Source organism: Telopea speciosissima, chromosome 4 (genome assembly GCF_018873765.1).
Source record: "Telopea speciosissima isolate NSW1024214 ecotype Mountain lineage chromosome 4, Tspe_v1, whole genome shotgun sequence".
Classification (NCBI taxonomy): domain Eukaryota; kingdom Viridiplantae; phylum Streptophyta; class Magnoliopsida; order Proteales; family Proteaceae; genus Telopea; species Telopea speciosissima.
In genome coordinates, this window is record NC_057919.1 from 36,177,192 (window position 1) to 36,321,370 (window position 144,179).

Here is a 144,179-nt window from a genome sequence, read left to right on the forward strand (position 1 = left end):
TGCAGTGCGGGCCTAAGAGCTCGACACGTGGAAGATGTGATAACCAACAGTGCGGAGTTCGAGCTTGCATCAAGCTCGCACCATTGGATGAAGCTTCTTCCACGTGTCAAGCTCTCAGACCCACATTGTAGTGCACCGCAAGATACCCGCACTGTAGAGGAACACAGCATGATCTTAACCCCTCCTCCCCCAAGCTATTTTCTCATTTTGGATTAAATTTTTAACAGTGACATGGACCAAATTATTAAAATATTATTAAAAGAAGACAAAGAATAATGAAAACAAACCATTCAAAAATATCGATGGAGAAAAATATTAAAATTTTAGATTATTTTCGTGCAAATAAAAATAACTAACAAGAAAGGAAAGAAAGACTTAAGATTTTATCTCAAAAATCAAAATAATCGACAACAAAAATTCAATCCAATGAAATCTTCAATTGTTCAGTGATTTGCTCCCCCCACCACCCACCCCTCTAATTCTTGGATTTTCAATAAATATGATGAATTGAAGTTAAGAATTCCACGAATTTTAATTTCAAGTTGTGGAGTTTCATGGTCTTTATCCCTTTTCAATCCGTTTTCATAAGTCATTATCTTCGCCATAATCAAACCATAGAAAGAGACATAAAGAAGCTAAGGGTTTCAAGACTACTTTAATTATGGTAATGAAAGTTTTTTTTTTTGATCTTTTTTAATATATAGTGAGGAAGTTATGGGAGGATTAAGGCCTTAAAAGAGAGACGATTGTAACGGGAAGGATCCTAATTCAGAGATGACGTTTCCGTTCATTTTGTTTAATTCTTTATTCTTTCAAGGGTTATTTCCAAATGGCCCCTTAAAAATGGTTAAACTTACAGTTGTCCTCCTAAATTTTCACTAATTTCATGTGTACCCCTGCTTTCCAAACTAAGTATCATTATAATCCCTCCCGTTAGATAGATCCGTTATGTTTTAACAGTTCCCAGTTTTTTAACATTGATGGACCATTCTGCCCCTTGATAGGGTAGAATGGCAAAAATGCCCTTATTTGAAAAAAAAAAACAAATAAAATCCCTACACAAGAAACAAGCAGAAGACACAGAAGAAGAGAGCGAGATATGGGTCGTTCTCTTGCTGTGAGAAAGCTCACACCAACAAAGGTGCATGGACCAAAGAGGAAGACCAGCGTCTAATCAACTACATCAGAGCCCATGGTGAGGGTTGCCGGAGATCTCTCCCCAAAGCTGCAGGTAACCAACTTAGGACTTAATCCAAACACAAATCAGCAAAACTAGCGAAAACCCAGATCATAACTTCCTTTTTCTTTCTCTCTATCTAAATATATTTGTTGGGTTTCAGGTCTGTTGCATTGTGGAAAGAGTTGCAGACTTGGATGGATAAACTACCTAAGGCCTGATCTCAAAAGAGGCAATTTTACTGAAGAAGAAGATGAGCTTATCATTAAACTCCATAGCTTAGTTGGAAACAAGTAAGCCCTTCTCTTCTTTTTTTCCTTTAATTAGTTCTTTTTCAATTGAGGATCTGAAAGCTTTTTCAAGAACAATATGAACTCATTTGGGACTTTCTTCGAATGCTTAGATGGTCTCTCATTGCTGGAAGATTAACCGGAAGAACAGATAATGAGATCAAGAACTACTGGAATACCCACATCAAACGCAAGCTTTTGAGCCGTGGAATTGACCCTCAAACACACCGACCGATCGGCGGCGCCGCCAACCCCACCACCACCACCACGACCACAACCACTACTACTGCCACCACACCCACAACCCCTTACTCCGATGGGGTCATCAACTCTTCTTCACCGGCACATGCGCTTACGCCGGAGATTGTTGTCATGAATATTAACCATAGTAAGGCTGAAGAGGCACAGAGCAGCAGCGGAACCACAGAAGAACACCAACAAGAACCACCACTACCACCACCACAACAACAACAACAGTACCCAGATCTCAATCTTGATCTATCTATAAGTCTTCCGTTCCAACTAGGGAAACCGTCGCCAAATACAGCAGAATCGAAGCAACAAATATTGTCTAACTACCAGGTGTTTACAGCACCACAGCCCGTCTTCACTCAAGCAATCTGTTTGTGTTATCGATTAGGGCTTCAAAGTAGCCAAGCTTGCAATTGGCAAGCCACCATGATATCCAATGGTTTCAAGGGATGATTGCAAATGGGTTCAATCAAAGGGGTTTGCAGGAATGATTGCAAATGGGTTGAAAGATACCTGCAACTCATCTTCCCCAAATCGATTTGGGGAAGATGAGATGCAGGATTTTTTTATTTTTCAAATAAGCGCATTTTTGTCATTCTACCCTATCAAGGGGGGGCAGAATGATCCATCAATAGTAAAAAACTGGAACTGTTATAACATAACGGATTTATCTAACGGGAGGGACTATAGAGGTATTTAGTTTGGAAAGCAGGGGTGCATATAGAATTAGTGAAAATTCAAGGATGCAACTGTAAGTTTGACCATTTTTAGGGGGCATTTGAAAATAACCCTTATTTCAATGGTTGTTCTTAATTTCGACGGGGTATATATTAATTTTTTATTCTTTTTTATTCACACTTTATTTCATCAAAGGAAAAATCAGTTTGTAACCAGCCCGATTAAGAGAGACTCTTGCAACCTAGGGGTGTCAAAAAACCTGGCCAGCCCGAACCCGCCCTGAATCCGAATAGGATTGGCTGGGCCTAGGTTTCATATTTTCCTAGCCTTGGGTAGGGCCAGGCCTGGGTTGAGGACTCAGGCTGAGCTCGGCCTTGCCCAACCCAATCATATATGTATATTATATATAATGTATATGCATTGTAATATTAATATATATCATGCAATCAAGGTCAATCGGCTCAGGTCGGGCTTGGCTAAACTGGTAGGGTCATGCTAAGTTGAGGGTATTTAGGCCTTGACAGGACTGGCTGAGCTTGGATTAAGGTTAAGGCCGCTAGGGTTGGGCTAGGCTTTAGGGCAAGCCCAATCCAGTCCAACCCGTTGACACCCCTATTGCAACTTTTTTTCTTTGCCTTTGGCCACATCACTTACAATTTCTTTTATTGAGGTCATTTTGTAATTTCATTGCCTTTCTCCTCCCCCTCTCACTTGCCTAGATCAATCAAAATTTGTATGGGTTGGCATTCTTTGTGGGGGGCGTTGCCCCTGTGTGTGCAGGGGCCAATTAGTGCACAAGTTTGTTCACATCATGGGACATGGATTTCCACCTTTCATGGGGGCCGGTGCAGTCATTAGAGAACTAATTTCCAATTTCTATTACTGGAAAGGAACGCTACCTGGTCGCGTGGCCCTTGCACCTAGACACAAAGTCACGAAGTGACCACCCCACCCTCATGGAAAGGCGGAAATCGTGTCCCTATGATACTTGTATGCATGTTCCTGTTGACCCCGCGCTGGCGTACACGACTAGGTAGTATTCTCTTGCCCTTTGTATTATTAACGACTTGTCTTTATTTGTAACATTTCCAAATTTCACACACAAAGATTGATTACAAAGAACTCAATCCAATATGATTTTCACATTAGTATTCCCCCAATTGCCAATTAGACCAAGTGAAAGTAAAACCATGATACCCAAGATCCATCAAATGACAATTGTCCAACATTGAGCAAAACAACCCCATATCTTGTGAAACTGTGCTGTTACATCATACCGAATCGGTGGGTCATATTTTTCTCTCATGCCCTTTCTCTAGGGCAGTGTGGTTTGGCTCTTCTCTAGCCCATTTAACTCCACCGGTTGAAAATCCTTCTTTAAAGGATTGGTTTAAATGTTGGGACACCATATACAAGGACGACAAAAAGTTGGCTCAAAATCGATTTTCACTGGCTTCTTTCATTCTTTGGTATATTTGGAGAGCTCGTAATGATTTCATCTTCAAAAAACATCATTGGTCTCCTGCTAAAGTTAGCACAGCGGTAGAGAAGGCTTATCAAGAATTTTGGGATGCTACAACTTCTGTTGGTAAGACTCATCATTCTACAAAGGATTGCTCTTCAACTCAGCAGTGTTTATCAAGCTCTCTATGGACTCCTCCTCCATTTAATGTTATTAAAATCAATTGTGATGCTGCTTGGAATAGTAAATCAAAACATGGAGGAATTGGCATTATTCTTCGGGATGAGTTTGGCCTTCCTATTTCAGCCTACTCTTATGGTCTCCACTGTGAGTCAGCAATTATTGGAGAAGCCTGTGCTATTTGGTTTGGTCTTCTTCATGCGGCTACACATGGTTTCACTCGCGTGTTGGTGGAATCGGATTGTCATAATCTGATTACTCAATTATGCGCTAAAGCACAAGTGGAGACTGACATCTATAGCATTTGTCATGATATTTTCCGTTTGCAACAGTCCTTTGTTTCATGTAGTTTTTCTTATGTTCTAAGATCCTCCAATATTGTGGCAGATTTCTTGGCCAGGGCGGCCCTATCGGTTGAGTCTCCGATAGTGTGGCCAAGTACCTCTCCGTGGCTTATGCAAATCTATAATGCAGATGCTATTGCTTGTAATGGCTCTTTTTATCAATAAAATTTTTTTCTATAAAAAAAAAAAATAGTGAAATGGGGATTGAATTCCCCAAAGAGCAGCCATTCACTATTTCTGTTGGAGCCCAAAGAAACAATTTATCCCAAATTAAATGTCTCTGGGACTACACCGGATACCACCATGCACACAAGTAATGAAAAACCCCACACTATTTTTATAAATAATCTTGATGTCTATAATTCAATCAGAAGCAAAGAGAAAATCCATTATGATGCTGCCCCACCAGAACAAAGCTAAACCTCCAGAAGTTCCCATTGATTCAACAATATATAAACCATCCATTTGTAACATACTACATTTAATTAACCTATCGAAACCCAAAGAGAGTGGAGCTGCGATTGGTTTCTAAAATACAAAAAAACCGGAAGAGGATGAACCAGAGGAACCCGGTTAATGGAGATGATGGAAAGCTACGGGTCGGCTTTTGGAGCGTACAAAAACCGGAGTTCAGGACCCCCAAACTTAGAACGTTTGCGATCGTCGTCTGAATCTTTAAAAACGACCCAGGTGAATTCCAGGTGAATTCCCTCATTATCTCCTGAATCGAATACTTCACTGGGCAAAAAGTACAGACTATAACATAGTGGCAACTTTCTCTTAATTAATTGGAACTCTGACTTGGTAAAATTTAATGTTTGCCTTCCATCATCTTTTTGTTTTTTATGTAAAATATATATATGGTGCTCCTACCCTTGCTTGAACACAAGCTGTTCGAGAAAATTCCAGGATTATGTTCCATTTCTATGGAAATCCCGCAAAGGTGTTTCAGTTTGCTTTCGTTTTCTGGGGAGAAGTGAGAATTAAGTGTTGTGGCAGATGGTTACACTGAATCAGAGGAAGGCCGGTTATGCTAAAATTGGGGATTAAGCATGGATTTGTTTAACGTTTTATCAGTAGAGGAATAGTAGGATAGGTTACAGAGCCAGTGAGGTTAATTTTTAGGGAAGAAAATTTGAAACTTGTGTAACTTAAGAAACCATTAATCAAATTTAGAAAGATTTTCCTAGACTATGCTTTGGCTTCAAGAACTTCTAGATAGGTGAAAAGTGAAGATTTTTTTTTTTGTTTTTGCCTATATTTATGCAAAGCCTCGTTGTCGACTGATTTATTCCATTGTTCCTGAAAATTGGGATTTGTTCAATTCGTCAAACCTGGCCATTTCTGGGAAGTGGCATGGTTTGAGGTGAAGAAAGTGGCTATTTCAGTTACATGGGAATGGACCCAGTCCCTCTCATTTTTAAATGCTTTTTGTGATTGCATATATCAACAATTATATTGGTTTACTTTTGGGGTAGGCTCTGTGAGTTGATTTCAGAAATATGGTCTTCCTCTTCCCCTTTATCCTCCTCTCTTTCTTTCCTTCTTCTTCTTCTTCTTTTTTCCTTGTGGCTACTAACCGTCACAAGGTCCTTTGTTGACATGTTTCTTGTGTGGGTCGATCAGGACCAAGCAGCAAATTGGCCCCACATTATAGATTGCATCATATTATTGTAGTCATGTTTTCTTCTGTATTTCCTAGATAGTGGAAAGAATATCATAAGGAAAAAGCTCTAAATTAGGTGGTTATGAGTCATCTGATGGTGTCAGTTTTTGACTTAAGAAATCTATTAGCCGGGAACCACTCTTTTGTGGATTCTGATCCTCGGCGATGAGAAACCTGTTGAGACATGGGTGCTTGAAAACCCAGTAGAATTTAGTTTTAGTGTTTTCTAGCATCCCTTTTCAGCCTGTTATATGGAACTATTTAATTAGGCACTGTTCAGGTAACTTCAATTTAAGTTAATTTCTTAGAAGTAACATTTACCTAACCTGTTTGACATGCCTGGTCATTAGTTAGCATAACACTGTGACTGCATAAATCTGATTCCGAAGTCCAAAACATTGTTATGATGAACTATGTCCGTAATGATACCTTGTATCGGTTGATGCTTGTTAAATCTCCAAACTTCCGACCCCCACCCTTTTTTCTTATTTTATGTCTTTTGATGCAAGGTGTTTTGCTTTCTGAAAACCTAATTGGATTTTCTTCTCCATTGGTCTTGGAATTGATTGATTAGATCAAAGCTAAAGTAACAGAGAGTTAAGAAGGTGAACGAGAAGATAGAAATGGCATTTAGATCTAAGGAGATGTTCAAGAAAATAATTCAAAAGGTTGGGGAGGAAAATTTGGTTCTAGGAGTGAAGGAATCTCTAAAGAAATGTCTTCCAGATAGCAAGATTGTAATGGGAAGAGCCTAGAGAGGTATATATGCTGATCGTCATATCCAGTTTGGCAACCAGGTCAGCGAAGATGGTGGCAACAAGTTAGTTTTCACACTAATTTACTTTTTATTTCCTGTCTTTCTTGCTTGGCATATGTCGGTATTTGAACTGTGGAAATTAGAGCCAAGAAAGCACTGAAGGTTCATTTTGTTTACTTGCCAAGTGGTCTATTGTATGATTTCAATTATGTTAAACAGTGAGGAAAGATGATGTTGAAATTTATATTTGGAATTTTGAAATGTATATGATTATGATAGGAATTACATTGCATCTTTTGAGGTTCACCAAGTTTCTGGTATGAGATTCTTCTCTAGTTAAAACTCATGAATTGTTGGTACGTAAAATAGCGTTTAGAGAGTTGATGAAGAGCCATGATCATCTCTTGTAATGGCCTTGGACACAGTTTTCATGGCAGGCCAAGGCGGTGGAGGCTTGTCTAAGCGCTTAGGCGGTAAAGCGGCTGCCTAAGCGGTAAAGGCGGTCTAGTGTTAGTTTTCCCCTTTCCCCCCCCCCCCCCCCAAAAAAAAAAACACTCAATACATGATGGCATGATGCATCATAGTATCATACCTTATATCATTAAAAATTAAATTTAAGCCACCTCAAGTCATCAAAATGAAAAATCATACATGACACATAAAAATTCAGAACAATCAAACACCATAAATTAATTAAGAAACTAAAAGACATAGCACAAAATCACAAATGACTAATCAACATTCTCTTATTTAGTAATCAGTTAATCATTGATCAGTAATCACTAAGTCTTAGATAAAAAACTAACTATTATCATCATTTCATAAAAGACAGAGTTGCATAGCATACCTTAACCAAGATGCTACCAAGAAAATGAAAAAATTGAAGAGATGTCAACTATTAAGAATCAGGATGTTCATGTTGTCCATGACTCCATGGATCAATCCTTAAAATTAACAATGCAACTAAGCATGTTAATTGTTAAAAACAATTAATAGAGAAGAAAGAAGAAATAAATCAAATTAAGGGGGGAAAAAAGAAACAAGATGAAGAATATGAAAGACTCAAAATATCCTAGTTTAAGCAGTTAAATACTCAAGAGTCAAGTTAAGTGTCAATGTCAGAGACTCAAAATATCTATAAATATCCAAATACAAATGTCAAATGATTTAATCAAAATCATCATTAAGTAAATTAACATTTGGTAGTTGATCATGATCTTATTGTTGTTGTTCCATGGAACCACATGCCCTTTCTCCAAAATCATCTAAGACTAAAGAGTCAAGTTAAGTGTCAATGTCAAAGACTCAAAATATCCATATATATCCAAATACAAATGTCAACTGATTTAATCAAAATCATCATTAAGTAAATTAGCAGTTGGTAGTTGATCATGATCTTCTTGTTGTTGTTCCATAGAACCACGTGCCCTTTCTCCAAAATCATATACGACATCCTCACCGTCATTCACATCTTCCTCTTCTACCATATCTCCGTTTGATGCTGAATCATCTTCAACAGCAGCCGTTCGGGCCGTCCCTCTATTACGACGTGTGTAGGGGTTGATTGCTCCAGAGGTTGATGTTTGAGCTCTCCTTGATCGGTTTTGGCCTTCAAATGATGTAGATGCCCCCATTGCTCTATCAGCAGTGCCCCATGTGAGATCATCCTGGGGATGGACTAAATCATCCATTGGTTGGCTAACCATCCACTAACTAGACCAGTCTAGCTCATCAAGCACTAGGGGATCATAATTTCTGTTCTCCTCACGTCTTTGTTGAAACCTTTTTTGAAGGCATAGACTAGATCATTCAAACGTTCATGTTCTAGTCTATTCATCTTCTTGGTGTGAATCTGAATTCAATAGAGGATCCCAAAACATTCTTCTATAAACTAATAACAAAATTAAAAGTCTAAAAATAAAATAAATAAATATAACCACTAAATACTTACAAAATCAAATGTGCTCCAGTTGCGCTCGCAACTAGAAGAGGTGCAAAAAGGCCCAGTAAATGTCGTGCAATCATTGAAAGCTCAAAAGCAACACCTCCATGTGTACCAAAGAACTATAAAGTATAAATATAAGAGAAAATTGGATTAATATATCATACAAAGTAGGTACAAACTACAAACAAAATAACTATAGAATATAAAACAATTAGGCAATTAGCTACTTATTAGGATTCATGGTTGTTCGTTGTCTAATGGCCATACTGCTCGAAAAAGGACCTCGAGCATTTCTATATTCACCAACCTGATGTAATATCTTGTCTTGTAAAGATGGATCGGGCACTAGTCTTGAAGTGACTTGTTTAAAAGCCATTTGTAAAGTCTGTCTCATTTGATAATCTTCAGTTTCTGTATACTGATAAAACTTCCCAGGATTAAGAAATAATGCAGTAGCATACAATGGGCACTCCATCTGACACTCTCATCACCTATTAACAATATTTATGACTTTCTTCCACAACCTCTCTTTATCCCCAAAATTTTCCTTAATCATCTTTTAGTCTCTTCCACGGCAACATAGACTTCAGGCAAGGCGGGCTTCTCATCAGCATCTACAATCCTCAAAACAACAATAAGCGATTTTGATGCTCTAATACAGTCTTCCACACCATTCCAAAATGTAGTAGCAAAGACCGTTTCAATCACTTTCTTTCCTGCCTCTATCTTTGTTAAATTAGAATTCTTCCATTCATCAGAAATAGATAAATGCCTCAAGTCATCCTTATGCCTCAATAAGCTCTGGAGTGTCAGAAATGAAGTTGCAATTCTAGTTACAGTAGCCCTCACAAGATCTCTCCCATTTGTTTTAGCTCTCACAGCATCTAGAAGGCATGTGTGTCTGTAGATGAATGTTGTTATTTTCCTAGCCTTCACTATCACCTTCTTGTATGCCTTCAAGTTACCAATATCTTCCAACATAAGGTAATGCAATGGGCTGCACAAGGAGTCCAATATAGCCTAGTCCTCTTCTCCATCAACATGCACCAGCTGCTTTATAATTGGTAGCATTATCTGTAACAATCTGCACAACATATTCTTCCCTAATTTCTTCTACCTAGCTATCAAACAATTGAAATAATGTATTTGCATCTTGTACATAACTCGATGCATCAACATAACCTATAAAATAAGTCCCCTCCGGACAGTTGACAAAGAAATTGATCAAATGGCTTCTCTTTTTATCTGTCCACCCATCAGACATGAGTGTACATCCATATTGCTTCTGTTAAAAAATTATTTATCCACCCGTGTCCCCCTTTAGATAGTCCGCCATGTTAGAGCTCCTGTATGATATACATATTGTTTCCTCCCTTTCTTATAAGGTCGGCCTTTTAGAGGAAGTGGTTCCAACATGGTATCAGAGCAGGCAAGGGTCACGGTATCGAGTCCCCCTGGGAGCGGGCTAGTGTTAAAAAATTATTTATCCACCCGTGTCCCCCTTTGGATAGTTTGTCGTGTTAGAGCTCCTGTATGATATACATATTGTTTCCTCCTTTCTTACAAGATCGGCCTTTTAGAGGAAGCGGTTCCAACAGCTTCCAATACCTTTCATAGGTCTTTTTCATCTCTGCAGTTCTCTCCTTTGCCTACTTTAACAAAGGCACCCTCGCTTCATGATAAGTAGGGGGCCTATATCCTGACCTATACTGTGCAACAGATTCAATCATCACCTCAAAACTTCTTGCCTTTAGTGCATTGAATGGAATTCCACACTCATAAAGCCAATCTACAATATGATTATCAACTCTTTTTTTCTCTTCAGCTGATCTCATCCGGTTCTCTATTGTAGTCGGGTTACGACCTTTAAGCCTCCTGTCAGCAACCACTTGTTCAGGGGTCCGTCTCACATGAGCATCCATGGGACCCCTTATTTGTGGCTGAATTATGGCACACTTCTTTTTCTTTGCAGCTGTCCCAGAGCTTGGAAAAACTTTGGTAGAAGACTGGGACCTACAAGGACCTGACCGAGACTGTATCTGCTGATTCTGCTCATCAACCTCTACATTTGTCTCTCCTCCCTCATCATTATCATCCAATATATCTATTAACTTCTTCTTCCTATTGTGCATTAAAGCTGCATTCATCTCTTGAGCAATTGCTGCAGTTGTCTTGGTGCATTTTGCAACATCTCCATATCCACCCACCAAATGTTGCTTTATCCTTTTAATCCCCCCTCTGAGATCTTTTTTGCACAGATTGCATTTGACAAGGTTTTTGTCTGTAAGGTCAGGCCAATACCCATACTTCCACCCTGGGTCATTTGATTTGGCCTTCTTCTTTCGGTCTTTGAATGGATCATACCCTGCAGTACTGCCGTTATCAGCCCCACTACTAGCAATATTACCATGAGTGTCATTGCCATCCATTGTAAAAGTAACTACAAAAAAGTCAAAATCAAGACATAAACTAATAAACTATAAAGAATTTCATTACCAAAAAAAAAAACAGCTTACAGATCTAGATGTATAATTGCGTTAATGATCATAATTCAGTGATTCGTTCACCATTAGTCCATTACAAATAAAACAGAGAAGAAGCGCAGCAGCAGGCAAAGAAGAAGAAGAAGTTAAAAAAAAAAAAACAGAGAAGAAGCAGCAGTTTAAAAAAAAATCATAGAAGCTGCAGTAGTTTAGTGCGCTACAGAGAAGAAGCAGGTAGCATTAACCAAGCAAAAAAAAAAAAGAATAGAGAAGAAGCAGCAGTTAAAAAAAAGCAGAGAAGAAGCAACAGTTTAGTTCAGTGCATTACAGAGAAGAAGCAGGCAGCATCAACCAAGAAAAAAAAAGAACAGAGAAGAAGCAGCAGTTTAGTGCATTGCAGAGAAGAAGCAGGCAGCATTAACCAAGCAAGAAAAGAAAAAGAAGCAGCAGTTAAAAAAAAAGCCAGAGAAGAAGCAGCAGTTTAGTGCGTTACAGAGAAGAAGCAGGCAGCAGTTAATCAAGCAAAAAAAAAAAAAAAAAAGAAGTAGCAGCAGTAGGCTTTACGAACTACAGACTTACAAAGTATAGCGAAGAAGCATCGAAGTTAACATTTACCAAGCAAAAAAAAAAAAAGAGAGAAGTAGCAGGCTGCAACAGGCGTTAAAATTAAAAAAGAAAAAAAAGAGAAGAAGCAGGCTGCAGTAGGCGTTAAAATAAAAAAAAATAAAAAAAAAGATGCAGGCGTTAATTTTTTTTAAAAAAAAGGGAAAACACTCAAACAGAGAAGAAGAAGACTAGGTAGTACCGGAGTAGGGACTTACCTTGCCGGATGAGTCGAGTTTCTATTGCCAGAACTGGAAGAGTCGAGTTGCTGTTGGGGGGAAGCAGTAGCAGGCGTTAAAATTAAAAAAAAAAAAAGGAAAACAGAGTTACAGAGAAGTAGAAGAAGAAGAAGAAGACTAGGGACTGCCGGAGTAGGGACTTACCTTGTTGGAAGACGGGAAGAGTCGAGTTGTTGTTGCCGCCTTGCCGGAACTGGAAGAGACGAAGAGTCGAGTTACTCGAGTACTCAGAGTTGCAGACTTGCTGTTGTGCAGAGGCCAGAGAGGAGTCGAGGAGTCGAGGGTTTTAGTTTGTTTTAGGGATTTTACTTTTTATTAGTTTTTAGTTTTAAAGCTTATTTATCCCATATAGTAGCGTACATTAAAATCCTTATACACAAACTAATAAAAATCAAACAAAAAGAATAAAATAAAATGCATTAAAAAAATCAAAAAACAAAACATGAGTCATGAATGGCGGTCGACTTGACCATATGGTGCACCAAGGCGTCGCTTTAACCACCTTGGCGACGCTTAGATGGTCAAAGCGACCGCCATTCATGACTCAAGGTAAGTGTAGCCCCGCTTAGTACCCATATTTCCGCCTGGACGCCTAGGCGACACCTGACAATTATAGCCCTGGATGTCCAGTAGCACTCCAAAGCAATACAAATAGTGGGGCCTAAGAAAATCTGAAATCCCTACACTGATCATAATTAGTAAATGATATTTTCAAAAAATTCATACAAAAACTCAAAATTTAGTGGAGAATATTAGATTGAGAGATGATCCCAATGAGCTATGTTGCATCAAATTAGCAAAGAGTATGCCCTTTAGACAGAAGCTGATCTTTGAAGCTGCTATTTTTAAAAGAAAAATAACAACAGGTTTGATTCACTCAGGAAACTCCATTCAAGATAACATCCTAGGTTAATTTTATAAGAGAGTGTTATTGATATACATTGTTGTTGCACCTTACTTAAAAGCTCAAGCTTTTGGGATAAGTGGTTGTAACATGGTATCAGAGCAGAGGGGTCGAGTGTCCGATCTCTCGAAAGTGCAATGGGTTCCCCGAAACTCTCTCTTTGGTGCCACATGATAGTGTTTCTACGTGAGTGTGTCACGTGCAAGGCCTTGTGTGTGCAGGCCTGCACGAGTGGGGGGGGGGGGTGTTGATATACATTGTTCTTGCTCTACTTAAAAGCTTGAGCTTTTGGGGTTAGCAGTTGTAAGAAAACAGTCGATTACCACATATTGAAGATCCCTAACTTACTTCCTAGGCCCAAGGTTGGATCTAGTGTTTTTATCCAATGGCGGCAATACTCTTCTAACATCTACAAGGATGGGATTCGGTAGGAGTGTAGGACGAATGGGAAATCCTATTAGGCTTGGCTGGATGGGTGGCATATGAGCTGATGAATGTGTATTTACCAAAAGAGAAAAGAGAGTTACAAGAATATATAGATGAGCTGAGGGTGATGTGGGAGTGCTAGGGGGTCACGATCATGTGTGATGGTTGGACTGGGCCCACAAGAAAGTCAATCATCAACTTTATAGTTTACTGTGATGGGAGGACAGTATTCCTTAAATCTATGGATCCATCTAAAGAGAAAAAAGATGCAAAAAAAAAAAAAAAAATAAAAAATATATATATATATATATCTATGTATCCTATAAAAGTACGTACTCAAAATTTTTTGTCAAAATTTTCAACTACCCAAAATACCCCTGAGATTACTGTCACAGACTCTTTTTCCTTGCGTGAAGAGACGCATCCCATACAAGACTATTCCGATTTACCCTCAATTTTCTTTTCCTCGTTACTTCTCTCTCACTTTCTCTATGGAACCGTTGCCCCCCTCCCTCCCCAATCGTCCCTCTGCCAAGCGACACCTCCCTCTCCCCTACACACGTCTCCCAAGTCTCTCTCCCCCTCTTTCCTTTCAAAAATCTCTTCGATGCTCAAACGTCCCTTCTGTACTTCCTCCCTGTGCCTTCTTCCCACAGTCCCTCAACGCTGTGATACAAATCATTGAGAACTTCGGTACTGAGGCGGCGATTGGGTTGAAGTGGAGAGGCCTTGGTGGAGATTTAGTAGGATAGAGGCGGCTTTTTTGTCTTTCTCCTTTCTCCTATACACTTCCGTGCCCCTTGATTTCTTTACTTGTAAGCCTATCAACCGATCAAGGTGTCCCTCCTTATCTGGACTCTTGATCGGTTTCCTATTCCTTCTCCAGTTCTATTGTGGATCCATTCACATCAGTCTTTGAGTTTTATCCAACCTCATCAGATGGAATCGATCTTATCTCCTTGTTGTTCTCTTAGAAGTTATATATCACACGTAAGTAATATGGATTAGTTCTGCACTCTCCTCATCAGAAGAAATAGATCTTATATCCCTGCTGTTCTCTTAAGAGTTTTATGGACTCTTCTGAAGTCCGGCCACTAAGGTTAGACCTCTTGTGAAGTCCACTAGGGTTACACTTGAAGTCCAAAAATGGAGTATTTGACTTGTCTAATTGCTTCTGATTGGCTTTCTGAAGGATGATTCCTCACAAGACCAAGTGTGCTGCTATTGTACTTGCTTGTTTGAAGACCGATGAAGAGGATGGTTATTCCCGATACTTTGAAGTGAGTTTTTCTCGTTCTTTCCTTTGTTTGGTTTTTCCTAATAGAATCATATAGATTATGATTTTAGTTTGGATCACATATCCTGTGATTATGGTTATTGTGAAATCAACGTCTTGAGGATGAGCCTAGAGTGCTGTTTGTTGGGCCACCTAGAGTCAGAGGTTGGATGAAACCATTACGATACAATCAAGGTGCGTTTTAACTAATTCCATGCATTTTCTGCCTGTGCTGTAGAGACCTGTAGTGTGACAATGTCGTCCAACTCATAACGTTTTCCAAATCAAACTCGTCGGATCTCTAATTATCTCTGGAACTTTGTCCATTTATTATTATTATTTTTTTCAAACAGATGCAAAATTTGTCCTCTTCTTGTTGTCTGGTTTGAAGAAAAAATAAATGTAGTCTCTTGGTATGCATTCTTGGAATACATTCTAGCCCGATTTTTCATTCATGGACGATAAAACAATTTATTTATATCATCTGAGAATGCGAAATTAACTTAGAATGCATACCAAACACTGCCTTAGTATTTTTGATTATGTTGCAGTTGTCAACAGTGGTACTCATATTGTTATAACAAGATCAAGAAAACCCTCTACAAATCCTGTAGTGAGTCGTCTCATCTATTTCATAATCACCCCTGAATCTACCATCCTTGGTTGCCTTCTCCCTGCATTTATAAATTTTCCCATTTTTTGATTTTCCAACCATGAAGAGAATATCAAATACAGGAGGAAATATTCGATAAGAAACACAACATTGTTGCCGTAGGTGGTAAGATCTCTCTCTCTCTCTCTCTCACACACACACACATCATATTACCCTAACATTTTAACTCTGCAATGTCGGTTGAGTCTTAATTCTTCTCAAGACACCAAATGCTGGGGACCCAGGTGTAATTTACTTTCAGAAGAACTTTATATAGGAGGAAATCCCACTCGCCTGCATTTCCTGAAATCTAGTTGAGGATTTGCATCATTCAACTTCTCCCTTTTCAAAATAGTGTAGTTGCTAAGCAGTTTAGTGAGGGTAAAAAAAATTGATTTTATTATTTCTAAAACAAAAAAGAAACTTACAAGCCAAATTGGAGTATGAGCTGAGATGCAATATATTTTTATACTCAAATAATATGAGAAGTCTTCCCTACAATTAGTCCAACATGTGGAATTGATAGTAACCCTGCCTTGTGGCAAGTAGGTGGATGAGCCTGATCCTAAATCCTGCTGATCCAAATTGGCTGATCTAGAAAGAGTTTTAGGGTTCAGGCTGAATCACAATCCTAATTGGCTGAGGTTGTTCTGGTTGTTGGTTGCATTTATGTGAACCTTGCTCAGGACCCTATACAAGGTTTACCATTGTAATTCACTTTGTTTCAAGAATTTGTTCATTCTGCCAGTGCAAGTTCTTTACCCTGGAGGAGAATTAGATGAAGGCTCCTCCCCCTTGTGCTGTTAGTTTCTTACTTTTGAATGACAAGCTTTCTATATCTTGCAGGTGATTACCCTATATTTTGGATCGTATAATGTTAAATTAACCACTCTCTCTAATCAGTGTAAATGAAGCTCTAACCTCATTAACATGGTTGATAGGGACTGAAATGAGCTGTTATGACAGTATTCCTAGACCTCAGAGCATCACCATGGAGGTTGCATTGGGACATTATGTGCTCGCCCCTTATATATTGATTCTATGGTTGCATGGTCGATTTTTTTTTTTTTGAACCTTTAAAACAAAAGAAAATCACTGTCAGGCTCTCTCTCTCTCTCCCTCTGGGATTCTTGCACATAGATTCTTAGTAATTTACTCTCTGCCACCATTTGCAATAACAAAACAGCTTAATATATCCAAATTTTTTTTTTAATACTCATTAACATTGTTTTTTTTTTTTTTTTTTTTTTTCACATGCAATTGCACATATACACACGTGCAAATGCACGTGTGAGTTTACTAGTATATATATATATATAGATATAAGTTGTTAAAGGAGGTTGTTAAGGATGTGGGAGTAGAGAATGTTGTCCAGATTGTGACGGACAACAGAAGAAACTTTAAGAAGGCTGGCCAAAAGATGATGAACAACAAAAATACCGGCTCTTCTGGACCCCTTGTTCAGCCTATTGCAGTGATTTGATGCTAAAGGAGTAAAGGACATGGAAAAGCTGAAATTGGTGTAGACTGTTGTTGAGAGAGCTAGACAAGTGAGCATCTTTGTTTACAACTTGCACTGAATCAGCTTAGGGAGAAGTGTGATGGGGCCTTGGTCAGGCCTGGAATCACCAGATTCTCGACAAACTACATTGCACTAAAGAGTTTTGAGACAAAAAAGACTGGACTCAGAGCTATGTTTGCATTTGAAGAATGGTTTGGATGGAGGGAGTCGAGTTCCTTGGTGGTAGGGCAGCACAGGCAACCATTGCATTATGGTGATGCATTCGTATAGATCTTACGAGAGTCACTCAATGACTGGTTCTTCACATCACGGTGACCTATACACTAGGATAGGTTTTATGCAATATGTAGATGAGACCATTTATAGTGTAGCTATGGAGGACTACTGTCGTTTCTTCTCAAACAATATGAAATGACATTCATATGTCATGCAGAGAGAGGACAATGCACGTCGTCTCAATTGGACCATAAGTGGACTTGATCCACCACGTCATAGTTCATGTCAATAGGCAGTCACTTGTTGGGACTTGGGACTTGGGAGACTTATGTATTATTGTTCACTGTACTTGGTAGTTGGTATTATTGACTTATTGTTGGGAGTTGAGACTTGAGACTTATGTTATGTATTTTCACTTATTGTTCACTGTAGTAACTAGTAACTAATGTAGTTTGTAGTAGAAACTTTAAGTCTTTAAATATTTCTTTTCAAGATTATGTGCCTTCATCCATTATTGCATAATTTACTTGTTTTACTTTCAAACAATATGTAGAATAGACAATATTACATTAAGGGTTTGGCCTTTACAGCCAACCAAGGGTCCAAATCCAAAACACCCAATTGGATGTTTTTTTTCTTCAATTTGAACCTTTAAATATGTTTATTAAGCCTAAAACAAACTTCCTATAAAGTTTCGGAGCAAACTATGGCCATTTACCCACCGAAACATTGTTCCGAAACAAAAATAAATAAATAAATAAAATACTGTCTCGCCGAGATCTCTCCAGATCTCGAAAAACTCGACCTAGTCGAGACCGAGTTTTCGAACCTTGTTTAGGTGGGAGCCACATAAAACAAGTAAGTAGTTGTTGTCCTCTACTTATGCGCTTTAGTCTTAGAGAATTTAACGCCATGGTGAATTATTTTGAGTATTGACTTGAAAAGTTAAGAGAAAAAGGGACATTACTCAGTGCTAGTCCCACATATGTGGGGTCTTGAGAGGGGTGAGTGTGGTGACGGTTCTAACCTTTGGCATTTTTACACATGGTGGCTGCCTCAAGACTTGAACCCATGAATTTGCCCTGGCAGCCTGAACCTTTTACCATTGCTCTAAGCAATGATCCCTAATAAGTTGTAAACTAGGGAAAGGGTTAAATATATTTTGACCATACAACTGAGTTGGGGTCAAAAGTTGATACTTGACTATGAAAACAGATCCTTTACTTGTACAGTGGTCTTAATTATTCTGATAGCCGTCCATGTGGTTCAGTCAAGTCAAACATCCTATGAAGCTTTTCAGGATTGCCATTAAAATATCTTTTCTTTGTAGAGATAAAAAGAAGTTAGATACACAACCATATGGGGAACGATTATTATTATTATTATTTTTTGTTTTGATTTCTAAAGGATTAAGGAATATATGCAAATTCTAAATTTACAAAAACGAAATTGCATAATCCAGATTAGGGGAAGGGATGGGGAGAAAAGGGGAAAAAGAGGAAAAGGGTAAATCATTTGTAATTGAAATCATCTTGATTAATGGAATCAATTGGTTGAGGCTGCCACAAATTTATCTTTAAGTGCCTTGACCAAAATTTCCTATGCTATAAAGATAGCAATTCAGAGCTATTTGAAATACTATAAAGATGAAAGGGATAAAATTAACAAAATTAAGTCCCGGTTGATTAACCAAATCCATTGTGTTTGATATTTTTAAATAAATATAGACAATAAATAATATTAAAAGATTGAAGAGATTAGATCAAGTGGAGAGGATGCGACTTTGATGCAATCCCGGGTTCTGCTCATAGTTGTCAAGGCGGTTAGGCGACCCAAGGCGGTGGAGAGGGTCAAAGTTTAAGGAGACACCAACTAGGCGAACAAGGCGTCCAAGGCGACCAAGGCGCCTGGACGCCTAGGCGTCGCCAAGGCACCGCCTTGACAACTATGGTTCTGCTACCCTTAAATTGGATCGTTTTGGGTCCACAAATGACAAATAACTCATATTTAATGAGTAGTGATACTTTCATAATTATTCACAACTATTTGGGAACTCTGAGTAAGGGATACAGGACTTAGGACTGAAATGTAGATAATTTAAATGGGAAGGGTATTTAAAATGGTCCAAGGAATAATATAGAACAAAAGAAGGGAATAAAGTATTTTTAAGTAACAAAAATTAGTGTCTTTAATATAAAAGAAAAGGAAGAAGAATAGGTTTTCTTCCTCACGATAAAAAGACTAAAACCAGTGGTAACCCTTTTGACTTTTCTTTTTGGGTGAATGAACCCTTCCGAGTGATGATGGAAGAGTGTTGCTGGTAAGGGATGAGGACATTGTGAAGAGATGGGAAGAGTGTATTTGTGACCTTCTAAATGGAAATAGGTTGAGTAAAAATGATCCGGAAAATGACTTCTTTCTCCAAAACTTTATACTGCATAGATATGTAAAAAAGATTAGTATGGCAGAAGTTAAAGAAGCCTTAAGAAAGATGAAATCAGGCAAGACTCTAGGCCCAGATGAGATTCCGATAGAAGTATGGAAAACCCTTGAAAGTTGTGGGGTTTATTTGTTAACCAATTTGTTTAACAAGATTATGAACACAAGGAAGATGCCAGATTAATGGAGGAGAAGCATTGTAGTCCCGATCTACAAGAAGAAAGGTGATATCCAAAGCTGCAATAACTATGGAAGCATTAAGCTTATGAGTCACACTATGAAACTTTGGGAGAGGGTTATTAAAACTCATTTGAGAGAGACCCATATCTCGGTGAACCAATTTGGCTTTATGCCAGGTAGATCCACGAATGAAATTATCTACTTATTAAGGCTACTCATGGAAAGATATAGAGATAGCAAAAAGGATCTTCATATGGTCTTTATTGATCTGGAAAAAGCCTATGACTGAGTCCCTAGAGATTTAATCTGTTAGGTTCTAATGAAGAGGGGTTTCGAGTAAATATGTGGATATAATAAAGGATATGTATGAGGACGTGGTGACTAGTGTGAGATCTATGGGAGGTCAGGGCAAGGAGTTTCCAATTACGATGGTCTCCATCAGGGATCAGCCTTAAGTCTTATCTTTTTGTGCTTATCATGGACGACCTAAGCAAGAACATTCAAGACAAGGTCCCATGGTGTATGCTCTTCGCCGATGATATTGTTTTGGTGGATGAGATAAAAGCAGAGATTAACACTAAGTTAGAGCTATGGAGATCAACCCTGGAAACAAGAGGTTTTAAGACTAGTAGAATAAAGACGGAGTATTTGATGTGTAATTTTAGTTACACTATGATGGATACTGACATGGTGCGAATTGAGGAAAGAGTGATACCACAAAGTGTCTATTTTAGATATTTGGGGTTAATCATAATTAAAGGGACATAGAAGATGATGTCTCACAGAGAATTAAAGTGGGATGGTTGAAATGGAGAGGTACGTCCAGAGTGCTGTGTGATCGACGTATTCCTTTAAAGCTTAAATGAAAGTTCTATAGGACTGTTGTTCGTTCGGCTACGAATTTATGATGTATGGGGCAGAATGTTGGGCATGGTACGAATTGAGGAAAGAGAGATGCCACAAAGTGTCTATTTTAGATATTTGGGGTCAATCATAAATAAAGAAGGTGACATAGAAGATGATGTCTCACAGAGAATTAAAGTGGGATGCTTGAAGTGGAGAGGTGCGTCCGGAGTGCTGTGTGATCGACGTATTCCTTTAAAGCTAAAATGAAAGTTCTATAGGACTGTTGTTCGTCCGGCTATAATGTATGGGGCAAAATGTTGGGCAATTAAGAAGTGTCATATTGAGAGGTTTTGTATGGCAGAGATGAGGATGTTAAGATGGTGGAAAAACAAGGAAGGATAAACTAAGGAATGATCATATCAGAGCTGACATGGGAGTTGCTCCGATCATTGACAAGCTCCGAGAGAGTCGTCTGAGTTGGTTTGGTCATGTTCAAATGGAGGCCTTGGGACGCCCCAGTAAGGAGGAGTGATATGATTCCGATGGATTGAGCTAAAAGAGCGAGGGGCAGGCCTAAAATGACCATAGGAGAAGTTGTGAGAAAGGACATGCATTGTCTAGGTCTCGTGCCATGTATGACCTTGGATAGAGCCTATTGGAGGGTAAGGATCCATGTAGCAGACCCTATTTAGCTAAGATTCTCCTGACTTGCTGGGCTGTGTCTCTTTCTTCTTTCACTTTTCATGTATTTTCCTTTGTTCATTTGTCATTTTTCATTTTCACTTCTCATCTCATTTCCCATTCTTCCCTTTCACTTTGCAGTTCTTACCTACTTTTCTTGATTGGATCCATGTAGCTGACCCCATTAAGTTGGGATAAGGCTGAGTTTGTTGTTGTTGTTGAACCCTTCTAACTTAGGTTGAGAGAACTTATCGATTCCACACCAATCAACTCAAATTTTAGGCCAAGGTTGATAATCTCCAACCCTTTGAACTCCAAGCAAAAAGGGCGTACCCAGTGCATGAGGCTCACTACAGGTTGGGGGAGGGGCATATGTATGCAGCCTTATCCCTGTTCGCGGAGAGGGCTGACAATATTGCTCATATCAGCAAGCAGGAGATTAACAATGTTCCTCTGAAACCGCAGTTTCAGATTTGGTTCTCAAGGCATGGTTGATATTAGGGGATAATATTCTAGGTGTTGGGTCGCCCTAGGGTGGTGATGTTAACCCTAAAGTTGCAGATCAATCGGGTTTACAACCAATGAGTTCAACCAATTGCTATGGATTACCAAGCCACGCCAAGAACAGAGCAACAATAACTAATTAGAAAAGATACAAACAAAAGAGAAAGATAAAGAGGAAGATATGAAAGAATAATATGATAGCAAAGTTAAGAGATTTATTTGAGGAAATCAGATCTGATAGTAAGAAATCAAAGATTAGTCGAAGAAGGAAGTGGAGAGACAGTACGGCCAACAGGCATACTGCAGTTCATCCACCAAGCTTATCTTAATTCAATCAACTCTACTTTATCTTTGGTTACATGCATGATGCATATATGTAAAGAGGGAAAGACTCCTGATCTTCTAATTTCCTAATCATATCGTGAAACTGGAAGCAAAGTGAATTCAAATGCCAACTGCTAGGGTAACTAACGTTATCCAATTACAATAAAATTACAAAATTAACCCCTACATGGGTGTGTGTGTGCATGAGTGTGCATGTGGGTGTGGGTGTGGGTGTGGGTGTGTGTGTGCGTGTGCGTGTCCGTGTGCATTTGAGTGTGAGTGTGAGTGTGATTGCATGTGCGTGTTCGTGGCGTGGGCATGGGTGTGTGTTTGCATGGGTGTACAACTTGTAAGCATGACCGGCCATAGTTTACTTAAACAAAGAATCAACCATTGGAAAGTGGTGACAGAGGAAGTTAGGAGGGGGAGGGGAGCAACCTCATGTACTAAGGCTGTCCCTTCCTTTATCATATATCATATACGATAAAGGGAGAAATTTCAAGAGGGGGAGCGGCATTTCCCCAACTTCGCCAATGCCTGTGCCTGCTATCAGGCTCCTAGGATGTCCTAACAACTTCGAAAAGTAGATTTCTCTCTAATCTTTCTGTTTAAGTCTTGAAATTGATTACACCCCCTCCACACCCCCCCCTAAAAAAAAGAAGCTTTTGAAATTGATGATTTTCAATCACAACTGATCAGACTATGAGGGATATAACCATGTATTTTATAAAAATTGAAAACTAAGAGAGGATTAAAAATGGTATTCTGTCCCCAAATGAAGTAACGAAAACCAGTAGTGGATGATCTCCTCAAGGATGTATTTTGCTCACCAGGAGTCCAAAACTTTTTGCAAGTGAGAAAAGGAATAGGATAGTAAACCTATGGCAACCTCAGACTAAGGGAGTGAGGAAAGCAATATGATAGTAGACTTATGGCAACCTCAGCCTAAGGGAGTGAGTTGAATGAAGATGGATGTTCTTTATGGAGTCTGGGTTCATCGGGTATGATGGTATCGTTACTCGTTAGGCCGCGAAATGGTAGTGTTGTTTGTGGTTTTTCAGGGCCAATTGGAGAAGCTAACTCAACAAGGGCTGAATTGATAGTGATGTAGGTAGAGTGAAGGTGCTTGTCAGTAAAGGTCTTTCATGCTATATTAGAGGGTGATTCAGCTAATGTTATAGGATGGATGATGAAACCTGCAATGCCATGGTCTTATGCTCATAATGTCAGTTCCATTTGCCATCTTGCCTTCCAGTTGAACGGTTTGATTCTGAGAACTGTTAATGAGATGGCTGATATCTTTGCAAAACAGGGGTGATTTATCCTTGGCTGTGTTTCACAAATGCTGTTCCCTTGTGAGTTTTCTTTAGTTTCCTGCTTAGCTGGTCTATTTGTTTCCATTAGCTCTTTAAGTTATTTCCTTCTTGAAGGGCTATAATTCTACATTCATTTGCTCTTCTTTTCCATAGAGTGTTACTCATAAAACAACTTATACAAACAGAAATAAATGAAATCCAGAAAGAGCAACTTGAAGGCAGAAGAAAGGGAATCCACAAATGCACCAGTAATTGAATTGAGCCTAAACAGCCGTAAACGATGTAGGGAGATCAACTTTAGAAAATATAATCTAATGGCCAAAAGAGTGACAATGGACCCTATAGAGTTCCCAGCACCCATCATATTAGCTCTCAAACTGAACTCCTACTGTGACTCCAAATTCCTATTTAGAAACTGTTGTAATACGGGTGTAATATGGGAATAAGGGTAAATCTATCCATAGGGGCATAATGGTACTTGTACCTGTATGACACTTAGAGTTGTCACATTGGCAGTCTCAATCATTCCTCTCAATCAAACATGGTATCAGAGCTGAATCCACCTCAGGATCCCAGCCCCAGCCGCTTTCAACTCTCTCTCTCTTTTCCTCCCACAATTTCCACCGTCCGGCTCTCTCCTTCTCTTCTCCTACTTCTTTCAGCACTTCTCTCTCTTTCAGCACTCTCTCTCTCTCTCTCTCTCTCTCTCTCTCGTTTTCAACTACAGCTCTCGGTGGGTCCCTCCTAGGCCACCAAGGGTCATCTTCTTTCTATTGGGGTTCTCAGATCTCTCTTGCACAATGATTTGAGAGACCCTCTTTGGGTCAATCAACTTTTCAGGGTTTTGAAGGCTTTGATCGACTTTTTCAGGGTTTTGAAGGTTGATAGACTTTTTTAGGGTTTTGAACCCTCTATCAATTTTTTGTCAGTCCTTTTGTGATGATCATCAATCTCTTCAAGGCTTCATTCATCGATCCTTTCAAGGCTTCATTTCTACTTCGATTGTTCTAAGCTCTTTACATCAATCGGAGTGCTAACTATGTTGGCTGACTCTACTGCATCAACTGGAATTGAATGGTCAATTCATGGGACTCACAATGATTTCTCTTCATTGCCTATTAGCTTTGTTCGATTGTATGGGAGCAATTACTTGATGTGGTCTCGCTCCTGTATCTCTCCATTGATCCATGTGGCTATGTGGGTTATTTGACAAGTGAAACTACAAAGCCTACTAATATTGATGCTTAGTGGAGTTATGATAACTCCTTGGTAATGGCCTTTCTTATCAACTCTATGCAACCTCAAATTGATCAAGGTTATCTCCTATTTGATACTGCAACCAAGATTTGGAAAGCAACTCAAGATACATACTCTCACATTGGGAATGATGCCCAAGTTTATGAACTGCGCAAAAAGGTTCATGAAACCAAGGAGAAGGACCAAACTCTAACTCTTCTGCAATACTATTGCGTAGTCTGTGGCGGGAGCTCGTTTTTTATAACTCCTTTCAGCCAACTGGTACTACCGATGCTACTGCCTTCAAGAAACAGGAAGATAAATTTCAATTTATGATTTTCTAGCTGGGCTGAATGTTGAGTATGATCATATCCATTCCCAAATACTTAGCCGGGACCCCTATCATGGAGCAATTTTATTCATTGATCCAGTTGGAGGAGCCACTGCAATGCTATGCTCTAGCCTACTTCTCAGGACAGTTCAGCTTTACTTTCTGGGTGCACTCAGCCTAAAAGTGGTCCCCCTCGATCCAGTGTACGTTCCTCCTCTGATAGAGAGCCGGTCAGGTGTGAATACTGCGGTAAGGAATGTCATACCAAGGACTGCTGCTGGAAGCTACATGGCTGACCTACCTCCTTTTCACGAGGTCGTGGCCATGGTCAATCCTCCTAGGAAGCACATCACACTGAGGCCTCTGAACCTACACAGGATAATACCAGTTCCTCTCTTTCTCAGGATGTGCTTGCTATGCTTAGGAGTTTGATAACTTGATTGGAGCCTTCCACTGCTCCCGCTTCTGCCTCTACATCTACTTTGGTTTCCTCCAACTCCCTCCTGACCTACTCAAGTATTTTTTTTGGTGGTCATTGTGCATCGATTGTCTCTTGTCCTTGGAGACTTTGGTGCCACTGATCATATGACTAGCTCTTCTAGTCTCTTTTTCAATATTCCCATTGTTTTGGTAGAGACAAGGTTAGAGTGGCTGATGGTTCCCTCTCCTCAGTTTCTGGAAAGGGTTCTATCACTTGTTCTCCCTCTTTATCCTTAGCTTCTGTTCTTTATGTTCCAGATTTTTCTACTAACCTTCTTTCCATCAGCCGTCTTACCAATGATCTGAATTGTAAAGGACTTTTTCCCCTTCTCACTGTTTTTCCAGGATCTAGTGACGGGGAAAATGATTTGTTGTGGTAGGGTGCATGGTGGTCTTTAGTTGCTCGATAATGACACTTTTTCAGTGGATCAGGTTCATCAGATCGATTCTCCTTCAGCATCTTCTGAGTTACTTCGTTGGTATAGATGCTTAGGCCATCCCCCTGTTGGAAGTTTGGTTAAAACTTTTCTTAGTTTATTTCAGCACTGTAATCCCAGGGATTTCTTTTGTAATGCTTGTGTTTTAGTCAAGCAAACTTGTTCAACTTATTCTAGTTTGAATAATTGAAGTCCTTTTATGTTAATTCACTCTAATGTATGGGGCCTTGCCCATTGTTCTTCCAGTATTGGTTATCGATGGTTTGTGATTTTTATTGATTGTCATACACGGGTTACCTGGATTTATTTGATGCACCAAAAAAAGTGAAGTGTTTTTCTGTTTTCAACTGTTTTACACCATGGTATGTACCCAGTTTAATTCTACCATCAAAATTCTCCGTAGTGCTAATGGGGGAGAATATATGGAGAGTTCCTTTCAAACTTTTCTTGCCACTCAGGGGATTGTTCGTTAGACCAGTTGTGTTGATACCCCGGCTCAAAATGGTGTGGCTGAACATAAGAATAGACATCTATTGGAAGTGGCCTGTGATCTATTGTTGGAAATGAATATTCCGCCTCAGTATTGGAGTGAAGCTGTTCTCATTGCTGCTTATCTCATCAACCGGATGCTAACTCGTGTCCTTGACTTCAAGACTCCTATTGTCGTTCTCCAGGACTCTTCCACCTTTCTTATACCACCTAAAGTCTTCAACTGTGCCTATTTTATCCGGAATCACCATTTCCGTGGCAAGTTAGATCACCAGCGACTTAAGTGTGTTTTCATTGGATACTGGGCTACCTAGAAGGGCTACAAGTGTTATCACCCTCATTGGAGATTTATTGTTGAGAGTAGAGGAAGACATGCGATTAATTAACAAGCAGTTTAAACGGTATCCCCTAAAATACTTTTAGGAACATTCATATGAAACAATAAAGAATGAGCAATCTCCAACAAGTGTCTATTTATTTGTTCAGCTACATCATTCCGCTGAGGAGTATAAAAGCAACTAGCTTGACGTAAAATACCTTGCTTAGATCAAAAAGAAGAAATTGCATGTTGAGAATATTCCAATGCATTATCCAAGTGAAATTTTTTATGAGAAGTACCAAATTGAGTTTTTATTTCATTATAAAAGGATGTAAAGATAGACCAAGGTTCAAAAACTCGTCTCAACTCGGTGTCTTGACCAGGTCAAGATGACCGAGATCTCGGTGATTTATTGTTAAATATATATAATATATATAATTTTTTTTTTTGTTTCGGTGGTAAATGGCCATAGTTGGCAGCTTGTTTTAGGCTTAATAAACATATTTAAATCTTCAAATTGTGAAAAAAAAAAAACACCCAATTTGGTGTTTTGGATTTGCACCCTTCGTTAGCAGTAAATGTTAAAACCTTAATATAATATTGCCTATTTTACACATTGTTTGAGTGCTATGAGACATAATTGGCATTAAACGTCAAACTCTTAATATCGACATCGTGAGGTCGTAGACTGGCCTCCGATGTCTAACATATAAATAATCTACCCTCATACAACAAGTATTTGTCATATTTTTTGTTTTCAAAAAATAGTTTTTCGGAATAGTAACTTTACTTGAAATAGTAGAATGTAGCCAATTCTTCCACAGTAAGCAGCAATCGATCTCTTTGTAGTGATGTGGCAACCCCCAGTAGTATTGAGTGATGATGTAGCAAAAATATCAAGATCCAAGCTTTTCCCCTCTTCTCTAGGTCCAAAACCACGAAATTGCCGAGTTTTCTTCGAAATGGGTTGAGTTGCTGCCTATTTATAAGGTGGTTTGTAACATGTACCGAAATCTCGCCGAAATTTCGGTCAAGTTTCTCAAAACAATGTCGATTTGAGATCTCGTCTCGAACAGCTCGAGATTCTCGAGTTGGGTGAGATCTTAGCGAGTTTTAGAACTATGAGATAGACACAAACTTTGAATCAGTAAATATAACGAAGTCAAGCGTGAATGGTTATCCATAAAAGTAGCAACATACATAAAACTGGATTGACTCTGGAAACAAGAAGGACCCTATATATCAGAATGAACTAATTAAAACAAAGACCAACTCCTAGAAACATCCTGTGTAAGAAAGGAAGTACGGTGATGTTTTCCTAACTCATAAGCTAAGCTTCACACTCGATGCGGGAGATAGATTTGCACGCAGGATCTATGTGTTCAACGTTAGAGAGGGACAAATGCCCTAACCGACAATGCCAATCCAAAGAAGAAACACCACTAGAAGCAGCTGACGCAACAATGAAAACGAAATCACCATCAAGATAATTTAAGCTACCATTCTCATGCCTTCCGTCAATCTTCTTCCTTATCTGAAGATTTTGGAAGATACAATAAGAAGGATAAAAATAGATAGAGCAATTTAGTGACTTAGTAATTTGACTCAGATAAAAGATTCAAGGGCAATTGAGGTACATGAAGAACACAAGACCACAATAAAGATGAAGTGGGAGAAACAACATCATGACTGGAGAAGCCTGAGTAGAGAAACCATTAACGAGAATTACTCGAGATGGATGACTAGTTTAATGGAATGAAGATAACATAGTACGCTTAATGTCTTGTAATTTGATGCACCAGAATTAATAACTCAATTGGTAGGAGAGGATGAGGCAAGAAGCACAGTAGTATCTGTGTGGGCTAGTGTGACTATGAAGAAGCGGAAGCCTCAATCTGTTAAAGACGTTTAAGTATCTGGTTATAGTCATCTTGAGAAATAGAGTCTGATGAACCAGCTCCAGATGTAAAAGGCAGAGTTGGTGTCATTAGATGACACCACGTCAAAACATCCATCAGTTATAGTTGAATTGGCCAATTATTGTGCCCACTTTGGTATACCATACTTTGTCCAACAATTAAAGTGTGATTGGACTTCCCACATTGAGAACACTGGCGTAAGGTTGATTAGACTGCTGTCCTCCACGACCACATGTACCACATCCTCATCCTCCCCTTGAACCACGACCTCTGCCAAAGCCACGACCATGGCTACCAATGGCAACTACAAATGCAGAACTTTCCTTAGAAGAGGATGATGAAGCAACTTTAGAATGAAAGGGAGAGGCAAGCAGAATCTGATAGAGTGCCTTATTCATAGAAGGCACCTTTTCACCAGCAAGTAACTAGCTTTTAACTTGCTGTAAATTGTGATTTAACCCAGAGAGAAATATAGCAACCCGAAATTCAGTTCTGTTTGTCTTCAACAGTCCAAGTCAGTTGTAAGAGGCGATAGACATTAAGTTCCTCCCACATTCCCTTAAGGGTATTGTAGTACTCACTACTCACCAACAAATTTGTGTCTCTGCTTAAAATGGCAGATCTTCTAATAAAGATCATAGATGCTAGATATATTCTTGTCCGGAGAAAAGCTTTCCTTTAAATCATCTCAAACTCCTTTAGCTATGGTATGGAACATAACATTCGTAGCAATGGCTGGATCTATACTATTCCATACCTAAAGTAGTGAACCAGATACCTCCTATAGGTCAAGCAGCTGGGAAGAAATGTAAAGAACGAGAATTGTTGAACCATATAAGAAGAGTGTCGTTTTCTTGCATCCACTCAGCATAATCTTTTGAATTAGGAGTTGATGGTGCTGATGTGAGGTATCTTAACTTGCCTTTAGCATTAATATAGACTTTAACAGTTTGAGCCCGGACTAAATAATTCGAATCTTGACTGAGCTTAATAGTAGTAATTTGGACACTGATACTGTCTGCAGGTGGCTTAGAGTCACCTGTTATATGAGAGAATAAATAGTAGTGGCAAAAATAACCAAACCCAACACTAGGTCAAAGAAGAAGGCCCACTTGCAGAGAGAAACCGAACCCACAGGGAGAAACCACAGCCATCAGCCAAAAGCTTTAATCAAGAAGAATGTAGATGCAGTAGAACATCAAATTAATATCTCATGAGGCAAATCAGGGCAAGAGAAATTATTAACAAGAAGTACAAGCCAAATCGCATGGAGAGAGTCATAGAAAGCTCTCAGACGATACAAACCCTAAAATCACAAAGTAAATCCACCTGGATAGTTCTGAAACTTTGCTTAAACAACCAGCAATAAGTAGAGAATAAGTCTGCAAAATCTCACTGAGATCTAGTGAAAACAGGGTTCTTGATAATGTTGCAGAAATTAGGGTTTTGCAAGAACTTGAGGAAACACAGATTTAATGAGCAGGAAGAGGGTAGATCAGACCTCAACCGATCGGTCAGTCACATACAGGAGCCATAGGTAGAGATGAAATCAGAAACATACTCAAATTCCAGCCCAGAGAGAAACATACTCACTTCAACAGGACAGTAGTCACCATCAACAATGGATACCAACTAGGTTTTCATGGTAAAGAAGGGCAGTAATAGGTGGCTGAACACCACAAGAAGAAAACTATGAAGATTCTCTCAAACAGGTAGGAAGAACATAGCAATCACTGATTAAAAGTTAAAACTGCTCTGATACCATGAATCAATATCAGTAGCAGATAAACCAGAACCGCAGGTTAGAAGAAGTAGCAGAAGAAAGAAAAAGAAGAGAGCCATAGGGAGAAAACTAGCTCACGGTTAGGCTGAATACACTGGATTTGGCTCCTGTCCTGCATTGGTGGGAGCTGGAGCGTCCAGCACCCCCCTAAGATCTCTCCACCTGGCCTTAGTAGCATCCAACGGCCTTAATTAATAATGCTTGTTTTAATCCCATTTGGCTCCCATCTTCCTCTCTCACCCTACGAACCCGACCCGAAACAACGAAAACTGCACCGGCGTGGAAAAAAGGAGATAGCCAAGGGAAGAGGAATAGACAAGTTGCAAAATGTTCGAAGGATCCTACTACACACCTGCAAAGCTATTGTCAAGGAAGGGCATTTCGAGTAGGCACCGTCGAAGCTTCTCCTCCCTTTCCTAATTTAATGGCACCAAGAAGAAGACCACCGGGGCCTGTCTGTACTTGCTTATTTACTCTGGCCGTGCGTGCTGTGTTCTCCTCTCAGGAAATGACAACCTCAACGGTCTTGGGCTTGGACGATATAGAGTTGTGGGTGCACCTGCTTCAATACCATGTACAGACAGATACCTCTTGAATTCTACCCCAACAACACTCACCCCACTCCTCTTTTTCTCCTCTTTGTCCCATCACCTTCACTCTTTGATGGTCTTCCCCTCTTTCTTGTTCCCTTCCCTTCCTCTCCATGCCCAACCCCAGCTTCAGGTTTTGAGGCGCCTGCTTATCTTCTTTTCTCGGAGTAGGAGAATGAGGAGGAAGTCCCCCTAGTCCCCAAGGGACTAGGGGTTTTGATCACCTGGTTATTTGTCTCTTCTTCAATGTTCTGTTCCATTGCGACCTTCAAGGGCTCTTTGGTGGGTATTGCCGCTCTGATGCGGGTTGTAAGCACAGCGACTTCCACTCTCTGCAACCACTTTCGTTGTTGTCGTCTTCACCACCTCCTTCCTCGCTCACCTTGGAGTCATTCTTTCTCTTTTAGAAATCAAACAATCTCTTATGAAATGGGGAAAACAGATCCCAATTTTTGCGTTTGAATTGATGGAAAACAAAATCAGAGTAGAGATGGAGTTGGGGTTTTGAACAAGTGGTTCATGGTTGAAGCCAAGTTCCCGTTGATATCTGCCACTGGGCTCATCGTGGTTGCTTGAATCGACGTGGGGTATACTCAAAAGAACAAATTCCTGAGCCAAAAGCCATGCGATGAAGCAGAACTAGTAAGCTAGAATGAGAAACTGAAGAGAAGAGATTTAAGAGAAGCCACCCAACTGCAAGTTTGAGAGAGAGAGGGGTGCGTTGATGTGGGGTGATCAGAGGTTTGCTGCCACTGCTGGTATAACACAAGGATTGCTTAGACGAGTAGTGGGGTGGTCAAAGGTTGCAGTGGTGGTGGGGCGGTTGTGTGCACAGTGGAGCGGTGGTTGAAGAAGAGAAAGAAAAAGAGGAAGAACCGGTGCAGTTTTCGTTGTTTCGGGTCGGGTTCGTAGGGTGAGAGAGAGGAAGATGGGAGCCAAATGGATTAAAATGGGTATTTTAATTAAGGCCGTTGGATGCTACTAAGGCCAGGTGGAGAGATCTAAGGAGGTGCTGGACTCTCCAGCTCCCGCCACTGCAGGACAGGAGCCAAATCTGAATACACTAGCCATGAGCAATAAAATATATTTATTATAAAGAAAGGAAACAATTACAGGTATACCCCTGGTCTATAAGCCAATACATATAATGGCCTATAAACCACTACATATAAGCCCATATACCCAAAATACCCTCTACGGTTGTACTAAACACAAGAATCTCAACATGCATCTCAAACTCAAATTGTCAAAGTAGGATGGATATCCGCTAGTATGGTCACTTGATATTGTAGAAGCGCTATGTTTGCTACAATGAATCTCATGCCTAGGTGCAGACTTTGGACCACACCTTTGTCTACCTTACATAATATATGTAGGATTCCACTTCAGGGAACTTGGACCATGAGTCTACTGGACCGTTTTCTTAAATTTTTTTTTTCATGGTGAGCACAGATTTTGGACTTTCTTAACTCATTACTTAGGATTTGAGGGCATGGCATTCCTTACTTCATAAAAAGCTCAGATACATAGCAGCGCTAAGGGATCTCTTTTATGACAACACTGGGTTCTTTATGATGGTTTTCACTCATACCAGGACTTGAAAATGGGAACCTCCTTAGATTTGTGTACATAAGCTGAAAGCTGATGGATTCTATTCTGACTCCATAGGAGGATATGGAGGCATCGCCAGAAATAGGAATTGGGAAACATTCTTGAGTTTATGCAGCTGGCTGCTCTCCCATATCGATCTGTTATTATTTGTGAGCACTTAGTTACTGATGAATGCTTCTATGCAGATATCTATCAAAAGGTGTCTCCACAATTATCTTACAGACATATTGTGAACTTTCAGTGTGCTCTACCTTAATTGGGTCCTGAGAGAGCTAGAGCTTTTCTGGATTCGGGTAAATCTGGCCATTATCCATTCAACATTTCACCACTGAGTGCTCTCTCTAGTAATTTTGAGTTGGAAATTATTTTGACCCGTTGGTTTTCCTTGTCAATTTATTTTGTTGTTACGGTTGTTCTTGGGGTTGTATTTTTCACCTGCAGAAATTCCTTTTATATTCTTGTACAGCAGGTCAGGGTCTGGTTTTATCCTAATCATATCTCCTCCCCCCAGGAAAAAATAAGAAAGAAGATAACAAATAAAGAAAAAGGAGTAGTAAAGAATGAAAAGAGAGAAAGCAACTTATTGACTGGCGAGTCTAAACAGTGGATACTACTAGGTTAAGGCCAAAGTGTAGTTGTGATTTTCTTCTACTTTTGTGGTGTGGTTTATTTTTTTGTTGAATTGGATAAATATTTAATCATTGTATTGCTTTTGTTTTGTATTTTTAGTTTCCCTCCCTAACACTGCTGAATTTGCATAAGAGAGAACACTTGATGTCATGTTTGAAAATTTTCTTGTGATATGATGATAGGACAAGGTGGAATTGGAAGCCCAATGCACAGGAAAAGCGACTCTTCAGTTACATACTAGATCGACACATTCATGTAAAGGTCACCACCCATGCAGTCCGTTGTATAGACAAGGCAGGGGGTATTGATGAATACCTCCTGAAGACACCATATCACAAAATGGACACAGAGATGGGCTTGTTCTGGAAGGCCAAGATTGAGAAAATGTATGAAGAGCTTGGGAAGATGGATGTAGTATTCTTCTCACCTGAGGATGAAGCCAAGTTTGAGCAGGGTTTCAAAGATCTAAAAGTGGCTGAAAGGGGGGCACGCAGGGAAGCAAGACGAAAGAATTACATGGCATCAGGAAAACTAGATATTCAGGTGTCTGGGCCTGAGGGTGCAGGGATGGCAGAAAAAACCATAAATGATACACCTGTTCAAATGGCTGCAAATGCTTGATCATTCTTGATCCCACCATCCCCTATGAGTTGTTCATGTTATTTTGATTTTTCACTCTGTTTTGCATTGTTAGGGCTTGCCTTGTGGTATACAGTAGAGGCAATAGTTGCAGTCTACTTGAACAGCTGTTCCATTCCCGGCTTGGGATTTGTTTCTTTTAGGTTAGCACTCTGGTGGTTCAGACAAGCAGTAAGCAAGGAAAACCCTCCAATTTAGGTAGTGCATGATTCAACTGGTATATAATTGGAAAATCTGAACCTGTTTGTAACATCCCGTCTAGTTAAAGTATATTTTTCTTTTTATCTCATTTATTTCTGCACAAGTCTTGCTACAGTCCTGCAACAGCATTAGCTGCATGCCAGGGCCAAGGAATCCCAGTCATGATGAAGCATTATATAAGTTGTATAACAGAGCTGGGTTCAGCTAGCCCAACTGTTCTATTATAAATTATAATCCATGAAAGACTTAATTGTAGGGGAATTTTAAATTTTTAATCGATCAAGCCCTTCGAGCATGCTAGGTATTCCAATGTAAATTAATCCATGGAAGAATTCGTTGCCCTGAGAACAACAATCGCAGTTCCTCAAAGGGAGCTTAGCTCTTCTACAATGTAGTGATGCGAGGAATGTTATGATGGCAATGATTGTGCTGATAGTCGTAGTTTGGAATCCCTCACATTCTCTCACCTAGGGTTTATGGAAAAACCCTAATGCAAACGCAAAGAGAAGATGGAGTCATTTTTGGTGGAGGGAGAATGGTAGAACCCTTAAACCAAAAATTAGGGTTCTACCTCCCCATATCTCTCATTTAATCTAGAGGAAAATATGGGACATCCCCTTAACAATGGCTAGATTACATGTAGACCCCCACATCTTTAAAACTTTTCAAGCACACTCCGTCATCTAGTGAAAGCATGTAAATTAGTCCATCAAACTAACTGTCGTTTAGTTTTAAATGTCAATACTCACCCAACCATTTTTTTAGGACCAGATTGCTCAAATTAAAAGTTTGAAGATGAAAATATCCTTTAGGGGTAAATGCAGCCTTCTTTTTTTCCCCAGCCTGCCATAAGGTTGGGCACATCTACGCCTGGGTGTGGCCTGGGCACATCTCTCCTCCCCCACCCCCATTTTTACTATATATTTTTCTTCCTCACCACCCCATCACTCCCTTGTACTGCGCCACCCCCACCTCTATTAATCTACTTCACCACCCCCATCACACCCCTATACCGCTCCCATCTCCTACCTCTTAACAAGGAGAAAAAAATCTGATATTTTCATCAGGTCAACAACAAAAAAGAGCTTATTTTTCCCATTCCATTCTCGAATAATTATCACCTCCAATTCATGGGCACCTCCTATTCCTCCTATTCCTCTAATAGGGGGAAGTGGACCCCACCTTGGACAGTATTTTCTGGCAGGGGTAGGGTGGTCATTTCCACCTCCATGTGAGAAATTAGAGGAATTGAAGGGGGCAGCGAATTGGGGGGGACAACGATTCTTCCATTCTCTGGTTATTGAAAAAGAAAACCACAAAAACCATGATAATCAGAAAACAAAAAAAAAAAAACAAAAAAACAAAACAAAACAAGACAAAAAAGAGCTTATAAGTGTGAGCTCACTTGGGTAGAAATTAAGGCAACAGGGAAAAAAACCAAAAAAGACTTCATGCAGCCGTTAACCACAAAAGCCATGGTCATTTAAAAAAAAAAAAAACGCTTATTTTTCCCATTCCATTCGTTCAATACCACAAATGAACTCATGCAGCTTTTCCCATTCCATTCTCTGGTTTTAGGCAAACAATATACCATCAAGGGACCCCTTGTCCATGTACTCATATACAAGAACTTGCACTGTGGAATCATAACAGAAACCAAAGAGTCTAACCAAATTGACAAGGTATGTTCTTCCAATTGTGCTTACTTCTGCCATGAACTGCTCTTTAGCTTGCTTGTCTGAAACTTGGTTAAGGACTTTGATTACCACTGGCACCCCATTTGGGAGCTCTCCTTAGTAATAAGCCATGGCTGGTTATTTTCCATTTTCATGCACCGGTAAAATAGCAATCAAGTACTGAGGATTAAAGAATAGAAACAAACAGAAACGCTGTTAAACATATGCAAGAACAAAAAATCATATATTTTGAACAAAATATCTGAGACCACAAAAACATCCCACATGAGAACAAGAAGAAGACATAAAAGAGCCGCAAAAAGATGTCAAAAGTGCTCAACCAAGTTCCAATAAGTGCTCGAACCATCATAAAAATTAGTTCCAAAAGTGGCATTCCACCATTAGATCATACAAAAAGATGCCAAAAGTGCTCAAACCATCACAAAAATTACATTACAAGTGTTCAAACTGCCACCCAAAAAACAAACAAACAAAAAAACTGCTCAGTGTTCAAACTATCAAACTTATGACATAGGCCACTGAGTAGATGAAGATTGGGTATTAGGAGCGTGGCTTTGATTATGTGATGGAACTTGACTTGAATCTTTGAATGTTGGCAGCTTGCTAGGTCTGCCACCAACTGCACCTCTTGCTCTTCTAACTACAACACTATTGGATCCAACTTCTTGTCCTTGTCCGCTTCCACTTACTCCTTTCTTTTTGGCCTTAACTGCCCCTTTACAAGTTTGAGTATTATGACCAAATTCCTTTCACTTGCTACACCTCAACTGTTGATATTGTTTTATGATGATAGATGGGTTCTTTGGCTCATCAGCAGACCTCCTGCGGGACTTCTTGGGTCTCCCAGGTGGTCTCTTAAGTGGGGGAGGTAGAAGGGGATCATATGAAGTACGTACCCACAAACTCTCATCAGGAATTGGGACAATCATTGGATTATAAATCCTCAAATAGCACTCCTAAAGTAGTCATTACAAAAGTCTTCCAAATCTTTTTTGTCACATTATCGCAGCAACAACATGACAACAAGGGATGCTTGTCAGATCCCACTTCCTACATAGACAAGTATGACCAACCAAATTCACAACTAGTGTTAAACCCGTGCCCAAAAATACTGGCTAATTTGAATTTTTGTTGAAGGTCTGGAACTTGGGGTCAAAGCTACCAGTACACTGTGGTGCATTGAACCCGTGGTTGAACTTAATGAGGTAGCCCCGTTGGTGAGGACCTACATACCATTAAGAAGGCACACACCAACTCCTTACAATTATACAGCTCACCACCAAATGTAAAGCCTAAGGAAGGTATCATCCCTTGATTTCTCAGGCTCTACCCGAGTACGTGATACTTTAGGCCTATGAAACATGTAGGGAAGGTTAATGCATGAAGACATTAACAAAGGGGTGATTCGGCACTATTTCAATAAGAAAGAAAGAAGAATAAAAGAAAGCCCTAGGGTCTTAAACTTAGTTTGAGTGTGAAAAGCCAAACTTGGAATTCTATCAAATTGGTTCCAAAATTTAAGGTAAAGAACCCAACCATAGGACCTAATCCTAGTTCTAGGTTAAACTAATGATGACCCTCACCACCTTGAATGTTTTAGATAAAGCATTTTTACACCCAAACATCAATTTGCATGATTGATTTGATGATGAGAACCCAATTCCATACATGCATGTTAAATCCCAACATAAATATCAAATTCTGCTACTCTGCAGATTGACCTTCTCTTAGTTAAATTGATATAACTCCATCATCCAAACTCCATTTGTCTTGGTTCCAATTTTATTAGAAACTACATGCATAGGGCTACATTTTATTAGAAGAAACCATTACCTAGTTATGTCTCTAAGTTAGTTAAAAGTTCATTTCAATTTGCTGTCAAAATCGAATCTTGTTGTTTTGACAGATTGACCTTTGTATAATAAAAATAACATAACTTCATAATCCAATCTTCATTTTCATTGATTCTAATTTTTCTAGAAACTAGACTCATAGAGATTCATTTTCTTAGAAGGAACCATAATCCAATTATGCCTCTAAATGAACTGAAATTTCATTCCAATCCAAGTAAATTCGGCAATTGAAATCTCTGGGCGATGCACTAGGCGATTGACCCAAACGCCCAGTGCAAGGCCCAGAGTTGCTGAAGCATATGTTTTTCATTCTAGGACTTTGGGAACCAGTTCCTTGGTGTGAATCATGTGGACCCCACCTTTGAAATCATGTGGACCCCACCTAGGCAGCTAGAATGAAGGAGAATTAGCTTAAAAATGTATTTTGAGCTTGGGACAGCAGGGCCAAACAGGCCTTAGTGAAGCTTGGCCTATAAATAGGAGGGCCCAGCCCTAATTTTGTTTTCCTTGCTGTTTCTAACATTAGAAAGAAGAGAGAAAGAAAGAAAGAGAGGGAGAAGGAAGGAGAAGAAGGAAAAGAGAAGAAGGAGAAGGAAAGGAGAAGGGGAAGAAGGAGAGATCAAGGTTGGGAGCTTGGGATCGATCTGCCATAGTTCAAGGTGACCAAGCTGAACCTTGTTATGTCCATTTCCTTCCATTTTCATTTCAGTCCATAGTGTTTTAGTTCAGTCCTAGTGCTTTGTGACCATGGTTTGGTATGCATGCTATGGAATCATCACTTAAAGTGTTAGGAAGGGCATGGATCATCCATGCATGTTGAATCTAAGGTGTCTAAGTTGCTGATTATATTGATTATAACCTGTGGTTGTGATTTAATTAATTTCGAGCCTTGTTCCATGCTTGTAATCCATAGGTAGTGACATAGAGACTCCCCAACTGTGCATGCATGATGTATACCATGCATATCAGTCCATTAATGCTGCTGTAATGCCTTTTTATGCTTGATGTCTGTGCCATCTCATGATTTGGAGCTGCCACATAGCAATTCACAGCCAAGCTTGATTTGTCTCTGTGATGTCAGAACCCAAACTGTGTTCCCCTTGGATAACCAAGCCATGGCTACCTGAATTTCATCCAAATTGTCTTAAATTAATGATTGCAACCCTCCTAGACTCATCCTTGGTCGATTTGGGGCCAACCCAACAGCCAAAACCAGAATTGAAGCATGAAATCCCGTGTCCTACAGGCACTGGGCGATTGGCCCAAACGCCCAGTGAAAGGCCCAGTGATGCTGTTTTGGCCAGAATTGAAATCAGCCTTTTGAGACCATTACTCTCAAGCCTAGAACAATGTGTACAACCCATAAATGACCTAAATACCCTACCCCAACTGCCCTTGCTATCATCCATGCTTTGGGTGCTCAAGTAGGCCCCACAGAGCCAAGTATCCACACCCAGACTAGACCAAACATGAGCTGCAGCCTTTGGCCCTGATATGCAGACTTGGTAGGACCATGTTCAAGTTAAGTTTCCCTTAAAATTATTTAAAACTGGTGTGCGGCATCTCTTGGTGATGCACTGGGCGTTTGACCCAAAGGCCTAGTGCAAGTCCCAGAGATCTGTAACTTGTTGGTTGTGTATCCGAGACTGAATCCAAGTTAACCCAGGCCAATCCTAGGACCACAATCAGATGTGATTCATGTTTGATGTATTTTAATTGTCCAATTAATTTAGGTTATAACCCCGAGTACGAGACATAGTGTCAAACACCGGTTGGGACCGAGCCGACAGAAGAGCAAACAGGAGCCCTACAAGGTGAGTGGAATCACACCATGAGTGTAGGTGTAACATGATTAATTAATCATGACAACAACAACAACAAAAATATTTACTATCTCTAATTACTTTAAATTGCTTTATATTCTTATATAAATTCTGAATCTTATCTGATGGATATTGGAAATGCATGATAATGCTTGTATGTGGAATTTCTAGATTAGATGCCGTAGCCGGCTTGGAAATGAGGCATGTGGTAGCCCGTAGAATGGGATATGGTTGACACCACTTGACTCATACTATGTCATATAGAATGCATCTGGTTAGGGTATCATCACCTGTGCTATGAACCCTTGTCAACAGGGGTTTAGGTGTCGGATACCACAAAAGTGTGAGGCCAATGTCCTAAAAGGCATTGTTCGGTCAGTTGACCCATCATGATCATTAGGACATGGTGGTAGCACATAAATGTGTGAGGCCAATCTCTCAAGAAGACATTGCACGGTCAGTAGGCCCACTAGTCAATAGGGCTGGTGGTAGCACAGTGGTAACCTAGAAGGCTGGGGTTAAAAGCCCGCATCAAGGATACATGTATTGGGGATTGTAGTAGCACAAAACCTGCCTTAGTTTTGATGCTAGGTGGCTTAATAATAATAAAGAATCTCTTTTCATAAAGGATTCATTTGGTTGTGCTTGCATGTGCATGCATGGTTATATTTTATTCACGGGCTCGGTGGAGCTCACACTCTTGTACATTTTCTTTTAAGTGATTTTGCAGGTACTGGTTTGCCAATGGATGATGAAGCTGTTGATGGAACTATAGATCTTCCTCACGTTGTTGATCTACGAAAATTTTGTTATTATTTAAGTTTCTTTCTCTCAAGAAGTGTAATTATCAAAATGTTATATTTTTGAGCATAAATGGATATGTATATGGTATAACATAGGTATTTGAGATTTTATTATAAATGATATAAATCTTTTATGGGTAGTTCAAACCTTCTGTTGCACTCTGATATGCATTTATTATCTTTTTACCCTCATTGTGTGGTTTGTGACGTGTGAGTACTGCTTTTGGATCCTTGGGGATTGGCGAATGTCATAGGATATCCAGGTCACTTGCCTAAATCCTCCCAGGGGGTGGTTTGGGGCGTGACAATTAGATCTTCACATACACATCATCTCAAAACTTGCCCCCTAGCACATAGCACCTCACAATTCCTAGCAACAACTTTTTCTTCCTTAAGTTTTTTAAATATCTTTGGGCAGATTTTACCATCATATTTATCCATCCACTGTTTCTTTTGTTGATACCTAGTCATTAGCTTTCTTTTAATCATCTCAATCATTGTATGATTGGCTTATCCCTTGCATCTGTGATGAATTGGTTGAAACTCTCTGACAAATTATTGCATAGTATATCACACTTAGATCTACCAGTGAAAAGCTGACTTTGATCAATGTGGGAGAAATGCTTTGCAACCACTTATAACATTCGATATTTATGACTTTAACCTAGTTCATTTGGTGCTCAAACTCTGGGACTGTGTAAGAAGAGGCTGTTGCCCACATAGCATCTTTCAAGTCCTTCTCCTTGAACTTCTTCTTCATATTGGCATACATATGTTGCACACAGAATCTATGTTCAACACTTGGCATCAATTTTGCAAACTCTCTACCAAACCCTGTGAAAAAAATGAGAAAATACTGACCCTAGTGAAAATATAGAAATGCCTTCCACATTCTAAAAAAGTTACCTTTTACTTGTCAAATATGAAGGTCCAGGCCAAGTCTTATGGTCTTCCAATAATAGCAATTAGATTTTCTAAGAACCATGTCCAACTACTTCTACATTCAGATTCAATAACAGCAATTGCCAGTGGATACATTTGGTCATTACCATCCCTTGCTACAACATGCATCAACTGTCCTCCATATGGACCTTTCAAGAAACAAGCATCAAACCCTATCAAAGGATGACATCCTGCAAGAAATCTAATTCTTTTTGCATTGAACATAACAAATAACCTCTGAAATAAAGGTCCATCACTCAATGGGGGCCTATCAATGCTCAATAAAGCAAAACTTCCTAGATTTTGTAGCGTAAGTGTCTCACAATAATCATACAGGAGACTGTATTGCTCTATATGACTCCCCTCAATAACTTCTTGTTGAAAGAATCGTGGGTTAGAAAGAGAGAATGAGAGATGGAATAATGACTTGTTTCATTGATAGGTAAGCCCCTCTATATATAATAGAGAAAAAATTACAAAGAGACTAAACTAGGCGATATGGGACTAAACCACATAGCCGACATAATAAACTTAATAATATAAGAAGAATAAAACTACCCTATGGTATTCTGGAGTACATATTCCAACACTCCCCCTCACACTGGATTATACAAATAAGTAAAGAAAAAAAATCCAGCTTGAACTAAAGAAAAAAGAACTCCTAATAATGCTAACACTCCCCCTCAAGTTGGCGCATACAAGGTACTAATGCTCAACTTGAACAAAATGGGAAAAAACTAAGTTGCAGCAGAATCCAACTTGACATATGAATGCAGCTCCCAAATAAACCTTTAAGAACTTGAAAAAATAGATCTTCAAAACTTGGGTAGACTTGATCAGCAAACAGGGACTAAAATGTCTTCCAAAAAAGACAGCTTTCACCAATCTTCTAGTGCTGTCCAGTGATGAATCTCTGAATGATAATCTTGAAGAAAAGTAACTAGGATAGTGAGCAGATGAATCAAGCAGCAGAAAAGATCAAGCAACGGAAAAAATCAACCCAACTGTAGAACCTCATATAGGCAGGCAATAACCAAACATCTTCAATACTTTAATACTTCAATCTCCCCCTTACGGCAAACTCAACCCAATAACAAAGTAGATACCCAATGGCAATGGTGGAAACTCTAATCTTCTATGTTTTGCACCAAGTGTTCCTGCAAGTTTTGCTTCTACAATGTCTGCAAATGTACTGTGCATAATCCCCTTCTCACGTGTAGTACACGTGGATATAACAGAGATGATGTAATAGATAGGGCAAAAACATAATATTCCAGAATTTTCCAAGAGGTACTAAGGGTAATGGAAAAGGAAGAAATGACAAATTAGAGAATACCATTATCATCAAAAGTGGCTATGGGTATATTCCAAAGGTATGTTTTGGGAGGTGGTGAAGTGAAAAGAGCAATGGGATAATGAACCATGGACAAAGCAACGCAGTAATCTAATACATTTTTCAATCGATCAAACTAATTCCAAAACACCAATCTCCAATGATCAGATCTGAATTATAAAAAACAGGTCTAATTTGTAGGAGAAGGCACTATTCTTAAAAAACTTGATTGATCTTCACACAAGGAATAACCAATGTGTAAAATTCCAAACTATAAACTCCCACATGCTAAATAGAACTGACAAAGATATCTGGACAGCAATTGACATAAGAAGCTTCAACAAAAAAGCTTGGATTAGATCTGAATTAGTGAACATTGCTAGGATCAAGCTCTCAAAATAAGCCGGATATGAACTAGAAAAGCTTCACATAACTGAATAAGTTCATACTTGCAACCAATAACCTTGGAACACACTGTTCTAATCCCACATAAGCTAATCTCCAGGGTAGTAGATTTGAGTCTTCAATAATGAAAGAATTCGATCTCCAATAGTAGGATACTCAGTCTCAATAACAGCGCAACAGTAGTCCTCATAGAGGTAGCAGTAACATGTCAACCAGTCATGCTTACAGAAGCCAATCAATAAAACCAGCAATATATGTAGTAAAGCTCAATAGAACCAACAAATATAAGATAAATAATCTGGCAGATCCATAGGTAGTTAAAGCAGCCAGCCACATAGGAACAAGTAAAAAAAAGGTTGATAATTGGAGAAACCGAGCCATAAGAATGAACCTGATTTTTTATCCAAATATAACTGATGAATGATGTTGAAATATGGGTTGAATACTCCTCTGATGGTTATAAACTCTCCTAAAAAAAATCAGCAAGAGAGGACATCTCTTTGCCTAAGATTGATTAAATTCAGGATTTTGTAAAAAACCTTGAAAGTTGAGACCGATTGTAGGGAAGGGGGCTTCAAAAAAAATTGATGATGACTTGGCAAAGATTGATGATGTATTTGAATAGATGCTGTCCTCTGCGGCTTGAATGGATCTCCAATATGAATAGCCAACCTCTATTTGTGTTTGAGATTTGATCTTCAAGAGGGAGAAACACCAAAAATTACAGAAAAATAGGGCAGCAACTATCTTGTGTAATAGAACTTCTTCAAGTCATGAATAGTTAAAGTCGAATGTCCCTCTTGATGGTAGAAACACCTCCAAAAAACTCCAACAGCAACAAGCAATCCTAATCCTAAAATCGATATATGTCAGGGTTTTACTGTCTGAATTTTGTAAAACCCTGAAAAGGAGGATCGATTAGGGTTAGGGGTCTTCAAACACTTGGAAAGAGGCTAATACTAAGGTTGAGTGGTCCTTGTAGTTGGAGTAATCAACCCTCAAAAAATAAAAAAAAAACTGAAACCTGAAAGTCAGGGTTTTTAGCAGGTAACCAAATTAGTAAGTTAAGGAAATTTTGCTGTAGAAACAATTCCAGTAACCAGAAAAGGTCCAAACTTAGGTCAAGTAGGGCTTGTAGTAGTAGGGAATCACCCCCAAAAAATTAGCTGCATCTGAAAAGGGAAACCCTAAAATCGATATGTGTCAGGGTATTGAAAAACCCTGACAAGTTGAGATCGATTTGGGTATGGGGGCTGAAAAAATTAATAAAAGATGGAGAGAAAAAAAAAAAAAAGGGAAGGAAGACAATGGAATAAAGTAGAAGAGTGCTGAAAAAGGGTGCACAGGAGGCTCCAACAATGGAGGATCAGTCTTCATTAGGTAGAAACCAGATCTCCAAAAAGTTCTGAAAAGCTCCAATATCACAGGTATGGCTCCAGCTGATTTCGAACAGAATTGTTTTTTAATAAACAAGGTAGAAAGGGAGGGGAAAGCAACTAAATCATTGATAGGTTGTGTTTACCTCATTAGTGCTGCCCCTTTACAAGGTTGAGAAGAAGAAAAACAGAAGAAGGAGAAGCCGAAAAAGGGAGAAGAAGGAGGAAGTTGATTGAAGAAATGGAGTAGGGTTTTTTTTTCTTCTCTTTTTCTAACCTAGATCAGACTCGCTCTGATACCGTGTTGAAAGAATCGTGGATTAGAAAGAGAGAATGTGAGAATGGAATAATGACTTCTTTCATTGATAGGTAAGCCAAATAGAGGGAAAATTACAAAGAGACTAAACTAGGCGATGTGAGAAAAAACCCACATAGCCGACATAAATTAAATAATATAAAAAGAATAAAACTATCCCAAAAAGACCAGAATATCCCCACGGTATTCTGGAATACATATTCCAACACTTCTAGAGATTTATTTTTTGCTTTATTAGTTTTCCCATAAGATACATCAACCATCCATTCCCTTCTAGCTGACTTTTGCATGACAGCCAATTTCCACTTTGGGTCATCCCTTACCTTGTCTAAGTACTTCTTACACAACCACTCTGAACTTGCTTGTTGATTACTGTAAGTCCTTGCACAATTGTGTTTATCTTGGTAACTCTTTATTTGAAAAGTCCCATCATTATACATTGGAGAAGCATGTATTCGTCAACCACATTCATTCTTGCACACAGCAGTGACCCTAGGACTCTCATTTTTTTTTTATTATAAATGAAGTCACACCCATTCCGAATTGCGTGCTCCCTAAGTGAAGCCCTAAACAATTTAACAGATGCAAACTTTATACCAAGTTTCAAGATAGTGTTCTCTAAATTCCTCTAAAAAAACTCAGGGTATTTAGGACTATCATCATCAGATGATTTTGTAAGGCTATTTAGCTCGTCACTATCACTGTACTCTGATGATTAATCATCATTGGGATGATTGTCACCCTTACTATCATTGCCACCTTCATTATCATTAGAAAATTCAATTTCATTACCACCCTCACTTTTCTCACCTACATCATATGTAGCATCACCAGAACCATCACTGAGATAAACTCCCTCAGCAAAGTATGAAAAATCATCAGCATCGACCATACTATATGAACCTACGTCTCTAGCAGGTATCAATCCTTCATCAATAGCAACATCCTCATCCCTTCCACCAATTGCATCATCTTGTAAGTTAACAACATACAATGCAATATGGGGCCTACCTTCATGCATTGCAAACATATCCAACACATCCCTATCACTAGTCAAAAATCTCAGTCCATCCTTAAACAACATGTGATGAAGCAAATGACACATGTTGCATGTCTTATGAAGCCCAAACTCACCAATAATGTCAACCATGTCAAAATATGACATGAAGTCAAGATCTATATTTCTACAAATACTAACATCCTCGCCAACATATGACTGAGGAGGGGTCCCAAATAAAATGACCCCCATGATGGATATGCAAAGTAAAATATGTCATCATGCATTGAAGATGGCAAGGGAGCCTCTAGGATCAATATATACGAATTGAACTAGGAGATAAAAATAAACAATCTCAATTCAGGAATTTCAAAGAAGGAAATCCCCAAATTAATTTAGGGATTTCATAGAGAGAGGGATCTGAGAAGAGATTGAATAGAGAGAGAGAGAGAGAGAGAGAGTCTAAGTTCGTTGAATTTGTTTGATTTAGAAGGGCAAAGAAGGGCACAATAGTGCTTATGTGGGGAAAAGTAAAACAGAGAAGGGTTTTATTTACAAAAATTAGGAATGGTTTTTTAGTTGCAGAAGAAGTGACGAAGTGAGTGGGGGAGTGATTTTATTTGCCAAAAATTAAGGAAGGGATTTCAGTTGCAGAAGATGTGACGAAGTGAGTGGGGAGTGGTTTTATTTCCACAAAAATAGGGAAGGGTTTCTAGTTGCAGAAGATGTGACGAAGTGAGTGGGGGAGTGATTTTATTTACCAAAAAATAAAGAAGGGTTTTCAGTTGCAGAAAATATGACAAAGTGAGTGGGGAGGGGTTTTATTTGCACAACTATAGGGAAGGGTTTTTAGTTGTAGAAGATACGACGAAGTGCATGAGAGAGAGAGAGAGAGATGCAAGGTGGAGGGTCAAGGAGATGGCGATGGGAGATAAAAGGTGGGGGTCGAGGAGATAGCAGCAGTGAGGAGGTTCGAGAGAGATTTGGGAAATGGGGTCACTGGATGGGTGGGAGGATTTAGTGTAGTTTGGTCTTTTTATTTTTTATTTTTTTTAATGTATTAAGGTATAGAGGATATTTTAGTAACTTTCTGTTTTCTGTTAGTTAGGTAACGGTAAGTTAACTCAGTGGATTGACTCAGAAGGTTTTAAAGATGAGGAGGGGGAGGGTGTCCCTATATTTTCCCCTTTAATCTAAACCATTCCAATTAGTTTTCAAAAAGAGGATTTCCCAAATCCCCCATCTAACCATAATGTGAGAATTCTTATGTAGCATTACTAGATGGACTCAAATCCTCTCCACTGCGCTAGACCCTCCGGCATGCATCTAATGATTGGGAGCATCTAGACACACACCTTGAGTGCCTCTAGCCGTTGGATGCACGTTGGAGGGGCTGGCGTGCTAGAGAGGAGCTCTTTCCTTAGTGGAATGCTAAAATACTGGAAAGAGGGAGCATCCTGTTGGGATATCTACCTAGAATAAAATATTGGATAAAATCTTTAATTCCATTTAATGAATTTACTAATATATACATCTAAAATAAAAGAATCACTAATATCTCTCAAAATAGTGGTAAATTACAAATTAATCCTTCCATTAAACAATATCACATATTAGACTTAGGACGTGTTAATTAATTACTGTATGACTCCAATTTATCATAAATTCATGTACAAAGAGTTTGAGTCCATGATTGGACCATAAAATATTTTCAAAAGTATTTGATAAAATAATACTAATAATATATATAATATTAATTTTCATGAAATTTTGTAAACAATTTACAAACATGTCACTGGATCCGAATTTCTATCTATATGCAAACATTCTCTCTCAATGATATTCTCCCATAAGGAAGTGCATTATGTATCGAGCATCTCTTTCGTTCATGATCAAACACTATGAATCTAGTACACCAATATATAGTTATAATGGCTTCAACTGTTGGTATGCCAAAGTTCATGAAGTGCAATTATAACAATAAGGGCCTCTCAGGTCAGGGGACTAATAGTAAGCTACCAATGAGAAACTTGTTCCTTAGCAACTGACAATAACACATGGAAAATTTTTGTGTGATCCTCATACTTGAGCCTCGTGATCAACATCACAGAAAGCGCACAATGTGATGCCCATAAGAACATAATGCCCAATACATCCTTAGTCGTGAACATATTCAGGGTGTACGCCTATAGTAGTCATGCATGCAATAAATGAAAATAAACATTTATTTAATAATTTGATGGACACATATCCAATAATCCATTCTCATATATTAGTCAAAATGTAACTTGTATACAAGATGTTGACACTGGACTCATAATTTGAAATATGATTTGGATTTCCTCTGCTTTCTATTCTCTGAATAACTATGGATGTGTTATGATGCATTTGACCCTCCACCATAGTTGGAATTTCTCTGAATCTTGCTAGATTGATGCCACACATTGGTTCCTTCCAATTAGGATCTAGCATAAATACATCTCTTTTGCTGCAACTCACTGAACTTGGAAAAGTAATGCACTACTGCCTTGTATCTGTGTTAAGTTTCCTACTACTAGGTTGAAGGATTTCTAATTTGCTTTTCTAGTCAAGAACTTGGTTTTATTTTTTAAGTGCTTTTTCGGTTGTACTCTCAAACATGAAGAAATAGAAATTCTGTAGATACATTCCTCTTGAATATGGGGTGCGATTGAGTATCCACTATATTATACAATAGAGTGGTAGATAACTATACAAATATGCTAGTGGTACAAAGATATACAAAGAAAGTGAATGGTCGTTGATTAGAGTGAATCATGGTAATACCCAAAAAGAATAATAGAGGAATGTGAATCATCGCTGGAATTTGATCAGCCACAAAAATGGGGAGATCTACATACCACAAGATAAATGTAGAGCAATAAAGAGGATTGGAGTTGGCTTCTAGGTGGACTCCCAAATGCTAAAGTCAGTAATCCAGCAACAACAGTACAGAGAAGGGAACTGAGTGAGTAGTTAGGTACGTGAGAGTAATAAATGTGATTGTCTCATTACCGTGTACAATGTCCTTATATATACATTCTATATATATATATATATAGGATGTATGGCGGTAGGATTGGATATCGTGTCAATGAAGTAAAGTAAATCTCCCCCATGGAAGGTCCCTTGTCACAACGGCGATTATATGACCAGGTTTATGCTTAGATGGATGACAATAATATTCACTTTAATCTTCCAGTTTGACCAGACCTCAAGCCACGTGTCAAACAACCATAAGTGAATTGTTTTTATGCATATCTTGAGTGAATCACGATAATAACCCCCTCAAGTACAAGGTGAGACAACCACCAACTTCCGACGAAGAAATTGAAAATAGTAAAAAGAGAGTCCTTTAATAAATATGTCAGCAAACTAATCCACACTTACAAATTGGACTCGAAGTTGATCTCGTGCCACCCGTTCAAGCATAAAATGATAGTCAATTTCTATATGTTTGGTACGGGCATGAAAAATTGGATTTGCTGCCATATATGTGACACTGAAATTGTCATAGTATAAAATAAGGTAAGAGCATAAGTGGAAACCCAAATTACAAGGTAGAGAGTGAATCCACAAAATATCTAAAGCGATAACTACCAAAGCATGATATTCAGCCTTTGCACTAGAATGAGTGACTTTGGGTTGCTTTATGGCACAACTTTGGATTGAGAACGTCCCCCTTTTAGGTAGTAAGGGGATTTATAGATTAAACTTGACAGTTTCCATTGTGGAAAACCCCTCGCTACACAAATTGCGTCACCACATTCGCATATTGACTCAACCTTTCCCGAAAGGAAGAATGTAAAATTCTTTTTCCTTTCTGCAGGACCAGGAGATTGGATCTAGCCATAAGAAGAATGCTTGGTATAAATAGTCACCCCATGAAATGAGACTATCACCAAGGTACACACAACAGCCAGTGATAGAGCGCTTATTATCTTGGCTCACCAACCCAGTCTGCATCAGAGTAGTCGGGCGGTGGGTTGTAGATACATGATCTGTTGAAGTTGCACACCACCTCCTAAAGTACTCTTGACATATCGAAGGATATGTTTGGCAGCAATAAGATGAGATGAGGTTGGAGATTGCATGAATTGGTGGATCTAATAAACGACAGATCGAAGAGATGTTGGATATGGTGATGGTAAGATATCATAATGCGCCAACCATCTTTTGAAATGGTGTAGTATCCTTTAATGGTTCTCCATCCAAATTAGAAAGCCGCACTTTAGAAGGTACAAGTGTAAGACAAGTAGGGGTGAAATAGGCCAAAGTTGGGCCGGGTTTTTTAAAGCCCTAGCCCAATCGGACCCTAGGTTGGGCTGATATATCTCAGTCTAGGCCCAACCCTACCGAGCTTAGACCAGACCAGTCCGACTCTGATTGACCCTGATCAAACTAGACCGGGCTAGGTTGGCCATTATTGACCCTGAATTTTGCTAGAGCCTGGCGGTTGGCCTTGACTTACCCTGCTTTTTTTTTTTTCTTTCACTTACGTCTTCCTATGCATTAAAAAGATGAGACACATGTGACTGGGTATTGGTTTGTTTCATACTCAATTAATTATTAGACTTTTCTTTGGGTTAAATTAAAATTATAAATATTTTCCTTCAATAGATAATTAGCATTTTTTTGTTAAACCAATCAATAATTAGATACTAAACAAAAATTGCAAAATGTAAATAATAAATTGTAAAGCATAACCCTAACACAAGGTTAGGCTACGCTTAGCCCGAGGTCTCAACCCTGGTCCAGCCCGACCTTGACCTAGGGCTTAAAAATTTCAACCCTAACTTGCCCTCAGTGTTGAAAATCCAATCCAGGCCCTGTTCAGGCTCAAGGCGAATCAGGGCCGACATGGCCAAACTTACACCCATAAAGACAAGGCTTAACATCCAACATGTTGAAGCGTTGAAGAATATCAAGAGAATATTTCCAGTAAGAAATAAAGAACCATCTTGAAACAAGGCCTCAACATGCAAGAATAAGAGAGAAATATCCAAGAGTTCTCAACTGCTGCCCGTAAGAATACTGTCATCAACATATAACAATAATGTAACATAGGAGGAGTTGGTATGACACATGAACATTGAAGGATCAGATCTGCGGCATAGGAATCCCAAAGATAAGAGAGATGTGTTTAACCAGTGAAACCGGCTCTAGGGGCCTTCTTAAGTACATAAGTTGCTTTATGAAGTTTGCAAACAAAGTTAAGAAACTAAGGATGTGAAAAAGCCTAGAGTTTGGCTCATATAAACCGCTTCATCTAGGAAACCATTGAGAATTGATTTTTGTTTTTTTTTACATCCTATCGATGCACATGTTAAGGAGAAGTGACATGTATTACTGATGATATGTATGATAGAGTAGAACAGTAGTTACCTGTCACCATCAGGGTGGCTCTAGAAACTTCTCGGCTGATCTTGTATTATATATATGTGATTAAACATTAATAAAATGTGTGGAAACCATGACTGCAAAACCATGACTGATACAACATGGTATCATCTACAGAGCTTAATCTCTCATTGATAAGTATATGATTATTTTTTTCTTTGTTTCATTTACATCCTTTTCAAGAGCTAATCTCTCAAGTTTTTTTTTTTTTTTCGCTTTTTCGCTTTTTCGTTCTTGCTTTTCTTTCCTGCGATGGGTTCTGACCTGTCAGGTTCATCTTCCATTCCCAGCTCTTCTGCGTCATCTTTGGTTTCTTTTCAATGCTCAACAATCCCTTCCACTGAAGCTTTCTCCCACAAACTTTCTTCTTTGGCACGCCCAATTTCTCCCATTACTGCGCGGCCATGATCTTCTTGGTTACATTGATGGATCATTTCCTCAACCTTCGGCCATTGCTGATCCGGCTGTGTGTGTGCTCTGTGGGAGCGCCAGGATCAACTGATCCTATCTTGGTTGATTTCTTCACTATCCGAAGACACACTTCCTCATGTGTTTTGTCGAAAACTTCGTCCGAGGCCTGGCAGACTCTAAATCGAGTCTATGCCTCTTCAAGAGTGATGGATCTGGAAGATCGACTTTACAGACTCCAAAAAGGCTCTTCGACGATTGCAGAATATCTTCTTGCCGCTCGTTCTATCGCCGATACCCTAGCAGCGATCGATAACCCCATCGCCGATGAAGATCTCGTCCTGGAGGTTCTACGTGGCTTAGGCGAGGATTACAAGGATTTCGCCACCTCTGTTCGGCTCCAAGCAGAGCCAATCTCTTTCTTGGACCTCTCTGGTCTTTTATTGACTCAAGAACTCTACTTATCACCATCAGCAACGGCCTCTGTAACTGGAATTGTAACGGCAAATGTTGCATCTTCTCAGCGCAACTCTGATCGTGCGCGAGGTTCTTCTCAGCGCAATTCTTCTCGTCCTGGTTCCTATCGTCGTTCCTCGAACTGGACTCCAAGCCGTGGAAATTCTGGTTATGATCGTGGCTCTAATAACTTTGGTTATCGATCCTCTGGAAATTCTGGTTATCGTGGAAGTAATGGCTATCGAGGTAATGGTGGAAATTCTGGCTATTATGGTAACCGTGGCATCTCTAACAGTAACGGTTCTCAACCGCAACAACCAATCTCTCCACCGCAGCACTTTGGTAATGGTGGGAACCCTTCGTTCATGAATACTCCTCGGGAGATCTACCAAATTTGTCGGATAGAAGGCCATTATGCGACACAGTGTCCTCAGCGTTTCAACCACGCTTACTTGGGTAAGGCTCTCTGCACCTCTGTTCTTTCTTCAAGAACTTCTTCCTCTCCTGTTCCTTCTCATTTTTGAATCTTGGACAGTGGATCTAATAATCATATGACTGCAGATGTTTCTAACCTTGCACTTTGTGAACCATATTCTGGTCCTGATCATGTAGTTGTTGGCAATGGTAAACCTTTAACCACTTGTTCTATTGGTTCTGCTATTGTCACTAATTCTAGCCAATCTTTCTCTTTGTCATCTATTCTTCTTGTACCTGAGATTCATTGTAACTTGCTGTCTGTATCTCGGTTTTGTGCTGATAATGGTGTGTATCTTGAATTCTCATCATCTACATTTGTTGTCAAGGACTGCTAGACGCACCAGAGCCTATGTCAAGGCCTGAGTGACAATGGCCTTTACCTCTTGCATCTTGCTCCAGTTGGCACCTCTGTTCCCTTCTCGGCTGTTTCTTCCACTGTTCCATCTCTCACAGATTGGCATAGGCGCCTTGGTCATCCAACATTAGCTCGAGTTCGTTGGATTTTATCCACCATTCCAGCTGCCTCATCGGCTGGACCCAACTCCACTTGTGATGCCTGTAGGTGTTCCCACAGTCACAGGTTACCTTTGAATTCTTCTTCTTTTGTCAGTACTAGGCCACTTGAATTGGTTCACAGTGACATTTGGGGACCCTGTCCTGTTGTTTCTTTTGACAGTTTTTGTTATTACATTGTCTTTGTTGATGATTTCTCAAAGTACACCTGGATATATCCAATGAAAAATAAATCAGATTCACTTTCTGTTTTCATTCGTTTCCGAGCACTTGTGGAAAATTACTTTTGCACACCTATTACTTCTTTGCAATCTGATGGGGGAGGGGAGTATATAAAACTTGCACATCACCTGGCTCAAAATGGTATCTCTCATAGGCTGTCATGTCCTCATACTCAAGCCCAAAATGGGGTCTCCGAGCATAAACATAGACATATAACTGAATCCGGCCTAGCTCTTCTTTTTCAAGCCGGCATGCCGGACATTTTCTGGATAGCAGCTTCCCAAACTGCTGTATACTTGATCAATAGGATTCCATTGGCTACTCTTGGTCAAATCTCCCCATATCAGAAACTCTTTCAAACTATTCCAGATTACACCTTCTTGAGAGTATTTGGTAGTCTCTGCTACCCTTGGCTACGACCATATGCAAAATCCAAACTCCACCCAAGGTCCAAACCATGTATCTTTCTGGGTTATTCCTTGTCACATAAAGGGTATCGCTGCCATGATCCCATCACCCAACGAATATACATCTCTCGGCATGTCTTCTTTGATGAAACACAATTTCCTTATTCCAATCTAATGCATTCCCCTTCACCACCTTCACGACGCATCAGGCTTCTTCCACCCAACCTTGTACTACTTCCATGCTCCCCTTCTGTGCCAAGACCAGCTGTTGGATGGCACTGCAGGTTCTGGATCTACTAGTTCGTATCATGGGCCAGATGGTAATGCTTCTCCAGATTTATTGGGTGGGCCAGATGGTAATGCTACTAGGCACCAGGTCACGCCTGCTGCCATTGATTTACAATCTGCAGTTGATGATTCTATGTGTAATAGGCCTGCTATTTGTAATTTTGATGATCATGGGCCACAAACTTGTAATATTGATAATCATGGGCCAGCATCTATCTATAATGAACCTGCTACAGTACCCACAATTAATGGGCCAGCACCTAGCAGAGGACCACACCACATGGTCACACGGTCTCGTACCGGGTCATTACAACCCACACGAACTCGCCTGAATCTTCATGTCAAGGATTCCACTACTGATCTTGTGCCTACGTGTTATTCAGAGGCTTCACGACATTCTCATTGGCGTCAAGCCATGTAGGATGAGTTCAATGCGTTGGTAAATAATGGCACTTGGGTGCTTGTAGCGCCACAGTATGCCCCAAATATTATTGGTTGCAAATGGGTGTTTCGCATCAAGCGCAATCCTGATGGTTCGGTAGAGCGCTACAAAGCCCGTTTGGTAGCAAAGGGCTTTCATCAACGCCCGGGCTTTGACTTTGATGAGAGTTTAGTCCTATTGTTAAACCAGCGATAATCCGGGTTGTATTATCCCTCGCCGTCACCTATGACTGGCCAATACATCAACTTGATGTCTCCAATGCTTTTCTCCATGGAGACCTTATTGAGACAGTTTACATGACCCAGTCACCAGGCTTTATTGATACAGCATTTTCAGATCATGTCTGCCATCTTCGCAAGTCACTTTATGGGCTCAAGCAAGCCCCTTGGTATACCAAGCTTAGCTCCTTCATTATGTCACATGGATTTGTCGCTTCTCGCACCGACACTTCTCTTTTCATGTATCGATCTGCCTTAGTAGTGATCTACTTCCTCATCTATGTCCATGATATTCTCATGACGGGCAATAGTGCGCCTGCGATATCCAATCTGTTTTGGGCTCTCTCAGGGGCCTTTGCGCTCAAGGACCTTGGCGAGTTGAAATACTTCTTGGGTATTGAGGTTCAACGGTCTCCTATGGGCCTTCTTCTTACACAGCAAAAATATATAAATGACTTACTAGTCAAAACTAAGATGGATAACGCAAAGCCCATTGCAACACCTTTGGCTACTGGGCCAGCCTTATCCATTACTTCTGGTGTATTGTTGCCCGATGGCACCTTGTATCGCCAGACAGTTGGAGCACTATAGCACTTATCTGCCACACGCCTAGACATTGGTTATGCTGTTGTCTAGGTCGCCCAATTTATGCACGATCCGACTGACTCTCATTGGGTCGCTGTCAAACGTATTCTACGATACCTACGGGGCACTCCATCTTTGAGATTATTCTTCAGGCGACAATCCACTATCCGGTTTGAGGCTTATTCGGATGCTGATTGGGCGGGTTGTCCCGATGACCGTCACTCTACCACAGGTTACGGGATTTTTCTTGGGACCCATCTTGTGTCTTGGTCCTCCCGTAAGCAACGGACGGTTGCGCGTATCTCTACTGAGGCTGAGTATCAGGCTTTGGCCACTACCGTTACGGAGCTTGTATGGTTGCACTCCCTCCTTGGGGAACTTGGTGTCTTTCTTCCCAGCGCACCTAGTCTATATTGTGATAACATTGGTGCTACCTACCTCACCGCCAACCCGATTTTTCACTCTCGCACAAAGCATATTGAAATTGATTTCCACTATGTTTGAGATTTGGTTGCCGCTAAGCGCCTTCTGGTTTGCTACATTTCCACACTTGATCAGCCGGTTGACATCCTTACCAAGGGATTATCTCACACATGGTTTCTCCTACTTCAGGACAAGCTTGCAGTCTCCGACCCGCTATGCTTGCGGGGCTGTGTTAAGGAGAAGTGGCGTGTACTACTGATGATATGTATGATAGAGTAGAACAGTAGTTACCTTTCACCATCAGGGTGGCTCTAGAAACTTCTCGGCTGATCTTGTATTATATATATGTGATTAAACATTAATAAAATTTGTGGAAAACCATTGACTACAACAGCACAAGCCATTTAAAAGTAAGAGCTAAACTGAGAACCATGCGAATGGTTTTCGATTTGACAACAAGACTAAAGATTTTATCATAATCTAAACACGGTTCTTCTTTGTTGTTGCCCTTGGCTGCAAGTGTAGTTTTATAACGGTGTATAGAACCATCAGCTTGAAGCTTCACTTTAAACACCCATTTGGAACCAATCACATTCATAGACTGATGATAAGGTGCTAGATTCCATGTCTTATCTTTAAATAAAGTACTGAATTAATCTACCATGTCTTATCTTTAAGCAAAGTATTGAATTAATCTACCATTTTTGGCAGTACTCACGTGATTAAACAGCTTGAAAATAACAAGTTGGCTCTATAGGAATGTGATCACCAAAGTAAATTTTGGATTGCATCTATAAGCACCAATCTAATGTCAAGTGACCATATGATGTCTACGACGGGTATTTCTTCTTTTTAATATCTGCCAACTAGAACGAACAACCCGTTGTGGTTTAGAAGGAGCTTGTAGAGAAGAATCTAAGCTGTTATGATGCAATTGGAAATGTATTGGGCTAGATGTCATTCTCGCATTGACAAACCCTCGAATCCACGAGGTAAATGAAACCCTAGTTCCAATGCGGAAGAAGAGCAAATAAGAAGCTTTTGATTGAAAATAACCTTATAGAAGTCCCAAAATGATCTTTTATAGGTAGGTTAGCTTACAAAGAAGAGAAAAAAACATAAAAAAAAAAATAGAAAAGTAGGAAAAAATCGTAAATTGTGTACTAAACTTTATGGGCCTCGAAAACTCCTTGAACAGATGATTTGGGTGAATCCAACTGAACCAAAAATAGTAGTTTCTAGGTCAATAATGCTTTTAGAGCATTGGTTGCCATTTCTAAATTGGGCTTACGGATCTCGTAATTCTTCCTGAGTCAAAAGTTATGGTCCCAACATAGTAGAGTCATGTGATGAGCTGTGGGAGCAGGTTGGCATAGTTGTGGCAGGAGAAGAATTTTGAAACAATGGTAACAAGGACTAATATGTAACGGGAATAGATAAGTAAACTGGTGCATAACCTGAAGTAGGTGGGGGAGGATGATGAAGGTGATAAACTCAACAAAGGGAAAAAACATCTCATCAAATACCACATGATGTGAAATATAGACACAACTAGTTTGATAATCAAAACAACGATATCCCTTATGATGTGAGAGATATCCAATAAAAACACATCGTGTAGATAACAAGCACAACTAACACATGAATAAAATAGAATAATCAAGAGCAGTGCCAAAAAATACCTCAAATGAAGATTTTCCACCAAGTACTCGAGTCAGCGAACGATTTATTAAGAATAGAGCTGTAGCAAATACCTCAAGCCAATCTAAGAAGGAAGTTTACATTGAAAACAGAGTTAATCCAATTTCTATCACATAGAGATGATTTCGCTTAATACGACCATTTTGTGCAGGTGTGTAAGGACAAGAAGACAAAAAATATATCCATGTGTAGAAAAAATATGTCTGAAATGGCCGACCAATATGCTGACCAGCCCCATCAGTTTGTAAGTAACATATGTTAGTATTTGACACAGTAGGAAGTACGGGGGCTAGATCTCATTCTAGTACTCATGACCCTTGAATCCTTAAGGTAAAGAAAACCCTAATTCCAACAAAGAAGAAGAGAAAATAAAGCAATTAGGTTATAAACTTCAAAATGATCTTATTTCATCCAAGATTGACGATAATATAAAATCAAATATTGGGTTTTCATAATGGAACCAAGTCAACGGTCATTTGGGACATAAACATAGAAATAAATCCTACAATCTCCCACTTGGACCAAAATGACCAGTTCACAGCAACCTAACCTTTATTTGTGAAAAACATTAAAAAAAAAATGTATTCGTTTAAACGACTATACTTAGATTCCAAAAAATTTAGAAAACAACACAATGTGGCCACTTTAATAAAACATCCCATCTGTTGGCTGCATTCAGTAATACCTTGAATGAATGAATCCATTGATATGAACTATGGTGGTTATGTGTCATTTATAAGTCAACACACTCCCTTCCATAATCACAATATCAACAATTCCATCCAAACCGGTTCTTAAGTATGAAACAAATAATAAATGGTCCAAACAATAATATCTCACTCATATCGCAATAAGTGTATACACAAAGATAGATATGAGAAATGAGCATATCAAATAATAGAGGGTGTCTATAACAAAATGTGACCAATACATCAAACTCTAGTAAGACCCATATTAGATACAAGATCTTCAAAGAGCTTAGGTGCCAATACCTTGGTCAACGGATCTGCAATCATCAGACTTGTCTTTATATGAGATACAGACACCATCTGTTCCTGAATAGCTTCCTTCACAAAGTTGTACTTCACTCCAATATGCTTAGCTCTGCTAGAATGCTTGTCATTCTTGGAGTAGTACACAGCAGCGACGTTGTCATAGTAAATTCTCAATGGCTTCATGATGGAGTCGACAGTCCGAAGCCCTGAGATGTAATTCCGCAACCAAATCACCATTGATGTGGTCTCAAAGCATGCCACGAACTCCGCTTTCATGGTGAAAGTGGAGACACAAGTCTGTTTCTTGGACTTTCAAGAAATTGCCCCACCAGCTAATAGAAAGACATAACCAGATGTAGACTTCCTACTGTTGAGGCAACCAGCAAAACCGGAGTCTGAATAACCGATCACTTCCAATTGATCAGTTGCTCTATAAGTAAGCATGTAGTCTTTCGTTCCTTATAAATAACACATCACCTTCTTAGCAGCTACCCAGTGATCCATGCTAGGATTGCTAATGTATCTGCCCAACATCTCAAGTGCATAGCTGATATCTGGATGAGTACAAGTCATGGCATACATAAGACTTCCCACAGCTAAAGAATAGGGAATGTCTTTCATCCGTTCTCGCTCTAGATCATTCTGCGGACACTGGCTCAAACTAAACTTATCACCCTTAATCACAGGAGCAACACTAGGTATGCAGGTCTTCATACCATATCTCTCAAGAACTTTGTCAATGTAGGCTCTCTGTGATAGTCCAAGCAGTCGTCGAGACCTATCTCGAAATATCTCTATGCCGATAACAAAAGATGCCAAACCCATATCCTTTATTTCAAAATTCTTAGAGAGAAATATTTTTGTATTTTTTAACAAACCAAGATCATTGCTGGCAAGCAAGATATCATCTACATACAGGACCAGAAATATAAACTTGCTCCCACTGACTTTCGGATATATGCACTTGTCAAAAGTGTTCTCTACAAATTCGAAAGACACGATGATGTGGTTGAACTTTAAATACCACTATCTAGAAGCTTGTTTAAGTCCATAGATTGATTTCTTTAATCTGCACACCAAACTTTTCTTTCCTTATACACTAAACCCTTTTAGTTGGTTCATGTAGACTTCTTCCTCTAAATCTCCGTTCAAGATTGCCATCTTCACATCCTTCTGGTGAAGCTCTAGGTCATAATGAACCACCAATGCTAAAATGATCCTAAGTGAGTCATTCTTAGAAATAGGAGAGAAGGTCTCAGGGTAATCAATGCCTTCCTTCTGAGTGAAACCTTTTATAACTAGTCTGGCTTTATGTCGCTCAACTTTATCCTTCGAGTCGCGTTTGGTCTTAAATACCCATTTACAACTAATTGCTTTAGACCTTGAAGGTAGTTCAACAAGCTCCTAAACATCATTGTCGCTCATGGATTTCATCTCATCTTTTATGGCATCTACCCATTTGTTAGAATCATTATCATTCATAGCCTGTGAAAAACTTAAAGGGTCATCCTTGATTCCTATATCAAACTCAAACTCCTGGAGATACACTATGTAATCATCTGGAAGGGCAGACCTCCTTACTCTCTGAGGTCTACCCTGTACTTCCGACTGAGGAGGAGGTGGAGGTAAATCCACAGTGTTCTCAATGTCAACGTCCTCATGGAGTGGCACAACCTCTGTAATTTGTTGTTCCACAGGATCATCATAAATGATGACGTGTGGAAGAACAACGCTATCACGTTGTCCAGGAGCTGGGAGTGTAGCTCGGAGCTCCTCAAATACCACATTACGTGATTTATCACTCCCACTAATGTTGTTATCCTCTAGGAATCTAGCAGTTGAAGTTTCCACAATCCTAGTACTATGATTAGGTGCATAAAATCTGAATCCCTTTGACCATTGGCAGTAACCAATAAAGTAATAACTAATGGTCATAGGGTCGAGTTTTCTTTCATGTGGGTTATATAATCTGGCTTTAGCTGGATAGCCCCATACGTGTAAGTGTCTTAAACTAGGTTTCTTTCCCATTCATAACTTATAAGGAGTTTTAGAAACTGACTTACTGGGAACCCGATTCAAGATATACACGGCTGTCTTCAAAGCTTCACCCCACATAAACTCAGATAGTGATGAGTTGCTTATCATACTACAAACCATATCCTTAAAGGTACGATTACGTCTTTTCGCAACTCTGTTCTGTTCAGGTGTACCAGGAAGTGTATATTGGGGAGTAATACCCTTCGATTTGAAAAAATGGGCAAACAGTCCTTCAACTTACCCTAGGTCTATATGTCTACCGTAATACTCACCTCCTCTATCTGACCTCACGGTCTTGATCTTTCTGTCCAACTTATTCTCGACTTCAACACAAAATGTCTCAAAGACATTTATGCTTTTAGACTTTTCCTTCAACAAGTAGACATAACAATACCGTGAGTAATCATCGATAAAGGTGATGAAATACGTCTCACCAGTAATGCAGGGGTCAAAAGGTCCACAAATATCGGTGTGAATGAATCCCAGAAGTACATCACTCCTTGTGGCGGCCTCTTTATTCTTTTTAGATTGCTTACCTTTAATGCAATCTATACAAGTTCCAAAGTCAGTGAAGTCTAGTGTAGGTAGCACACCTTCCTTCACTAACCTTCCCATTCTAGGTCTAGAGATATTACCTAAGCGCCTATACCACAGGGTCGCGGAATCATCACTATTGGATTTGCATTTAGATCCAACATTTACATGCAGGGAATCAAAGAATTTTCATAATCGGAGTCCAAATTAAACCTATAAAGACCATCACATGAATATCTAGCAAATACTAGATTATTGGCTTTATAAACTTTAAAAACATTATTCCCAAACATAAAGTCATAACCCTCAGAATCAAGTTTTGATAGAGAAACAAGATTTCTAGAAATAGAGGGGACATAGAGAGTGTCAGATAAATCTAGCTGGTATCCGGTATCCATTATGAGTCTGCAAGTGCCGATTGCTCGAACTTTAGACTCCATCCGGTTTCCCATGTAGACGATACTCTCACTGGGACTTGGGCTCCGATTTGAAAGGAATCCCTGTATGGAATTCGATATATGCACAGTTGCACCAGAATCAATCCACCATGTGTTACAAGGAACGTCAACGAGATTGGTTTGAAAACATACTAGGATAGAATTATTACCCTTCTTTTCGAACCAGGCTCGACGTTTCTGACAGTCTTTTTGAAGATGGCCCTCCTTCTTATAGAAAAAACATCTCACTTTGCCAGAGTTTTTGTTGTCAGTAGGTGGATTGGTCTTCTACTTCTTTGGTGCAGCTTTAAAGTTCTTTCCTTTCTTAGGTTTATGTGACACCATGTTGGCCACTTGACCTCCTGCCTGCTTCAATCTCTGCTCCTCCTGAACCAGCTTACTTTAAAGCGTATTCAGATCCTGATCATTGTCATTCATGTTGCGATGGATCTTGAATGGTTCAAATTTATCAGGGAGTGATTGCAGAATCATCTCAATAAGGAATGGTTCATTCATCTTCTGGTTCAGCTTTTCAAGTTCTACAGCTAAATTTACCATTTCACAGACATGCTGGCCTATGCCACTGCTGCCATTGTATTTCATGGACACTAATTTTTCCATAAGAGTGCCTACAAGTGACTTGTCTGCTAAAGCAAACCGCTTTTCAACATTTGTCAGATACGTCTTTGCATCGTCAGACTCAGGGATCGATCCTTTAATGGTTTTGCCAATGGTCTTCTTGATGAACAAAAGGCACAGATGGTTCGATCGGGTCCATTTCTTATGAAGAGCTTTCTCAGCTGGTGTACTATCATCGGTGAGATCAGCAGGTTTTGTAATGCGGAAGCAATAGTCATGATTAACGACAGCTAGGTAGTAAATCAACTCCTCACGTCAATCTGGGTAGTTGGAGCCATTGAAGATAGGGACGGTATTAGGCACTGTCATAGATGATATACCCTCTAAAATGGAACATAATACACGCTTACTATCTGTAATGCTTTGAATTTTAATAGTACTAGAAAGAGCAACCTATTGCATCATTACAATCTATCCTTCGGGATCAAGAAAGTAACACGCTAGTGGTTCACTTAAAAGGTATTGGAAGTCACCCATAGGATCAAAAATCTATCTACACAACCAAGCAGTGATGTGTGCCTTTGGACACTCCCATCCCAACCTAACTTCTAGACTAATGATTTATCATAATGCCCTATAATTTGTCTTTAATTTGATGTTATCACAGTAATGTTTGGGGTTAGCGGTTATGACCATCACAATCATGATGAAACGTGTACCTTTGGATACTCCCGTTTAATCCTAATTGCATGACCCAATATCCTAAACTGGTTGCAATATATTTGGGGTAAAATTTTATTTATATTTAAAGCTAACGGTTAAATTCAACATAGTTGAGAAAAATGTGTACCTTTGGATACTCCCACTCATCTCAACTATGTGATTGTCTTTAATGCCTTAAAATTTCAAGTTTTATAATGTCATTTCATTAATGATGTTAGGATTAATAATTTTAGGTTTAATCTCTTTGAATTTCATGACTGATCCGCTTTGGCGCAATCAAATCACTAGTTTCTTAGTTTTATTTCTAAAATTCTAACATCTTGTCATATATGACATCAATAAATTACTAATTTTATTATCCCAAAATTTAGTGCAACTAATATCATCAATATATTTTATCTTGAAGTTCTCCTAAAATAACAAACATAGGAGAAGGCGGAATCAAACTCGGATTTAAAATGAAGACAGAATCACAACGGAAAGGATTATGTAATAATTTTGTCACATACAAATTTCCGTCGCTAAAGGTTCTATTTCTGTCCCTAATAATAAGTTTCTGTTGCTAATAATCATAAATAAACAAAAACTGATTTAAAGAGAACATGTTTGTTTTCATAAATAAAAATAGAAAACATACATGAACAGAAATGGAAATCATAAACAGAAGCAAACTTAATTCCATTTATAACATAATAGAGTAGAAACAGAAACACAAATTCGATTCAAACAAACCAGTTTCTATTTATGAACATAAATTAATTCATAAATTTAAACAAACAGATTCTGTTTATAACATAAATAGTTTCTCATATAAACAAATTGATTTTTGTTTCAATTTCTGTTCATAAACAGAAATCAGTTTAATAAACTTAAACAAACATGTTTCTAAAGCGTGGTCGGAATATTCCAATCCCTATCGGAGTTCCAACCGTTGGTGACCGGAATCCGACCGGGTCACCGGTTGACCCGTCGGGTCAAAATTTGGGGCAAAAATGGATCCGGGTCGGATCCGTTCTAAACCGGTTGGTTCGGTCTGGGATTGGTTTGGTCTTGTTTGAATAGGACCGAACCAAACTAGTTCACATGATGGTCTAGTCTTAATGGGCCAAGCACTATGGGCTCTTAACTTTTACTTATTATTGTTATTTTTCATAAGAGGACTAAGCCCATTAATGAGCTACAACCCATAACATTAAAACATAACTTAATAACTCTTAATATACCTAAAAGTTCATAAACAAATTAAATAATGACACCATTATCTCTTTCTTCAACCTTAAGTTAGGAACACACAAACCAGAACTCGTACAAGTTCTGTCCGTGAACAACCAGTTGGCCGATGAGGCCTCTACAGGTGACCGTTGGCTCTCATATTTTGGGCAAACGATGGCAGTACTTCGGTGAACACAAATCCGGTGTCCAATCGTCCAAAAATAAACCACACAAAGTGATTCAAAAAAATAATCTAACCAACACCTCACTTTAATGGCTGGTCTCTTTAAAGAAACAAAGCGATCCAGAGCATGAGAGCTACAATCCGTGCTCTGATACCATATGAAGGGAGTTTTTATAAACAACCTTCTATCAATCCGATTTTTACTCTATGCAATGAATTGCTAGAAATAAAGGTGTTTAATGACATACCGTTCACCGACGAAAATGAACCGATAGCTTGAGCATCTGCCATGTCTTGCAATCCTTTCTTAGAGACACAACACCCACGTTCTTGAAGAAGATTTGATTTCTTCCCTATGCTCCTTTCACAATGACTCTCACTCAATGGTAATGAGAATGCTCGATGGATTAGGGAAGGACCAAATCTCCAATTTTATAACCTTAATCACTACCTCCCATTAAGGTAATGTCCAGTTAGATTAGATGGATTTTCTTATTTACAGCCAGACACATATGGAGGGAATCTCTAATTGAATCCAAGATTGATGATAATACAAAATCAAATATTAGGTTTCCATAATGGAACCAAGTCAACGGTCATTTGGGACATATGTTACAATAAGAATAGCCTAAACTTGAGAGATCTTAAAATAAGATAGTTGGGACTGTCCAGACTTATTGATATAATACCAATGATACTTGGAATGGAAGGAGTGAAACAAAAGAAGAAGGTCAAAGAGTGAAAGCCATTATAGTTGCAGAGAAAGAAATCTGAGAAGGAATTGCGAAAGAAGACCACAAAAACCTAAGCAAGTGATACCATATTCTCCTTGAATATTGGGGTGTGATTTTATTAACTCATGATTTTTTATTATATTAACTCAATCTATAATCACAGACGATAGTGAGAATTTATACAAGTGAATTCCCTATTTTTTAACCCCAAGGGGAACGCAGTTGGCAAGGGATGAGGCCTAAGGAAGCTGAAGGTCTTGAGTTCAACTCCGCCTCCCCCCTTGGGGCCATCGGCCTGAGAGGAAACTCCCTGGTCAACATGGGGCCCCAGTACCTCCTGGTTCGTATGTGTTGCAGGGTCGTACACGAGCCTTGGCGAACTAGTCGGCCAAAGGCCGGATATGTTACACCCGCACCCCAAATATACCCCTATACCCCGGGACAGTTCAGACCTTTACTAAAGGCAATGCCAAGGTGGCACTAGCCAACACCTGTGACCTCAGACTTAAAATATTATTATAACTATCCCCTTGAAGGCCTGGAAGTGTGGGTCAAAGCCCCGTAACTTTCCTTGAAGTTTGGGCATTGACAGCAGCACCAGAGTCACGAACGGACTCACTCGAACTGAATCCTCTCAAGGATCCGTCCGTGCTGTTACTTATCCTTTTGGTAATTTTTCCTGTGGAACCCACATACCCATGTCCCGGATACTGTAATTTAACCTTTGGGCCATGTGGACCCCTACCCTTACCTTTAGTTGGGCGAGTGGGCCATGAAAGTGGGCTCACAAGGCCAAACTTAAAAAAATAATGGGTTTTAACCTAACCTAAACCAAACAGACCTTAAAGGACAATTAAGTCCTGTGGACTTATGAACCTCAAACATGACCTAATGGGCCCAATGGTCATGACTAAAACCAAACATGCCCTAAGACTCAAATTAAACCCATTTAAAACCTAAGCAATTAAAACGTATTCTAAGGACCCCTAACCAAACACAACCTAAAGCTCCTTCTACCCCTTAAAGATAAGAAATCCCTCCCATTCACTTATCTCTCCCCCTCCAAGCCAAACTGTGGAGGAGAAGAGACAAGAGAAGGAGGAGGAGGAGGAGGAAGGCAAGGGAAGAAGTAGAAGTGGGAGAGGAATGAGAGGGGAAGGGAATAAGATGGGAGCTATTGCAAAATGGTTGGCTACCCACATCTCCTCCTCTTGCTGACCGGACATAGGGAGAAGAAGAAGGTGAAGGAGAAGAGATGGAAAGGAAGGGGGAAGGTCAAGGGGGCTCACCTAGCCTTGTCCTTGCTGCCTCCATTGAAGGTAAGACCTCAAACCCTTGACACTTCTCTTTCTCATTTCCTTTATGTAGAATCCCTTGAGCTTGAGCTAACCTAGGGTTCCATTTGGGACTCAAGGTGATGCTTGGCCCTAATTGGGAGCTCTAAAGGTGTTGACCTAGCTCTAGGAATGGTTCCCATGAGTTGCTTGGCAGCCATTGTTGCTCACCTATGGTTTTGGACTTTGAAACCCCACCCTTGGACCAAATTGAGACCAATCCTTATGTGATCTTCGATCCATAGGTTAAACCTAGGTTCTAGTGACCCTAGGAAGGCTTAGATACCCCTCCCATGTCTTTGAGAGCCAAGGGAACTCTAAGCTTCAAGCTGGAGCAAAAGCCCTTTGAAATCTCAGACTGGATTGCCGGCGGACGCACGACCGGATCCACCAATCATGGTACCACCCGTCAGCCCACCCAGTGTAAACCCTATGAAATGACCTAAATGGATGAACGAACGGGCTCAAGTCTGTTGCATCCACCCGAAGCCAGTTGCTCACGGGCATGTCTTAAGGATCAAACGGATGCAGGGGCGGACCCAAGAAGCACATCCACCTGTTGATCCACTCCCTTTCTGGTGTGCCTCAGGTGTCGAACGGATGAACGATCGAATCCAAGTAAGATGTTCTGCTCGTGGGTCTGCTCGCTCTATTTTTACCTTTTAGCTTAACGGAGTCAGGGACGGACTCACCTCTACTGAAACCGTCCGTGTGTCCGCTCGTGCTATTTTGGTTGAAACTTGATTTTAACCTTAGGGGCCTAGCATGGGACCCTTCTATGCATGTTTTAATGAATTCTTTTGTATGTCTAGGCTAATGTACCGGTGAGATTCATATAAACCACGTCAGATGGCACCCGATGCCCGGGGAGATTCATGTCAATCATGTCGGGTGACACCCAAGTTCGTTGAATGGGTTCTGGGTGACTTTGTTGGGTTTGTATATATATATATATATAAATATAAAATTTCAAGCATGCTATGATATAATTATAAGCATTGTGCGCATTGCATTATTATCCAGATGTGAACTGTTATGAATGTGATAGTATGCTCACCATTGTATCGGGCTATGGTGTCGGGTGTGCCGGTGTCGGAATCCCAATTTATTAAATTATGAAAATTGCTATATGTCATCCTGAACTGTATGTGTCGTGCCATGCTGATACTCAGGTACTAGATGGAATGGGACGTTGATGCACCCGAAATATCTCTAGGGACGAAAGGACTTGCATATAGTATATCTGTGGTTAGGATGCTTGCTCCCTTATGCTACGACCCTTGCCAACAGGGGTTTATGTGTTGGATAATCTGAGCACCTGATGGCTGTGGAGGCAGGAGAGGCCAGGTCAGGGGTAGTGATGGCTATCGGGGTCTACCACTGGATGGTCATGATGGCTTCTACCGACATAGGTCCCCTCATGATAATTGAGGTTTCACTGGGACGATAGGATAAGTGACCCTCAGTGTCTCCCAAATTATCATAGTAGTATATACTTGACCGATAGAATTTGTGTGCTAGGTGGAAAATGAATCTAACATTAGCATGCATCATTCTGCTGATAATGTTTATGTGGTGTATGTGCATTCCCCTTTGCTCCCTCACTAGCTAGTGTAGCTAACCCCGTTATACAACCCCTTTTTAGTCTATATGCAGGTAACCTCTTGACAAGCACTATTGGATGCGAATCAAGTGGAGCCGGTGACTGCGACTTGGATGTAGATGCACACCCAAGAGTGTGGTGCCCTTGGGGTAATTAAATATTATTTAATTTTTGTATTCATTCCACAATCATGTATAAACTGTATGTTTAATTATTAGGAGAGATTGAATGGTTACGTACATTGTTATTGTACTATGTGTTATCATTAGAGAATCGATGCTCTATAATTTCACATAATTTAATTTAATTTCACTTTCGCTATCTCTGTAATGGGAACGGTTTATTCCACTTGATACGTTCCTTTCTGTCGTCATAATGAGATGACTGGGTGGACTGTGGCTCGGGAGACTATATCTGTGATCTTGGTAGGTGTTGGGATGATGAGTAATTGTCCTAGTCATACCCCTATGTGGCAAAATATCTTACATTGGGATGGGGGCATGACAGAGTGGTATCAGAGTCAATGATGCTCTGCACCGACCACAGTCTAGACATGACCTCTTGATTTACTCTCCATAAATTAGGTTCTAAATTAAAAATCTCCAGAACATAAATGGTTGTGTGCAGACATAGGGAGAAGACTGATGGTGGTGAAACAAGAACCTAAAAAATAATAGGCAACATGGAACCTAGGGCTTGGAACATAGGCTAACAAGTTATAGACTGAGTAGTTGCTTGGTTGAGTTTAATTAAGTAATAGATGGGTAATCATGTATAATGATCCATATTGAGCTATAATGAATTAAACATAATCAACCTACAAGTATAAACAATGATCTAAAAGAGGGAATTAAACTATATATATAACCTAATGTGACTCCCAAACATTCCAAATCCTTCCTGAGGGCAACTATGTCCTTCACACTTTGACACCTATTATCCTATTCTGTCTAATCCAAATTATGCAAATCCAACCACGAATGTATCGAATTCCTGTTTGGGCATACCTGTGCCCTCCCCAACCCAAAATATCAGATTTCACCTGTTCCGACCCAAAACACCTGATATTTACCACATAAGATCAATATATACATCCATTAATTCTAAAGGTTCCCAGATTGTTCAAACCAGCTAATCAAAAGAAAGAAAAGAGAAATGTAAGAGAACTAAAGGCAAAGCAAATGAGATAATAGTTTCACAAACTGTTGATCAAAGGGCAAGAGACTAAAAGAATCGATAAAACAACTTCAGAGAACTGCTAGAGAAGAACTGGGCTAGTCATCTGCACCGTCGCCACCACCGCGACCAAGGAAGGCATTGATGTCATGTACTCCTCGCTCTATGGCCTCAAGACGCCAAGCTTGGGGATTGAGTTGCTTCTTGACTCCATCGAAGCCATCCGTTACCCTCAGGATTAGTTGCCTGATGACCATCAATATGTCACTTCCTTCCCTTGGTACACTTGGAGACCCTGCTACAGATGGTCCAGAACCCCTGAACTCGGGATCATCATCACTGTCATCTTCATCATCATCCCTGACCCCTCTACCCTCTCCGTACTGAGCTTGCTCCCCTGCACTGTCATAATCATGGTACAAGTTCAACTTTTGCAGTGCATCGAACCTAATAGGCCCCTCAATGCTTGATTCCTTGGGCTCACAGTCCAGATCAATCTCAAAGCATAAGAAAATCCAAGTGAGCAGCCGACCATAGGGCAGAGTATGGTTACGGGTAGGATTCATTACAGCGCGGGCCATGTGCTTCATGATCACGTAGGGAGGGTAAATATGCTGACCAGTGTATAGAGAGTGAGCTAGGACTGCAAACATCAAAGGAGGATGTGTGCTGTGTGCCTTGGAGGGAGCCAGACTGGTCTTGGCGATAAAGATGAGAACCCGTTGAGAGGGAGGAAATTTAGAGAGGTCTTCATTCTCCTCATATTTGTTACTTGTCAGAACCTTGAATAACTTCTTACTCTCCTCTAGGTGTAGGCATTTGTCTGGGTGACTGCCTGGAGGATAGTAAACCCCTTTTCCCTCTGATGAGACATCAAGGATAAATCCCAACTCCTCTGCAGTAAAGCTAATGGCAACTCCCTTCACAAGGGAAGTCAGCCTGAGGTCTTTGTCATCCCCCTCGATCAACAACAGATTAGAGTAAAACTCTTTGACCAAGGTAGGGTAATAAAGCTCGGGCAGAATCAACATGTTGCTCTAATCCAACGTTTCGAACCTAGCACCTACCTTATATGCCAATAGCTCCTCCTCTGTCACATCCCTCTCCATAAGAATCCTTCTATTAAAGAGGTGCTCCCAGAAAATTCCCTCAGTCCTTTCAGAAGTAAATCGATGTACATGGTAGGTGGTAGGGATGGTAGGCACAATGGCAAGGTCCCTTTTCCTCTTGGGAGCCATGACTAGTTACCTACATACAAGGCACCACCAAGGAAAATAGCAAAGGTAAGCCAAATTGGAAAAATGGCATATGATTGGTAGTTAGAATTAGAGAAGTGAAATGCTTAAGTGATAAGGGAATGGTTTGCAAGGAAGACTATACATGATGATGAAAGTCAAAAAGAAATAACTATGCATGTATTATATGATATGGATACCATTGGAGGTGTGTTAGGGATAAAGGGAAAGAGACAAGATAGATTCACACATGAAGTTCGTATGAAGTCCCTAGTGTGTGGATGTGAAGAAGTAAGGTTGATGCAAACAATGTGTGCTTTTGATGATTTTTTATATCCCAACCGACGCCAAACAAGCAAGTGATTAAATGAAGTGCCCCAACAAGAGACAAGAACTAATTTACTTGAGGAAAAAGGGGGATAAATACCCAAGATTTATTAACAACATTATGAGTAAGAGTATGTACTTGAAGATAAGACAATGGAATAATATCTATGAAATTTAGATGCATACAATGGATTAAGCATGGACTTGGTGGATTTTCCCAAAGCATGAAGGGATTGAAGAGTTTATCCAATCAAGCCTAGGACTAATCCAAGTCAATTAACTAAACATAGTAAACAATCTCTAAAATGCTTGTGAAAACTTTGAAAATTAGCAAGGGATACAATAAGCAAGTAGGGAGCCACCCCTCTGGTGTCATTGATCGCTGGGGCTTGATTCAAATCCAAAAGCCTTAGCCTAAATCGATTTTGGCATGAACTTGGTGTACATGACCATGAAAGTGCAAACAAAATCAAGACATGATCACACTTGGAATGATTCACCACAAGTCCAAGAAGAAGGGAAAGAGAAGATGAAAAGACACAAGGAAAATCTTACAATGGGAAGAAAAAGGAGAATGGAAAGGAGAAAAGAGAAGAGGAATCTTGCCTTGATCAATTGAGTATTGAACTTTGAGGCTTAAAATTACAAGAAATCCACCCAAGGAGATCTGATAGAGCCTTTCTTCCCCTTGCGGTTATGTTTCTTCTTGGAGCCAAAAGTGAGTTTTAAACTCACGGTTCTGTTTTTGTTAATTTCTGCAAATGGACGAACGAATGGATTCACTTATCGTGACTTCGCTCGCCAATCCGCCCCGCACAGATTTAAAAAATTTATTATTTAAAACTGACTGGATCAACCAATGGATCCACATCCATGAGTCCATCCGTAGGTCCATTCGATTCAAATTCCCTCGGCTGTTTGACATTCTGAGAACGGACAAACGAATAGATTCACGTTCCGCATCCACTTGATAGTTCGCTCTCCCTATCTTGCGAAGGAACCACAAACGGAACCAAAGTACTAATACCGCTCGTGAGTCCGCCCGAATTCTTTTAGTATTTTGAGCCCAGTGTTGGGTCAAGAAATCGCTCAGTGGTCCTTCGAGTGCCGTAACCTGCAAAAGACCCTGGGGTGACAAAGGAGGATCGGTGTGGTTTGGGCCTAGGACTCTCTGATGCCTAAGTTAGATCTCTCTAAGCAAATAGATGAATAGTAGTATTCAATATGAGTTAAGATGTCCCCTATGGGGTTGTGTATCTTGCCTTTTATAGCAGTGTATGGCAGGGTGGAGAGTCCCAGTTGATGTAGAGTGTTTGCCGTGGGTGATAGAGTCCTTGAGTAGCAGGGCTCCTCCTTGATAGGTTGTCTTCCCGTGAGACGTGGTGTCACGGTAGACCTGGTAGTTGTCTTCCTGTAAGAAGTAGTGTCCTTGATAGACTTGGCATCCTTGGTGGATAGACCTCATCTACGTGGTAGATGAGGTTCCTAGTAAATGAGTCCGTTCAGACTACGTGACTCGATAGGTGGTGGCCTAGAGTCCTTGGTGATGTGATCTGTGTCTTGTTGATGGCGGTGATGACTGCCGTGTTGGAGGGAGACTGTGCCCCGAGGATGACGTGTTCGGGGAAGCCATGCCCGGGGATGACGTGTTCGGAGAAGGGATTCGTGCCCAAGGGGGTTGGAGCCCAAGGAGGTCCACGCCCCCAAGGGGGTTGGTGCCCAAGGGTGGCCTCGCCCATGGGTGTTGGTGGATGGTGCTTCTCTGACTCTGTCTTGGCCCACTTTTCTGGGTCATGCCACATGGCGATCTCTGATTGGTTGGGGGGATTTTGGGTTTATCATTTGCCCCCCACTCTCTTGGAACGGAGTGCTCAAGAGAGTATCCTCCATCTCCTTATATCAACTATGGGGCTCCCTGCGAATAATTTCTTCTCTGAAGGTGTGCCTGTGAATAACTTGGTGAGGGAGAGGTTATAGGTTCTAACCCCTCCTTCCCCATCTTTTTGTCTCTTTTTTCTTTTTACCCTTTTTGCTTTTATTTCTCTTCTTCTCTCTCTTGCTTTTCCACTTTTTGCTTTTTGCTTCTTCTACTTTTGCTTGGCTTTAAGTTTTGTCACTATTCATTATGCCCCCCCTGTTCTTGTTCTTGGGTCACATGGGGAGTAGTGTCTTCCACTTGCTTGCTTGACTCTTCTAGCCTTGCCTCTAGACTTGGTTTGCTTCATGGCATGCATGTCTTGGTGTCTTTGGCTTTAGCCCATTTGTGCTACTTGTGGCTTGCACTTGCGTGCTATAGTTCACTTTATGGCATCTATCCTTGCTCGATCGGTTTGTGCCTATTGTTCACAGCACGTCTTGTGAGGGGTCCACGGTCATGATCCGATCGGCGCCCGAGGGTGTGCTTGTTGACCCACACCCAGTGCATTCGGTTCCCGCCCAGTGGGTGGTCCGCGCCTGGCCTGCTGTTAATTTACGCCTAGTGCATTCGGTCCACTCCCATAGGCGGTCCGCGCCTGGTCCCTTTGGCCTGCGCTTGGTCCCTTCGGTCTGCGCCTACTAGCGATCCGCGCTTGTAGGCGGTCTGCGCCCATAGGTGTCCGCACCCATTTTCTTGGTCGATCCACGCCCTTAGGCGGTCCGTGCCCTTCTACTTGGTCGATTGGCGCCTGTAGGCGGTCCACAGCCCATCTGTTCGGTCGATGTGCTCCTGTAGGCGATTCATGCCCAGGATCGCACCTGTAGGCGGTCTGTGCCCCTGATCTGATTGCTGTCCACGCCTACTCGGCTTCAGTCGACGTCCTTGGTGAGTACTGTTCTTCCTTTCTTGCCTTTTCATGTAGCACCTACATTCTTTTTTTTTTTTTGATTGATTGACCCTGCATTGATGGTAGCAAGTGGGTCTTCTTCTTCCTGGTTGCTTGGTTTTGGGAGATCATCTCTTTGAGTAAGTGATCAGTTCCCTTCGTTGTCTTTTCATGTCTTCGTCTGATGATTCTGATCCAACCTCAGTCGGGGTTGGATCTATTGAGGAGTCTTCTTCGGGGTCATCTTCCCCTGCAGATACTTCCCCTCTGCCCTCCCCTGTTGCTAGCGATGGGGAGGAGGAGGTTTCTGGAGACTCCGCCCCTAGTAGGGTCATAGGGCCTCTAGAGCTTCTATCTCTGTTTGTGACCCTAGCGTCTTGACTTCCTCAGACTTGGCGGTTAACGTTCTGGAAAAGACCCCTGATTATGACTTCTTGGGGTTCCTGGAGGTCACTACATTGTTACCTACGACTACTGCTAGGGCTCGTGTCTCTCTTGACGATGGTGCTGTGGTGACAGAGGAGGGTGTAGTCTTGCCAGAGGAGAGTGTTGCTCGCCCCGCTGAGGCCGATATGATGTCCCCTGCTGGGTCAGATGTCGCCCCTCCATCAGATGCTCCATGAGTTTATAGATGTTCCTTTTGGATGTTGAGTTCATGGATGAGAACTTTTTGGATGAGAACTTTTGGATAACAACTTTCTGGTGATGTTGATATGACATGCATTTGATCCTTATTGCTTTGATGGTTCTCGCATCTGGGCAACCCCATGTAGTTGGCGGTCCATAGGGATGTCTTGGTTGGGTGGTCCATGGACCTTGGTTGCATAACGCCTCGGGTGTGGCATGGTGCCTTAGGCATGAGGCCTCGGTGGTGGCGGACTGCCTTAGGCATAAAGCCTCAGTGGTGGCGGACTGCCTTAGGCTTAAAGCCTCGATGGTGGCGGATTGCCTTAGGCATAAAACCTCAGTGGTGGCGGACTGCCTTAGGCTTAAAGCCTCGATGGTGGCGGACTGCCTTAGGCATAAAGCCTCAGTGGTGGTGGACTGCTTTAGGCTTAAAGCCTCGATGGTGGCGGACTGCCTTAGACATAAAGCCTCAGTGGTGGCAGACTGCCTTAGGCTTAAAGCCTCGATGGTGGCGGAGTGCCTTAGGCATAAAGCCTCAGTGGTGGCGGACTGCCTTAGGCTTAAAGCCTCGATGGTGGCGGACTGCCTTGATGTCGTGGCGGTGATTCAATTAAGTAGTAGAAGAAGACACGTATTTTCACTACTGCTTCTACTTGACTGCTATTGTTGTTGTCGCTTCTATTGTCAATGCTTCTACTGGTATTGCTTTTATTGGTAATACCTTTTCAGGTGTTTTGAGTTCCAAGTGCGGTCTACCTTCTTGCCCCCCAGGAGTTTTTAGGCGGTAGGTCCTTGGACATATCTGCTTGGAAACTATATAGGGTCCTTCCCAGTTTGCCGATAACTTCCCTTCTTTTCTTGGTTGTGATGCACTTGCCCTTCTTAGGACTAGGTCTCCCTGATGGAACAACCTTTCACATACCCTTGCATTGTAGTATTTGGCTGTTCGTTGCTGATAGGCCATGTTCCTGAGCAATGCGTTCTCGTGCTCCTCATCTAGGAAGTCTAGGTTTTCCCACAGTCCATCTATGTATGTTCTTTCATTGAAGTGTAGTACTCTATGGGATATGGCGAGGACCTCTACTGGTGCTAGTGCTTCTGTGCCATACACCAGGCGGAATGGGCTTTCTCCTGTGGGCGTCCTTACTATGGTACAGTATGCCCATAGTACGCTTGACAATTCTTCTACCCATTTTCCTTTGGCTCCTTCTAGTCTTTTCTTTATTCCATCTAGTAAGGTACGATTTGTCACCTCCACCTGACCATTGGCCTGCGGGTATGCTACCGAGACGGACCGATAGTCAATGTTGTAACTCTGACAGAAAGTTCTGAATTTGGGGTTGTTGAACTGCTTCCCATTGTCAGAGACTATGACCTTTGGTACCCCAAACGTGTAGATGATGTCGTCACGGATGAATTTCTCCATCTCGTTCTCTATGATCTTGGCTAGTGGCTTGGCTTCTACCCATTTGGTGAAGTAGTCTATGGTGACCACCAAGTACTTGCGGTTACCTGATGCTACTGTGAAGTCTCCTAGGATGTCCACCCCCCACATGGCAAAGGAAATGGGGTTGATTATTGATGTCAGCTTGGTGGCGGGTAGATGGGGTACTGGGGCAAACAATTGACATTACTCGCATGCTTTGACATATTGGATGGCTTCCTCTTGCATTCTTAGCCAGTGGAGTCCTTGATGGAGGATCTTGTAGGCTAGTGCTCTTCCTCCCATGTGCCTTTCGCAGATGCCTTCATGTACTTCTACCAAGGCATATTGTGCTCCTTTGGGTCCTAGGCACTAAAGCAGTGGTGCTGTGGCCCCCCTCTTATATAGTACTCCGTCCAGGATGGTGTACTTTACAGCTCTCATCCTTATCTTTCTTGCCTCAACCTTATCTTCTGGTAAGACATCGTTCTATAGGTAGTTAAGTATAGGGTCCATCCAGCTAGGCCCTTCCTTGATCTCATTGACCAGCTTCTCTTGGTATATTGGCTCATGTAATATTTCCACGTACACTGCACTGGCTAGGTTCTTGAGTTCGTAGTTGACTAGCCTAGGCAGTGCATCTACGATGGCATTCTTGATCCTGGGTACTCGAACCATCTCGAACTTCACAAACTGCCCGATCAATTCCCGAGCACGTGCTAGGTATGATGCCATGCGCTCATCTTTCGCCTCATTTTCGCCGTTCACTTGGTTCAATACAAGCTGGGAGTCACTCCAGATGGATAAGTGTGTGACTTGAATGGCTTTTGCCACCCGGAGTCCAGCCAGTAGTGCCTTGTACTCTGCTTCATTGTTAGATGCTGGGAAGGTGAACCGGAGAGCATACTGTATCCGAAATCCTTCAGGGCTGGTAAGCATGAAACTAGCTCCACATCCCGTGGCATTGCTTGAACCGTCCACGAACATCTCCCACAACCCTCGATACTGCTCTTCCGATTCTTGTACTTCTGTCTCTAGTAGAGTGCACTCAACGACGAAGTCCACCAGAGCTTGGCCTTTGATGGCTGTCCTGGGTTGAAATTTGATGTCATGCTCACTCAACTCGACCGCCCAAGCAATCAATCGTCCGGAGACGTCTGGCTTGTGCAACACCTTCTTTAGTGGGAGATTGGTGAGGACCGTGATGGTATGGGCCTGAAAATATGGTCTGAGCTTCCTTGCCGCAATCACCAGTGCATATGCGACCTTCTCTATTCTTGTGTACCTAGTCTCTGCATCAATTAAAACATGGCTTACATAGTAGATGGGTCTTTGCATTTTACCCTCTTCTTTTAGCAGTACCGCGCTCACCGCGATGGGAGTCGCTGCCAGGTAGACTTTCAATTCTTCATTGGGCTCTAGACGCCCAAGCAATGGTGGGTTCTCTAGGTATAGCTTCAACTCTTCAAACGCCCTCTGACACTCCTTAGTCCATGCAAAGTCTTTTGGACTTTGGAGGTTCTTCAGCATCTTGAAGAATGGTAGACTCTTGTCTCTGGACTGTGACACGAACCTTGATAGGGCGGTGATCCTTCCATTCAACCTCTGTACTTCCCTGACTATCTGCGGGGGTGCCATCTCCTAGATGGTCTTAATCTTGGAGGGGTTGGCTTCTATTCCCCATACTGAGACCATGAACCCTAGGAATTTTTTGGATGTCACTCCGAAAGCACACTTTGCTGGGTTGAGTTTCATCTGGTTCCTTCTCAGTACGGTGAACACCTCTTCCAGGTGTTGATGAGCTTGGACACTTTTCACGAACATGTCATCCACGTATACCTCCATGTTGCGTCTGATCTGGTGCTCGAACATCTTGTTGACCATTCTTTGGTAGGTGGCCCCTGCATTCTTCAGTCCGAATGGCATGACATGGTAGCAGTAGTTCTCCTTGTTTGTTCGGAAGGCGGTGTTGGGCTCGTCATCCTCATGTATGAGGATCTGGTTGTAGCCGGAGTAGGCATCCATAAAACTCAGCATCTCATGTCCTGCAGTTGCATCGATTAACAGGTCGATCCTGAGGAGTGAGTACTCATCCTTGGGACATGCCTTATTCAAGTTGGTGTAGTCGACGCACATCCTCCATTTCCCGTTAAGCTTGGGTACCATGACCACGTTTGCGAGCAAGGTAGGGAAATTTTCTTCTCTGATGAACCTTGCTCGGCTCAACTTCTTGACCTCTTCTTTGATGGCTGCCTGTCGGTCGAGGGTGAAATTCCTTCTCTTCTGCTGGACGGGCTTCCTGGTTGGGTCTAGATGTAGTCTGTGCTCTGCTATGGATTTGGGTATGCCGGGCATGTCTGTGGTCGACCATGCGAAGAAGTCCATGTTTTCCTGCAGGAGGTGTCCCAATTCTTCTTTCTGCTTGTTGCTCAATAGTGAGCCAACCTGTACGACCTTGGAAGGGTCATCCTTGCTGAGTGGCCATGGAACTAGGTCCTCGACTGGTCTTACTCTCTTCTCTGTCAATTCAACTCTCTGGTCACTGACCAGATTGTCTATGCACAGTGCCATCCCTCGTGTGTTGCCATTGTTCTTCTTTACGTAGGTGGCATAGCATTCTCTGGCTTTCTTCTAATCGCCTCGTACTTCACCCACTCCATTGTTAGTGGGGAACTTTAGCTTCAGGTGGATTGGAGATATGACGCCCCTAAGGGCTGTCAGGGATGGTCGTCCTAGGAGGCCATTGAATGACACCACGGACCTGGCGACCATGAAGTTTACCATGATGGTCACCTATCGAGGGTGTTCCCGAAAGGTGACGGATAGCTCTATAGTGCCTCTAATGGGGGCTGTGGCGCCCGAGAATCCATGGAGGTAGGTAGCCTCTGGCTTGAGCTGGTCGTCTTCGAACCCAAATTGGCGGTAGGCTTCCAGTGAGAGTACATCCACGGATGCCCCTGTGTCTATCAGTACCCTATGTACTGGGCGGTTGGCTATCTCCACTTGCACTACTAGGGCGTCCTCATGCGGAAAGCTTGCGCCTTCCAATTCTGCATCCGAGAAGGAGATCACCATCTCGGTCTTTGCTATTTTGCTTGGCTTCTCTGCTACTCCCACGAACCTAGCATAAGCTTTGGCTTTCCTTGTTGACTCTTGCCCCAGTCCTCCAAGTATGGTGAGGATGGGGGCTCCCTTGGTGCCACTTGGTTCTGCTGCATCTCTTCTCTCGTCAGTGTGGTCTCTTTCTCTATCTCAATCCGCTCTCCTTTCTTCTCTCTTGGGTTCTTCTCTCTCCCGATCTCGACCTCGATCTCGATCTCATTGGCCTGAATGACCATTGCACCTTCCCATCACGTACTTGTCTAGGCTTCTGGCTTTCACAAGGTTCTCTATTTCTCTCTTCAGTTGGTAGCATTCCTTCGTGTCATGCCCGTAGTCCTTGTGGAAGAGACAATACCTGTTAGTGTTGCACTTCTCAGGTCCTGCTAGCATAGGTCGTGGCCATTTGAGTAGGTCACGGTCTTGTACCTGCATGAGGATCTGTGACCTAGTGTTGTTAATGGGTGTGAACTCGAGGTTGCTTGCCCTCTCACTTCTTTCTAATCGATGGTCACCCCTTCTGGGTGGTCGATCACCTTTCTCTTGTCACCGCTCAGTCCTCGATCTTTTATTATCTTTGTGGTCATCTGGTGCTGACCTCTTGTTGTCTTGGGTTTTGCCTTCAATTACCTTCGTTCGTGACTGTACTATTCAGCCATGTTGGCAAACTGGTTACATCGCTGCAGGAGCTCTTTCATGGTCTTGGTCTTATGACGTGCCAAGTTCTTGATTAGTTCCATGTCTCTGATGCCCCCCACTAGGGCGGCTTGCTGGGTCTGGTCATCTAGGTCGCGGACCTCCAGGGATTCTTTAGTGAACCTGCTAACATACTCCCTAAGAGACTCCCCATGGTTTTGGATCACGTTCAGCAAGTTGATCATGGTCTTCTTCTGCTTGACGCTGCTCTGAAAGTGGGTCACAAACTGTTCGCATAGCTCTGCAAACGATCCAATCGACCATGGTCGCAGTCGGGAGAACCATGAATTTGCTGTGCCCTTAAGGGATGCAGGGAATGCTCGACAGGATACCACGTCCGATCCACCGTATAGAGTCATCATGCCATTAAAGTAGTTGATATGGTCATTAGGGTCAGTGGTACCACTGTAGAGTTCAAAGGCAGGTAACCTGAACCTGGATGGCTATGAGGCTGACATGATCTCTTCTGAGAAGGGGTGTTGTCCAGGGATTGAGTGTGTCTCACCCTTAGTTTGCTTCTTCAACCCTTCCAGTTTCTCGTCCAACTCTTGGAGTCTCTTGTCTAACTCTTCACCCCATGCTTGTTCCCCATGCCTTGCTAGTCGTTCACTGCGAGCTCATTCGCGTCCTCTCTTGGAAGTCCCTTCCCGTCTCAACTGTTGGTGAGATGGTGAAGGGTCACGTCGAGATGAATCTTATCTTGATCGCAAGCGGCTTCCTTCACGGTAAGTCTGGCTTCGCTCTGGTACATGACTTCCTTCTAGTCGACCATCAAACACCGACCTCCAAATGGACCCGTTAGGGTTAGGTACCCCGGATCGGTGTGATGGTGTTCTTCCTCGGTCTGACCGTGCTAGGAGGTCCAACGTTCTCCTTGGATGTTGGGAGGGATTCCTTTGCTGCCTAGTGTGCCCTTCGGATCTATCACCCCTGGGAGGTGATCTCCCAGGGCTTTGCTCTCACCTCTGCTCTTGCCTACGACGATGGGTGACCGCTTTCTGCCTTAGATATTCACGGAAGAGTCGTTGGTCATCGAGGATCTGACGCTGCAGGTCGTTGATTTGACCTATAGTCGCTGGTGCATTGGGATCAAGTACTGGTTCCATGTCGCCTTCAACGGCTACTTCAGGGTTAAGGTTGACTCCCCCAACCTATTGGCTCTCTAGGACCTCCCTCTCGTGAGAGACATGGTCTATGGCTTTGCGACGTGAGCTCTCTGGAGGAGGTGATCCGTTCCCCTCCCTCGAGGCATTGTTGGCAGAGTGAGCAGTCTTCCTGCATGCCATGGTTGATCAAATATGGAAACAAGCTAGTAAAGGTAATAGCTAGCGTCGTTCCCACAGACGGCGCCAATTTGTTGTGTCAAGAAATCACTTAACGGTCCTTTGAGTGTCGTAACCTGCAAAAGACCCTGGGGTGATAAAGGAGGACTGGTGTGGTTTTGGCCTAGGATTCTCCGATGCCAAAGTTAGATCTCTCTGAGCAAATAGATGAATAGTAGTATTCAATATGAGTTAAGATGTCCCCTATGGGGTTGTGTACCTTACCTTTTATAGCAGTGTATGGCGGGGTGGAGAGTCCAAGTTGATGTAGAGTGTTTACCGTGGGTGATAGAGTCCTTGAGTAGCAGGGCTCCTCCTTGATAGGTTGTCTTCCCGTGAGACGTGGTGTCATGGTAGACCTGGTAGTTGTTTTCCTATAAGAAGTAGTGTCCTTGATAGACTTGGCATCCTTGGTGGATAGACCTCATCTACGTGGTAGATGAGGTACCTAGTAAATGAGTCCGTTCAGACTACGTGACTTGATAGGCGGTGGCCTAAAGTCCTTGGTGATGCGATCCGTGTCTTATTGATGGTGGTGATGATTGCCGTGTTGGAGGGAGACTGTGCCCTGGGGATGACATGTCCGGGGAAGCCATGCCTGGGGATGACGTGTTCGGAGAAGGGAACCGTGCCCAAGGGGGTTGGCACCCAGGGAGGTCCACTCCCCCAAGGGGGTTGGCGCCCAAGGGTGGCAGCGCTAATGGGTGTTGGTGGATGGTGCTTCTCTGACTCTGTCTTGGCCCACTTTTCTAGGTCATGCCACTTGGCGATCTGTGATTGGTTGGAGACCTTCTGACCACACCCATATGTGTTGATTATATGCCTATACCCTAGATTTGGACACCCCAGTTGCGTGACCCATTTGTGGGGCCCACCTAAGTCTAGTTAATACTTTGAACTGAAAGGGGAAAGGACTTGTACCTAACTACGCCAACCAATAAGAGATGGCAGGCATTGATGACCATCGTGACTCCCCTCTTACCTAAAAGGGAGGAGAGTTACTCTTGGGGATGGAGATCCTCAGACCCTGTGATTTGAAGGACCCAAACCTTATGGATAGGAAGCTTAAACCTATAGGTAGGTATTAAGAAAGGAGAGTAATAGACTGGCTTGGACTAGTTTATTTGCATGAGCCATAAAAGGCCGCGTGTGTTGGAGGTCATTTATAACACTATTAAGCTAGTGACGACTCTATTTGAACTTTACTTGGTTCATCCAAACCTTGTTTACACCTATAGAGGGAGTCCTACACCGTGAGTTGACCCTCCAAAATGACTTTGCAAACCGTACTCGAGGACTTTTGTTCTTGTGGATTGACCTAGACGACAGCTATATCCATAGGAATATGAATGTAATTCTTGAAATCTTGCCTATGTCTTAGTGTGAAATATATGTATATATATATATATATATATATACGCCCCTCAGGACCTTAGACTTGTGTGACTAGAGTAATTCTCTGGTACTACGAGTATAATTTTACCTTAGCCTTACTGTGATTACTTAGTTGAGCCGGACCCTTAGTCTTGTTGATCACAGGATAATAATTAATGAATTTAACCATGTCTGGGTAGGTTAATTGTTAAAACTTATTAAAATGAATTGGCTTCGACCAAAACAATTAGAGGTTGTTTGGCTCTCGAAAGGGGACCATAACGGACTTTTCCCTATGGAATAATTGTGTGGTAGGTTTAAAGGTTTTGAAGGCCGAAACTGAAGGATGTAACAAGACCTTCTCCAACAACAGATATGAATGGAGTAATGGGTCGCCAAATGCGTTCCCTCCGTACTGGGAGTGAACAATAGGAGATTCCATCAATATTCCAAATCATTCTAAAGTTGGGTAAGGTAATGAGATAACCAGAAGTGAAAGCATTCAGAATGTGAACCCTATGTTGGGGATTGGGCAGGTTAAGCCCTATAACCCAAGAGTGACCAGAGTAGTAAATGTTAGAATAGTGCTTTACACATTAAACTAAGCCACCTGGAACAGAAAGTTCCCTAGGTTTTCCAGATCAAGTGATACCCCTCTGGCCTACTGGTATATTACGACCACCGGCTCTAAATTTATTATAGTCAGGGTTATTATGAACCACACCCCTGTGGTGATGTGACCCTATAAGGAGAAAAAAATGGTAAAAGCTGACTTGCGATGTCATGTAGGTACTGCCTCACCTTGACCCGACCTTTGACCCAAACCAAGTATTGGGTAATGAGAGATCTTGTTGTTCAACAAACCCTCACCCTTAAGACCGGGTTGCCTCAAATTTCGGGGACAAAATTTTTAATAAGGTTGGGGACAGTTCAGCCCTTTACCAAAGGCAATGCCACTGTGGCACTAGCCAACACCTGTGACCTCAGACTTAAAATATTATTATAACTATCCCCTTGAAGGCCTGAAAGTGTGGGTTAAAGCCACGCAACTTTCCTTGAAGTTTGGGCCTTAACAGCAGCACCGGAGTCACGAACAGACTCACTCGAACTAAATCCACTCGAGGATCCGTCCGTGCTGTTACTTGCCCTTTTGGTAATTTTTCCTGTGGAACTCACATACCCATGTCTCGGACACTATAATTTGACCTCTGGGCCATGTGGACCCCTACCCTTACCATTAGTTAGGTGAGTGGGCCATGAAAGTGGGCCCACAAGGCCAAACTTAAAGAAATAATGGGTTTTATATACCCTAACCTAAATCAAACAAACCTTAGAGGACAATTAAGTCCTATGGACTTAGGATGCACCCCAAACATTACCTAATGGGCCCAATGGTCATAACTAAAACCAAACATGCCCTAAGACTCAAATTAAACCCATTTAAAACCTAAGCGATTAAAACGTATTCTAAGGACCCCTAACCAAACACAACCTATAAAGCCCCTTCTACCCCTTAAAGATAAGAAATTCCTCCCATTCACTTATCTCTCCCCCTCCAAGACAAACCGTGGAGGAAGAGGAAGGAAAGGGAAGAAGTAGAAGTGGGAGAGGAATGAGAGGGGAAGGGAAGAAGATGGGAGCTATGCCAAAATGGCTGGCTGCCCCACATCTCCTCCTCTTGCTGATTGGACATAGGGAGAAGAAGAAGGTGAAGGAGAAGAGATGGAAAGGAAGGGAGAAGGTCAAGGGGGCTCACCTAGCCTTGTCCTTGCTGCCTCCATTGAAGGTAAGACCCCAAACCCTTGACACTTCTCTTTCTTATTTCCTTTATGTAGATTCCCTTGAGCTTGAGCTAACCTAGGGTTCCATTTGGGACTCAAGGTGATGCTTGGCCCTAATTGGGAGCTCTAAAGGTGTTGACCTAGCTTTAGCAACAGTTCCCATGAGCTGCTTGGCAGCCATTGTTGCTCACCTATGGTTTTGGACTTTGAAACCCCACCCTTGGACCAAATTGAGACCAATCCTTGTGTGATCTTGGATCCATGTGTTAAACCTAGGTTCTAGTGACCCTAGGAAAGCTTAGACACCCCTCCCATGTCTTTGAGAGCCAAGGGAGCTCCAAGCTTCAAGCTGGAGCAAAAGCCCTTTGAAATCTCGAATTGGATTGCCGACGGACGCACGATCGAATCCACCAATCGTGGTACCGCCCGTCAGCCCGCCTAGTGTAAACCCTGTGAAATGACCTAAACGAATGAACGAATGGACTTAAGTTTGTTGCAGCCGCCCGAGGCCAGTTGCTCTCGGGCATGTCTCAGGGATCGAACGGATGCAGGGGCGGACCCAAGAAGCACATCCATCGATTGATCCGCTCCTTTTCTGGTGTGCCTCAGGTGTCGAACGGATGCACGATCGGATCCAAGTAAGATGTTCTGCTCATGGGTCCGCTTGCTCTATTTTTACCTTTTGGCCTGAACGGAGTCAGGGATGGACTCATCTCTGCTAAAACCATCCGTGAGTCCGCTCGTGTTGTTTTGGTTAAAATTTGATTTTAACCTTAGGGGCCTAGCATGGGACCCTTCTATGCATGCTTTAATGATTTCTTTTGTATGTCTAAGCTGGTGCACCAGTGAGATTCATGTAAACCAAGCCGGATGGCACCCGATGCTCGGGGAGATTCATGTCAATCACGCCGGGTGACATCCGAGTTCGGTGAGTAGGTTCTGGGTGACTTTGTTGGGTTTGTATATATATATAGGGTTTGTATATATATATATAAAAATATAAAATTTTAAGCATGCTATGATATAATTATAAGCATTGTGCGCATTGCATTATTATCCAGATGTGAACTATTATGAATGTGATAGTATGTTCACCATTGTATCGAGCTATAATGCAGGGTGTGCCGGTGCCGGAACCCCAGTTTATTAAATTATGAAAATTGCTATATGTCATCCTAAACTGTATGTGATGTGTCGTGCTGGTACCCGGGTAGTAGATGGAATGGGACGTTGATGCACCCAGAATACCTCTCGGGACGATAGGACTTGCATATAGTATATCTATCGTTAGGATGCTTGCTCCCTTATGCTACGACCCTTGCCAACAGGAGTTTATGTGTTGGATAGTCTGAGCACCTGATGGCTGTGGAGGCGGGAGAGGCCAGGTCAGGGGTAGTGATGGCTATCGAGGTCTGTCACTGGGTGATCATGATGGCTTCTACTGGCGTAGATCCCCTCGTGATAATTGAGGTTTCGCTAGAGCGATAGGATAAGTGATTCTCAGTGTCTCCCGAGTTATCACAGTAGCTGATACTTGACAGATAGAATTTGTGTGCAAGGTGAAAAATGAATCTAACATTAGGATGCATCATTCTGCTTGATAATGGTTGTGTGGTGTATGTGCATTCCCCTTTGCTATCTCACTAGCTAGTGTAGCTAACCCCGTTGTACAACCCCTTTTTAGTCTATATGCAGATAACCTCTTGACAAGCACCATTGGATGCGTATCAAGTGGAGCCGGTGACTGTGACTTGGATGTAGATGTATACCCAAGAGTGTGGTGCCCATGGGGTAATTAATTATTATTTAATTTCTATATTTATTCCACAATCATGTATAAACTGTATGTTTAATTATTAGGAGAGATTGAATGGTTACGAACATTATTATTGTACTATGTGTTATCATTAGAGAACCGATGCTCTATAATTTTACATAATTTAATTTAATTTCGGTTCCGCTAACTCTGTAATGGGAACGGTTTATTCCAATTGATACGTTCCTTTCTGTCATCATAATGAGATGACAGGGTGGACTATGGCTCGGGACACTGTATCTGTGATCCTGGTAGGTGTTGGGATGATGAGTGATTATCCCAGTCATACCCCTATGTGGCAAAATATCTTACATTGAGATGAGGGCGTGACAGGATACCTCCTGTTCTAAAAAAAAAAAAAGAATTCCCTACTTGTTATACGAGATAGAGATATACAAGAATAAAAACACTGTTGGAGATAGTAAGTCCCTAGTCTAAGATGGTAACTAGATAAGGATTCCTATTCTAAGATGGGATCTACATATATGGTTGATACACCTCAAGATGATATTCGGGGCACCGAATCTTCAGCTTGTCCTATAAAAATTGAAAGTGTGTAGAAGACCCTTGGTCACGATGTCAACTACTTGATCGAAAATGGAGATGAACTGAATTGATAATTCACGCTTGGAAACCTTGTCCTGCACAAAGTGAAAATTAATCTAAACATGCTTTGGTGCGAGCATGAAACATCGGATTGGCATACAGATAAGTAGCACCAATGGTGTCACAGCACAGGATCGGTGGTTAAGACAAAGGAATACCAAGTTCATGAAACAAAGACTGAAGCCAACGTTATTTCTGTGAAAAGCATCCTAGACCCAACTAGGGATACTTCTCCCTTAGAAACCTTATGATGTAGGCTCAATTTAGCAAGGCCACATCAGCAACCGAAATTTGGTTTAGAAGTGTGAAACAACCAGCCATCTTTTTAGTGCATGCCACCTCATAAAAAAATCTTCCAGTGTGAACACAACCAGCCGCCTCTTTAGTGCATGCGACAACAACAACAAACTCAGCCTTATCCCAACTTAATGGGGTCGGCTACATGGATCCAAACAAAACAAAGGAAAATTGAGTTCTAGCGAAATAAAAAAGATGGAAAAAGAGGAATGTGGAAAGAGAAGAGAAATGGAAAATGAAAACTGACAAATGAAAGATGCAATATGAAAGATGAAAGACATTAAAAGGAAAGAAGCCCAACCCAGCATAACAGGAGAATCTCAGCTAAATGGGTCTGCTACATGGATCCTTGCCCTCCAATAGGCTCTATTCGAGGTCATACTTGGTATATCTTTAGTGCATGCCACCTCATCAATAAATCTTCTAATGTGAACACAACCAGCCGTTAGGAGATTTTGCTAGCCACTTTCCTACTTTTAAGGAAGCTATTAAGGAAGAGCATGCATGGAAGGTTTTTCTTTACTTTGGAATGAAGCATACTTACACGATTTTGAGAGTTTCCCACATCTGAATGATATGAGGAGAGAATTCCCCTTAACCGAATTCTTCAACAATCCCCTTTCCCTTTTATTTTTTCTATTTTATTTTAAGTTATTTTATGTGCCAAGGATCTCAATATCGATTAGGGTTACCTGACTAGATTTTTATAATTTTTCTTGTCAACTTCTGTTTAATCTCAAGTGTAGGATCTTTAGCGGTAGAGGTTGAGATTTAGGTTTGTTATTTATATGTAACTTCTTTTGGCACTAAGCTTAGTGAAGAATGAAGTTGAATTTAGAATTTAACCATTGAATTGTTTATTGGAACCTTAAAGTTTTCTACCATTTAACCCTGGAAAGTTACATTGCATCCTTTAAGAGTTGCAATTTTCTTGTGTCCTTGAAGAGTCGCGTTAAATTCCTTGAAATCCGAGAGAGTTTCACTACAACCTCCAAGAGTTGTAGCTTTTTGTCCTTTGCGTTTTTTTTGTTCTTGTGTTCGTGTTATGTAGTTATACACCTGGTAAAGTGTGTTATTGACTCTCCCAATCCATAGCTTCCAACGAGGCTGCATCATTAGGTATCAGAGCTTTGGAGGAGAGAGATAGGCTGTGATGGTGCCCAGGCGGAGATGTGATCGTACAACTCCCGTGGAAGATGTCATTACATGAGATGAATTTCAGACGACAATGAATAATGTTGTAGATGAGCAAATCATTATTCAGGTGATTTGAGTAAACCCCCAAGTTTTTATAAGTACTAGGATGAGTACAGCGATGAACACAGTGGTTTCAAAAGCACAACAAGATTTCTACCTTTATCACGATGAAGTAGCTACACTCAACTCATATTACCCAGAAGTGCACAGTCAAGTGATCTAATGCATTAACACTATTAGTGTGTATGTTGACCCATTTTTGGAGGTGATGAATATTCCTTCCATTTGAATGTCAATTTCTTCAAGTCGTCAACAATAGAAATAGACCAAATTTGGTTGCATGTTCAAAGAAAGTTTTGTTCAATAAATTTTATGTGAGAAAATGGAATCACATTTGTGTTCCAGAGATCTGGGAGTATCTTTGCATGATCAACAACACCAAGGGTGATTTCATTTTGTTCCCGTTTGATCCTAGTGGACAACAAGCACCATTGGTCGAACAACAGTTCGAGGACAAACTCTTTCTCAACCTAGAGGGAATGATGTAGGCCTAGTTCGGCAAGGCTACATCAACAACCAAAATTTAATTTAGAAGTATGAACACAATCAGTCGCCTCTTCATGCATGCCACCTCATCAATAAATCTGCCAGTGTGAACACAACTAGCTGTTAGGAGATTTTGCTAGTCACTTTCCTATTTTTAAGGAAGCTATTAAGGAAGAGCACATAAAGAAGGTTTTGCAATTTTTTGGAAGCTAATATCAAGTACTACCAATTTGGAGAGTTAGAGATTGAGATAATCTTCTCAATCTTATTTATTAGGAAAGAAGTTTACTTTGGCATGAAGCACACTTACACGGATTTGAGAGTTCCCCACTTTGGAACGATTTGAGGAGAGAATTCCCTTGACCTCTAACAATCCCCTTTCCCCTTTATTTTCTCTATTTTATTTAAGTTATCTTATGTGCCAAGGATCCCAATATCAATTAGGGTTACTTGGCTTGATTTTTGCAATTTTTCTTGTCAGCTTCTGTATAATCTCAACCATAGGATCTTTAGGGGTAGAGGTTGAGATTTAGGTTTTTTATTTATATTTAACTTCTTTGGGCATTAAGCTTAGTGAAGAATGCAATTGAATTTAGTTTATTCAACCGTTGAGTTGTTTATCAGAACCTTGAAGTGTTCTACTTTGTAACCTTGAAAAGTTACATTGCATCATTGAAGAGTCAAATTGAACCTATTGAAACCACTAAGTGTTTCAGTACAACCTCAAAGAGTTGTAGCTTTCTCCCCATTGGTGTATTTTTTTTGGTTCCCGTATTGGGTTACACACCTGCTAGAGTGTGTTATTGACTCTCCCCACAAGTATATATAAACTAGTAAGAGTTTAGACCATTTTCCATGTGAGAATAAAGAACTACAAGACTGTATCTGATCAGGCCAAAATTGCATTATTATCTAGCTATCCACATGTGGCTCAAAATAATGGACCAAACCGCCGTATAAAAGTATTTTCCTACATATTATATGACCCAACACATACTATACTTGATAAGGCAAAAGAAAAAACAAAAACCATATATATCTGGCATGGATCCTATATATTGTACGTGGGGGCATTGAAGTGGTAGCATTCATGCATGGTGTTCTTTCCTTCTCACAATGCCAACTACGTACCCACCTATACGTACCCACCTATATTAAATGAACAGAGCCAAGAAACCCTTTGATCTAGACTCTTTACCTTGTTATGTTCTGGTATTCACAATTTTCAATATTACTTCTAAATTCTTCTGGAATGGTATAAGGCCCTTGGAAGGCCAGAGAGAGAGAGAGAGAGACGGAGATATTCTCCCTATTTACTCTTGACCAGGTGGGTTTGTCATTTCACAGGTGGGTCTCATTTGGAACCCACCTGTGAAATGACCAGCCCACCCCTATTTTTGCTGTCGTTGAGAGGGACTGGACCTTCCAGCTCCCCCACGGTTGGAGGAAATCCATTTCTCTCTCTCTCTCTCCGTCTTGCACACGTAAATGCATAAATCAGTTTTGGCCACTGACGGTTTACTGTTGGCATTAAATGATTGCATCTAATATGCCGTGGAAACATGACAGCCAGTTAATATATTTAAGTTTCTTTTCGTTAATTCATATATTGGAAAAAGTTCTCCGGACAGCCAAGGTTTCCTAAAAATTCTTGGGGGAGAACCCTTGCATTTTATATATGTAGTTGATGCTGAGCTGCCTGACCTACAAAACAAATTCTCTTTACCTCTCGTGTGCACACACCCACCCAGAAAGAGAGAGAGAGAGAGAGAGATGGAAAATAGGCTATTGAAAGCAGAAGGTTCTCTAAGGTTCTTTGCTATTGTGTTCTTAGTACTAACAGCTGTTCTGGTTAGATTAGACACAGAAACGAAGCTGATCTTTATATCCGAGAGGAAAGCAACTTATAAGGACATAAAGGCACTAGTGTGAGTTCTCTCTCTCTCTCTCTCTCTCTCTCTCTCTCTCTCTCTCTCTCTCTCTGTTTTAGATCCGGATTCCTAGCTTGTTTGATCCATGATGGGTTCCAACTTCCAACTTCTAATGGTGCTAATTATTTTTGTATTGTTTTGTAGGATATTGGTTACAGTGGATTTTGCAGTTGCTGGCTTCCATCTCCTTCAATTAAGCAAATGCTTAATCCTTGCTTCGGTTGGAGGAAAAACTGTTGGCTCTTCCACCAATCTGACTTGGCTTTCTTTCTTGTTAGATCAGGTATCTCTCTCTCTCTCTCTCACTCAGTGTTTGGTATGCATTCTTGGAATGTATTTCAAGTCAGTTTTGCACTCTCGGATGATAAAAATAGTTATTTTATTGTCCGAGAATGCAAAATCAACATGGTTGCTCTTTGTTTTTTTTTTTTTTTCTCTCTCACAAATTCCGTTCTACCCTAGAGTAAAATGTGATAAAAATAGTTATTTTATTGTCCCAGAATGCAAAATCAACATAGTTGCTCTTTGTTTATTTTTTTTTCTATCTCTCTCATAAATTCCGTTCTACCTTAGACTAAAAGAGTAAAATGTACAACCTCAACGTGGATGACTTTTAGAAGCATTTCAAGAAACTATATCGTACTTTTTACAATATCAGATGTACTAGATATTAAGTCCCTGGAAAACTTGCGATACCGTAAGATGTATAGTTACCATAGGAATTCATTTTATTGCCTCTCATAAAATAAAAAATTTGATCCATGTTGATGACCACTGGTGCAGATGCTACGCAACTATGCAATGGTCTCTTGCCCTAATTTTTTTACCACCTCTAAACCAAACCCTACATTCTAATGCCATTAAATCATAACCGTTAAGTCGGGACATTATAAGTGCCACTAATTCATAATCCTCATCATACTTCTGCTAAAAAATATCAAAAAGATATACGAAGGTTTGGTTTCGGATGACTTGATAACTAGGTTTTTCCTGCAAACTAAGGTTGTGTTTGGTAAGCATTCTTGGAATGCATTATAAGTTGATTTCATATTCTCGAGCAATAAAAACAACTATTTTTATCATCCAAGAATGAGAATTGACCTAGAATGCATTCTAGTTTGATTTCGTATTCTCAAGCGATAAAAACAACTATTTTTATTATCCGAGAGTGCGAAATCGATTTAGAATGCATTCCAAAAATACATATCAAACGCTGCTTAAATCTTGTCTTTGCTAGTAGTACTAAGTGCATATTAGACTGTTAGAACAAGAATATTAATCCAATTAATAAAGCCATCAAGTATTCACTGAAAATTAATCTTTGGCTTGGAACTATCAAATTACCTTAATCAAACATCACAAAGACAAAAACAATAATAATAATAAAGAAATAAGTAAATAAATAAATAAATAAAAGAGAAATAGTCATTACTAATCAAATCATCTAATTATGGCGTTTTATGGTAGTATTTGCTTTTCAATAATCTGGTAAAGGGTTGCTTTCGTCTCTCGTCTAGTCATGCCTCATGATCCATTTAAATGAAAATGACCTTATGTTTGCTCCCTCCAACTTATTGCCCAACCTTAAATACATTGCCCCCATCTTGAGAATTGACTTTCGATATCTCTTAATCAAAAGAAGTTATTTATTATTTATTGCACCAACTAATTTTTCAACTAACTCTAGAATCCAGACCATAGTTATAATGTCGATGGCAAAAAAACTGTTTGGTACCACATGTTTAAAATGGTGTAGAATTCCAACAAGGCGGTCAAAATTACCAGCAAAAAACAAAATTGTACGAGTCTTATTAAACATTTAGATTTGAAAAATACTGTACCAAAAAACGACAAATATACATATAGATTGTGGGTCAGCTCATATTTTATTAATTAAACATTAATATTAATATATGCGATGAATGATTTTATATTATTAAATTAAATTTAAAATTAACTTTTCTTTTTTTTAAATTGCCACTTTTTTCATTAAAAAATGGCAAACGCGCACTTACTTTTGAGATTGATTTGGAAAAAGAAAAGAATTGCGCTATGAAGGTAAATATTTTCCTAGGCCAAGTTTTTTTTATGAGAAATTATTCAATGTACTTTGCATATACTCCTGGCAGCTGGAATTCACCACAAAAAAACGGAGCTGAGATCAAGGTTCAAAATCCAGGTATCGAACTCGGTATCGGTCATGGTCAAAACTTTTTTGGATCGGTACAAATTGGTCAGGATGAGTCAAAAAAACCCCCAAAATCATTATTTTTTATGGATCGGGTCATGTATCGGTCAGAGTTGGTGGGTGTTGTGATCTCAGAATCAAATCGGCCAATATTATCTGGATCGGATAGATCAATATTGGTTGGTATCAATTAGTATCGATCAAGATAATATAATAAAAAAAAAAAAGCTTCAAAACTTTGAAAAAATCCAAAAAAAAAAACTCTAGTAACCGAGTTGTCGATCGAAGGAACGATCCAGTTAGACCTTGCCATATCGGTCTTATCTCGGGATCGGCCTCGACCGATACCAATCCGATCCGACCGATATCGGTTGATCCGATTCGAGATTATGAACCATGGTTGAGATCCTCTGCACGTACATTCACCTGCATATGTATACTTTGGGTGCCAACTCCCATCCATTTTCTACCATTTAAAGGGTGAAGATGAGGTATTTATGGAAACAAAAGGGACAGCATTGGCACATGAAGTGTACATTAAGGTGAACATACGTGTAGAGAATCTGAACTCCAAAACAAAAGCCCAGGTACTTCCATAAAACAAAATGGAGACTTCAATTCAAGATATTAGGTAACTCAAATTAGCTGTGGTATACTTGTGTTCTTTTCACCGTAATCATCTGCACTAACTTTGAATGGGAGGCTGAATCAGATTCTCGCACGAGAACCATTCTCGCAAGAAAGATGCCACACATATGGAATCCAGTCACTCCCTTGAATTCCATCTTTGCTGCATTGACATACGATAACCATTCTTGTACGAGAACCTGAACCATTCTCATTGAATGGTTGTTATAACTTACAATAGAGATTTGAATTAAAACAAGGCCATCAAATTAAAAAACCCTCGAGATGGAACCTTACTAGTAGGAAAAAGATATTATGAAGTGTGAACCCTATGGATTTGGGGTATAGACTTACAAGTACTTCTACATACACTTTTTTTGTAATGATATTTTTGGATGGCCTTGTGTGAGGTTTCTGGTAACCTTTTTTTTTGCCTTTTTTGTGACACATTTAGTAATCGGGCAGTCCTGCTATGGGATCTTAGCTCGTCAGGTGTTTGATCGGACAACTGATTCCAGGCCCAACCTAGCCTACCCAGTTACAATCCGACCTAACCCGATCCTTTACCTTGTAAACTTCCCCTCCCCTTCTCTCTTCCGGTCTCCCATGTATGGCTGTGTCAGATCTTGTCTCCTATCAGATTCAGTGTTTCAATTTCAGAATTTATGGATTAATCACAACATACAAATCTTACTAGGACTGTTTGATTTTGATGGATTGGTGATGTTTATTTCAATTCTGTCCACAGGATTATTCAATTGAAAATTTTTTCTTTCATAATCTATCTTCAATTTTAGATTCTGTTGGGCACTCGATAGAGTCTACTTTGAGTAGGATTTCTTTTATGGGTTTCAATGTTGAATTCGATTCCTTGTTATTACTGGTCTGATTTTTATGATATATATATATATATATATATATATATATATATATTTTATGATAAATTTGTATGAAATTGATATCACAACAACAGTTTTTTTTTGGGAATTATAATTATGTTGCACCATTTAAAGCCCGTTTAGATTTAAACAGGCCCATAGTCCGGTTCTACTGTAAGGCCTGATTATATTATTCGATTATAACCCGAATCCGACCAAGTCCATCCAGGCCCGACTCAATTATATAAATAAGCGATCGCGGTATAGGTTTTAAGCACCGTGAGACCCGGCTAAATCCGACCGAGCCTGACCAATTGACACCCCTGACACTCATCCATGATAAATTAGGGTTATGACTAAGCCTTTAAGTGGGTCACTCTTAGGCGTTTGAACAGTTGATAGAGACTCAATCAGATTGATGATAAGGACCATTCAAGCAATGGACCGTCGGCATCAAGTAGACGTAAGGCCTAGTATGTCGTATTATGTGTCTTTAGGTTGAAGCTCCTCCTATCTTCGTACCCTAGATCAAATAGCCACTAATATATCAAGACCCATGGTTTAAGGTATTGAAATCAGATCGTAATCGGTCTTGGCTGATACCGATTCGGATTGCCTGAATAAGTCTAGTCGGACAGAATTATTTTTATTTGTTTTAATAAAAATCGGTTTTTATTACTTTTTGCACTCTTGGATTGGGCCAGTGGATTAGTATCGGATCAATCAATATTTAGGATTAGCCTTGACCAATACTGATCCAATCCAGGCAAATCAACCGATCCGATCCGATCTAATCCCGAGATAACGACCCATGATGAAGACACACTAGGTATGTACTAGGTGGGCTAAAGTGCGTTTGAATCTTATGGGACCATTAGAAAATGATCCATTAATGGCAATGATTTGCGTTGAACCTTCAATCGCAAATGATTGTTTAGAACCCAATCACCCTATTCTGTTTTGGGCATATGATCATTATCTGATCGTGTAGCATCTGCACCAATACGGAGTCAATGAGAATACATGCAAGGACATCAACATAGATGTGATTTATTTCATGGGAAGCGAGACAATAGTTTTGTATGCCCCTATACTTACTATTAGTTGCAATGTAGATTAATGGGAAATGAAGATTTTCAAACATAAAGAAAAAACTTCTCTAATCATTACCCCCATGTGATTATAAAAACTACTTAAATTTCTTATCATATTTAGTAATGATATATTTTACATATAATTTTTAGGTAAAGAGAACGCTACCTTGTTGTGTGCGGCACGCGGCTCCTATGCCTAGATTAAGGGCCATGCTAAATGACCATCGCACCCTCAAGGATTTCCACCTTTCCATGGGGGTGCAACAATAATTCACGTGGCTCTATGTCTAGGCATAGGAGCTACGCGCTACGCACAATCAGGTACTGTTCTTTTCCTATAATTTTTATTTTTTATTTTTTAAACTAAAATGATTTGGATGCAAAATAAAATGAAATCTAATAATCAAATATAAAATAATTTAGAGTTAATGATACACTCACACTGAGTAATGATTATAAAAATTTCATTTAAAGATTTGAAAATTTCCAATTCTTTTCCCTTTAATTCACTTTGCAAGCAAACAAAGTTGTTGGCACAAGAGTTATGCGGACTAACACTTTTTATTTTACCTTTACTTTTTAAAATTAATTAGAATAAAATAAAGTAAAAGTTATATTGTGACAAACACATGTATCGGGATCCTCTACTGCCGCCTGCCCATGCAGCCAGCATGCAGTCTCACTCAAGCACGGCGTGGACCCCACATGGACCTCACCCAGGTAGGGTGCTCAGGCAGTGGGTAGAACGGTCATTTCACTCTGCCTGTGTGAAGTTGCACGGGCAGAGGCAGCAGAGGATCCAAATTCACAACACGTTCAGAACCCACAATGGAAAAGTGTATCAATACAACAAAAATTATTACTAATTTAACTTATAATCCAAATTAGCTTTGCAACATTGAAAAAAACTTAGTCAATTACTTCAATTTTGCAACTGTAGAGTCAAACTTAAGTTAATTACTTCAATTTTGCAAATGTTGCCAACAGATGGTGACATATGTTAGCTTTGGAATACTCTCAGCCTCAACTCAGGCTGCTGTTCTGGCCATCACCGGAGAGAGTCACTTGGAGTGGACAAAGCTGTGCGACAAATACACAAGATTCTGCTACCAGATCGGCGGTGCCCTCTTCTGTGGAGTTGCATCCTTGCTCGTTATGGTTCTGATAACTTCAATCTCAGCTTTCAATCTGTTCAGGCTCTACTCACATAATCATTTCCTAATCCTTAAAGGCCGATGATGGTTTAATTGTCATTAATAATTCCTTCTCTGTTACTGAAAAGGACTGACTTTTTAAACACTTTATTGTATGCTTCTTAGCTTATCTCTTTTTCTCCACTGAGTTAGAGATTTTCCTTCCGTCTTAACATGGTTTCAAGATTCAAGAATCGGATCAGTTCTGATTAAAATCAGTTGACCTGATCCTACTCGCTATATTGGACAATTCCAAATCATTCTCTTAGTATTTTTAGTTGGATGGAATCTGTAAATATGTAGTGTGAGGATCCCGAATATGAGATTATGAGCCCAACGTTTAAGCTTTCAATCAAAACATCTTTTCGAACAACTCCGTGGGAATCTCGTGAGGTTTCCTTTAACAAGAACTCCACACCCCAAATTCAAGGACTACGATGGATGTCCATGGAGATACCCCCCACACACAAGAGGAAAGAGAGTGCAAACCAGAAGAGGGAGAGAGTGTAAGAAAGAGCCGCGTGTACTACCTCTAGCGCACAAGTGCTTCAATAAAAAGGGGGAACCGCCTAGGTTTCCCAACCCTAATGGGTGGGCCCTCCAACGGCCCCCTTTTGGGCATTCATATTGGGTTAAACGTAATATCGTTACATCTCCCACTCGTTCACACAAGGTGAGTATCCTCAATCATTCATCCAAGCCTCTTCTACATGTATCTCCTTATACAAGAAATAGAGCGTGCAACCTAATGAGATAAAACAAAGGGTAGAAATGCTATATCAAACTTCCATCAAACCAAACATAGCACATCAGTCACAAATAATCTCGAAATCCACAAAAGATCCAACTACATCGGATTCAATACTCTCAATCTCTCATGAGGAGCAATGCTAGCCCAAGCATGTAATGTACTCCTGATAGTATCAAAGAACGAATACGACACGTCGCTTGGGCAATGAGTATCAAAACAAAGGTGTACTGTCGAATAGTTTTCCCTAAGCCCTCATGTCAATCCAACTATTCTAAACCACTTTCCTAGTCATGTTTTGTGAGACCGCATCATCCTTGATCCTAGGGAGTATACTTAAGTGGTAACATTGAGTGTCCTCTTCATGACATGGTCCAACTGATATGGTCCATCTGGCTCACACAGTTCCGAATCAAGGATCCATTCATTCACTTTCACTCACGGTGGACACAAGCACATATAGTATGATATATATGTTATGACGCAACTCCCACTAAAATGGACATGTCACTCATAAAATAAGAGTGCCACAGTGCCTGTCTGAAGTCTCATATTCGACTACATGCAAGGCCACATAGATTGTGGAAATTTCGATATTACACTGTAGAAAATCTCATCTTAGCCAACTAAGGCACCACCTAGCACAGAAGCTACTAGGCTTATCTTACTCACTATCTCCAAGCACCAAGGTGAATCACCCGTGTGAGAAGATTGATTCTAGCCTAGTGACATTTTTACAAAAGCAGATGTGTACACAGATAATCACTCATCTCATATATCATTAACTACTTTTAAAAGTCTAAACACAATTCTGTTTTCGTATATTTTTTACGATGACAAAAATACTCTCTTCAAATAGTCATGCCCCTTCTTCCTATATCCTCTCCTATTTTCTCTCAAGCCTCTCACTCCAACGACCAAGTTTCTCTCTCCAATGAATAACTACCAACTAATTTCTTCTTAAAAAATATACGCCCCTTCTTCCTACATCCTCTCCTATTCTCTCTCAAGTCTCTCTCTCCTATTTTCTCTCAAGTTTCTCTCTCTCCAACTACCAATACTCTCTCTCCAAAATAATTACCAATTAGTCTCTCTCTCCAACGAACAAATTCCAACAAAAAAAAATCACGCCTCCTCTTGGAACAACCACATCTCTTCTTCCTATTTCCTCTCCTATTTCCTTTGAAGTCTCACCCTCTCTCCAACGACAAAATTTCCTCTCAAGTCCCTCTCTCACTCCAAAATAACAAACTCCAATATTATCACTCAAAGGTGCAGTCCTATGTCTCTCTCCCTGTTTGCATTGTAATAAATTTTTATTATACTTATTTTTTGTTGCTCGTGTTTCTCCTACAGATATTTTAATAAAATAGAGCATAAATTACCTTGTGATTTCTGCATATTTTCATCGTTCTTTTTCTATTTTTTTTATTAAAAGGTTCATGCGACTGATTGATTTGATTTGTAGATCTATTCATTATACTCTAATAATTTCCAAGAACTGTAGGATAGGAACAAAAACCAGATTCAATAAAACTCTAATAATTTAAGAGAAAATTATGTAGACCTCCCCTGACCTTTTTGACAATTCAGGGAACTTCTCCAGTCCTTCTGACAACTACTCAGATCTCCCTTACTTTTCAAACTGGACTTCACTTAGCCCCGGTCCATTAGTTTTTTAACCGATAAATTTAAAAAACCTAAAAAAGGGTCAATTATAACTTTTTTACCTATAAAAAATTACCGTATTGCCCTTACATTGTTTCCCTTTCTTCTTCTTCTTCTTCCTCTTCTTCTTCTTCCTCCTGCACACCCACTTGCTCCCACCCCTCTGCAACCCCATCCACGCAGGTCACAATCCCCACTCTCCTCCGGCAAACTTCTTCTTCTTCTTTACCTCCTTCAATTTCAGGTCCTTCATCGTCTTTTCGTCCTTCGTCCCTAGCCCCAGCGGGTTGAAAAACGGACCACCTAGGTATGCCGGTTCACCAGACCCACTTAGGTACTTCTCAAACTCAAGGAAGTATTGCTTCCCCCATCGACTCTGGCTTCGCCCCGTCCTGGAATCTCCTGTGCTCTAAGAAACCCATCAGCGCCATCTCCATCACGAACAACGTGTACTGGTCTGCCCAGTAACTGTATGTCCCTGCAGGCGGTATTACCCCTGTCTGGAACCAAGGCAGTGCCGTCTCCGCCTGCAAACCCACCTGCCCCCACCCCTATGCAACCCCGACCGAGTCGCCTTATCGCTGCAAAATTTGCAATAAGACATTCCAGACGGGTCAGGCACTTGGAGGCCACCAGAGAATGGGAATCGAATTGGATGAATCACTGCAACCTTTTTCTGAATTACCATGGTTTAACTTTTCAATTTTATTTGTTACATTGTTTCCTTCTTTGAATCACTAAAATTCCAGAAAATCAATGAAATTTCTATCTAGTAACAAAATCCCCAAGTTTATTAAATAAAAAATTCCAACGTTTGCTTCTTCCTGATTCGAATTTTTAGGATTTCAATAGATTCACATAGTTGCAGGGGTTAGAACTAAGGTCTAAGCATGGAAAATTTCTCTCTAGTAACAAAATCCCCAAGTTTATTAAATAAAAAATTCCAATGTTTGTTTCTTCCTGATTCGAATTTCTAGGATTTCAACAGATTCCCATAGTTGCAGGGTTTAGAACTAAGGTCTAAGCATGGAAGATTATAGAACTCTAATACTGAGAACTTTTTTTGCCTCTATTGCTTCACTTCGTCCATTGCTTGTAAGTCAGGTAAAAAAAAATGTAAGTGAGAATAACTTGGGAAGTTACATAAGAGTTCTTCAATTTGTTCACATAAAAAACCAGCATGATGGAGCAGCTCAAGTCATAGTGTGTTAGAAATGCATTGTCCCTTCACTAGTTACTCCACCATCACATCAACTGAAGCCTCCGCCACTGGTGCAGATGATCCTTTTTGTTTCTTACCTTTGCACTTCAATTGTTTAATTTTAAGCTTTGCATTCTTCTTCAAGTGAAATTTTGTCGAAGTCTTCTTAGTATCTTCAAATGTCCCTTCGGCGTCAGCCATCTCAACATCTTCCATGGTGACGACACCCTTCTGAAGAAGGGTCTTCTGTTCCCTTCGCCATTTCTTAAAGATCGAGCTTCCTCTTGCGCTTGCTGGAGATGGACTGTGGCTGAGGCTTGTTCTTGAGCTTCTCTGTAATTGGGTTGCCATGAACAACCCGCTTCCTTTCTTGGATCTGAGCTTTCCTCTTCTTCTGAATCTCGTTGAACTTCGTCATGGCTGGTCCCCAAAACCCTAGTTCTCACCTCTGAACTATTAATTATTCCATGAGAACTGGATTACTAGAATAGAGAAATTGATAATTTGAGAACCTCAGCTGAATCTGGAAGGAGTAAAAAATTTAACGGACTAGCAATGCAATTTCTTTGAGAAGACCCGTAGTTTTGGGAATGCAGATTAGGTTTTCAAGGGTGAATTAATGAGATAATTTGAGAACCACTTTGCTGAGCCTTGAGGAACTATTTCCTACACCATTAATTGAAGAGATTGAAATATCATCTGGACGAACATCTGGATCGACTCATAAAGAAACGAAATCGCCTACTCCATTGACGGCGTAGCCAAGGAAGTCGAAGCCTGGGCCAAGGTTAGCGATCATTGCAGGGGCGAAGGTTTTGACAGCTGTGAGGACTGGTTCTGGTTCGGCCTCTAGGGTTTTGGAGAGAAGAGTGTTGTTGCATCTGAAGCTGTGGAAGCAAAATGAGAAAGATGAGGAGTGGGTTTTAGGTAGAAGAGTGTTGTTGCATCTCATCTGGGTTCAAGGTTTGCAGGAGGAAAAAGAAGAAGAAGAAGAGGAGGAAGAGAAGAAGAACGGGAAAAGGTGTGTTGTTGTTGTCTTTTGTAAGTAAGGGCATTTTGGTCACATCAGGTTAATTATTAACACCGTTAACGGCCTGGTGTTAAGTGAAGCCCAGTTTGAAAAATAGGGGAGGTTTGAGTAGTTGTCAGAAGGGCAAGGGTGGTTCCCTGAATTATCAGAAAGGTCAAGGGAGGTCTGTGTAATTTGCTCATAATTTAATGAAAACAAATCTGACCCCACTCCTCCGACTCCTTCGATTACCATAACCTTGAAAACTCAGATTTCTCTGGAATGCACCCCTCCCTTGTGTACTTGCCCCACCCCCTTCACTACAATCCATTCCCACCCTCTATGCAAAACCCCACCCACCCAATCAACCAACTCCCATCCCACCCCCTCTACTATACTCCATGCACGAGAATGTGTTATACCCGCACCCAAAATACACCCTAAGTTTTCGGGCCAAATTGAATTTTCATTGATAAATGTTGCGGCGCTGCCACTGGTCAACACCTGTGACTTTGGATCATAGTAGTCAAGGGGAAAGCTTGAACCAAAGGATGGAAATCACACTTTGATGGGCGATTAGACCACACAATAGGTAAGATTTTAATCCTAAATATTAGGTATGCACACTCCCCTTAAAGCCCTTGAAGTGCGGGCCAAAGCCCAGAGTCAAACAGGAAGTGAAAAGGCCTTTTCTTAGGATCAGATTTAAGGCAGGATGCAAGATTGTTGTTGCATCCGGACTTGCATCCTATGGTACTGTTGAGCCTCTAATGGGTAAATTATTGTATGGGACCCACATGCCCCCATGCTCCGAGCATCACAGATGTATTCCAGGGCCTGATGGACCCCACCCCCACCTCTATCCTTTCCTCACCTTGTTGAACCATGTTAATGGACCCACAAAGCTTAACTAGTTAAAATATGTTTTATGACTTAAAGGCCATAGTCCACAAGGCCCGCTTGATCTTTAAATGAACCAAGGCCCAAACCATGTTTAAATTAAAGTTTAAAGCACTTTGGACATTTGGAAACCTTATCCAAACAGGCTCTAAGGCCCAACTTGAGTTAAAATGGATTTGGGGTTTAAGGACTTAGGCAAACGGATCCTAAGGTCCATTTTAATTATAAAAGGAGGGAGCTCTTAAGCTCTTCCTCATTTCTCCAAAAACCAATCTTGAAGAGGGGAAAGAGGAAGAAGAAGAAGGAGAGAGGGGGGAAAGTGAAAACAACTCCCTCACTCACACTCTCTCCCTCCCCTCTTGCTGTCCGAATAAGGAAAGAAGAAAATGAAGGAAAAGATGGAAAGAGTAAAGTGGGCTCACCTAACCTTGTTCTTGCTGCCTCCAGTGGTGGTAAGTAATCTTTCCAATTTTTCCTCTCCATTTCTCTATTTGGTAGTTTAGGGTTTTGGTATTTGGGGTTGGGAATTGCTTGGGTTCCATTTGGGACTCAATGCTCTTATGTTGGGGCATGGTCTTAGTCCCTTTGGGTGCCATTGCACACCTTTACTCGTACCATTGATGTATCATACAACCTAAGCCATGAAAACCTAGGATTTTTACCCAAAAACCCAAGTTTGGGTTGAGTAATTGAGTATGGACCATAGATGCCTTGATTCATTGTGCCATTAGGGTTAATAGGACCTTAATAAACCTTAGAAACCATCCCCACAAGGCCTTGGAGCCATTAATGGGCTTTGGGGATCGATTTGGTTGATTATTGGGGAAGAAAATTGTGTTTTAGATGCATCGGATGCAAGGTCGGATGCAACATCCTGCGTAAATCTGATGTTGCATCCGATCCTGCCTAGAACTGCCCAGCTTTGACCTCTACTCACTATTTTGACCATAACTTGGTCTATACATGTTGTATCGATGCGATTCAAGTTGTGTTATAAACAACCCTTAAAAGGATACAATTATTATAAAGTGACCTTGGACCCAATCAAAGTGGAATGTCCTCGAAAGTGGACCAAAACCCTGAGGTTGTGTTTTGACAACAACGTTAGGACAGAATTTTAATCCCGTGACCTCGCCTACATTGTGACTGTTTGAGTAGAACTTGTTAAGGTTTTATGGGGGTTAATTATAACCTAAAGTTCCCCCTAATTATACTAATTAAGTGATCTGTTGTGGTGTCAAGGTCTACCCTCGATGTCCTTAAGAACCCCTTTTTCCCTCATTAGTTTTGGATATGGAATCTTGGAAATTTGGAGTTAACTTGGGGTTCCATTGGAACCCAAGGTATGACCTTAACTATGTGTTGGGCCTCATAGTGGTGTTGTGACCTTTAAATGCACCCATTAAAATCCCTCCTTGAACCCCATTGACCTTAGGGTTTCAAACACCCAAGAGAAACCCTAGCTTTTGGATCCTTAAATCTGTGGAATCTCTTAACCTTTGAATGGTTTGTATTTTTAAGACTTTAATAGACCCTAGGTGTCACACCCCAAACCACCCCTGAGAGCATTAGGTAGGTGACCCGAATTGCACAGTAGCAATCCGCCAAACCCCAAGGATCTAGAAGCTGTTAATCCATTCACAAACACACACACATCCACAATAATGCAAGATGTAAAACACAGAGTGCTGCGGAAAACTAATATTTACATTAAGCTTTTAAGGAAACAAAAAGGAAAGCATATATACATCCATCATTGTTTTAGTTCTCTCTCTCTCTCAACAACAGCAGTCCCAACTCTATCCAACCCAGCTTTACAAAAGATTATAAATAGGGTTAGGCAACCCGAGCCCCAAAACAAAGCTATACAAAAGAGGGGTCCCTAACACAACCAAAAGAATCCCACGGTCAGAAATAGAGTTAGCTGCCCACCCATCACGGGTCCTCCTCAACTATCACTGAAAAGACTCACACCAGAGGTATGACCTCCATCCGGGTCTGCACCAATATTGTCATAATAACCAAGGCCCATCTCCAGAGATGAGCCTCCCCGCCACAGAGACATCCACCTGCAGGATCATCTAACAAAAGCATATACAAAAGAGTGTGAGCTCCACTGAGCCCGTGAATAAAACAATAACCATGCATGCACATGCAAGCACAACCATATGAGTCCTACATGAGATGCAGTTCATTTTATTTATTAGCCACCTAGCATCACAACTAAGGCAAGTAAGTGCTACTACAATCCCCAATACATGTATCCCTGGTGTGGGCTTTTAACCCCTTCCCGCAATACACTCATTGAGTTATCGGAGAGGACCGATCAGCTCCCGCATCAGTCACCAAGGTCAGCCCGACCAGCCCTCTGGGATTAACCTGTGAGGCACCCATCCTCATTTCAATATAACCATATTTCTTTTGCTAGCATATAGCCTCATAACCACCCTTTCGGTGCAAAGCATTTCCATTTCTTCTCTCTTTTTCTTTTTCTTTTCTTTTCCTTTCTCTTTCATATGGGTACTCCCACAGGCATCCAACACCTTAAACCCTATTACCAAGGGTGCGTACCACGGGTGATGATACTCTAGCCCAATGCATTCTATATGACATAGTATGAGTTGGGTGGTGTCAACCGCATCCCATTCTACGGGCCACCACATGCCTTATTTCCAAGCCGGCTACGGCATCTAGTAGCAGTTCACATACAAGCATTCATTGTTCATTCTCAGTATTCATCAATCAGGCATTCAGTATTTAACAGAGTATAAAGCAATTGAAATAAGTGAACAGAGTAAATAGCATTATTGTAATTGTCATGACTCGTTGGTCATGTTACATTTACACACACGGTGTAATTTCACTCACCTTGCTCTAGTCCTACTGGCTCAGCTGTTGGCTCGGTCCCGACTGGCAACTGGCACTACACCTCGAGCTCAGGATCAAAACCTAGTTTATCGGATCATAAAAGTGTGTCAAACAAGGTTTAAGATTACATTAGTGTCCTAGAGTTGGTCTAAGCTTAATTATACTGACTCTATAGGTATATAGGTATTGCTAGATTTCTCTGGGTCTTGCATTGGGCTTTCGGGTCCATCTCCTAGTGCATCATCCAGAGATGTAGGATTCATTTGTGTCAGTATTTCCATAGCATGGCCTGCCTATGCATGGCCCTATCAAACACATAAACCAATGCAAAGGTTTATAGCCCAGCCGAAACCAGTTCTGTGCATGGTTACTGGCCCTGTGGGACCCACTTGAGCATCCGAGGTATGGATGATAGCAAGGACCAATGGGGAAGGGTATTTTGGTCATTTACATCCTCCCCATGCTGTCCTAGGTCCATTGGTGAAGATTCAAAAAGCAGAAATCATATCTGAGTCCAAATACCATCTCTAGGCATTTCACTGGGCGTTTGGTCAATCGCCCAATACATCGCCCAAAGCCTGTTTAACACCAGTTTCAACTCCATTTCTTGAATTCCACAGCAAGGCTAGCCATGAATTCGATCAGGGAAGCAAGTAGGATGGTCATGGACCTAAATTGGAGCTAAATGCATTGGTCCAAATGGAATCAAGCTTGGTTTACTCATTTGGAAGCTGGGGTGAGCTCTGACAGCATAGAGAATGGCTGTCCAGGCTGAGCTCAGGCTTTGGATCCAACTTTGGCTGCATGCAAGGCTTGATTTACATATATTTACATAGAACAAGTCTGGTCTTATGATAAGGTGTGAAGAAATCCCATTGCATGCACAGATCCTTGCCCATACAGCATGATTTGGGTGCAAGTCTGTAGTGCAGCTCTTCTCAGAGATTGATTTTGGTTTCTACTGCAGTAGTAGCATCATATCAGCCCATTTGATGGTCATATCTTGCATGCAATGCTCATGCATGCAAGATCCAAAGCTTCCCTAGGCATCCAAGAGGTGCTCTGAGCACTACTGGTCAGAGACACACCAGTCTGGTATGAAAACTGGGATCTAACATAGATAACAGCAGTGTACAGGGACTGAAACCTTACCACTGATCTTGTATGGAGGCTGAGATCAATTTCCAAGGCAGCCTTGGCTTCTTCTTCCTCCCTTCTCCTTCTCTTTCTTTTTCTTCTTCTTCCTTCTCCTTCTCTTTCTTTCTTTCTATTTCAGTAGCAGCAGTAGGAATGAATGGGAAGCTGGTCCCTTCCTATTTATAGCTTTAGGACAATTAAGGCCTGTTTGGCCATAGGTCCCTACTCCCTAGAATGCATTTTTGAGTGCCTTCTGGCTGCACAGGTGGGGTCCACATGATTCCAGAGGTGAGTAATGGTTTCTAAAATTCCCATCTACTCTTAGAGGGTGTTCACAAGCTGTATGCATGGTTTTCGGGTGTCTGGAGTCCAAAAAGTCAATTTCAGACACTTTGGGCATTTCATTGGGCCTTTAGGCCAATCGCCCAGTGCATCGCCTAAAGAATGCAATTTTACTATTGTTGCCTTGGGCTTGCACAGGTGTTAGGCCTATCACTTGGGCATTGCACCAACACCCCTTCAAAGACCAAATACATATCTAAACAAGTGTGGGCCCCACATATTTGGGTAGGAGAGAGATTACCTGGAGCTGAAGTGGTACATCAGCTACATGGGTCTGCAACCCATCTTCTCACAGATATACTGGATGACATCCTCGAAGGTTTTCCACTGAATTCAACCACTGGGGTGATGCTCCACAGTATGTTTGGGTGCCTGGTCACAGTTTCCTGTCCTTCATTCAGAATCCCAATCAGTCTGGGGCAAGTTTGAAATTCCTCTCCACCTTATAAAAATTTCATCCTCAAAATTGGCTTACTTAGTAGTTCGAAGAGTTGAGGATACCTTTCTTGCATTTTCTCTTCGTATTCTCATGATGCTTCCTCCATGGGATAGTTTCCCTATCAAACCTCAACGAATGCGACCGGGTGGTTACGAATGTTATACTTTTTTCTATCTAGTATCTCTGTCGGCTGCTCTTCGTAGGTCATATCAGCATCCAGTTGTTCGGGTTCAACTGAGAGCACATGTGTCGGGTTGTTAATGTACTTCCTTAGCATTGACACATTAAAGACATCATGGACACCTTGCAAGGACAGCGGTAGTGCCAATCGATATGCTATGGGTCCCACTCTGTTCAGGACTTCATATGGATCGATATACCTTGGGCTTAGTTTACCTTTCTTGTTGAAGTGTAGTAACCCCTTCGTTAGAGAAACTCGGAGAAATACCTTCTCTCCAACTCCAAATTCAATGTCCTTCGTTCGATTGTCGGCATAACTCTTTTGTCTGGATTGGGCCAAGTTAATCTTTTCTCTGACCACATCCACCTTTTCATAGGTCGCCTGTATCATTTTAGGCCCAAGATACTTCCGTTCTCCGACTTCGTCCCAATATAACGGTGTGCGGCACTTCCGACCATATAAAGCTTTGTATGGTGCCATGCCAATGGTGGAGTGGTAGCTGATATTGTAAGCAAATTCTACCAAGGGAATGTGGGCGTCCCAACTGTCTTTCATTTCTAATATATAGGCTCTGAGCATGTTCTCCAGAGTCTGAATGGTTCTTTCGAACTGTTTGCTTGTCTGCGGATGGAAAGCCATGCTGAGATTTAGCTAGGATCCCAGTGCCTGTTGCAGACTCTTCTAGAATCTTGAAGTGAATTGGGAGTCCCTGTCGGACACGATGTTGACGGGCATGCCATGCAAGAGAATTACATTTTCAATGTATAGTTTGGCAAGCTTTTCCATTGAGTAGGTTATCTTGATGGAGATAAAGTGAGCTGCCTTCGTCAGTCCATCAACTATTACCCAGATTGCATTCATCCCTTTCCTGGTGTTGGGTAGATTGGTCACGAAATCCATGGTAATTCTTTCCCATTTCCACTCGGGAATAGGGAGTGGCTGCAATTACCCATACGGTCTATGTCTTTTCACCTTTATTTGCTGATAGGTGAGGCATTTAAACACGTATAGTGCTACGGTCTGCTTCATTCCAATCCACCAATAGTACTTCTTCAAATCCTTATACATTTTTGTGCTCCCAGGGTGGATTGAGTAAGGTGAGTTGTATGCCTCTCTAATAATTTGGTCCTGCACATTATAGTCACCAGGCACACACAATCTGTCTCTAAATTTCAATTCCCCATCATGGGCCAATGAGAAGTCTGGGTCCCCGTGGACACCTTGCTTTATTTTCCAGATTATCTTGGCTAGATCGGGGTCTCTGGGCTGCTTCTCAATTATCTCTTCCCGGATTGACGATTGTATGTCCATAGTTGCTAGTTGCATAGCCGTCCCCTCAATAATGAGTTCCAGATTGAACTTTCGAGCTTCATCTATTAGTTGTTAGCTAACAACCAAGGAAGTTAGGGATGCAATTTGGGATTTCCTGCTTAATGCATCTGCCACTACGTTGTCTTTGCCAGGGTGGTATTGAACCTCACAGTCGTAATCCTTTACCAATTCTAACCACCGCCTCTGTCTCATATTTAACTCCTTCTGGGTGAAGAAATACTTCAGACTCTTATGGTCGCTGAAGATCTCGCTCTTTTCACCATAGAGATAATGTCGCCAAATCTTTAATGCGAAAACCACCGTAGCCAACTCTAGGTCATGAGTCAGGTAGTTCTTTTCGTGTTCCTTCAACTGTCTTGAGGCATAGGTGACCATCTTACCTTTTTACATTAACACTCTGCCCAATCCTGTGCAGGATTTGTCGGTGTATACCACCATGCCACCGATGCCATCTGGAATGGTCAACACTGGTGCTGTCACTAATCGATTCCTTAACTCTTGGAAGCTTTTCTCGCAAGCATCGATCCACTCAAATTTTGTGCCCTTCTTTGTTAGCTTTATCATGGGTGCCAAGATGCGTGAGAAAATCTTGATTAATCAGCAGTAATACCCGACTAAACCCAGGAAACTACGGATCTCAGTGGCATTCTTTGGAGTTTCCCACTCGAGAACCTCCTTTACCTTGTCTGGGTCTACCTTGATGCCATCCTTGGTGACGATATGCCCTAAGAATCCGATCTGATGGAGCAAAAATTCACACTTGCTGAATTTGGTGAACAGTTGGTGTTCCCACAATCGTTGCAATATAAATCTAAGGTGTTTAGCATGCTCCTCCACACTTTTAGAGTAGATTAAAATGTCATCGATTAATACAATGACAAACTTGTCTAGCACATCCCGGAATACCCTATTCATCATGTCCATGAGTGCAGCTAGGGCATTGGTTAACCCAAATGACAATACCAAGAATTCATAATGTCCATATCAAGTTCTGAACATCGTCTTGTGAATGTCACTGCCCTTAATCTTCAACTGGTGGTATCCAGACCTAAGATCAATTTTAGAGAAGACTCTTGCACCTTGCAGTTGATCAAATAGGTCATCGATGCATGGCAATGGGTATCGATTCTTAATCGTAAGTTTGTTCAGTTCTCGATAATCGATGCACATTCGCATGCTACCATCCTTCTTCACAAGCAACACAGGTGCTCCCCAAGGAGACACGCTAGGTCGAATTAGTCCCTTCTTCAACAAATCTTGTAATTGGACCTGCAGCTCTTTTAATTCTATAGGTGTCATTCGGTATGGTGCCTTAGATACAGGTGCCACACCAGGGATTAGATCGATCGCAAACTCCATTTCTCGATTAGGCGGTAGTTGGGTCAGATCTTCTTGAAAAACATCGAGAAATTCCTTAACAACGTCAAGTTCCTCCAATGGCTTAATCTTCACCTCAGTATCCATTACCATGGTCAGATAGCCCTGACATCCTTCATTCAATAATTTTCGTGCCTGAAGGGCGGATAAAGTTATCCTTTTGGACTTCTTCATCGGTTCACTTTGGTAGGTGAAAACTGAACCATCATTCAGCTTGAATATGATTTTCTTTTCTGCACACATGACATTTGATCCATAGGCGGATAGCCAATCCATGCCCAGTATCATGTCAAAGTCCTTCATGTCGAACTTGATCAGACGGGTGGTTAGGTTCTTCCAGCAAATTTCCACCAGACAAGGGTCATAAACTTCCTTCAGGCTCACGACACTGCCAGTTGGTGTGCTAACTACTAATTCGTGCCCTATGTCCCTTGGTTGGATGGTCATCCTATCCGCAAAAGCGTTGGAAACAAAGGAGTGGGATGCACCCGAGTTGAATAACACTTGCGCGGGGGCGGACGAGATAGTCAAGATACCTAGGGTTTGTATAGAATAAGGATGCAATTAAGTTTTCCCTGCATCCATAGGTTAATTCCTACAATTTAGCAGTGTTAGGTGGACTTACCAGTCATCACCTCGAGATTCGCCTCCGCCTCTTCGTTGGTCAATGCGAACACTTTTCCTTGTGTCCGATTAGCCTGTGGCTGAAAGGGTCGAGCGTGGGACTGGATTAGTGGGTATGTGTTATATCCCTTGTGTATGCATTCCCTGGCCATGTGTCCTACTTTGTGGCACACGTAGCATTTGTTGGATAGCACGGCTGGAGATGAGGCATGGCTTGCTTGACTCGTTGTAGGTCAAGATGGAGGAGCCGCAGTTGTCGCTTAGCTTGCAGTGGGTTGGGCAGGCCGGTTGTAAGTGGAGCAGAAAGGGGTTTGGCCCGCATCTTGCAGTCGATATAGTGTCAGGCTGGGGCTCGAGCTAGCTCCTCGAAAAGCTTTGTTTGACCACCCAAAATTTTGATAGTTACTTGGCCTTTTGCCAAGCCGAGCGACGCTATAGCCTTCTCTTTCTCTTTCAATTTGTCCTCCATAGTCTTTGCTTTGTCAACCATTGAGTGTAGTCCTGAATGTCTAGGACCGACAAAATAGATCCGATCTCTAGTGTGAATCCTTTTGCAAACTTCTTTGTTTTACTGGCTTCCCCCTTCATATTTTTTTTTCACCCGAACTTCTCTGGGACTGGGGCCGGCCCGAAGGATTTTATTAAGTTAAAATAGAATAATCAAGAATACAAGAGGGGGGGACATACCCGCCTTGCCCCTAACCCAAACATGCTAAGCACTCCTAATGAAACTGTCTAGCACTCATAAAAGAGCTTACAACCAACTCTGCCTGAACCTTAGTTCATAATCTAATCACTAGAAGACCCATAGCATCTTCATGAATAATCCTGCGCAGTTCGTGGGGTAAGTGAGATTCCCCATGAAAAACCAAGTCCCTCTTCCCTCCACAAGCTAAGTTAGCTAGGTAGTTTGTAGCCTTATTCCCTTCACGATAAGTAATGGAAAACATTGGTTTGAGAGATTTAACCAACCCCAACGTTTCCTGAAACCAATACCATCCCTTCCAACTACCATGGCTTTCTTTCGCAACACTCAAAATAGTGGTCATCGAATCTGAGTTGGTATGGAAATCCTTGAGCCCTAGGCTCTCACAAAGTTTTAGACAGTCTCTCAGCGCCCTCAATTCAGCAATAGTGTTGGGGCAGTTTCCGTAGAACTTGGCCAAGGCAGCAACCACTTCTCCTTCCATGTTTCTAATTACCCCTCCTCCCCCCCCCCCCTAATCTAGGGTTGCCTTTACATGCCCCATCAATGTTGAGCTTAACGGACGAGAAGGGGGGGCTCCAGTATATCGGGATAGGCGTTTTTAAGGCTTTGGGCCGATGAGAAATGCCAAAGAACTGAAGAGTAAGAGCTTCTTTAAACGAGGGCGGGTTACCCATCGATAAAGATAGAGGCATCTCTGAGATCCATCTCCTTATGACCTTCACTAGGCAACTGGCCGAACGACCCTTTTCCCCTTGTCTGCACTTAAACCTCTCTTTCCACAGTTCCCATATTATGAATGATGGAAGCATACCAATAATCAGGCCGTAAAGCTTGCTAGAGCACGCGTTGCTGTGCCAAAAAAGGATACAACTTCGCACATCCTGCAATGGGATCAACTCCACCTCACATAGCAGCGAAAAAAACCTCCAAACCTTTCACGTTATACCTCCTGCAACCATCACATGCGTCGTTGTTTCACTTCTTGGGTGACCACAGCAAAGGCATTTTGAGGCTAATGGCACCCCCATCTTCTTTATAGCATCATCAGTGGGGACCCCTCCGCACAACACCTGCCAAGAGAAGAATCCTACCTTGGGAGGAGTTGACTTATTCCAACACCATTTAGCTAATGGTTTTTCTGCCGCAACCTATCTTAATTCATTCCACGGGGATTTCGTGGTGAGCTTACCATCGCTCGCCGGCTTCCAGACTAAGCAATCATCCAGGTCCGAAAGAGAGAATTTTTGTTCAATAAGCTATTACGCACGCTACAAGAATCGATTTTATTCAGAATCTCCAAATCCCAGGACCCGTCTCTATTTAGCACTTCTTTTACACGAATAGTCAGATCCAGATTTAAGGCGCCATTAACGAAGTCCATTAGCGCACCCCAACCTAACCAGTTGTCCAGCTAGAAGAGGACGTCTCCTTTACCCATGAGCCACTGAGATTTTGAGAGTAGAAAATCCTTGTGACGAAGTGCATTTCTCCAAGACACCGACCCATTTGCCTTAACACCTGCCAATGCAATGTGATCATTTTTTAGATACTTCCCCTGAAAGAGAGAGCACCACAGTGAATCGCTAGACATGATTCTCCATAGCCCCTTCAAGCGCAGCTCCCTTGCCATCTCTTCTATGTGGCAAATCCCCAGCTTGCCTTTTGAGACTGGCTCGCACACTTTTTTTCAACCAACCCAGTGATGTCGTTTTCCCCACTCCAATGAACCCCACAAGAAGTTAGAACAAATTCCATTGAATTTTCTTAGCACCGACTTTGGTAAATCCAAAGTGGAGATAATGTGGATTGCCATGGACGCTAGCACACGTTTTAGCAAAATGACTCGCCCTCCGGAAGAAAGAATTTTTCCTTGCCAGCCCGCCATTTTAGCACGCATTTTAGCTAGGAAACTATCAAAATAACTTACTCGAAGGTGCCCCGTGTAGAGAGGAGTACCCAGGTAAGAGATCGACAGTCTTTTCCTAGGAAACCCTGTTATCATCTCCACCATTCGACTTCTGTGGTTCGATGCTTTCTCACTCATCACAAAGCAGCTCTTTGACTTATTAACCAACAGACCTGAAGATCCTTCATATCTAGTTATAAAACCACAGATTTGCTTCAATGAAGATTTAAGGCCTTTAGAGAAGATAATTGTATCATCCGCAAACAAACTGTGGGAGATCCCTGGACATCCTCGAGAAAGGTGAAAGTACTCCGCTCTTCCCTCCACAAATAGAGATTTTAAGCCTCGACTCAGGACTTCCTTAGTAAGAATAAAAAGAGCAGGTGACAGGGGGTCCCCTTTCCGCACTCCCCTAGAGGATTTAAAAAAACTAGTGGGTACCCTCTCCATCACCACTGAGAACCAGCAATTCTCCACCGTCTTCTTCACCAGTTGGACCCACTCTAGCGCAAAGCCAAATCTGTTTAAAACTTTGAATAAATAATCCCATTCCTGATGGTCATACACCTTCGCCATATCCAGGTTAAGAATCACATTACCTCCACGGGTTTTCCTGTTGAGATCGAGAGCAACTTCTTGCACTAAAGCTATGTTATCATGAATATTGTGGCCTTGTACAAAGGCTCCTTACTCATCCGAAATAATGTGGGTAAGAGTGCTGGCAAGTCTTGTTGAGATAACCTTGGCAATTATTTTGTAGGAGAAGTTGCACAGACTGATGGGGCAAAATTCAGCCATAGTCTCCGGGATCTCTTTTTTTGGGATTAGGACCAAGTTAGTAGAGGTGTAACACCGTGGCAACAAACCCCCTGCAAAAAATTCCTTGACCGCAGCCCATACATCATTTTCTATAATATCCCAGCAAGTCGTGAAAAAATAACCTGTGCACCCGTCAGGGCCAGGGGCACTATCTACAGATAGACCAAACACTACCAATTTTACCTCTTCCAACAACGAGGGGGACATGAGGTGGGTATTCTCCGCATCTGACACCAATGAGGGGATGTTCTGAAGAAGATCCTCGTCGTGTTGGCAACATTGTGAAGAAAATGTGTTAGTAAATAACCTTACCGCTTCAACTGCAATGTCTTTCGCGTCAGAGATCTAATCTCCATTCACATCCTTAATTTTGTTCACACCTTGACCCAACCTGCGTACCTTGGCCTTGGTATTAAAAAACTTCGTGTTCCTGTCCCCTTCTTTAAGCCAACGAACCCTTGATTTCTGGTGCCAAAAAATTTCCTCCTGTAGCAACACTCCGTTGAGCACTTTAGTTGCCTCCTCCAACTCTTCTCTAGAAGTAACGATGGAGCTTTGCTCAAATTCTATTTCAGCCCTACACACCCTATCCTCCGCCCTTCTGACATTTTGGTGGATGTCACCAAAAACTATTTTATTCCAAACCTGAAGGCAAGCCCAAAGAGTCTTCAACTTTAAGAACAGGACGTGGCCGGAGGGGCGAGCCATGTGTCGGAACCTCCCAACACTCTCTGACACAGTCCAAGAATCCTGAATGATATATTTGGTCCGTTATGTGCCGTGTTGTGCTGGTACCTGGGTGATAGATAGTATGAGACGTTGATGTGCCTAGAGTACCTCTCGATACGATAGTTTCATTTAGCATTTTGCATAATAGGTTTGTATATTGTGATTAAAGGGATACGGGTGGTAGATGGGTTAATTCCTACACCTTGATCGCCTAAATGTGATAAAAAAGGATACAGGTGGTAGATAGGTTAATTCCTACACCATCATCGCCTAAATGTGATAAAAAGGGATATGGGTGGTAGATGGGTTAATTCCAACACCGTGATCGCCTAAATGTGATAAAAAGGGATATGGGCGGTAGATGGGTTAATTCCTACACCGTGATCACCTTAATTGATAAACTAGCCTGGGTGTTCGATGGGTGAATTCTAGAATCATGGTTAGGTTTATCAGAGGTTTGCCGAGACACTGATGTGTGTCCATGATCGGCAGGCTTCCACACGTAGTTAGGTTCATTATCGCTGGGTGTCTAACGAGTAAATTTCAGAACCAGTGATAATGCCTACTACGTTATAGATAATATCACAGCATGCATGCCTTGTATCATAATTCATTGCGCACCATATATCATGGTTCATATTGTATTTTGAACTGTTGCATATGATGCATGACTATAAATTGGATCCAATGTGCGAGTCATCATTGGTGGTATGGGATGTCAATGATGCACATTTATTAGGTTCGGCTTGCAGTCAAACTATTGTTGTTGTGTGTGTGGTTCAACTTTCTGCTCGCTAGGCTTAGTGGAAGCTCATCCCTCGTGGAACCCTTCTTTTCAGAATGTGATGTAGGTTGTACGGTACCGGTGGATGATAAAGGACCCGATAAAGGATGTGGATGCGAAAGTTGGTCTTTGAACGTTGATGCTTCTTTTACTTCTTGTTGCTTTTGATATTGTATTTTCTTGATGTATGTCTTTCTTTCTTTCCTTACACTTATAAAACGAATTCTGTAGTATTAAATTTAAATTCAAGAATAATCCACCCTTGTATTTATTATCACTCTAGTTTTCCTTTATGAGAACCAGTGGCCTTATTTTTTAAAAAGTCTTTTGCTACTCCGATGTTGTTTATGATTCTTAACTATATGACTATGAGGTAAGCCACTGCATCCGTGATCCTAGAGGTAGTTTGGGATATTGGAAAACATCCCCGGCATACCAAAACCCCAGAGTGGGGATTGGGGTGTGACAAAATGGGACTTCCTATGTTTGAAATTTGCTTTGATGTTTAAGTCTGTTAATCAAATATGGGCCTGAGGCCCGGTCCAGGCTGCCCACATGAGGTAGGCCGATCCAACCCGCGAGCATGGGAGAGAGCCGGCCACTTAAGTCGCTGACTCTCTCCCCCCATCTTTCACTTGGACGATTCCTAGAAGGAGTCTACAAGGGTAAGGGAGTTTTAGGGTTTTAGGGTATAAATACTAATAGGTAACCTCCCTAACCCTAAGATAAGGTAATTATTCAACCAATTTTCTATCACTATCTGCTCTCCAAGTGTTTGTGTTCTTTGTAAGGATTCCATCTCTTCCTAGGGATTTGTGGTGTGGAGTTCTCTATGGAGAAGCCTATCGTGATCGTGGAGGTTCTTTCGTGTGCTCATAACCATAAATTTGGCTTTTGATCCTTCTTCTACGGCGTTTTTGTACATATTTAGGTATGATCCAAACCCGAGTTTATTTGGATCTGGTTTATATGATCTAACAATGGCATCAAAGCTATTGGTTTATGGTTCACCTATATGGGGAAGAGATTATTATTTTTTGAATTATGGAATTAGGGTTTTCTAGTTTGGAAGGAGCATGAGCGCTACTCATGGAGCGCAGCCTCATCCCTCTCCCCTATTTCTCTCTCTTTCCCCTCTCTTTCTTCTTTTTTTTTCTTTTTCTTTCTTCCCTAAGCCGTGTGGCCCTTGGCGCACGCCCACGGTAGCAGTAGGCCACGGCCAGCTGCTGTCACGAGTATGTGTAGGGCGCACATGCGCTAGCCGCGCATAGCAGTAGCAGCAGCGGGTCGTGGCTTGCGACTGTGTGCAGCTTGGCCTGCCACGGGTTTTTGGGGGTGCACAAGGCAGTAGCCGCTGGCTAGGCCAAGCAGCTACTGCCAAGCAAAATAAAAAATAAAAAATAAAAAAACAAGAAGAAAGAAGAAGAAAGATTATATATATATATATATATATATATATATATATATAATTGAATACCATTATGTTTTTTTTTTTCTTTTAGAGATAAAAGACAATATCAATAGTTCAAAGGTATTAATTGTTTACTTTTGAGTAATAATAATGGTTTTTCACTTTGCACTCGTGCAGCCACTGGCCACGGGCCTATGTGGCTCTCATAACCAGTGGTCGCTACTCACATTGATCGCGGTTCTCTGCCGCTTTGCTTGTTCCCCTTGTAACCTTGGGGCTGCGTTTTTGCATACTTGCGTGACCATTGACGCCGCTGCCCAAGGCTTATTCCTTGTGTGCACAGCTATTACATGCGGTTGGGTGTGTATATTCATGTTTGGTAGGTGCATGTTTATGTTTTATATTGGTTAAGGATTATTTTTATTGCCAATTGAAGTTTTATTATTTTTATTTTTAATATGTTTGGTAATAATTATTTTCTTGTTTGAGGATTCTTGAAATCATCTCACTCAAGAAGCAAAGTTTTTGAGATTTCCTGTTATGGGTGCATCTCTTTCTTGAGGTTTCTTGCTTTGGGTTTATGGGTTGCTCTCTTTTTTGTATTGTGATTGCCCATTAGCAAGAAATCCATGTGAATGAAATCTATGGGAGAAAGGGAATCATCCCATATTTCCCATACGATATGGAGAATTATTTTGAGATGTTTGCAACAATCAATATGTTAATACCTTCCCGTGGCGGTATTGGTTTTGTTTGGCTCCCTTTAGGGAAACGATGTCAGACTCCATCCCATGCAATTCATATTATTTTATTTTTTTGTATTTCATGGGATGGAATATTGGTGCTTGTGTAAGGGATATGTTTTGATGTATGTGCGATAGAGTTGATACTTGGACATGATACAAAGTGCGGTACTCCCCAGTAGTGATGTAGTAGGATTCTTGAATATAAAGAGCTTATTGTAATTTTTAATATTTTATTTTTTGAGAAGTCATGTAATAGGAGCCTACTGCACTACGTATCATAACCTCGTATCGACTCGGCATATCACTTCAAGTACCAATCTGGGTCTATTGTGAGTCCCTTGCGCACCCGATGGTTTGGAGATGCCCTTTCCTCCTATTTTGTTCGAAATCAATTAAAATTATATGTTCTCAAATCCACACATTGTGAGATTTGATTATGAGCCTAACGAAATTTTTGGTCTCACTATGTGGAAGAGGGAACCATTAATTTTAAGGGTAAATTACACATACCTCCCCTAAGGTATGACCTAATTACACCTTCACCCATGAGGTTTGGAAAATTACATGTACCTCCCCTGAGGTTTAAACTAAGTAACAAAAAAACCCAATCCGTTAACTGTATGCATTAGTTGCTAACGGTAGCAATTTTTAAGTCTTGTAATAAGCAATATACCCTTGATGGGGTAAAATGACACTAATGCCCTCTTCTTCTTCTTTTACAAATGTAGATACCCAATACTACCACCCATCACTGCCCTCTTCTATATTTTCTGCTCCACTTTTCTTTGCACCACAGCCGACATCACTTCCCTTTCTCCTTCCATTTCTGAAACCTAATCTAATTAAAACCCTCAACCCAAAGAAATCACCCCAAGGTAATCGTCTTCCCAAACGGCAAATGGACAAACTCAAGCCCTAGGTCCAATCTATAAAAATCCTAACCTTAAGAGAAACCCCCAAATCAGGATCCGATTTCTGGAAATTCTTGAAAACCCTAACCAAAAAACCTTTGAAGAGCTCTTTCGTGTGAGAATCTCCTTATTTCCTACATTTAACTAACTGCCACACCAACGATTGTTATGGTATGAAGAAATGGAGGATACACAGAAATTCCCCAAAAGACGGAAGCAGCAGTCCGGATTCCAATAGGATTTGAAGGAATGGAGGAGGATATGTCGATTCATGACTCTCTCTCTCTATCTCTTCTCCTCGCTCGCTCGTTCTCTCGGTCTGTGGGAGTGACACTGCTAATTATTTGTGCTTGTGTATCTCTGTGCGCGTGTGTGTGTGTTTTGGTTTTGTATATTTCCATTTTGAAGTGTTGAAGTGATTTTTGGTGATATTATTATGGGCGGGTGTGCGTGGAAGGATACGACGCAGGTTCGCCCATCGATCTGGTGAAATTAGACGAAACATGGTGGTTGCAGTATACTTCTACTCCCGAAGTCCTCGTTCTACTGGAGTCCATTGCAAGGCTTCCTTTCTTTCAAGTATTCTAGCGAGGACCGTAGTAGCAAATACTCCATTAGAGTGCGTATAAATTTCAATTATAAAGGTTATGCTCTAAAGAAATGGAGGACAGTAGTGGGTATTGGTGGCGGTGATGTGTTAATGGTGCGAAGAAATGGGGAATCTCCTGACTGAAAACCTCTGAAGAGCTCTTTCGTGATGATGGTACTGGTGGGTGGCGGTGATGGTGTTAATGGTGGGTGGTGGTGGTATTGGGTGTCTACATTTGTAAAAGAATAAGAAGATGATTTGGGGAAGATGAGGGCATTTTGGTCAATTAAAACACAATTATAATGTGTTCAATCACTAGTTAACGGATTGGGTTTTTTTGTTACTTGGTTTGAACTTCAGGATTGGTACGTGTAAGATGAGGGCATTTTGGTCAATTAAAACACAATTATAACATTTTCAGTCACCAGTTAACAGATTAGGTTTTTCTGTTACTTAGTTTGAACTTCAAGGGTGGTACATGTAATTTTCTAAACCTCACAAGTGAAAGTATAATTAGGTCATACCTTAGGAGAGGTATGTGTAATTTACCCTAATTTTAATTAGGGTTTCTTGAACAAATTTTGTTAGGATCAAACGTGAAAATTCCACCGCCCATGTGCTTTAACATACAAATCTAATGAGCTATTGAGTAAAGAGGTTAAGAGCTACAAGTCTACAACTTACAAATCAAATCAACCATTGAGCATGACCTACTGAGCAAAGGGGATCAATATATGAGCTTCAACCTATAAGTTTGCCTATATAAGAGGTAACATGTGTTTTGGCTTTGTGTATCAGTTTCATAGTGATTGTGTGGTGAAGAATATTGAGGCCGGCCATGAACCTTCTGTGAGGTGTTTCTCCTACCATGTAAGGAAAGTGTAGTTGATCTCGGGAGATCATTGTGAGAGGGTGTTTCTCCTACCCTGCAAGGCGAGTGTGTTGATCTCAGAAGATCAATGTGTATGGATGTTTCTCCTACCCTACAACAAGATTGTGATATTGGAATTCCAAATCAATAAGGGCTTTGCGAGTGGATGTAGGACGGTATTGAGGTTATGTCGAACTACTATAAATATGTGTATGCTCTCTTCTTTCCCTATTTCCTCCATTTACTTTATTGTGCATTTGTTTAAATAATGAATCATTGGAGTTTTGAGATAGCAAGAATAGAAAGAAAATTGGGCTAAGATTCCATATTAACCCAATTCACCCCCTCTTGGGTTGCCTGCACGATCCTACACACATAGTCACCGTTATTTGTGAGTGGGTTGATGAGAGAGAGAGAGAGAGGAATATAATTATATTTTTTTTATAAAATGGAGGAATTTAAAAATAGGCCAAATTTTCTCTGTGCCGAGGGTACAGGCTGCACCTAGACACATGGAGGTGGGCAAAATGACCACCCTACCCCTCTGAATGGCAGGCCATGTGCCTAGGCACAGGCTGCGCTGCGGCACAGAGAACATCAGCCCCTAAATGTATTAAAAAAATAGAAGAATCCAAATATATTTATGTCAAGTAAAACAGTTTACTACAAAAAATCATACTTGAAATAATATCATAAAGTGTAGAAAGTTGGAAGATTGAAAAGCGATTGGAAGGTGAGTAACGATACTCAATTATGTTAGGACATGCTGGATATAGGCTACGCATGTATGAATGATGAATGATATGAATGATCGATAGATATAACTATAGATGCTAAATAGTGAAATGATATACTAAATATGAACTATGCACGCATGATAGGTAGAAAGGATTGAATGATAAACTATGAGCATAAATGCTCAACCATACCCTAATGGGTCCGCTCAGTTGGCAAAAGACCAACTCCTCAAATAAGAGGTCATGAGTTCAAACCACCTTGAGGCCTATCCCCATCCCCTAATTCCCTCCCCCCCTATTATACAAGCTCTTAATCCAAAAAAAAAATGCTCAACCATGATAAGATATGCTAAATATGTATGGTGTGTATGGTGATTGGTTAAAATGAATGGAATGTATAATTGATAGACTATGAGTGGGATTGTAAATTTAAAGCTTAAGATTGATGATGACACTATGATTATCCCACATGTCTATTATAATACAAATGATTGAATGAATACATGATTACATAAGACCACAAATGAACAAAGGAATGGAATGAATGTAATGTGTTCATATTGTGTATGCAACTACGAATATACTCTCTATGTATCATTATGTACATGCTCATGATGTTAGGAATGGTTTATGAAACTGTACAAATAGTACACAATGAATGTTCAAGGATAAGGGAAAGAAAGTTATTAAGAGCCTAAAGTCAATAGACTACTCGGGATGGTATGGAAAGGTGTTTTGAGAGGCATTGAGCCAAAGGCTAAGACATGACCGGACTTAATTGCTTTAAGAGGCATTGAGGCCAAAACTAAGACATGATCCAACACAATTGCTTTGAGAGACGTTGAGACTTTAGCCAAGATACTACTCGACAAAAAGGAATACCACACCCAAAGAGGAGTTGAGACTAAGGCTAAGAATGGAATGAGTGGCATATTAATGATTTAAAAGAAGTTTGCAATGAAGCATACTATATGTTACTCTAGGAATGGTTATGGATTATGTATATGTATGCATAATTGTTTATCTTTCTCATTGGGCTGTAAAGCTCATCCCATTATTGTTAAATGTTTTCACATATCAAGGAACAAAGGATAACGGTAAAGGAATAGTGATAGAGCAGGATCAATCAGACTGAAGAGGAGGACCTTTCTATTCGTATGGTTTAGATAAGGTTATTATTAAGGATGTTTAGGCTGATATCATAAACAATGTTTAAGGATGTTTTATGGCTGACTATATATATACAAGTTAGATGCCAACAGTGTTCATACCCAAAGGATGGGTCTATGGGGATTTTGAATGACTAAATGTTTTAATGGTTTTGAGTTTTTATATCCCTAACCAAAGTATGTTTCCACCGAACTTTGATGGTTTTTATGTTCATGGATCTTATGAATGACTATCTATCATGGTAGATGAATTTTAAACTCTAATGAATGTTTTATGATCCATGCATATCATGTGTTTTATGTTTATGTTAAGTTTAAGTTGCATGGACCCCTGGCAGATCTGGTGTCATGGAACCCACTAAGTCTAGACGTTTTGGTGGCATGGCAGGCTTAACCGTCAATGTTGCATCGATAACGAAAAATAGGCAACCTCAATAGGAAGAACTACTACTGCTGAGACTGAACATCCAAGGCCAAAGACGCGACCCAGGTACAAGCTAAGGAAAAATCAGCACCTAAACAACAGCAAAGCCTGAGAAAGAAGAATATTGTAGCTAGAAAAACAGAAAAAATGGAGGAAATATCAAAGATGAAGACAGGATCCTCCCTGAAAGAAACCCTTACGACTCGCAGCGAGAAGAATGGCTAAATCAGAGAAGCATTGCATCCTCGAACTCTCCGCTTCCTGCAAACCAACCTCAAATACGCCGCTGCCATAATGAAATCCGGCCCATAAAACTGCCTATTAGGAATGCTAACTAGCATGCAAGGAGAAATCAATCTTGAAATCAAAAGCGACGAATAAGCAGCAGCAGCCTTTGAGCTTATCCAAAAGATTCAAATGAAAATAGAGTCCGCCCTAAGAAGATCTTTCAAGATAGAGGCCGCTCGAATAAGCATGTAGATCGAAGATCGTCAAACGCCAGTCATCGGCTAGATTGCGTTGAAAGGACGCTTGCTCTCTCAACTTTCAATATGGCCTGTTGAAAGAAGATTCCATAGAAAGAAAGAAAAGGGTGGGTATGTCTCCCCTTCGTGTGAAAGTCCCTCGGCTCCCCTCAATCGTCTTATAATGATTTCAAAATAAAAATACGTCCTAGAGGATCCTTCTCAATTCCTACCTTCAACTCCAAACGTGCATTTGAGTTTACTTTCCCAGGAACACGTTCAAACATCAACAAGAAAATCAAACAAATGGACTGCATTCCCCTCTCCAACAACCCAAACCCAAAAAAGGAGAATTTTTTGCTTTTAGGCTACAAGTTGCAGCAAACCTCCAAAATGAAACGGAAAAACATTTTGAAATCCAAAAAACATCATTACCTGAGACAACATATGAGCCAAGAAACTTCAAATTCAGGTGATAAGAACTACCAAATATTACAATTATATCAATCAGAAAACGTAGAGGAAAATTAATTGAAATGTTGAAACAAACCTAAATCTATTCTTCTTGTTGTTTGAACTTGTTTTTGGGAAATTAGACTCAGATGCTCTCTTGGAGTTAAAGACAGGAATTGAGAAGGGTCCTTTGGGACATGTTTTTATTTTGATTTTCTTCTTCTTCTTTGAACTTGTTCTTGGGAAATTAGACTTAGGTTGCGTTTGGTAACGGTCTGAACAAAGAACGCCCGTTCTTAACTAGAAACGTTTTTTGGCGTTTCTAGTCTGGAACGGCGTTCTGTGACCGAAAATGACCGTTTGGTAATGGTCTCAAAAACATGTTCAGAACGAAAATGGTGTTTGGTAAAACCTGCTCTTCCAAATTTGATATTAATTACAATAATGTCATTTCCTTCTAAATTATACCAAAAAATACTTGTAAAACCCTTTTCTCTCTTACCAACCTTGGCATAAAATTAAAATATTTCATTAACATAACCAAAATAATTATAAAAATGTCAAATTTCAAAAATACCATTAATATTGGGTTTTTGTGTGGATTAGTGTCATAACTGACTATACTATGAACAGTTGAATAAAAAGGATCTTGGTGGATTCAAACCACCATCCCTTTGGAACATGCTCATGTTCCAAGTGCTCCACCAATTTGAGCTAAAGACCCATTAAGTAGAGATCCAAAAACAGAAATACAACAAAAAAAGTCACAGTAGCATGAATCTTCACATGAGGAATGAAATGAGCAAAGGTCTAATGCAGAAATCAGCAAAGAGTCGCATTGAAATGAATATTTGCATGAGAAAGTTAACAAGCAAGATTTCTAAATAGGAATGTGAATTATGATCTCATCAAAATGCGAAATCAAAAGAGTCAACATGAATGCATCTAACTTGAAAAAAAAAAAGGAAAATGAAAATTTAGGAGGGAAGTTATGAATACATCCATTCACAAGAAGGAAAAGAGATCTCATCTTCCATATCTTCCCCAAAGCTATGCAGGTTTGAAGGCAGCAATTGTTCAAAGGGAAAGACCCTTGATTGATCTGTTATCATATATAGTTAGGGTAGAGAGACTAGAAAGGGAGAAAATAAAAAGACCAGCATGACTAGAAAGAGAGAAGGAAAAGAGATGAAACTCCAGATTCCCATCTGCCCTTTGAAGATTTACCTGGGACTTCAGAGTTCAGACACTCCACATAGAGTGAGTGCACCTTTCACACCACCACAGTCTAATGGATTTCTTCCTCATCATTTCCCTCCACTTCGTGCTATTATTGCAACAGCAATGTGAAACATAACTTGGAAGGGACTCAACAGCCCACATGACAGCCTTATGAAGCCCTATTTGGCAGCCAATAAATGGGTATTGGGGATTGCTTCTGTACCACTACAGGCCGATCCTCTAGAAATGGAAAAAATAAAGATTGTCTTATAAAAACAGGGCATAGCCTGTTTGTGTCACTGACAGGTCTTAAGGGAGTTGAAATTTTGGTTGGGAGGTAGACCCATTGTTCTCTTCTCGTATGGCTATGCAGGTTTGCATTTTCCTTCCTAATCTAACTTGAAATTTCATAGCTGCTATATATATTGCCTTCACCATGGACTGATTTACCACAAGAAATATATTACAGACTTTAATCATATGATATGCAACAAATTAATAAAACATTACCCTGAGGAACGGAGGGAACCCAAACACATTTTCCCTAGCAAATTGTCCAAAACCATGGAAACCCAAAATCCTTGGTAAGATTTAAACAGAAAAAGAAGAGAGAACTTTGTTCTTTCCCTCAATTCATCATCACAAGTAGGAAAAGAAATTAACAAGATAAGCTTTACCTTTCCAGTTTCTCCTGAACTTTCGCCATCAACATCATCATTAGATACCACTCTTCTTCTACCTTCCTTAACCACCATGTTTCCAAGGCCAAGAGATCTTTTCAATGTAGCATCCATCATATCTTTTGCAAGAGATCTCTTTCTTTTGCTCCTCTAACTATTGTTGTTTAGAGTTCTTCATTATTAGTCTTACTTATAATGGTTGGCTTAGGGCCTCTCTATCGTTTTTGACTTTTAATTTTTCAACATATTCAAAACCCAATCGAGTTATCTTTCTCCATTACACATCCACCTACAAAGAATCACAACCCATCTAGGACACAAAACACCTCAAGCATTTTGTTAAATAGCGAAATAGAGAAAGAACCCTAAAAAATTTGAAGCATGGATAACATATTGAGGCATGGATTATCTACTAAACAAAGAACCCTAAAAGTTTTAAACATGAAGAGTTTCTAAATCAATACATTACACTGAGAGAATGTTACATTATCCAAAAGCCCTAAAATTGCTCAATTTCTTCTAAAATCCATACCTTTTGATCCGACTTCTTCGACCTAACACCAGAGGGTCTACAGCAGGGTAGAGAGAGAGAGAATGAGACAGAGAGAGTGAGAGGGAGAGAGAGAGAGAGAATGAGATAGCAAGATAGAGAGTGAGAGGGAGAGAGCGAGAGAGAGAGATGAGATCGTGTTTTGTTGTTCTTACCTTGAAGGCTGGAATTGCAGGTAGAGGTCTCCTCCTCTGCTCCTTCTCTTCTCCTTCTCTTCCCCTTCTCTTCCCAACGTTTGATCGCAAGGTTGTATCCCCAAACCAAGACCTTCACGGGTTTTGGTCGATTTTTGCTTTCGCCTAGTCGTTCTCATTCTTTACAAACCGTGTCTGTCTGTAAAGAACGTGCTTTTGGCAAAGATTCTCTTCGGTTCGTTCTAAAAGAACATAAAAACGAACCGGCAACCCAAACAGATTTTCATGTTTTTTGTTCTTGAAGAACGGAAGAACGGCAAAGAACGGTGTTCGGACCGTTACCAAACGCACCCTTAGATAGCACTAATGAGTCCATTCAATTGTTTGTTAAAGGATACTTCTATATTTCATAATCTCACTGTTTCGTCTATTTTCTTCATTATACATGTTTGCATTCGTAGATTTGATAATGGACTTGGTGTGGATTTGGTGTTTCCTTTGAATATGAAGCTTTGTTACTGAAAAAGGGGGGAAAATGGTGGAATTGGGTGTTTTGCTTGATTGTCATCTACTCTATGCTTTAGCTTGTAATAGCCCTTCTACTCTAGTAGCTGGTTTAACACTGTAGATGCTTCAACTGCAGAAATAATTTAGATGGCTGGAATCTTATATATTCCAAATTTTCTTTAAATAAATTAGATGGCTGGAACTGGTGATATGGTCTCTACTGCTGTGTGTGAGGTTTTCAGTCCGCTGCTTCATAGCAATAGCAAAAGGCACCAAGAACAATGGGCGGAACTATTACAAGTGTTCCAGTCACGGATTTGTCATGTGGGTGGAACATCTGTGCATGTGTAGTTGCAGTTAAGGACAATGCAAGATTATATATTCGAACAATCAACCGTTTTGGTGCTACCCAACATCGACGAGGGTAAGACTCCGAATCCAATAGTCAATTTTTTTTTTTTTTTTTTGCTTCATTTGATTTCACTTATAGTATAGGAATATACTCTGATTTTTTTTATTAAGTCTGTTTAACTTGCATACAGAATGATCAAAAACGTTGCGGAATGTTCAAATGGATCAAACACAATGCAGTCACAGAAGAGGGGGGCCCCTTCTTTGTCAGCAAAATATATGGGAAGTTCACCTAAAGTGGGGTGACTACACACTCAAATAAGGACGCAAAGTCCAAGGATTACATCGAAGGATACTTGAGATGAGCCATTAAAGGCTCGGCGGATAAACAAATGGCTTTGATGGAGGTCCTTAAACTTGTAAAAGGGCTCGACATAAAGAAATAGGCTGTTTGTTTCTATGTAACTTTTAATATGTTATTTGTACCATAATATGTAATTGTTAATCTTTTAATTTATTTGATATTTGGTTGGTACAATAGAAACACTAAGCCCAGGCTGTCCAAGATGTATTTGGTATTTTGTTTTCTGCTCTAATTTAGTCAGACTATTCTTAAGTTGACTCTTCACTTACTGTATTAATGAGTAGTTACAAAGATTCTCAAATGAGTATTGCATTGTTTCAGCAATATCAAGACTAAACAGTCTTCTCAGTTTGGGTGAACGGTGAAACAGGATGAAAATTGCAGTAGTCTCTGTTCTTATGTCTTGGTCTGGCTATCAGATCTTAAAGATCCTTCTTTTTGTCCTTTTTGGATGATTCAAAAAGACTTTATTGATGGTTAAAGGCCCCACTGTACTTTACAAGGCAAGTATAAGACTTCACAAAAAGAAAGCAAGGTCTACATTATGTCACAGAAGAAATACCAAGATCTTATGATAGAGAGTCATTTAAGCCCCTACCATACAGCTGCCAAAAAGAAAGGTTGTCATTCACCCAAAAGCCATCTCATAAGCTGGCCCAGTAAAGCATTCACACCAGTTGCTCTAAGTGGTTGCATCTGGGATTTAGGCCTAAAGGTATAATGTACTGACGCGTAGCTCAAGTAGCCAACAAGATGAGAGAGAATCTACTAATTTCTCAACAAACCCCCATGGATCTAGTTAATTAAAATGATCAAGGTAAGAGGAGGCTTGCTTTTGCTGAGAAACTGAGAGTGAACCTTGTTCTTTCAGGTTGCTTCTTGCTAAAGGTTCAGAGACATTCTGTGTGGATCTTGTTAGAAATCCAGGTGAAAATGCAGTTCATGAGAAATTCAGGTTCATGGTTGTTTTTTTTTTTTTTGAAAAAAGCAGCAACTTTAAAACAATAGAAGAGAAAATCAGCCTTCTCAAATTTAGTTCTCTTCACCAAGTAGAATTCTTTATTTGAATAACTCATAAACCCAATTCAGAAGTTGACAGCTGTTTCCTTTGTTTTTAAATGTTATTTGGTTTTCTAGTTCCAGATACTCCAAGCAATTGTGTGAGTGACCATTTTCCCAATTAATTGGCTCTTCTTCCCAAAGGGCCAAAATCTTTCCTCACCATTATGCCATATGCTTTTGATCAGTTACTAGAACCTTAGCATTCTCAAACTCAACAATTGATTTATCCTGGTTTGTAATAAATTGGGGAGACATGTAACTCTTGTCGATCTGTAAAGAAAGAATCGCATTAACAAATGTGAAAAGATGAGGGAGAAAAAGATACTAATTAAAAATTTAGGTGTGTGAGGATCATTGCCAACAGACCACAAGTATGAGAAGGATGATCTACAAATTCCTTTGGATGTTACCAAGAAAACATAAGCAATGATTGAAAAATTATTCAACAGAATATCGGTTAGTTAGTAAAATTCTAGCTGAAAAGAAAAACAAACCAGTTATACAACACTGTATATGAGAAAAGCAAAGAAACAGAGCCAATGCATATGAGGGATGTTGCTGTACTGCTTATGCGAAAAGCAAAGAAACAGAGTTAATGCATATGAGAAAAGCAAAGAAACTCTGCTCTTCAAAGAACTGCCCACCAACAATTGAGACCACATTGACACCCAAATAGTGAGGGGAATATTTTTCCCTTCACTGTTTCATAGAAAACAAAAGAAAAGATTTCAAGCCAATGCATATGAGATTCTAGATATGGTTAATAAGAAAGGATAACAATCAAAGTGCAAGGATAACAACAAGAGAATAAATAAATTAGAAAGTAACTCAAGGAAAGAATAAGAAAAGAAACTAAACATAACCATAAGTTTTTCACTGACAATCAAAGTGCAAAGAATTCTAGACAACAATTTTGCTCTCCCATAACAATAATCAACATCCAAAAAGTAACCCCTTTTTTTTTGGTGAATGAAAATGGAAAAATTGTTCTAAATAACATCATGAGCTTACATAGTTACAGGGGAAATATCAGCACTTCCCACTCCCTCTCCCAAAAAAAAAACAATAAAAGTTTATTGTTCTCATCATCTTCATCAGTCCAGTCATCCTCATCATCACATGAATCATCGCTCCCATCATCAAACTTGATTGCTCATTAATCACCATCATCATCTTCATCATTCCAATCATCAAGTCATTCTTGACTTCACTTGTCTAGAAGAGTAGGCTACAGTCCTGGAAACATTATAATAGACTACCAACATCACAATGAAATTTGGAGAGTTTGGAGACTACAAATAGCAGCACCATCAAATAAATAAAATTGTAAATTACCTAGCTAGCAAGACTCTAACTCAGATACACATCTGGAGATTTGCTTTTAGTCTACAAGACTAGATTCTAAGCCTAAAATAAGTCAACCGTTGAAGCAGTAGGTGCAGAAGGTAAGGAGGACTGTGAGGCAAATTGATCAACATTTGCCTCAAACTCAGCCTTCAATTCATTAGCTTGCTTATCATTGACTACTCTTTCAAAATGCTTTAAAAACTGTAAAATGTCTAAAGTAAACTTTGTATAATCCTTTAAATCAACATTTACACTTTCTCTTAGCTGTGTACTCCGCATACCTCCTGTAAATGTATTCTTCATATAATATCTGACCCACTTCTATTTAAGTCCATATATAAGATCCAACCATGAACCATTTTCAACCTTATACTTAGTCCTTAATTGTTCCCTTGCAGTCTCAAATTGTACTTCCTCATCATAATGATATATACACATCTTCAATTCTGATAGAAAACTTGATCCATCCTTCATTAAATTACCTAGATGTTTAATGTCATGTTGCATTAAATGCCAAGTACACAAACCATGTCATGTTCCAGGAAACACCTCTGAATACTGTTATAGGCTTTTTTTTCCCATGACTTTCCAAGAAAGCCTCAAACAATCATTTAAACAATTCAGTCATCTCATCATATAAAAGTATTGCCCCAAATATAACGACTCCTCTGCAATGGTTAAATCCAAAAAAAATACCAAAAAGCCTATTCTCCTTGTTTGTACAAAAATATAGTATCAAAGGTCACAACGTCACCAAAAAGTGAATATCTATTATCATTCTCGCATCAGCCCAAATAATATTAGTTATCTGCTCATCTGTATACAACTACAGGTTGTAGGTAAAAGAGGGTTTGAACCTGGTTTGTTTCCCAAAATACCACAACAAACTCCCCGTTTCACCATAACAGAAGTCACATTAATGTTTATTTCGCAGATAATTGTAATGATCTAATTATGTATAACCAAGGTTTTGTCTTCTACCTGCCTATCTAGCCATGTACTCGAATGCGACCTTAGGTCTAACTCTAGAATCACCTGAGTGGTAGATCATATATGACTACAAGCTGGACAATCGGATCTCATCTCCACATGAGGATTCTTTATACAAATAGCACACTTGTCTTCCCTCCGACAACCTTGTTTATTTCATACGAATCTCCTCAAAGTTATCATTGCCTTATCTTTCTGCTCTTAATTGCATATTCTCTCCTGACACTAAAACCCAATCTTCCTCCGTAACTATTATAGAAATCAAATGCCTCCTTTGATTTAAACTGCATGCCGATCTTAGGCTTATTCTCATCATCTAGACCTATGTCTTTATCCAATGTAGCTATTGGATTATCCATAACCCACCTGAACAATAGCAGGAAAAAAAAACACCATTAACAAATAGTTATACATGGTTGTATTAATTTAAAATCTTAGAACCATGTGAAGAAGAGAAATACATCAATGCATGGTCTGGTCTAGATGTAATGGAGATCTAAGTCACCTAATGGATAGGGTTTAGAAAGCCAATCTGGATTGGGAAAAAATATATTATATCACATCTTTTTTCTCTATCAGCTTGGTAATACTATTTGGTGTTCTTGAAGACCCTCACAATCAGGATATACCTAATTAAAAATTTTAACTATCAAGATACAATTGATTATCTGGAAATGGTTGAGGGTGAAATGCAATGAAACCATGATCAATTGGAAACAACTTATCAGGTGCATTCATATTGTCTCTTTTCTCAATAAACAATGTTTTTATCTCATGTCCTGGATGAGATTAAATCTAAGACAGCAATTTAAGATCAAGGACTGATTTAGCAGTGCATTTTGTACCATTTTCCACCATTAATTATTCCCTTTTTTCTGTAACAGATCTTCATATTCAGAGGAAACACCAAATCTACCCAAAAATGACCGAAAAAAAAAAACAAACACAACAAAGAGGCAATATAAAACAGATAGTGAAGGAAGGAGGATGAGAGGGCGAGATAGCCATGGATGATACCTGGAGGGAGGAAAGGAGTTGTCGTCGTCGCTGTCGCCTTGGAGGAGACCTCACACCGGCAGTTAGCAAGTGAGGAGAGGAGGGTTTGATCTGCAAAAGAACGGCAACGTCAGAAAACCTGGGTTAGGTGTAGGGCAAACAAGGGTTCATCAAGCGAAATGCTCCCATACCTAAAATTGTAGAGGGAGATTTGTTCGGCAGAGAGGGAGTTAGCTAGGGATTTCAGAACTAAGAAGTTCGTCGACTGAAATGGATCGTTGCACAGTGTGCCGACGTGAGGTTGTGCCAGCGTGAGGGTGCTCCATTGTGTGAGGGACACCACAATATCTTCGAACTCTGGTTTGGTCGTCGGAGAGGAGAGATGGGAAAGATTCTCAGAAACGTTGAATGGAGGGAAAAATCGATTTTTTTTTTAGAGGTGAAAAAAAGGTTTTTCAATTTGAACCGTCGGATCAACTATTGCCACGTGTCGATCGCCCAGCTATGCATTGCACTAGGCGATCGTGGACTTGAGAGAATAAAAATCCGATATCCTATCCTCCTCGTCCTCGTTGAGGAATGTATTCATCCTCTGCTCTCATTCTACTTTTTTACGCCAAAAGAAAGGTTTTGTTTTCCCCTATCGGTGGGTTTCTTCGGAATTCCCCGTCTCTTCTCACTTCGAATCACTGAAATTTATGCTCTCAAGTGGGGGTGCACTGGTCAGTGCACTACACATAAGAATCAACCGTTCATCTAATACTTGAAAAGATACCCATATTTTTACGGTTGGATTCTTAAATAAGAGTGTGGTGAAGAAAATCCAGCCCAGTGAAGGTCCTCTAGTGACATAATTGCTACTAATATGTTATACCCAATCAGTCCTCTATTGACATAATTGCTACTTATATCCAATCAGTTAAACGCAAAGGGATCTGGATTGTGTTCTATGCTGTTCTCAGCTCCGCCAACTGCGAAGTACCAAGAAAGTGAAAGCACCGACAGCTCTCTCTCTCTATTTAGAGAGATACTGCAGAATTGTAGACACAGAAATGCTTCATCACCTCTCCTTTTGTCTCATCATTTACTTCTTCTTCTGCACTTCGTTACAGATCACTCACACTCAAAACTCCATTCCAGATTCATCTGCAGTAAGCAGAACAACCTTCATTGTCCTCGTCAATGGAGACTCCAAACCCTCCCCTTTCCCATCCCCACAACACTGGTACTCATCCCTTCTATCATCTTCTTCTTCTTTTTCTTATTTCATCCATTTCTATAGCAAACTCATCCATGGCTTCTCAGCAGCCCTAACTCCCCTAGAAGCCCAACGCCTCGAAAAATCTCAGGGAGTCGTATCTCTATTTCGCGACTCTGTCTTATACCTCCACACTACCCGATCACCGATTTTCCTTGGTCTGAATCGACACAATTCAACCATCTTGAAGCTTTCCAATAGCGGAACCGACACCATAATCGGCATTGTCGATACCGGAATCTGGCCGGAAAAAGAAAGCTTCCACGACAGAGGTCTCAAACCCGTACCTACTCGGTGGAAAGGCGAATGCGAAGAGGGAGAAGAGTTCAACAGATCGAACTGCAATGGGAAAATTATCGGTGCCAGATTTTTTGTTGGCGGTTATGATGCATCATTTGCCGGGATGGATCACCGGAATGGATCGGTTGGGGTTTTCCGGTCGCCTAGAGATTCTGATGGCCATGGAACCCATGTCGTTTCTATAGCCGCTGGAGCTCCGGTCGCCGGTGCAGAATATCGAGGATTTGCCCGTGGAACTGCAAGGGGAATGGCACCGCAAGCGAGAGTTGCGGTTTATAAAGTGTGTTGGGCGATGGGGTGTTTGTTATCGGATGTCTGTGCCGCCTTTGAAAAAGCCGTTTCGGATGGTGTAGATATCGTTTCAGTTTCGTTGGGTTCGTCTCAAATGCCATTCCATCGTGATCTTCTATCAATCGTATCATTTCGGGCGGTTGATCGTGGCGTATTCATGGTGGCATCGGCCGGAAACGAAGGTCCATACCCGGCGAGCATCACCAATGCACCGCCATGGGTCATGACTGTTGGTGCTGGTACGATTGACCGAGATTTCCCCGCTGTTGTGATGCTTGGTAATGGTGAAAACGTGTCAGGTGTGTCGGTTTCTCTAACACCCCGAAACGAAACCCTCCGAAATGCTCACCCGCTTTATTCAGCTGGTGAAATCACGTCCTCTATATTTAAAGTTAAATATGTATGACGAGTGGACACGTGTCTGGAGTCTTACTTGGGTCTTTGCTAAAATACGCTGGGGCGGTAGCGATGATAATCTCACACGGGGATCTGGATACGAAGGGAATAATCGTGGAACCTCATGTAGTACCGACGATCACCGTTGGTGTTTCTGAAGCACAGTTGATTCAGGACTACATCATATCTGATGCTAATCCAACAGCTGTGATTTTGTCGTATGGAACAGTCCCAATGCATGCGAAGGCAGCACCAATTGTAGCATCATTTTCATCAAGAGGACCCAACTTGGCCGTACCCGGAATCCTAAAGCCCGATCTCATTGCACCAGGTGTGAATATATTAGGAGCATGGATTGAGGTAATTGGATTACCCGATAATGAACCCGACCGTCAAAGACCCGGGTTCAATTTGATGACAGGAACATCAATGGCTTGTCCACATGTTTCGGGTGTGGCCGCATTGATAAAATCGATGCACCCGAATTGGAGCCCAAGTGAAATCAAGTCTGCTTTGATGACTACAGCCTCTATTTATGCACACTATGACCCCCAAAAGATGTCAATTCAATCATCCAGGCCAAAATCTTTAACTTTGGATGAGTTCTCCGGCAAAGTCGCTAGTCCTTTCGATCTGGGAGCTGGGCATTTGGAGCCAGAAAGAGCGATGGATCCCGGCCTAGTCTATGATTTGGGTTGTGAAGACTATGTGCATTTTCTTTGTGGATTGAATTACAAGGAGAGGCAGATAGAGATCATAACTGGAAAGTATGTACTTTGCCCGGAAAATGGAGACAAACAATTAAATTACCCGGCTATAGTTGTAGAGGGAGAGGAGGTTGAAGATGGGGTGGTGGTGTTGAATAAAAGACTGACGAAGGTGAGTGAAGGACAAGGGCTTTACAAGGCAAAGGTGGTAGGCTTTGTAAGAGGAAGTGGTTACAAGGTTGAAGTAGCGCCCAAGATTTTGCAATTTAATGGGGTTAGAGAGAGATTGAGTTTTAAAGTGATAATAAGAAAGTCAGGAAAGAGGAGAACAAGAAAAGAGATGTTGGTTGGAGCTTTGAGTTGGAGAGAGAAGAGAACAAACCATTCAGTCAGGTGTCCCATTGTGATATATTCTGCAAAGAAATACAAAGTTGGGCTGTGAGGTAGCTGGGCCCAAAAGTTGATGAGTCTCACTTTGGGAATTTTGATTTCATGTGGACAATACAAACTCTTTTTTTTTTTTTTTTTTTGTGGTAAAAAGCCAATTTATTCAGAAAATCGTGTCAAACTCGTAGTTGACATGGTACAAAACTCCATCAACCATAGAATTGAATTAGGCCATACTGTCATACACGACATAGACAAAACCTTCCTAACTAGGAAATCAGCTAACATGTTGATCTCCCTAGAAACATATTGGAAATTACAGGAAACAAAGTAAGACGTCAAGCGCAATATATCCACAATGACAAGCTGCACATATAACGGAATATTAATTAGAGATGTTCCATCAATGTATGATGCAAGCTCTTTACAGTTAGTCTCCACTAAAAGTTGCTCCACACAATCTGAGATCATCTCCGACAGACCAATTCTAACTACCAATGCCTTGCCCAAAAGAATAGAGTAAAAAGACGTTGGCTCAAATTTTAATTTGCAATACAAGATCACCCCAAATCATCTCTGATCACTATGTCTAAACCCCCTTGCTTCTTATCACTGCTCCTTGATGCATCAGTATCGAGTTTTAAAAAATGAGGGGGAGGAGGCATCCCAACCTGAATACCAATTGAAGAAGCTTCAGAACTCATAGCAACGGTCGTAGGACTAGCTAAGGAAGGGCCCTGAGCTTGAAAAAACTCTACATGAGCCCTCTGAGGAACTTCAATAACATCAATCGGAGTCTAGCTCTTGCCCCTTAAGATCAAGTCATTCCATGCTCTCCAAAGATACCACACTATAAACCCACATAACCTTGCGCTTTCCCGACCTCGCTTCTTATTAAAGCACTCAAAGTGCTTCCATCCCTAAATCCAAAACAGAATTTTTTATTCACCTGATATACTCACCCTATGTGATAGTGAACAACCAAACCATACTACTATTTGAGCAAAGGGGCATGTTAAAAATGTGTGAGATGGAGTCTCTATTGCATTGCCACATCGCAAGCATGTATGACAAATTGGGATTTGCCACTGTACCAATCCTTCTCTGGAAACCAAATCCAATGCACATGCTCGCAAAAGAAGATTCCTTATGTTTGGTAAGTGATGAACCTAAATTCACACCAACCAATCAGAGGTCACCACGTGGCATGACCTAAGAATGCAGGCCAAGACAGGGTTGGGGGAGAACCGACCGCAGACGCCGACCACCAACGCCCACGGGCGCGGCCACCCTTGGGCACCAACCCCCTTGGGGGCGCAAACCTCCCTGGGCGCCAACCCCCCTTGGGGTGTGGACCTCCTTGGGTGCCAACCCCCTTGGACGACAGCTCCCTCGAACACGTCAGCCCCAGGCACAGTCTCCCTCGAACACGGCAGCAACCACCGCCATCAACAAGACACCGCATCACCAAGGACTCTAGGCCACCGCCTATCGAGTCACGTAATCTGAACAGGCTCATATACTAGGAACCTGACCTACCACGTAGATGAGGTCTATCCACCAAGGATGCTAAGCCTATCAGGACACTACTTCTTATAGGAAGACAACTACTAGGTCTACCGTGACACCACGTCTCACGGGAAGACAACCTATCAAGGATAAGCCCTGCTACTCAGGGACTCTATCACCTACCGCAAACACTCTACATCGACTGAGACTCTCCACACCGCCATGCGCTACTATAAAAGGCAAGGTATACAGCCCCATTAAGGGGATAAAAAACTCATCTTGAATACTACTATTCATCTGTTTGCTCAGAGAGATCTAACTTAGGCATCGGAGAGTCCTAGGCCGAAACCACACCGGTTCTCCTTTGTCACCCCAAGGTCTTTTGCAGGTTACGGCACTCAAAGGACCGCTGGGCGATTTCTTGATGCAACAGATTGGCGCCGTCTGTGGGAACGACGCTAGCCATTACCTTTACTAGCTTGTTTCCATAACTGTTCATACCATGGCACCACGAGGCAAGAAGACCGCTCCCTCCACCAATAATGCGCCGAGAGAGGGGAATGGATCACCTCCTCCAGATAGCTCACATCGCAGAGTCAATAACCAGGACCATGTCACTCTGGAGAGGGAGATCCCAGACGATGATCAAGTTACGGTGGTCGAACCCAACAACGAAGTGGTGGTGGAGGTGGTACTTGACCCCAATGCCCTAGCAACTATGGGTTAGATCAATGACCTACAATGACAGATCCTTGAGGATCAACGACTCTTTTGTGACTACCTGAGGCAGTGTGCAACATCACACCATCGCAGGATGGACCCTAGATGTGAATAGAGCCCCAGGAGGACCCTTCCCAGGGATGACAGATCAGAGAGGCACACCAGGTAGCTGGGAGAGCCTTCCTAACCTAGGGGGAGATCGACAAATCCTCCAGCACAGTCGAATCAGGGGAGAACACCATCACACCGATCCGTTGTACCTAACCTTAAAGGGTCCATCTGGAGGTCGGTGTTTGATGGTCGACTAGGAGGAAGTCATGCATCAGAGCAAAGCCAGACTTACCATGAAGCAAGCCCCTCATGGTCAAGACAAGATTCATCACGATGCGACCCTTCACCATCTCGCCAACAGTCGAGATGGGAGGGGACTTCTAGGAGAGGACGCGAACGAGCTCGCAGTGAACGACCAGTTAGACGTGAAGGGCAAACACGGGATGGAGAGTTAGATAAGAGACTCTGAGAGTTGGACGAGAAGCTGGAAGGGTTGAAGAAGCAGACCAAGGGTGAGACACACTCAATCCCTGGACAACACCCCTTCTCGAAAGAGATCATGTCAGCCTCACTGCCATCCAGGTTCAGGTTACCTACCTTTGAACTCTACAGTGGTACCACCGACCCATGACCACGTTAACTATTTCAATGGCATGATGAGGCTATATGGTGGATCGAACGTGGTATCCTGTCAAGCATTCCCTGCATCCCTCAAGGGTGCGACGACCTCATGGTTCTCCAAACTACGACCACGGTCGATTGGATCATTTGCAGAGCTATGCGAACAGTTTGTGACCCGCTTCCAGAGCAGCGTCAAGCAAAAGAAGACCACGGTCAATCTACTGAAAGTAATACAAAATCCTGGGGAATCCCTCAGGGAGTATGTCAGCAGGTTCACTAAGGAGTCCTTAGAAGTTAGAGACCTAGACGATCAGACCCAACATGCTGCCTTGGCTGGGGGCATCCAAGACAAGGAGTTGATCAAGGACCTGGTGCGTCATGAGACCAAGACTATGAAGGAGCTCCTGGAATGATGCAACGAGTTTGCCAACATGGCCGAGATAGTACAAGCTCGGAAGAAGGCAATTGAGGCCAAGCCACAGGACAGCAAGAGGTCAGCACCAGATGACCGTAAAGAGAGTAAGAGGTCGAGGATTGAACGTCGACAAAAGAAGGGCGATCGCCCAACAAGAAGAAGTGACCGTCACCCAGAGAGGAGTGAGAGAGTAGGCAGTCCAGAGTTCACACCGTTGAACACCACCAGGTCCCAAATCCTCATGCAGATCCAAGACCATGACCTAATTCGATGGCCACGACCCATGCTAGCAGGACCTGAGAAGCGCAATCCCAACAAGTACTATCTCTTCCATAAGGACTATAGGCATGACACAGAAGATTGATACCAACTGAAGAGTGAGATAGAAGGCCTTGTGAAAGTAGGGAGTTTGAACAAGTATGTGAAGGGGAGACGTGATGGCCGTTCAGGCCAGGGAGATCGAGGACGTGACCTAGAAAGAGAACCAAGGAGGGAAGAAAGAAGAGCGGACCAAGATAGGGAGAGAGACCACACTGATGAAAGAAGAGATGTAGCAGAGCCCTGCGGCACCAAGGGAGCCCCCATCCTCACCATACTTGGAGGACCGGGGTAAGAATCAACCAGGCCAAAGCCCATGCTAGGTTTGTGGGAGTAGCAGAGAAGCCAAACAAGATGGCCAAGACCGAGACGGTGATCTCCTTCTCAGATGATGACTTGGAAGGTGTGAGCTTTTCACATGCGGATGCCCTGGTAGTACAGGTGGAGATAGCCAACCGACCCATGCACAGGGTGCTGATAGATAAAGGGGCGTCCGTGGATGTACTCTCACTGGAAGCCTACCGCAAGTTTGGATTCAGAGATGATCAACTCAAGCCAGAACCCACCTACCTCCATGGATTCTCGGGCGCCACAGCCTCCATCAGAGGCACCATAGAGCTGCCCGTCACCTTTGGAGAGCACCCTCGATAGGTGACCATCATGGTAAACTTCATGGTCGTCAGGTCCATGGTGTCATTCAATGGCATCCTAGGGCGACCTTCCCTAATAGCCCTTAGAGGTGTGGTGTCGCCGCTCCACCTAAAGATTAAGTTCCCCACTGACAACGGAGTGGGGGAAGTTCGAGGTGATCAGAAGAAGGCCAGAGACTGCTATGCCACCTTCGTGAAGAAGAACAATGGCAACACACGGGGGATGACACTATGCTTAGAGAACCTGGTCAGTGACCAGAGAGATGAACTGACAGAAAAAAGAGGAAGACCAGTGGAGGACCTCATCCCCTGGCCACTCAGCAAAGATGACCCCTCCAAGGTCTTACAGGTTGCCTCATTATTGAGCGATGAGCAGAAAGAAGAATTGGGTTATCTCCTCTAGACTAATATAGACGTCTTCACATGGTCAACTGCATACATGCCAGGCATACCTAGATCCATAGTAGAGCATAGATTGCATGTAGATCCAACCAGGAAGCCCATCCAGCAGAAGAGAAGAAATTTCACCCTCAACCGACAGGCAGCCATCAAGGAAGAGGTCGAGAAGTTGAGCTAAGCAGGATTCATCAGGGAAGAGAAGTTTCCTACCTGGCTCACGAACGTGGTCATGGTACTTAAGCCTAATGGGAAGTGGAGAATGTGCGTCGACTACACTGACTTGAATAAGGAGTGCCCAAAAGACGAGTACCTACTACCCAAGATCGATCTGCTGATCGACGCCACCGTTGGACATGAGATGCTGAGTTTCATGGACGCCTATTCTGGCTACAATCGGATCCTCATGCATGAGGATGATGAGTCTTACACCACCTTCCGAACGGACAAGGAGAACTATTGCTATCATGTCATGCCGTTTGGATTGAAGAATGCAGGGGCCACCTACCAGAGGATGGTCAACAAGATGTTCAAGGAACAGATTGGGCGCAACATGGAGGTGTACGTAGATGACATGCTCGTGGAAAGAGTCCAAGCCCACCAACACCTGACCGACCTGGAAGAAGCGTTCGCCGTGTTGAGAAGGAACCAGATGAAGCTAAACCCTGCGAAGTACGCCTTTGGGGTGACGTCAGGAAAATTCTTGGGGTTCATGGTCTCAGTACGGGGAATAGAAGCCAACCCATCTAAGATCAAGGCCATCTAAGAGATGGCACCACCTCGGATAGTCAGAGAAATACAGAGATTGAATGGAAGGATAGCTGCCCTTTCAAGGTTCGTGCCACGGTCGGGGGACAAGTGCCTGACATTCTTCAAGACGTTGAAGAACCTCCAAAGTCCTAAAGACTTTGCATGGACAGAGAGAAGCCAAAAAGCGTTTGAAGAGCTGAAGGTATACCTCGAGAATCCACCATTGCTTGGGTGCCCAGAGCCCAACGAAGAGTTGCAGATCTACTGGCGGCGACACCTGTCGCAGTGAGCGCAGTGCTACTAAAAGAAGAGGGTAAGATACAGAGACCCATCTATTATGTCAGTCATGTCTTGATTGATGCAGAGACCAAGTACACAAGGATTGAGAAGGTAGCATATGCACTGGTGATCGAGGCTAGGAAGCTCAGGCCTTACTTCCAAGCCCATACCATCATAGTCCTCACCAACTTACCATTGAAGAAGGTACTGCACAAGCCAGACATCTCCGGACGGTTGATCGCCTGGGCGGTTGAACTGAGCGAACACAACATCAGGTACCAACCCGAGACGATGATTAAAGGCCAAGCTCTAGCAGACTTCATCGCCGAATGCACCCTATCGGAGACTGAGGTAGAAGCAGAGGAACCAGAGGACCAAGACCGAGGATCATGGGAGATGTTCGTGGATGGTTCGAGTAACGCCACAGGAAGCGGAGCTGGTTTCATACTCACTAGCCCCGAAGGATTTTAAATCTAGTATGCTCTCCGGTTCGCCTTCCCAACATCCAAAAATGAGGTAGAGTACGAAGCACTACTGGCTGGACTCTGGGTGGCCAAAGCCATTCAAGTCACACACCTATCCATCCAGAGTGACTCCCAATTAGTGGTGAACCAGGTGAATGGAGAGTACGAGGCAAAGATCGATCAAATTGCGTCATACTTAGCACATGCTTGAGAGTTGATCAGCGGGTTCATGAAGTTCGACATGGTTCGAGTTTCCAAAGTCGAGAACATCATCGCCGATGCACTGTCCAGGCTAGCCAACGATGAACTCAGAAACCTGGCCAGCGCAGTGTACGTGGAAATATTACATGAACCAACATACCAGGAGAAGAAAGTCAATGAGATTGAGGAAGGGCCTAGCTGGATGGACCCTATACTCGACTACCTACAGAACGACGTCTTACCAGAAGATAGGGGTGAAGCAAGGAAGATAAGGATGAGAGCTGTAAAGTACACCATCCTGGATGGAGTACTGTATAAGAGGGGGGCTACAACACCACTACTCCGGTGCCTAGGACCCAAGGGAGCCCAATATGCCCTGGCAGAAGTACATGAGGGGATCTGTGGAAGCCACATGGGAGGATGACATCTAACCTACAAAATCCTTCGACAAGGACTCTACTGGCCGAGAATGCAAAAGGAAGCAATATAATACGTCAAGGCTTGCGAGCAATGTCAATTGTTCACCTCAGTACCCCATCTACTCGCCACCAAACTAACATCGATCCTCAACCCCATTCCCTTTGCCATGTGGGGGGTCGACATCTTAGGGGACTTCACAACAGCATCAGGCAACCGTAAGTACTTGGTGGTCGCCATCGACTACTTCACCAAGTGGGTAAAGGCCAAACCATTGGCCAAGATCACAGAGAATGAAATGGAGAAGTTCGTCCGTGACGACATCATCTATAGGTTCGGCGTGCCAAAGATCATAGTCTCCGACAATGGGAAGCAATTCAACAACCCCAAGTTCAGAACCTTCTGTCAGAGCTACAACATTGACTATTGGCTTGTTTCAGTTGCCTACCCATATGCCAATGGTCAGGTGGAGGTAACAAACCGAACCCTACTGTATGGAATAAAGAAAAGACTAGAAGGAGCCAAAGGGAAGTGGGTTGAAGAACTACTGAGTGTCCTGTGGGCATACCGCACCATAGTAAGAACACCCACAGGGGAAAGTCCATTCCACCTAGCATATGGCACAGAGGCACTGGCACCGGTAGAGGCCCTCGCCATGTCCCACAGAGTACTGCACTTCAATGAAAGGACATATACAGATGGACTGCGAGCAAATTTGGACTTCCTGGATGAGGTGCGAGAGAAGGCACTCTTGAGAAATGAGGCGTACCGGCAGCGCACAGCCAAATACGACAACGCCAGGGTGCGAGAGAGGTTATTTCACCAGGGGGACCTAGTTCTAAGGAGGGCAAGTGCATCACAGCCACGAAAAGAAGGGAAGCTATCAGCAAACTAGGAAGGACCATACATAGTTTCCAAGCAGATACATCCAGGGACGTACCGCTTGAAAACTCCAGGGGGCAAGAAGGTCGACCGCACCTGGAACTCAGAACACCTGAAGAAGTACTATCAGTAGAAGTAACAATAGCAGAGCAGCAACACCACCAATAGCAGCAGTAAAATAGTAGTGGTAGTGGTAACAGTAGTAGTAGCAGCAGCAATAGATGGCATCACTGTTTCAAGAACAATTTGAAATTTTATATTGAAGTAAAGAGTTGGTTTAAAAAATACTCGTCTTCTACTACTCGATCGGATCACTGCCACCGCTCCAAGGTCTGTTGACCACCAAGGCATTATGCCACCAAGGCATTATGCCAACAAGGCCTGTTGGCCGCCAAGGTTCATTGACCACCAAGGTGTTATGCCACCAAGGTTCGTTGACCACCAAGGCGTTATACCACCAAGGGCCGTTGGCCACCAAGGTCTGCAGATCACCAAGGCGTTATGCCACCAAGGCCCATTGGCCACCAAGGTCCGTTGACCACCAAGGCGTTATGCCACCAAAGCCCGTTGGCCACCAAGGTCCATTGACCACCAAGGCATCATGCCACCAAGGCCCATTGGCCACCAAGGTCCGTTGACCACAGAGGCGTTATGCCACCAAGGCCTGTTGGCCACCAGGGTCCGTAGACTGCTAAGACGTGAACATCACTAAGGACTACAGACCACCGAGAATTATAAAGGTAAGAGAACCATAAATGCAACAAAGATCACATATATGCAACATCCACATCGAAGAAGACAAAAAAGTCAAGTGCATACAATCTAAAAGAGATCACAATCTAAAGTTCAACATTCAAAAAACAAACACCTATCAACTCAAGGTGCATCAGACGGAGGGGCGACATCTGACCCAGCGGGGGACATCATATCAGCCTCAGCAGCACGAGCAACACTCTCCTCGGGCAAGACCACCCCCTCCTCCGTCACCGTAGCGTCGCCCTCCGGAGAAGCACGAGCCATAGCCGCAGTCGTAGGCAATAACATGGTGACCTTCGGGAACCCTGAGAAGTCATAGTCGGGGGTCATCTCCAGAATGTGGACCGCCAAGTCTCGGGCGCTGGCGTCATATATCTCCTAGTTATACTTGTAGAAGTACGTAGTGATCTCAGGAGACTTCTGATAAGCCGCCATTGCTCGCTCCCCGGACTCGGACACCTCAACCTCATGACTCTGCCTCAAAGCACGAAGCTCCTCCTCCAGGGCACGAACTCTAGATGAGCTCTCAGCCACTGTAACAGATGCCACCCTGAGCTCCTTAGCCACACTCCTCTCCCGTGCCACGACCTCCTCTCGGGCGACCTTATGCCCCTGAAGCTCCTTCTCCAAGCCCTGGAACTTTTGGTTCAACTGAATCTCTCGGAAGGCATGGCTCTCTAGGCGAAGCACAGTCTCTGTGACACGATGTTGGACCTACAAGCAACATAGCCACAAAGAGTCATCCCAAGTACAAGAACAATAACAACACCAAAAGCAAAAGAGTAAGAAGCATAACTCACAGAAGCCATGTCCTGATAGAGGGACTACGTCAGGAAAGCATCATTAAAACCCTGTAGGACTGAACGCTTGCCAGGAAGCCTCTCCCTATCCAACCACTCTAGGCATGCGCCACGACTGGTCAACGTTGCTCCCTCCTGGAGATCCCAAGGCAGCACCAAAGGAGAAGAGGTGGGCGAATCAGCAACAACGTCAGAAGAAGAGGAGACCACCCCCTTTGCCTCTAGAAGGGGGTAGAACAGAGGATCCAGGGGCCACGATAGTATGAGACGACCGTGGAAGGAAAACCCGCTGTCCAGACCTCACTAAGCCAGGGGGTCAGGGCCTCCCTTCCGCTTGGTCCCAGTGACCCTGGAAGGAGAAGAAGTCAGAACTGAAGGATCAGCAACAGAAGAACCAACCCTAGGTAGAGCAGCTTGAGTACTCCTCTTCCGCAGATCCGAGTGGAAGACACTAAGATCAGGTCGAATATCCACTACACCACAACATACAATCAAGGAACATACAACAAGTCAGACAACAGGTGCACAGAAGAAAAGTACATAAGCAAATATCAAAGAAGCCAAATGTCTTACCAGGACTCAACTTCCAAAGGCATAAGAAGGCCTCGGAATCCAGCTGACGGATGTCGAAAGGATTGCATCCTTGACACCGCTGGAGGGAGTCGAGCTCAAAGTCGCTCAACTCAAGAGGGCGGTTCACCCCCTTGACATCAATAACCTCCCAGGTAGATCGCAAGGCACATCGGGGGACCAGGGCAAAAAAGAAGCAGTCTCTCCAATACTTCACCGAGTTGGTGATCCCCACTAGAGGATTGAGCGCAATGAGTGACCCCCTAGGGAGACGACGGGCGAAGTAGTAACACCCCCCTTCCCCCTTCTTTAACACATAGAAGTAAGAGAACAGGGGAACGGTGGCGGCACTCCCCATCCGAGCGAAAAACACATAGAAGCCCAGAATGACACACCAAGAGTTGGGCAACACCTGCCCAGGAGTGAGACCCCAGTGCTCCAACACCAACTCCATAGAACGGGAGATAGGGAAACGAAGACCATGAGCAAAAAAGATGCGGTAAAGGCAGACCTCATCCGCTTGATGAGAGTAAGCGCGGTTATCAGGGCCAG

General features: G+C 41.4%; 3 protein-coding genes, 1 long non-coding RNA gene and 2 pseudogenes across 4 annotated transcripts; 5 read left to right on the forward strand and 1 right to left on the reverse strand.

Moving 5' to 3' along the window:
- Nucleotides 1-1,192: 1,192 nt before the first annotated feature.
- Nucleotides 1,193-2,172, forward strand: LOC122659256 (myb-related protein 330-like). The gene is made up of 3 exons (XM_043854387.1): nucleotides 1,193-1,231; nucleotides 1,313-1,470; nucleotides 1,581-2,172. Exons 1-3 carry the CDS (start codon nucleotides 1,193-1,195, stop codon nucleotides 2,170-2,172), a joined length of 789 nt encoding a protein of 262 aa, XP_043710322.1.
- Nucleotides 2,173-6,602: 4,430 nt separating this feature from the next.
- Nucleotides 6,603-33,808, forward strand: LOC122657646 (annotated as a pseudogene).
- A 27,727-nt stretch (nucleotides 33,809-61,535) lies between these two features.
- LOC122659257 lies at nucleotides 61,536-64,122 on the reverse strand. Its single transcript, XM_043854388.1, has 2 exons — nucleotides 64,080-64,122; nucleotides 61,536-62,002 (listed from the first exon to the last, which is right to left on the reverse strand). The coding sequence occupies exons 1-2, from the start codon at nucleotides 64,120-64,122 to the stop codon at nucleotides 61,536-61,538; spliced, it is 510 nt and encodes a 169-aa protein (XP_043710323.1).
- Nucleotides 64,123-71,524: 7,402 nt separating this feature from the next.
- LOC122659644 (CASP-like protein 2C1) lies at nucleotides 71,525-95,827 on the forward strand. The gene is made up of 4 exons (XM_043854740.1): nucleotides 71,525-71,562; nucleotides 89,600-89,756; nucleotides 89,904-90,042; nucleotides 95,534-95,827. The coding sequence occupies exons 2-4, from the start codon at nucleotides 89,602-89,604 to the stop codon at nucleotides 95,783-95,785; spliced, it is 546 nt and encodes a 181-aa protein (XP_043710675.1). The 5' UTR covers nucleotides 71,525-71,562; nucleotides 89,600-89,601; the 3' UTR covers nucleotides 95,786-95,827.
- A 3,822-nt stretch (nucleotides 95,828-99,649) lies between these two features.
- Nucleotides 99,650-113,517, forward strand: LOC122659687. The gene is made up of 3 exons (XR_006332530.1): nucleotides 99,650-99,794; nucleotides 113,287-113,293; nucleotides 113,507-113,517. It is a non-coding gene; the product is annotated as an uncharacterized LOC122659687 (long non-coding RNA).
- An 18,024-nt stretch (nucleotides 113,518-131,541) lies between these two features.
- LOC122659258 lies at nucleotides 131,542-133,891 on the forward strand (annotated as a pseudogene).
- The last annotated feature ends 10,288 nt before the right edge of the window (nucleotides 133,892-144,179 follow it).

Bases quoted from the DNA above. Each gene is read 5' to 3' on its own strand.
- LOC122659257 (XM_043854388.1), bottom strand. From the start codon at position 64,122: ATGGCAGATGCTCAAGCTATCGGTTCATTTTCGTCGGTGAACG. The intron at 62,003-64,079 runs GTATGTCATTAA...TTTACTACCTAG, and splicing joins TTCATTTTCGTCGGTGAACG to CTGTCGTTAATCATGACTAT.
- LOC122659644 (XM_043854740.1), top strand. From the start codon at position 89,602: ATGGAAAATAGGCTATTGAAAGCAGAAGGTTCTCTAAGGTTCTTTGCT. The intron at 89,757-89,903 runs GTGAGTTCTCTC...ATTGTTTTGTAG, and splicing joins AAGGACATAAAGGCACTAGT to GATATTGGTTACAGTGGATT. The intron at 90,043-95,533 runs GTATCTCTCTCT...TGTTGCCAACAG, and splicing joins TTTCTTTCTTGTTAGATCAG to ATGGTGACATATGTTAGCTT.
- LOC122659256 (XM_043854387.1), top strand. From the start codon at position 1,193: ATGGTGAGGGTTGCCGGAGATCTCTCCCCAAAGCTGCAG. The intron at 1,232-1,312 runs GTAACCAACTTA...TTTTCTTTCTCT, and splicing joins ATCTCTCCCCAAAGCTGCAG to CTATCTAAATATATTTGTTG. The intron at 1,471-1,580 runs GTAAGCCCTTCT...TCGAATGCTTAG, and splicing joins CATAGCTTAGTTGGAAACAA to ATGGTCTCTCATTGCTGGAA.